Source organism: Eleutherodactylus coqui, chromosome 13 (assembly GCF_035609145.1).
Source record: "Eleutherodactylus coqui strain aEleCoq1 chromosome 13, aEleCoq1.hap1, whole genome shotgun sequence".
NCBI lineage: Eukaryota > Metazoa > Chordata > Amphibia > Anura > Eleutherodactylidae > Eleutherodactylus > Eleutherodactylus coqui.
Window position 1 is genome coordinate 60,914,086 of NC_089849.1, and position 144,179 is coordinate 61,058,264.

General features: G+C 44.4%; 1 protein-coding gene across 1 annotated transcript; it reads left to right on the forward strand.

The window, feature by feature from the left end:
• Window positions 1-28,294: 28,294 nt before the first annotated feature.
• DUSP3 (dual specificity phosphatase 3) lies at window positions 28,295-86,232 on the forward strand. Its single transcript, XM_066587610.1, has 3 exons — window positions 28,295-28,425; window positions 65,580-65,806; window positions 80,581-86,232. Exons 1-3 carry the CDS (start codon window positions 28,304-28,306, stop codon window positions 80,784-80,786), a joined length of 555 nt encoding a protein of 184 aa, XP_066443707.1. The 5' UTR covers window positions 28,295-28,303; the 3' UTR covers window positions 80,787-86,232.
• The last annotated feature ends 57,947 nt before the right edge of the window (window positions 86,233-144,179 follow it).

Consider the following 144,179-nt stretch of genomic DNA (forward strand, 5'->3'; position numbering starts at 1 on the left):
TATCTATCTCATATCTTTCTATCTATCTATCTATCTATCTATCTATCTATCTATCTATCTATCTATCTATCTATCTATCTATCTATCCAATATCTATCTATCTATCTCCTATCTATCTCATATCTATCCATCTCATATCTATCTATCTATCTATCTATCTCATATCTATCTATCTATCTATCTATCTATCTATCTATCTATCTATCTATCTATCTATCTATCTATCTATCTCATATCTATCTATCTATCTATCTATCTATCTATCCATCTATCTATCCATCTCATATCTATCTATCTATCTATCCATCTATCTATCCATCTCATATCTATCTATCTATCTATCTATCTATCTATCTATCTATCCATCTATGATTTATTTTGTATTTCTTTAATATGTAATATCTATCTCTATGGGTTACTCACGTAGCATGCACTGTTAAACATAACTAAGCCAAATAAATATGTGAACCTACCGGCTCTCACCCGTGACATGTGGCTTTCGTAGTGGCTGTTGTCCCATTTTGTCTTCAGGATGTTTTTTTGTCTGTGATTGGTAACTATTAGAGGAAAAGCCAAATAATCTACAGTGTTCATCCTTTTTCAATCACAGGTAAGAAGTGAGCAGCTGATTCATTGGTGGCATCACATAACTATTCTTGCAGGGGTTACTATGGCAACTCTTATAGTGACATCAATGGCGAGGGCCATCGCAGGCAAGTACAATTGCACAGTACAGTACATGTAATGGGGGAACAGGGTCCGTACGTGAGAGAGAAATTACATCAATTATAGGGTTAGACGGAGCCCTGAGATGTGCAGGAAGGGGGAGAGAAATCAATTACTCTTCCATATTGTAACAGCAATGTAGGCTCTCATTGTCACATCATGTACGCTGGCACCGGCCCGGGAAATATATTACTTACAGAAATAGCAAACCCTAATGTAATGTTACAGTGTGCCATAATGGCTCCTAGCTGTCTTTGTTGCCCAAAACAACCAATCAAAGCACAGCTTTCATTTCTTATGCTGCTAAGGTAAAATGAAAGCTGCGCTGTGATTGGTTGCCATGAGTAACAAAGACAGCTTTTCTTTTAGGCCTCATGCCTACTGGAAAAATAGAACGAGCAAATCCGCATGTCAAATTTGCCCATAGGATTTGCTGCAGAATGTGCGCTGCAGAGACTCCTCAGCAAATCCGCCCCATATGAACATGCCCTTGGTGCGTTCACGTGTTGTGTAAATGCTGCGAATTTGCTGCGGAATCTCCGTAGCAGATCCGCAGTAAATCCTCCATTTGGAGTTACAGTTTTTTCCCTCTACATGTGAACCGAATCTGTTTAAAGGGTCATTCACATGAGCATATGCGCATTTGCGTGCACCTCAGGCCTCATGTCCACCAGCTAAATGGAATTGCGGAATCCGCAGCGGATTTCTGCCACGGAATCCGCAGCGGATTTTGCCCATAGGGAATCATTGGCCATCCGCAGTCCATTAAATTGATTTTTGCACCCGCGGATGGCATTTTAAAAGAATTGTGTTTTTCACGTGCAGGAGAAAACGCAGCATGCTCCGTTCTGCCGCAAATTCTGCATGGATCGGCAAGATTGTTATCACATTGATATCAATGTGTGCAGATATCTGCATGCAAAAAAATACAATTTAAAGCAAATCTGCGCGGAAACCGCAGTCAAAATCCGCGGCAGATTCTGCGCGGATTGTATTTTTCAAGTGGACATGAGGCCTCAGTGCTGCGTTTCTGCCGAACAAACAATGCTTCTTTGTGCATGTATCGGCATATTTAAGTGTACTTTTTCCACCCACAGGACATGTTCATCTGCGTGCGTCAAACGGGATGTACCGCTTAAATTTGCTAATTAGTTCCACGTGAGTTCTTTTACCAGCAGAATTACACAGCGTATTACACATCTCCTTGCGTTTTACGCACGCATTTGCGCTTCCCACATTAACTTCTATGGGGACCTTTGGTGCGCAAATGCGCAGAAAAGTGGAGCATGCTGTGGGGGTTTACTTTGCACGGCTGAAATGTGTGCGCCAAATATGGAAATGGGAACAAGCGCATTGAAATCCATGGGTTCTATTGTCTGTGTATTGAACCCATGTGAAGGAGTAAACTTGACTACAGTGTGTGCTGAGCTCCTGCCATCTCTCAGCCCCTCACCACTGTTTGCAATCGGAGCTAAGCTCCGCCCTGTCCCACCCCACCCATTGCAAACAGTGGCAGGGCGTGGGAGCTCAGCACACTAGCTCCCACCCCATCCCGCCTCCTCCTCTTGCAGAGAGATGTGATGTATATCGTCCGGGCGTGAAATCTAGGCCGATATACGTCCATGTATATGTCATCACTGTTCCATCTGTATTTGCCTTCCTATTAGCTGTTATTGGTTTTATTTTCTACAGGACAGATACAGATCTGTATTTGCGAATAGAAAATTATACCACAATATGGAAACAAAAAAAACTGAAAATCGACACCAAAAATTAAAATGATTAAAATAAATGAGAGCTGCTCCTGCAATTACCAGTGCCGGCCACTACACAGGTCAGAGCAATCTTCTTTCACTCTGTACCTTGTGTGCTTCGCCAGTGACAGCGGGCGCTGGAATAGCTGATCGGTTGAGGTCCCAAGCAGCAGATCCCAGTTGATCACTTATGGATAACCTATCCTGATGGAACTCAATGGGATGCTACAACTGTGATTCGAGTTTGGGGGTGGTAATCAGCAGAACAAAATGTGCATTATCATAATGGGACTGAAGCTCTGCGACAAATGTTACAACACATGGATCGACGCATCTGGCATCATGCAGTAGCAGCTCCACAACCCATAGCTGGCAACATTCTGCGGAGTGCAAGGGGAGCTTTGGATGCTCGAATATAGACCGTTTTATGTAAAATGGCAGGTTTATGGTCAGTCTGTTGCGAAGACTGCCCTTCACTCCACACTAGCGTTGTGAAGGCTTGCCTTCGTGTTGCTCCAGAGCTTCCTTGGCATGACGGATCGCAGTGTGGTTGGTGTTCAGCGACCAATTGAGATTCTGCTTTAGCAATGAGTGAAGGTCTGGGGGCAACGTGGCAGTTGTAAAATACATCCAAGGAAACAGCTCACCCATCCACTGCTGAAGACAGGTATAAGGGCGGTGCACGGAGCGCTCATGGAACAGCGAGTACAGAGTAACATCCAAGAACTTCCAGTAAAGGTCCAGCATCAGAGGTCTGAATAAAAAAATAATAGGCTTTATTAGACCATTAAAAGGCAGTAAAATAGTCAGCGCTGTTTTGTGGAGCTTTAATGGTCTAATAAAGCCTATTATTTTATATTCAAACTTTTACTGGAAGTTCTAGGATGTGGAAATTGGGCAGATCCTTTCATCATATTGGAATGCCACTCAGGTTTTCAATATGGAGTCATGGTTAGGGGTGCCATAATCTCTAATATGCAACAGGGACATATTGATGGCATGCCATGAGAACCGTCTACATTGGGCTTCCGTACTAATAGTCAAACAGATTAGTGTTGAGCAAACTGAAGCTATGGAACCTTGTTTTGAGTCAAACTTTGCTAACAGTTCGGTTCAGTGCAAACCCAAACCACTAGCAGTTCGCCTCTGTAAACCTCCTGAAATTATTTCTTCTCCTCCTTCTCTATAAATGTATGTGCTATATAAATAAAGGTGATTATTATTATAAAGAAACTCACACAAACACAGGGAAAACATACAAACCTCATGCAGATGATCTCCGTGATCAGATTTGAACCTAGGATCCCAGTGCTGCAAGACAACAGAGCTAACAACTGAGCCACAGTGCTTCTTTCTCTTCTTGCCTCCTAGCTACACCAGGGTCCTAGGTTCAAATCTCATCAAGAATAACATCTGCATGAAGTTTGTATGTCCCTGTGTTTGTGTTACGTGTGCTGCTGGGATCTGTAGTTCTAAGCTTCCTAGCAGCACAGACCTCTCAGGGTTAATTGATTGAGCTGGCTGGGTGTGGTACTTCCTGCTAGCCAATCTCCTGAGTTTGTGCTCACATATAAACCCAGCTCCTGGTCAGTTTCTGTCTGGTGTTCAGGGTGAGCAGTCATGAGTCCTTGTCTATTGAAGTTTGCTTTGTGACCTGCTATCTGTGTTTTGTTGCAGCTTGCTACGTGATATGTGCCTTGCGGTTCATGTCCATTTGTATGTTTATTTTGTGTCAGTTTGGAATGCTGAGTTTGTTTGCTATGTCTGCACTAGGTTGACCCCTTGGGCCCTCTAGTAGCTGTGTCTTGCTAGTGTAGGGATTGCAAGATATGAGGGGCCTTGCCGGGGCTTGCAAGCTTAAAGGGGTTGTCCCGCGGCAGCAAGTGGGTCTATACACTTCTGTATGGCCATAATAATGCACTTTGTAATATACATTGTGCATTAATTATGAGCCATACAGAAGTTATAAAAAGTTTTTTACTTACCTGCTCCGTTGCTAGCGTCCTCGTTCCCATGGAGCCGACTAATTTTCGCCCTCCGATGGCCAAATTAGCCGCGCTTGCGCAGTCCGGGTCTTCTGCAGTCTTCTATGGAGCCGCTCGTGCAGAATGCAGGCTCCGTGTAGCTCCGCCCCGTCACGTGCCGATTCCAGCCAATCAGGAGGCTGGAATCGGCAATGGACCGCACAGAAGAGCTGCGGTCCACGGAGACAGAGGATCCCGGCGGCCATCTTCAGCGGTAAGTATTGAAGTCACCGGAGCACGGGGATTAAGGTAAGCGCTCCGGTAAGCTTTCTTTACCTCCCTGCATCGGGGTTGTCTCGCGCCGACCGGGGGGGGGGGGTTGAAAAAAAAAAAAAACCGTTTCGGCGCGGGACAACCCCTTCAAGTTCATTGGCCAATGTACGAACTAACACCTCGCATTTATATTCAGCTTATCATCTGCTATTAGTGGCTGCTGTATGCTGTGCATTCTGGCTCTGTGTGTCCTGTTGTTCAGTCCCTGTCATGTGGCATGTGTATGTGTCCTGTTCTGGTGCGTGGCTCCTAGGATCAGCTAGGGCCGAGATCTGAAGAGCGCTGGGCTGCCCTTATTGGGGCAATGTCCCCGCTTAGGTAGGGCCATGGCAACCTCCCGGTATCACAGGGTCAGTTTGCATGAAACCCGTGTGCGTACCCAGTCCTCCCTTCGGTCGCGATCGTGTGGGCCCCGTGCTTAGTTTGCCTACACGATCGTAACAGTTTGTCTTGTTTTCTTCATCATAATAATTCCTTTATCTATATAGCGCATATATTGAAGAGGTATAAGAACTTTTACGGCTCTTAGATAGTGTTATACACGAGTTTTAGGGGTATTGCTGAACTTCTTGTTCGACTTTAGCTTTTTGCCAAAGTTCAGCATACCAACTGAACCAAATTTTTCGAACGTTCACTCAACACAAGCACAGATCTCCCAATTTCTTATGCACCAAACCACTATTGGTACAAGAAGCAACAACCAAAGGCTATAACACGCCACGCCCTCTATAGTCATCTATTTAGAGCTGTACCATGTGTAGTTGAAAGTTCTCTTTGCATACAATGCTGGGTTTACATATCTAGGTTGTCACATTTGTTTATTGATCATGACAATGACTAGCAGGACAAGGTCAGATGCACACACTGCAGTGAGATGCATTTCATATATTACTAGTGAATATTTCAGAATCTAGTTTGTATCTCATCCCAGACTTGAGAAATTAAAAAAATTGGAATCCAGCAGGACTCCTCCTCTGCATCTATGAGCAGTAAGCCCAAAGTAAAACATATTCTCCCATTAACAATTCATTTATACCTAGCTGAGGAAATAGGAACATTGTCATCATTCTGCTGGTATAAATTATTTACAGCCCAAATTATATTCACCTACATGGATTCATATGTGATAACTGTATTTCACCAACTGCTGGGTTGTATTAAAGGGAAACTTCAGCAAAAAATTCTAGGTTCAACAAGCCTTTCAGCCCAGTCTTGCACCAGAGTATCAGGTTATGCAAACCGCAAAACGGAAGTGGGTCCGGGCTGACTTCACAGTGCTTGCCTAGCCCATGTGACCATGGTGTCAGCGCATGACCACGATTTTTTGACGTGATGCAACTTGTGTGAAGGAAGCCTACCCGTTCTTTAGACTTTGCAAACAATCTAAGGGTTCTTTTACATGTAGCAATAATCGTTCGCCGGAATGAAAGACCAACCGATGACCCAGTTTGCTGATTGTCTTGCGTGATCAGTTTAAACACAAAGATAAATTATTTTTTCTTAACAAGATCATTCAGTGAATGAGAACGACTGGACAATTGGGGTTAAACTGAACGATTAGCGAATGAGCCAATAATGATTTTCATGCTTACATGACATGAACGGAAAGCAAATAGAAATAATTGCACATCGTTTGGTCGTTTACATTGAACGCTTATTGTTTAAATTTCAAAGATTTAGTGATTTCATGAATAATAATTGTTTTGTGTAAAAGCACCTTAAGACTTGTATCCTCCATAACCCAAACCTCCCACTCTTGTCTCCAAGACTTTTCTCGAGCTGCAGCAGTTCTCTGGAATATACTACCCCAGACAACCATATTAATTCCCAACAAACACAGTTTTACCCATGCTCTAAAAATACATGAAGTTCTATCGCATTATCTAATCAATCTCTTCTACATTATCACTCAGAAATTGATCCCACACTTCATGGATTGAAAGACACTTCATACCTGTACATATACAGATACTGGCTAGTGACCAGCTCAAACAGCTTAATGATCTTATTGTTACCTACCTTAAGGCCCATTTACACGGAGCGATGATCGCTCAAACATCGCTAAAAAGCGATCGTTTGAGCGATCATCGTTGCGTCTAAACACATGGCCATTGTGCACTTTTTGTGCACTGCTAGCTGATTGTTAGATTCAGGCCTACCTAAAAATCATTGTTCAACCTTATCAGCAGTTCTCCATGGGGAGTGCTGATAGCATTGTCTCCCATCGAAGAACAAAGGAACTGAAAGCAGATAAGAGCCCTCGGGCTATTAACTGCTTTCAGCTAAAGACTTCATTTGCACATTAAATAGCTATTAAGTAGCTGAGTAGCTACTTAATAGTTTATGCAAAATGATAGCTCAAAGCTGTCACTTAAACTGTCATTTGAGCGATCTTTGAGCGATCATCGCTCCGTGTAAATGGGCCATAATGGAGCATTGTATAGAACAAGCAACTTTACCTTTTGTTCCACCCCTTTTTCTCACAGATTGTATGTTTTTGGGAGCTGTACCCTTATTATTTGAGTTGTTAATTAGCTTTTAATTATGTAATGTCTGATTTTCTCTCCTCGTATACCCTCTGATTTGTAAAGTGTTGGCACTATATAAAGATTATTACTAGAGATGAGCGAACGTACTCAGTAAAGCACTACTCGTCCGAGTAATGTGCTTTATCCGAGTACCTCCCCGCTCGTCCTGAAAGATTCGGGGAGCGCCGCTGCTGACAGGTGAGTAGCGGCGGGGAGCAGGGGAGAGCGGGCGGGAGAGAAGGAGAGAGAGATCTCCCCTCCGTTCCTCCCCGCTCTCCCCTGCAGCTCCCCGCTCCGCAGCGCTCCCCGAATCTTTCAGGACGAGCGGGGAGATACTCGGATAAAGCACATTACTCGGACGAGTAGTGCTTTACCGAGTACGTTCGCTCATCTCTAATTATTACTATGACAATATGCACCACATTCAATGACACAAAAGTGGTGGAAAAATAGCACGTTATATGTTGTTGTCCATAGCCTGTAAGCCACAAACTGAAAGACTCAGGCTTCCACCATGGTGTTATAGAATAGCTTATTTTTAGAGGAGTTCCTGATTGACTAACCTCTCTTTAAGTATCCCTTGCTTCACCAATGTATTGCTGGTTATAGAGTAAACTATGTGCATTTTTATCCAGTATTCCTTGTACGCTTTTGATATTTTGATCCTAGTCTGGCTTGCTTCTTGTTAGTGTCATTTTACTTTCTGTGGGTTTCTAGTCCTATCCTTATTGCATAGCATTGTAGTTTGTTGTTTGCTTTTCCCCTGTTTGTATCTGTCTTGTCTTGCTTCTTAAATCAGCTCTTCTCAGCTTGGTTTTCTTGTCTCTTGGTCTTAGTAGTCTCTCATTGTTTGTCAGGGTAAGTGTTTCAGCTAGGGTTTCAATTAGGGATACTCAGGGACAGTGGTGTTTGGTGTTAGGGTTAGCATCAGTAATAAAGTTTGGGGGAAGACTTAGGGAAAACTAAAGTTAGAATCAGTTTTTGTAATTTTATGATCTGTTCACCATCCCACTTTTTCCATTATTTGACTACCATCAGCATTGTGGCCTTGTGCCATCACCTGATTATGATCACCTTTCCGTTTCGGTCACCTTTTGGTGAGTTTCTATTCTTGCATTTTTGTTACCTAGTAATCTTAATATATACTTCAAATTACTGCTTTTTTGACAGTTGTTACATAATTCATCCCTCCTATCAGTCCTGGCGGTATCTGGGAAAGGGTACTGCTATAGACGAAGTCCATTTCCGTCCAGTTGGCGTTATTATACAAGGTAACCAACCCTACAATCATATTATACCCATCAGCCGCCTTTTATTGCTACCCTGCTATCTGTCTGGAAGTAACACATGTTTTATGACTGTAGGGTCAGACTACGCACAGGGTTTGTTTGGAGTCTGTAACCGTGGAGACACATAGGTCTGCATAGGAGCTATGTATGCTAAACGGTAATTATTTTTAACAAGAACTATTCACGATTTTCTTTTAGTTTAGATGCATTGAAGCAATAAAAAAATGTTTTCTGGCATCACGTCATGATTTTTAGATCCCTTGAAGGTAAAATATGGGTTAATACTAATGCATTGCTGTGCTTGTTACCTTAGCAAAATATTTTTATACAATGCCTTCAATTATTTTTACATGTGTTAAAGTAAAGAAGAAATAATGTATTTTATCCAGCTAATTACATTTTATGCCATGGAAAGTCTCCGTTTGCAGTATGTTAATCTGATTTTGGTAGCAGCTATGGAGAATTCGCTAAATGTTTTGATTAAATTCCAAAGGTGGCTCGGTGTATATTATACACTTATTTTTAGCTCCTCTTCAGGCGGCTGCTATTGTTGAGACATCATAGCACAGTGAAAGCCAAAAATTCGTTTTTTTGTACAAACAAACTGTAGTAACGCTAGGCTGTTCCAGAAAACAGGGCGCAGAGAAATGTTCTAGCAAGATCCCTCTACCATATGCTGTTACCTTCCACTCTTCCGCCTTATTTTATTATCTATAATAACTTTCCTCCTGCACGGCGCTCACTGGGCACACAATGTGCCGCTGAATAGAAAGCAGTGTATTAGAAGCAGAGATGTGCCAGCTTTCTCCATGGCATAATAAACCACTTTTATTAGTACTATTAAGCCATACACATTGTGTTCATAGCATTGGGCCCAATGGTCATTATTACATAGAGATGATGTAGACTGGAGAACAATAGCTTCTGCATTACAAGTTCCATAACGTATTAACCCCTTTAGGTCTTAAAAGCAAGGGAATTGCCTATATTTTTTTACTAATCAAAACCAGATCGTGAAACATTTCATTTTTCTAATAATTTTCTGATTGTACATTTTTTATTCTATCTTCAGTGCATGACTATGGAAATGGCCATCTTGAGCTTCAATTAACAGCATTAAAAGGGTTTTGTCATTTAAAAAAAATTATCAAAACTTACCTATTCCTTCCCTGTCTGTCTCCTTATCACATCTTCTCCTGGTTGAGCTTCTCCAGTGCCCCAGGCCAGTTCACTGCAGGCTGGGACCAGCTTGTTATGAGGGCTGCTTATCTCACATTCCTTCCGGCTGGGTCAGTGAAGGTCACATCCCTGTGCTGTTGCTTCACTGCCTAGGAAGGAATTGTAATCTATTTCAGAGATAGCTCTCTTGAACAATCTCTGAAGAAGATAGGCAATCCCTCTGCTGGCCTGTGAGCTGTAACGTAACATTCATTGGTTGGCACGCAGAAAAAGGCAGAAGACTGCCAACCAAATGTATGTAACCTCACAGGAAGGAGAGGAATCAGGCAGCTGGAGGTGAAGTGACCCGCCGGACTGCAGGAGACAGGAGAAGATAGGGGAGGTTAAGATCTGGTAAGTTGACTGATGGGGGAGAAATAGATAAGTATAGAATTTTTCTTTTTTAGTGACAGAACCCCTTTAAGAGATATGCCTTACAGTAGCTTCATAGGCCATGAACACAATAGACAGGAGCTGACACATTGACTTCTATCGGAGAGTATTCATGAACTGTGACCTCTAAGGAGGTCATTTTGCAGGAAGGGAGAGGAGGTGAGCTGTGACCATCAGCCACTGTGAATGGTGGATCATGTGTTATCTATATATAGATATTACCTTTCATCGTAGTCCTGCCTGTGTTGATACTGGGATGACTGATAAGCAGTTTTCTCTATAGAACAGGAAATATCAGCCTGTTACTAGGCTCAGTGGTCAGTAAAGAAACCCACAGCAAATCTGTTTTGGTGACGTCTACCATGTTGTATAAACTACGTGATGCTTTTATTCTCTGGGTTGATATAATTATAGAGATACCAAGTCTGTATCGTTTTTTTTTATGTTTTACTATTTTCACACATTGGAAACACTGTTTAAAAATGTATTTGCTTTGATGTTGCCAAATTCCAAATTTCTCACTTTCTATTGGCACAGCTGTACAAGAGCCTGGATTTTGACAAGTTCAAATTTTCATTAGCACCATTTTGGAGTACTGGACATGCCACTTTTTGATCACCCCTATTCTATTTTTTGGGAGGAAAAATTAACCAAAAACAGTAGTTTGGACAATTTTTATGATGACTATACAGGTAAATTACCTGATCATTTTATAGTTGTTGGTTCCTACAGCTGCAGTGATACCAATGATGTGTACTTTTTTTCTTATTCTTTATTTTTTCCGAAATAAAGCATATTTTGGAAAAAAAAAATTTCTTCTATAAACTACATTGATTATTTTCTATTATTTTTTTTAGTCCCACTAAATGTTTGATCACATCTATAATACACTGCAATACTACTGTTGATGGAAAGATAAAATGTTTGCTGCTGGAAGGAATTCATATTTATCTTTCCCTGTTTTAGCAGTGCTCTTCTGGCTATAAAATTGCAGGACATGAAAGATGCATATGAACTCCTATACGGTATGTAAATGTCCCTGATGGTTCCCAGAACTGTAGGTATTTTGGTAAAATAATGCCTCTGACGCACTAGCCTATTTGGGAGATTAATTAATTCACGGGCAGCACACGGTTCAATTTTAGCTTATGGGGATATGTAGATTTTCCGATGGTCCATATGAAAAAACTCATTGCATGTTCTATTCCTATCCATATCGCGGATGACATATAGGCCATGCTAATACATGTTTAATCAAGCTATCTATGTAAATTGGACAGCACAGGTATGGTCTGTCTGATATGAGTTGTACATGGTAAGTGTGCACCCAGCCTAAGGCTTATGGGTAAGACAATTGTCTATACTTATTGTCAGGAGTCCAATTAAAGAACACATATATTCAGCACTTGCAGGCTTTCTCCTGCAAGTTTTTGCTAGCAGCTAAAAGTCACAAATGACATCCCAGAGGTAGGTATGATGACAGATGTCGCCATCACTTTCCCATTAATGCTTCCCTGGCACTTTGGTTACGTAGTAGTATGGGACTATGCTGAAGCCTGTATTCAGACATGGGCTCAGTCTAAGTGAATATCAAGGTAGATCACAGCTGGGAACATCATTGACACAGTGAAATCTATCCCTGGCGCCTACTTGCTTTCGTTTCGCTTCATCTGTACTGTTGATGGTCTGCAGGGCTCGCCATCAGACATGCGCAGTACAGATTCTTTTTCTAAACTCCTGCTTTTCCCGCGGAATCCGTGGCCTGTCTGCAATGTCAATTGAAGGTCAGACGGCTTCCATTGACTTCAATGGAAGACGTCCGTGTCGACACTGCAGGAAAATAGACCATGCTGCGATTTTTTCCTCCGCGAGCGGAAACTGCAATTTGTTTCCACTTGTGTACATGAAAAAATCACTTTTTCATAGCTTGCTATGGAGGGTATTTGCTACGGAACCCTGAGGCGGACGCCCGCTTCGGATTCCGCAGCAAAAATCCACATATGTGCATGCATCCATCCAAAGGCAAATATGGCTATTTTATGCTATTCCACCTGCGAGCCTGTTAAAGAAAAAAAACTCTTCTTGGAAAACTCTTTTAACCCCTTCCCTCCCTATGACGTAAGGGTATGTCATCGGAGCGGGTTACTTCCCGCAAAATGACGTACCCTTACGTCATAGGGATAGCGCCAGATCATAGCAGATCCCGCGCTATCCCACAGCAGGACCGGGCTGTCACTAGTAGCCGGCCTTTGCGCTGCGACAGCGGGGGGCATCGAAGATGCGCCCCCCCCCCCACGCGCGCTGTTAACCCCTTCCCTGCCGCGATCTAAGTAGATTGCGGCAGGGAAAGGGTTCACAGCAGGGGCGTAACTATAGAGGATGCAAGGGATGCGGTTGCACCCGGGGCCAAGAGCCTTAGGGGGTCCATAAGGCCTCTCTTCTCCATATAGGGAACCCAGTACTATGAGTAAAGCATTATAGTTGGGGGCCCTGTTACAAGTTTTGCATCGGGGCCCGGGAGCTTCAAGTTACGCTTCTGGTTCACAGAGAGAGCGCACTCTCTCTGCGACTCCATCCAGCTTTCGCAATAACATCACGAGAGCCCGGCTGGTTGCTATGGCAGCAGGACGCCAGACACCGGCGTCCTGTATTACCATTGCCTAAGATCGCTTTAATAAGCGATAAGGCATGGCAGGAGAGAAGTCCTGCCATGCCTTATCGCAGCGATCATTAGTGCTGTAGTAAGAGTCCCTCAGAGGGACACAAATGGTGTAAAAATAAGAGCAAAATAAAGTACAAAAAATAAAAAGGTAAAAAAAAAAATCCTTCTTTTTTTATGCTTTTTCTCATATTAGCATAAAAAAATTAAAAATCCCACATATTTGGTATTGACGCGTCCGTAATGAGGTGTACAATAAACTAAACATGCTTTTTATCCTGCACGGCAAAAAGCATTAAAAAAAATGCTAAAAAACTGAGGCAAACTTTTGACTCCCAAAAAACGCAATAAAAGTGATCAAAAAAATGTGTGTACCCCAAAATGGTACCAATAAAAACTACAGCTCCTCTCGCAAAAGATAAGCCCTTACAGAGCTCTGTCCATGGAAAAATAAAAAAGTTATAGCACTTTGAATGCAGTGATTTTAGAAAAAAACAATTTCCAAAAAAAAGGGGTTTTTATTGTGGAAAAGAGGAAAGAATGTTGGTATCGTTGTAACCGTACCGGCCTGCAGAAAAAAATGTAGTGTGTCATTTATGCTGCATAATTAACGCTTTAAAAAAAAAAAAAAATCTCTGGCAGAATTGATGTGTTTTCACTCCCTACCATCATAAAAAAATAATAAAAGTTTGACAATATAGTCTATGTACCTAAAAATAGTACCAATAAAAACTACAGTTCGCCACTCAAAAAACAAGCCCTTATACGGCCGCGCCGACGGAAAAATAAAAAAGTTATGGCTGTTGAAAAATGGAGATGAAAAAATACCAAAAATCGTTTGGTCCTCAACGCCAAAATAGGCCATGTCATTAAGGGGTTAATGATTTGCTCTTCTTTATTACACACCAATCAATGTTTGCTTTTTCTTTAAACCGTGGGTTCCCAGAAATGACTGTCAAGTCAGTAGACTATAAAGTCCATTTAGCTCATATAATACACCGCTCTTTGTTAACAGACCGTCAGAATTCTGCATTTTGCTTTAGGCATAAACAGAGAATAAGCTATTATATAAGATAAGTAATGCAAAGGATTTACAAAGCTATTCATCATTTTATATGGATTTTCATTGTAGCATGTTGTAAATTTTTAAAAAGTGGTATTTCCCTTTAAGGTCTTGAAACAGTTTCCCAATTGCTGCTCATCCCATGGGCACAGCTTCTTAAATCTACCTTCTCACTGAGACATAAGACTAGAGCAATCATTTCATGTTGCTTTCTGGGTCGCCTCTTGACATTCTGGAATTTCATGTTTTATTTACATGGAGTGAAGTAGTTTAGATCTCAGAGTGACCTCGGACTTTGAAGATCTGCTCAAACCTAAGCTGGATATTGATAGCATAGAAAAGCTGAGCGCAGGTGCCAGAGCGGTGGCGATGCGAAAAAGTGTACAGTAAGAGTCATTCCGAAGGCTATCAAAGCAAGAGCTGGGAGTAGAAAACAATATGCCAGATGAAGCAAAATTTTATATAAAGAGGGTTTCCCGAGTTGTAGAAAAAAATCATAAATTGCAGGCAATGGTAGTGCAATTAACAAACTAAGGTATGCACCGCACTCCAATGCCTTCTGGTCCAGCACCACCGCTGCAGCAGTGATGCTCTGCATACAACCATGACCATTGCATCCAATCTCTGGCCTTGGCAGCATACAGTTGAGGTCAATGTGTATATGAAAGGTCTGTACCTCAGTCAATGTAAAGAAAGATTTCAGCGAGAACAAAGGCAGTGGGGGCTCCCAAGCGTTTCATTCCACCAGAATTTGGATCTACATAGGGGAACATAAAAAAAAATTACCTCTCGCTTCACCCACTGGTCTAATATGAACTGCTCTAGCCTCCACTTGACCAGTCCTTGACGTTGGGATGGTATGCCAGAGGCCATGGATTGGCAGTAGTGTTCAAGTGATTGCACGTACCCCGGAAGTGAGGGGAGATCACAGAAGTGTGGACCAGAACAGCGAGGAAAGCAAGAGATGAGGCAACTAAAATCTGTTTTTTATTTTACTGGATTGAGGCCATTATTATCAGGTTAGTATATTGAAACTGAGGTCGTAACAGGGGCATTATTCAAGACTGGGCATGATACTGTTAGAGGGCGTATTAGCCAAGACTAGGGGCATGATAAAGGGGGCATTATTCACTATCCTAAATGGGGGGCATAAAGAAGTCATTATTTAAGAGTGGAGAAACAATGCAGGAGAAATCATTGATGATGACGAAGGGAAAGCAAATCTACTAAACAGTTTCTTCTCAAGTGTATTCACAAAAGAAAAGGAAATGCCACACGAGATACAGGGGAATAAAATGAACCCCTCACAAAATATCTCATACCTAACGCAGGAGGAGGTGCGGAAGCATCTAAAGAAAACTAAAATTGATAAATCGCCGGGCCCAGATGGATTACACCCAAGGATACTAAGGGAACTAAGTGACGAAATAGCTAGGCCGCTATACCTAATATTTCTAGACACTATCAAGACCGGTATAGTACCATTGGATTGGCGCATTGCCAACGTGGTTCCAATTTACAAAAAAGGGAGCAAAAGTGAGCCTGGTAACTACAGGCCAGTAAGTCTCACTTCAGTAACGGGAAAAATTTTCGAGGGGATTCTGAGAGACGCCATCGATGAGTACCTCAAGGAAAACAAGGGAATAACTCCTCACCAGCATGGATTCATGAAGGGTCGCTCATGTCAGACAAATCTGATCAGTTTCTACGATGAAGTAAGCTCTAAGCTGGACCAGGGAGAATCTATTGATCTTGTATATCTGGACTTCTCTAAAGCCTTTGACACCGTGCCACATAATAGGCTAATATACAAAATGAGGCAGCTCGGACTGGGCGAAAACGTGTGTAAGTGGGTAAAAAATTGGCTCAATGATAGAAAGCAGAGGGTGGTAATAAATGGTGCGTACTCTGATTGGACCATAGTCGCTAGTGGGGTGCCACAGGGTTCGGTTTTGGGCCCCACTCTGTTCAACATATTTATCAATGACCTGATAGAGGGGCTGCACAGCAAAATATCAATATTTGCAGATGACACAAAATTATACAATATAATTAACCCCTTGAGTGGCACGCCCGGAAAAGTTCCGTGAGGAGCTCCACTGCTCATAGCAACATAGCCCGGAAGATTTCCGGGCTATGTATCACTATGGGAGCTGCAGAGCACAATGCCACAAGCTGTGACAGTGTGCTCTGCCTGCACAGACCCACAGAGAACAAAGCAAGGGCTTTGAAAAACCAGCAGAAGATATTGCCGACATGTCGGCAATGTCCTGCTTTGTTTACAGGTTGCCATAGAGACCATCGGCTTGTCAGAAGCAAGCCGATGGTCTCTGTGGCAGGGTGAGCTGGTTGTTAGCTGTCAGAGGACAGCTAGGTACTAGCTCTTACAGCAGAGATCAGAGAAAACCTCCGATCTCTGCTGTGTTAACCCTTTACATGCTGCAGTCTATGTGACTGCAGCATGTAAAGGGCTGTCACTGCAGCATGTAAAGGGCTGTCACCATCGGACCCCTGGAATGTGATCAGGGGTCCTGATGGGTCCCTGTGGAAGTCCCCTAAAGGGACAAAAAAAAATAAAAAATTTTAAAAAAATTTAAAAAAAAAAGTAAAAAAATTATTTAAAAAATTAAAAAAACACTTGTCTCCCTTTACTTTGTAAAAAATCAAAAATACAATCACACATGTGGTATCCATGTGCGTCGTAATGACCCAGAGAAGGAAGTTAATACATTATTTAACCCCTTAATGACATGGCCCCTTTTTTCTTTTTTCCCCATTTCTTTTTTTCCTCCCCCCTGTTTAAAAAATCACAACTTGTCCCGCAAAAAACAAGCCCTCATATGGCCATGTCAATGGAAAAATGAAAAAGTTATGGCTCTTGAGACGCAACTGCAAAACTAGTTGAAATTCAATGATTAGACCATTTTAAAAAACCTGCCCTGGTGGGCACGACAGGGTGGTAGGAAACCTGCCACTCAAGCTGTTAATACAACGGAGGACAATGTACGGCTACAAACGGACCTGGATAAGATGGGGGCTTGGGCAGAAAAATGGCAAATGAAGTTCAATGTTGAAAAATGTAAGACTATGCACATGGGCAGGAGAAACGGATGTCACCAATATTCACTTAATGGGGTACCACTGGGGAAAAGTAATATGGAAAAGGATCTGGGGGTATTAGTGGATAATAGACTAAACTGGAGTAACCAATGCCAGTCAGCTGCTACAAAGGCAAATAAAGTCTTGGGGTGCATTAAAAGAGGTATAGGGGCGAAGGACGAGAACATCATCCTTCCATTATATAAGGCACTTGTCAGGCCTCACATGGAATACTGCGTACAATTCTGGACACCGGTGCTCAGGAGGGATGTTGCGGTACTGGAGGGGGTTCAAAGAAGGGCAACTAAACTAATACATGGAATGACGGGACTGGAATACCCAGAGAGGCTATCCAAATTGGGTCTATTTACTCTAGAAAAAAGAAGGTTAAGAGGGGACCAAATAACTATGTATAAGTACATGAGGGGACAACACATGGATCTCTCCCGTGATCTGTTTACACCCAGGACCACGACGGTAACAAGAGGACATCCGCTACGATTAGAGGAAAGTAGGTTTCATCACCAACATAGAAGGGGATTCTTTACTGTAAGAGCGGTGAGACTATGGAACTCTCTACCGGAGGAAGTGGTGATGGCAAAATCCACAGAGGCGTTTAAAAGGGGACTTGATGTCTTTCTGGAAAAGAAGGATATTACAGGATATAAATATTAGGTGGTGTCAATCCGGGTATATAGGCAGGTAGGAACTATTAGGGGTTGATCCAGGGAACAGTCTGATTGCCATTAGGGAGTCGGGAAGGAATTTTTTCCCCGAAAGGGCTAATTGGTTTCTGGCCTTGGGGTTTTTTGCCTTCCTCTGGATCAACAAAGTAGGATAGACAGGCTGGACTAGATGGACAATGTCTTCATTCAGCCTTACATACTATGTTACTATCTTACTATGTTACTATAAAGGGGGCATTATTATAGCCTGAAGGGGTAACAGTGGCATTATTAAAAACTGGGGGCATAAAGGGTACACATTATTAAGACTGAGAGCATAAGGGGGCATTATTAAAAAGAGTGAATGCATTAAAAGTGATGAACTATCCTCTGGATCACATCAGCTGATCATCCAGTCCTCTGTCAGTGCAGTAGGCTGGATGTTGTCATCAGTGGTCAGGGGAGGAAGTGTAAGCACTGGTTTCACTCCCATTGAAATGAATGGGAGTACTGCTCTTCCTGATCCTCATCCGGCGCTTACACTTCCTCCACTGATGATGACATCTGGTCCGCTGCCCCGATGATCGGCTGATCATCCTTAGTGGTGGATTGCAGCCAATCAACAGTAATGATCTCTCCAGAGGATAGGTCATCACCTGTAAAAGATTGGAATACCCCTTTATGTGGGCATAACTAAAAAGTGAGAGCACAAAGTGGGCATTATTATTGAGTGGGCACATAAAGATGGCACATTTACTGTGTAAGAGGCAGTTATTGTGCTATCTTCTATAACCCTAGCAATGCCTTCGGAAGCGGTAGAGTTCGGAGCTGCAGCGCTCTGCAAACCACCACCTGAATTGACTGAATGTGACCACGGTGTTAGCAGTATATTTTAGTATTTGGGGCCCCCTTTTAATTTTGCCTAGGCCTACACTTTGTCTAAAACCATCCCTGCTGGCAAGGTATCGGAGCAGTGAGTGTAGCTTAGTTTGGTATTTGCAATCATTGCCTGCCCTGATTAATTTTTTTCTACAATTCTAAAAACCCTTTAGACGTTGGAAATTATAATAGATGCATTGTCATTTATTGGCAGTTTAACTAGTTTTGAGTTTCGCAGGTGGGTTGGGACCCTGGGCAGTAATAGTCATGGAGCCCTTACCAATCAGTATAGCTATAATACACAAGAGCCAGGTTAAAGTTGTTTCTCTCATCAGCCCAATCACAAAAGGCACAATAAACATTTTGAGATCATTAAGATTGGAACTATGGAACCGCTCGTCCTTTCCACCAATGATAACGGCCTCCTTGATCCTCTTCATTCTAGCCAATAAACCATTATACATAGAGAGTCTATGGGCTAAGCTCAAAGAACTAACTGTCTACGACTTACTAAAAGACACTGTGATATCTAGCACAAGCCAGGTTAACACCCTGACCCCAGAGAACCCACCTGATTTTCTGGGCAGACTGGGCCTCTATAGCCCCATGAGAAAGTTCCAGAGGACTTGTCACAATAAACTCAGAGATCCCCTATGGGTCGAGACGTACCTTTCTCTTCCCTCATGACCTAGGAAACTAGTTACGCACTTATACAAACGATTACTTTTACAAACTTCCTCTGATAGACCCTGGTTTCTTAGAGAATGGGAGAGGGATTGAGATACCACCTTCAGTAAGGAAGACACCATTAGGATTTTTACAAATTCACACGGTTTCTTTAGATGCATTTGCATTAACGAGAACTCCTATAAAACACTCACTAGATGGTACAAGATTCCAGTTACCCTAGCAAAAATAAATCCTGGGAGGTCTCATGTTTGTTGGAGGTGTGAATCTCAGAAGGGAACCCTCCTCCACTTATGGTGGCATTTCTCGTGTATTAAAGTCTTTTGGCAAACCAAACATTATTGACCAAATCAATAAAATATTTGGAATGTCACACATCTTCCCACCCGCAAAGATTCTGCTATGAAGGCCCTCTGGGCATTTCAAGGCATCTAATAACTCTCTGCCAACCATCCTTACATCCTTACATCAGCCGCAAAACTCCTCATCCCCCTCTATTGAGAGGAGAAAGAAGTCACACGCTGGCCCAGTACATGCTTTCCTGTCCCCATCCATAATGTCATACATGTATGTCTTATATAGATGCTCTGTGCAAAACTGTCTTGTCATTTTGTTATGTGTATTGCACAGCTGCAGCAAGTGAGAGGTTACGGCTGCCTGTTCACGGGGCGATGATCCGTGGGCGATAAATCGCCCGTGAATCACGCTTTGCAAAGTTTTTCATAGCGTTGCTATGGAAATCGCAGTGCTGGCGTCCACGAGCAGAGAATCATAGCGATTCTCCGCTCGCGGGATTTAAATCGCGGCATGCTGCGATTGCCGCGATTCTCCGCGGTGAGCCTATCTGTTAGATAGGCTCACCGCTGAGACCTTTCAGCTCTCCCTCCTCATCCCCTGCGGCGGAATATCGCTAGAGATATTCCGCCCCAGCCGTGGACAGGGGGCCTAAGTGTTTGCAAAGCCTGGAGACTGTCTGTAAATGTATCAATTTATGTCCTGTCACGTGGTATGAGTGAGGCTATAAATGTGAGTGCTCCAGAGCAGGAAAGGAGTTCACGGTTCATCTTCTGGAGCCGGTAGAGTAAGGCACAAAGGCATATGTGGGCACCTTCAGCCCTCGTGTGTTGAAAATGGAGGAGGAGGAGAGATTTCCCGAAGTGCCTGCTTCTATGAAGAGAGAGTGAGCCCCTAAAGAGAGAGAGTGAGCAGCAAGTAAGTGCTTTCTTCCAAGGCCTAGTGCAGAGGTACTTATTCATAATTGTTTCACACCCGAGCGTCCTGTAGTCTGGGACTGCCAGGTGGAGGTACTCTACTTTCATTGTTCACACATTCTGAAGTCCTACTGAATGAAGGTATGCATCTTTATTTAGTCACACAGCGGCGTCCTGAAGTCTGGGTCTGCCTTGTGGAGGTACTCTCGCTTATCTAGTTCTTGCACTTCTCAAATCTGTAATCTATGCCTTATGTATTGCTGAAGTTACGTTAGGTAAAGTTGTTCCAGGCCCTGACCATTCCCAGGGTTCTGAGGTACTCCATCACTGTCTGTGGCTCAATTATTTCCTCGCTGATGTTCATGTTCGTGGGTACTGGAACGGTGGCGTTACCCGTGACAAACTCTTTCCCTGTTCTACCAACTATTGGGCATCCATATCTTAGGGGTGTCTGGAAGAGGACCAGCGCTGCCCTGGCCTTGGCTCTGCACGTCCCTCCAAGAAATAGCATGGTAAGTGCCGCCATGACAAGCCAGCATCTTGCCCTCCCAGCTCCTCAGCCTATGCCATGTGGCCAGGGTCACCCTATGGGACTCTGCAGTTTGTCACACGTCGTGGCAACACAATAGTCTGCCAGTTTATATTTAACGTCTTGTTAATGTCTGTTGAGGTCCTGTGTGCCCTCTTTTTTTTCCTGTTTCAATTCAGAGACAAGTGACACTGTCCATGTCCGTAAGTTTGAAAATTTTCAATAAAAAGAGGATGTTTAAAAAAAAGTTGTTTCTCCGGAATATACTATTGATCTTCAGAAAAGGTCATCAATATCAGATCTAAAGCAATGGACTGACTGCCATTTAACTAAGATGAACAATGCCTCACAGACACCACTGACCATAGTAAGATCCATCACGTTACTGTCATGCCACACTGCATTTTACCGGACGAAATAGCGCAGCATGCTGGGTTATTTCATCCAAGATCTTGTTCCAGATACGCACTGGCGGCATTGAATGGTACCTCCAATGCAGACATGAACCGCGCTGTTCAGTTTCAGCGATTAGTTCCTACCACAAGTTAATCAAGGGCATTTTGTAAATGCCTGCACTTAAAAGGGTTGTCCCGCGAAACAAAGTGGGTCTATACACTTCTGTATGGCCATATTAATGCACTTTGTAATGTACATTGTGCATTAATTATGAGCCATACAGAAGTTATTCACTTACCTGTTCCGTTGCTGGCGTCCTCGTCTCCATGGTGCCGTCTAATCTTCAGCGTCTAATCGCCCGATTAGACGCGCTTGCGCAGTCCTGTCTTCTGAATGGGGCGCTCGTGCCAGAGAGCGGCTCCTCGTAGCTCCGCCCCGTCACGTGTGCCGATTCCAGCCAATCAGGAGGCTGGAATCGGCAATGGACCGCACAGAAGACCTGCGGTCCACCGAGGGTGAAGATCCCGGCGGCCATCTTCGCAAGGTAAGTAAGAAGTCACCGGAGCGCGGGGATTCGGGTAAGTACTATCGTTTTTTTTTTTTAAACCCCTGCATCGGGTTTGTCTCGCGCCGAACGGGGGGGCTATTGAAAAAAAAAAAACCCGTTTCGGCGCGGGACAACCCCTTTAATAAAGGACCTGTTAGTGAAAGGTTTGCTTTTTAATGTGTGGTCCTTATTTACAGGCCAGCAGACAAATCTCGGGTAGGGTCTGCTCCAACTAATTCCACATAGTTCCCCCTCTTCTATAACATACAGCATATTACAAATACTTACAGCGATACCAGGGATGAATGCCAGGGAGAATGGGTAAATTGTGCGCATAGTACACAAGATGGAATAGCATCATATAAATGGCCCAGTTTTCTTCCTTCTCATTGGTGGAGCCTCTATGACTGGAGGATAGATAAATATCACACTTGTCAAATATGCACAGTTGAATTATCATGACCCAGCTCTTCTCAGAATGGAGAAGTGTGATCACAGGGTAGCTAAGAAAACATCAACAAGAATTTCAATACACCCTAAATTTAGTCATGAAGTTTACACAAGGGACCATTAGTAGAGTCTTAACAGTGTACATGAAAATCTGTTAAAGTGTTGGTTCCCCTAACATACTGATACAGTAGCTCTGATATGAAAAGTACCCTTCTTATGCTCGTATCTGGATATACTTGAATGTATTGCTTTAAGCTATTGCACCCACTGAACGTCACGCTGAACTGAGAAGCACCTTGTGGTCCACCCAGCCATAGTATGTGTGTGTGTGTGTGTGTGTATATATATATATATATATATATATATATATTGTACAAGGGGATGACTCTGCCTCTTTAAGACCTTGATAGCGCCACTTATATGCTTCTCCTTCCCTTGGTGTATCTTTCCTCTGTGCACTGTATACATGATGGTGTACTGCTACTATAGCGCCAAAGGGTCCTAAATAGAGATGAGCGAGTATACTCGGTAAGGGCAATTGCTCGAGCGAGCATTGCCTTTATCGAGTACCTGCTCGCTCGAGATGAAACGTTCGGGTGCCGGCGGCGGGCACGGAGCTGCGGGGTAGAGCGGAGCGGAACGGAGGGGAGATCTCTCCCTCCCTCTCTCCCCCCTGCTCCCTCCTGCTGACAGCCGCTACTCACCGCTCCCCCGTAACGGCACCCGAACGTTTCATCTTGAGCGGGCAGGTGCTCGATAAAGGCAATGCTCGCTCGAGCAATTGCCTTGACCGAGTATACTCACACATCTCTAGTCCTAAAGCTCTTAGAAGAAGTACTGTAATTGCTGAGGCTGGTCCTGGGCAGAAGGAGTTCCAGGCTGGAGAGGAAGTGGTTGGACAGCGTGTTTCTGAGAAAGACTATGTTAAGCTGAAGGGAAACAATGTCCATCTAGTTCAACCTGTTTTCACCCCCCATTGTTGATCCAGAGGAAGGCAAAAAAAAAAAACAATGAGGCAAGGCCAATGAGCCCCCTTGGGGGAAAAAATTCCTTCCCGACTCCATAACATCAGTCAGAATAATCCCTGGATCGACGTTTGATAGTTCCTACCTGACTAAAGCATGCCGCAATTTTTCTCTCACAAGATTGCATCAGAGAAAACATCGTTAATGTGAAGGAACCCATTGGAAACCATGGGCTTCACATACGTGCGTTTTCTCGCGCTATTACATTGTGACAAAATCATGCGATTTTGTTGCCTGTGTGAAAACAGCCTTATGAGATCTGCAGGTTTCGGCTTCCCAGTTTATATCCAGATAGTTAAAGTCCCCCATAACAATTACCTTATTTTGATTTGCTGCTTCATCCATTTTTTTCAATAATAGATTTTCAGTGACTTCTGTCATATTTGGTGGCCTATAGAAAACCCCTATGAGGATTTTATAGTATATCCTTCCATGTATTTCCACCTATAGAAACTCCACATGTTCATCTCCCTCCCATAATGCGGGCTTTAAACAGGATTTTACATAAGGACAAACCCTTCCCTCTTTCTGCTTTTTATGATCCCTTCTGAACAGACTATAAGTTCGCCGTCACAGCTTTCATCCAACTAGGTGTCCGTTATTCCCACTATGTCTTAGTTTTCTTCAGACATTATTCCTTCTAGTTTGTCTACCTTATTGGTCAGCCTTCTAGCATTAGACAGCAGACAGTCATCATGTAGAAGGCTTTGGTTATTTTTTATATTACGTGTATCCCTACTAACTGTTCTGCCAGTTCTAACTGTACTAACCCCTCCCACCACTCCGCCACAGTAAAGAAAATAATTGATTGCACCCACTATCTCAGCGGTACTGTCGCCCATCCACCTGCACCTTACAAGCACAAAGTTTTAAACAATGCCTGAACTCCTGTTTCACTGGGATACTAAATACTGTAATAAACCACAATGGCTCATCACCATTTAAGAACCTCCATTATGGAAGTATAGAAAGCACACGCCACAGCAATTTTTGCTTCTATTGGCCATGCCTGTTAAAAGCCTAATTATAACCTTGAGACAATCTAGTGTTCTCAGCCTGAGTGGCTTGATGCAGTGATACAAATAATGCCCTTCAATTGTTTCATATAATAGCACTTGAAACACTGTGTCTGGATATTAATGCCACTTAGTAACTAGTGGTGCCACAACTCAGCAATTCATTGTTGTGCCATGGACAGTAGGCGGAATATTAGCAGCACTGGGATGGCATGGGGTTGAAAAGACAAGGGGCCTGTGAGGCTGAGGTAGCTCCTATACTACCCATGTTATACTACAAATAAGCCATACCTACCTCTGAGAGTTTCCCCTTTAACCCCCTTAAGGATGTGACCAAGTTTGGTAGTAAAGGACTTTTTGGAGATTTTCATCTCCACTTTTCAAGAGCCATAACTTTTTTATTCTTCTGTCCACATAGCTGTATGGGTGCTTGTTCACTGCAGGGCGAGCTGTAGATGTTATTGATACCATTTTTGGTACATATAATGTATTGTGTAACTTTTATTAATAATTTTTTGGGGCAAGGTTAAAAAAAAAAATTCTGCTACTGTTTTTGGGGGATTTTCTGTACAGCATTCACTATGTGGTATAAATGACATAGTAACTTTTTTTGTAAGTCACCGCAATTATGACGACACCAAAATTATACAATTTTTTAGGTCTATTCACTTTTTTTTTACAATAAAAACCCTTTTTTTTGGAAAATAATTCATTTCAGACATTGCTGCAATCAAAAACTGTTTTGTCAGCAGCACCTCAATAATCCCATGTGGGAGAGCATATGAAAATATGCATACCCACTCTACTATGGATGTGGACCTCCAAATCCAAGAATGTCACAGTCCAAAAAATACAAATGTAGAGCAGCATTTGAGGTGTGCAAAAAAGAGACGATAGGCCGCCTGCACACGAGTGGAAATCCCGCCGCGGGATTTCCCGCGGGATTTCCGCCGCTGAAAGTTTGCATAGGAGTGCATTAAAATACACACTCCTATGCAGACGAAATCTCGCGCGGCAAACAAACCGCGGCATGTCCTAATTTTCTGCGGGGCACGCACTCACCCGGCCGCCGGCTCCGGTCTGCGCATGCACCGGCTGCGCGGCAGCCGGCACATGAAAGAGCCGGGGCCGCCAGGCGCGGGTGAGTACGCGCTCGTCCCTGCAGGCGCTCGGGTCGGATCGCGCGGCGAGAATTCTCGCTGCCGGATCCGACCCGCTCGTCTGCAGGCGGCCATACTCACATCTTTCTTTATTCAATTTCCACTAAAACCACGGCAACGTTTCAACAGCCATCTGCGGTCTTTATCAAGCACATATACACAGATAGACACAAGCAATGAATAACAAACAAACGTCAATTACAAAACCACCTACTCTCACCAGATGTGTCAACAGATGTGCTCAGGGCTGGTTTCAAGTGGGTGCCACAGGATGCCATTATTGGGTATATCCATGGGAAGTCTAGGAGTCCATGCAGCTGCTGTGTGATCCCAGCATCCGTGCTAATGCAATGCGCATGCGTGAGACTCAATGCAGATACTGCGAGACTTGCTGACACGTGCTTGTGTCTATCTGTGTATATGTGCTTGATAAAGACCGCAGATGGCGGTTGAAACGTTGCCGTGGTTTTAGTGGAAATTGAATAAAGAAATATATCCTTTTTGTGAGTATCGTCTCTTTTTTGCACACCTCAAATGCTGCTCTTGTAATGGTAACCTTTTCGGGGAAGATATGATTTTTTGGCGGAAAACTGTGCAAAGATGGGGCTTTTTTTCAATATTTTTAATATGGATTTTTTACTTTTTTTCACCTTTTTTTATGTCTTTGTAAGGAACTTGAACCTGCAATCTTATGATCACTCTATTCATTTACATTGAAAAAAACCATGACAGACCCGGAGGGCATTGACTGGTGACTGGTGCCTGGTTGCCATGGCAACCCAACAGCCCTCCGTGATTGCATAGCAGATTTTCCTCCTTTGTTAACTCCATGTATGTTCCGGCCAACTTTGATCACAGCATGTAAAAGATTAACGGTGGGGATCAGTATTCTTCACAGCTGACTCCTGCAGCAGGATCAACTCCTGAGCCCGTGTCAGCCATATGCTGTACATGTATGGTATTTTAAGGAAACCCCTTCCCTCCCATATCTTGCATTAAGGATGGGTTCAAATGTGGTGTCAATATATGCCATAACCAAATCCAGCACAAAAATCCACATCTTACATTAGATCCCCCTCTTTGTCATTCAGAGGAGCAAATCTGCAGACAAATCCACAAGCAAGACGTGGATTTCGTGGCATATTGTTTGAATCCTACTTTTCGCCATGTGGGAATACACTCTTAGACTTTTGTCATATTGTTTTGATATGCCTTTTTTGTACCACACCAATGGCAAGAATGGGGATACCAAGAATGGGGGCCATTCGTATGACTGGATCAACATTAGTGAAGCCAATTGGGCAAAACATTTGGTGGGTACTCAATTTCAACCCCGATTTCAGCATAGAGCAGATGAGAGTTATTATACTGAAGGGTAAGTTCAAGTTGCAGTGTCACAGAAGAATTTGGGAGTACAAATTTATTGCCATGTTTGATACCCTCAAGAATGGAATGAACCTCAGCCTGGGATTCTTGCATAAGTGGAAAATCAAGAGGGATGTCCTCCTCCCATTTTTTTTATTCTTTAAAACTTTATAAAACTCTGTGTGTGAACATTTGTATTTCAATTAAGAGGGGAGTCCTCTCTGCATTTGTATATTATATATGTGCCCCATCCAAACCAGTTCCATTCTAGCCTGATGAAGGATCAAGGAAGAACCTATACCTCTTTTAATGCACCCTAAGACTTTATTTGCCTTTGCAGCAGCTGACTGGCATTGGTTACTCCAGTTTAGCCTACAGTCCACTAGTACCCCCAGGTCTCCTTCTATGTCACTTTTCCCTAGCAGTACCCCATTTAGTGTATATTGGTGACATCCGTTCCTCCTGCCCATGTGCATAACCTTACATTTATTAACATTGAACTTCATTTGCCATTTTCCTGCCCAAGCCTCCAGCTTATCCAGGTCCGTTTGTAGCCGCACATTGTCCTCCGTTGCATTAATTATATTGTATAATCTGCAAATATTGATATTTTGCTGTGCCGCCCCTCTATCAGGTCGTTGATAAATATGTTGAACAGAGTGGGGCCTAATACTGAGCCCTGTGGTGCCGTAAAAAAATTAAAATGGTTAATTAAGGAGTTTTAGATGTGTTCTTCTTCCTGCGCAATTCCACAGTGTTTCACGCGTCTCCAGGCGTATCGTGCGTTCATTCGCACATCCCCATTGACTCCTACAGGGACTTTTGGTGCGCAGATGTGCATGAAAATAGAGGATGCTGTTGGTTTTTGCACTACTTCAATGTGCCAAAAAATTGCGCACTTGTGAACGCAGCCATTGAAAGCGATAGGTTCCATCCTCTGCGTATTGTACGCGCGTACGCCGTGTCATGCTGGGCTGGCGGCCACAACATGGCGGCCTCAGGTCTGTGCAGAACCTCCGGCTGGACATTCTGGGACAGAAACTACGGGAAGTGAAGGTGCAGGCAGCGCTTCTTCTTCAGCCCAGCAGCCGGGCGGCCCCCATTATAGTCAGCGGGATTCGTTCACCTTCCCTCTGAGGGCTCCACCCTGCTGGCACTGAAGGAAGCCCCTGCGCTGCCGTGCGCCGGGCCCCCCTCGCTGGAGACTAGTGCCGTGTCCCCGGCAGCGCAGGGGTTACGAGCAGCAGCTTCCGGCGCTCAGGCAGCCGCTGCCTCCCCCCGTTCCCCGCACGGAGCCGGCTCGTTCACAGGCGGCCCACGTGCTCAGGGCGGGTCACAGGCCGCGCCATGTCGGACTATGAGATCTCCGTGCAGGCTCTCAATGAGCTGCTGGCCAACGATGGCGGCTTCTACAGCCTCCCCTCCCAGCACTTCAACGAGGTCTTCCCCCGGATCTACGTGGGCAACGCGTGAGTTACTGCTGCCTGCAGCGGGGCGTCCGGGGCTGGATGTGTATGTGTGGCACCTGCTGCCGGGCACTGCCTACACGTATGTATGTGTATGGCACCTGCTTTTGCCGGGCACTGCTAGAATGTATATACGTGGTACCTGCTGCTGCCGGGCACTGCCTGAATGTGTACATATGGCACCTGCTGCCGGGCACTGCCTGAATGTGTACATATGGCACCTGCTGCCGGGCACTGCCTATATGTATGTATGTGGCACCTGCTGCTGCCGGGCACTGCCTGAATGTGTATATATGGCACCTGCTGCCGGGCACTGCCTATATGTATGTATGTGGCACCTGCTGCTGCCGGGCACTGCCTGAATGTATATATATGGCACCTGCTGCCGGGCACTGCCTATATGTATGTATGTGGCACCTGCTGCTGCCGGGCACTGCCTACATGTATGCATGTGTGTGGCACCTGCTGCAGCCGGGCACTGCCTACATGTATGGATGTGGCACCTGCTGCTGCCGGGCACTGCCTACATGTATGGATGTGGCACCTGCTGCTGCCGGGCACTGCCTACATGTATGGATGTGCGTGGCACCTGCTGCGGCCGGGCACTGCCTACATGTATGGATGTGCCTGGCACCTGCTGCGGCCGGGCACTGCCTACATGTATGGATGTGCCTGGCACCTGCTGCGGCCGGGCACTGCCTACATGTATGGATGTGCCTGGCACCTGCTGCGGCCGGGCACTGCCTACATGTATGGATGTGCGTGGCACCTGCTGCGGCCGGGCACTGCCTACATGTATGGATGTGCGTGGCACCTGCTGCGGCCAGGCACTGCCTACATGTATGGATGTGCGTGGCACCTGCTGCGGCCAGGCACTGCCTACATGTATGGATGTGCGTGGCACCTGCTGCGGCCGGGCACTGCCTACATGTATATGGGTTGTATGTAGCATTGTGCTGGCAGGACTCACTGTGCTATCTACAATGGGGGGTTAATACTTCTGCACGCTATATCTCATAGTGGTGGGTCGCTTTTGAAGGACTATTAGGAGTTTCAGGGCACCCGCCTCCCTCCAGCGCCATAAATGAAGTTTCTATTGATGACCTATCTTCGAGATAAATAGATGATTGATCGGGGTCCACCTCTGCAGACAGTAGTGGTAGCAGATAGCGCTATCCGTATTGTAGTGGCCCGATTTGGTACTGCAGGTACAGCTCCCATTCAATAAGAACTGTGCATGTAGTGCCAAAACCTGGCCTCTGCAATGTTGACAGTGCTGTCTGCTTCCAGCACTCTTCACACCGAGGGCGGATCCTGGGGATCACCTATCCTGAGGATACGTCATCCATAGTAAAAGACCTGGGGAAGCCCTTTAGGCCTCATGTCCACGGGGAAAATCAGGCCCGCCGCAGATTCTTCATGCAGAATCCCGCAGGGGGTCCCTCTTTTCCCGCGGACATAAGGCCTGAAAAGAAGAATTACCTACCTGTCCGGACGCTGCAGATCTGCCCTCTATCGCGGCCGGATCTTCTTTCTTCAGCCCGGCGGATGTGCTTATGCGCCGTGCACTTTTTTTTGTGAACTCCCGCGCCGGAGAGCAGGAATTCAGCTGTGGGTGTGCCGCGGATCCGGACGGCTTCCATAGGCTTCAATAGAAGCCTGCGGGAGACCCGCAGAAAATGGAGCATGCTGCGGGGGATTTCCCGCACACGCAATCCGCGCCTCAGGGGAAAATGACATCCGCAGGTATTTACCCTGCGGGTGTCCAATGCATCCCTATGGGGCGCGGATCACGCTGCGGGAGAAATGCTGCGGATTTTAAATGTTATTTTGCCGTGGGCATGAGGCCTTAAGGGTTAATAAATGGAAACCTTGTATAGCACATACAACATGGCTGTGAGGGAGGGGACATTACATATGTGGACCACTTGGGGATTTCTGCAGTAACGGCAAGTTGTCTGTGTTGTGAGTCTTCCACACAGCAGTGCGGTCTCTGGACCGTCACGCCAGTCTATACATTGTATGGTGGCTGTCATAGTCATCAATCACATGACCGCTGCAGATGCAGTGATGGACTAGAGGCAGCTTCACAAGGGGTGTAATGTTTGTGGCGTCTCTTACACAATCCCCTTGCCTTATTTGAAATGTTGAAGAACTCCTTTAAAAGTTTAGCAACTTTATAAGTCTTGCAGTATGTTTGAGGGTGTGCCCACTCCTCTATTCACACCCAAGGTCAAAGTAAAAACCGATGGGACCCCAACCGATGTATGTTTTCACCCAGGAGGTGAATAAACTTTTAGTCTGCAGAATACACCTGCTGGGAAGGGGTTAAAGAATATCTGCTGTGCTGCATTAGTAATCTAGAAGTTCCACAATGTGTTCTCTGACTGTTACACTATCACTAAGGTTACAATGTTGCACTGTTTAACTCTATGACGGCTCTTGAGTCTTTACTGGAACACAGGACCCCAGGATAGAACCAATCCCCTCGGCCTGTGTCTGTTTCATTGGGAGGGGGAATAAGCCATCAGCTCACCTCTCCTCTGATAGCGGCTTATCTCTAATACAAACTAAGGATCAGGCGTGCTGAAATCTGACATCCCTCCACATTAGATCATCAGCTGATATTTGAGGTGTTCCTCCTGATGTGAGCGCTATGCATAAATTTCAGTGCTAACAAAAAGTTCCCGTGGTCATAGCAACCGCTTCTAGCACTTATTTAGGTATCTAAACGGCCCTGGTAACATTCCAGCTGTATCTGTGAAGCCCAGGACTTGTCCCCTCTCCACAGCATAGCGGGTATGTCTGATCGGTGGGAGTCTAACCGCTGGGACCCCCATTGATGGTAAGAACAGTGTTTGAGCATCGCACTGTAGCTACATTCATCACTATGGGACTGCTGAAGACAAGCCAAGAACAATGCCTGGCAATCTCCGTCAGAGGTAAATGCAATGGCAGCGCCAATGTTTAAACCCTCCTCCATTCATATGGGCAGTACAAGACCCTTGTTCTTCTGATTGGTCGGACCTTCACCAATCGGACACTTAGTTTTTAATCTTGGGACAGCCCATGTCTTCCTGTTCTTCTATTGGAAGGATATAGCAGCCCCTTCATTCTAAGGATCAGCGGGGGTCCGGACAGTTCTAGCATATTCCATTATTATGTATAATGGGAGAACCCTTTTAAAATGAGTCTATTGGGTAGTCGTATATCGGATGAGCTGATATGGGAAAGGAAAGGGAATGAAGAAATGTCTGAGTGTAACAAAATATGAAGGGGGGGGGAGGGGGAGGGGAACAACTTAGTATGAATTTCCATACAAACTTGTCAAAAGTAAGGCTGGTGCCTGATTGTTGTGTGAAACTGGCGCTCGGTTCCATCCTGGGTTCTGTTCTCCATGCAGCAATCGCAGCGCTGTTTTCTCCAGTGTATAAAGACTGGCAGAGACCGTAGAGGTCTCCTCACCCTATTGTGCCATCCAGGGTCTGTGTTACATAGGGCTGATTTTGCAAAACTGCAATGTGAAACTTGCCTTACAGTTACCATAAATTCACTTATGCCCCTTTTACACCAGCTGATTCTCATTGGAGCGGGTGGGTGATGTCACGCTAGTTGTTCGCGCAGAATGTTTAGACGGGAGGATCATCGCTGAGAATCGCTCGGTGCTCACATTCTATGTGTAGCCTCGAGCAGAGAAGTGCGCGAGCCGCTGTCGACTTTTTTTTTTTTTTAATGTAAGCTGAAACTGAGCAACAAACGATAGGTGCACGATGGCCCGCAGTTAGACGTAACTATTATGGTGCATTTTCTTTAATTTTTAATGACAATTGTTGCGTGTAAATGCAACTTAAGGCTCATTTACACACAATGATTTTCGCTCAGAATTAGTTTAAACGAGCAATTTTGATCGGTAATCGTTTCGTGTAAACGCCAAGCCGTTGTGCACTATTGGTTTGCTTGTCATTTTCCTTGCAAACGACTTGGGGGAAGGGTGATTGTTTGCCCAGCTAAACATGAGGACTCGCGCGGCGCTAGATGATGGCTTTTTCTTTGCACTAATGAAAAACCTTGTGCTAGAGATTCTTTGCATAAACACACCCCACCGGAGCAAACAACATATACAGTGTCTAATTGGCTAATGAGGGAAATGGCGAGGACTTCACACGGTTAGCTTTACATGTAAACGCTCAGTATTTGAAAGCAAAAAAGTCGTTAGCTTGTTTGTTTAAATGACAGTCGTTGCGTGTAAGTGGGCCTTTAAATGATCTGAACAGCAGCCACTAGAGTGACTAAAGGTGCATATAAACTCAAGGATGATCGCTGAAAAGATGGCTTTTGACCGATCATTTTGTATAAACTAATACTTGGTACTAATGCCTATTAGTACCAATTAGTAGCGTGTGAGACGCCGGGATCCGTATTCAGGGAACAGACCACCCACTGTTCTCTGAATACATTACCTTTGTTTTGCCATCGGGCTGACAGCCGAGACAACAAAATCAACCCTCCCTGGGCAGAACACAGCATGCGGTCCCTCTTATTAGCTGTTCTGCCGAATGATGGATTTCATGCCAAACTGAAAATCATTGTTCGGCAGAAAAGTGAAAGATGCACACATTTACTCACGATTATCTTGTGTGTTAATGAGCCTTAAGTCCAGCCTGTGATAAAGCAGCGCTCTCTCCCTCTCTTTCAGCAGGAAGTCACGGCCTGGTCTCAAACACTAATTTCTGCAATATTTCATGCAGCAAATCAAAAGTGGGAGTGATCACGGACGACTGACCGCCTGTGTAAACAAGGGAATTCGCAGTGTTCTGAGCGAGAAATCGTTCAATGGTCAGTCGTTGTGTTTAGTGAGGGATTCCTACCAATGGAGGTTGGTAACTGGAAAGATCCCCGGCTGCTCCACCTCCATTCACTTGGAACGACTCTCGCTCTTGTGCTGATGACAGTCGGCCGCTGTGAAGGAACCTGTAGAAGCTCGTATCTTGCTAAGAGAAGATTATGCGCTAATCTTGTAGTCTCTTATCATGTATCATTAGTTTGTAAACATTTGGTGGACCAACGCCAGGAGGAGAGTCGGTGTGATATCGGGTATTGCAGTCTAGCTTTCTAGCTACTCGTGACTGTAGTAGTTTCTCTTGTCTGCTTCCCATTTGCCCTAATTGTGCCTTTGTTTTCATTGTCATTTTAAAACATCCGTACAAATTAACTTAATGTTGGCCAAACCTACCAATATTGTCAGGATTGGCTAACCGCCTAATGTGTATATGGCCTCCGATGGCAGATGTCGGGGGCGAGAAGGATTTGTGTTTGCATTTCACATGCCTGCTCCCTTGGTTCTCTGGGAGATAAGTCACCGCTGCTAGAGGTGTCTGGCAGCAGATTAGGCATAGCTGAACCTGTGATTTTTCTACACACGTGAAATCTTGCATGTTCCAAAATGTAAAAGGGGGAGTGGCGGGAAACGCATGGTATGTGAGGGGGATGTAATTTTTTTTTGTTAGAGTTTTAGAGAGAAAAATTGCCCATGTGTAGAAACCCTTTGAAAATAATGGGTTCTTTACTTGGGCACGTTCCATCCATAGTGCATCCGTCAGAACTCGCAGGACTTTCTCGCCCCTGTAAATGCCCCCTTCATGCCCTCTCCTGATTCAGAGCATGCATGTGTATGTTGAAATTTAGCCCCAGAGGAAAGTAAGTTCATATGACACTGCGCCCATCAGCAGGCTTATGATCAGACGTGAGCTCTGCCACCAAACTATAAAGATGAGTGAAGCTACTCTTCTCGTACTTGCCTTGGCCTCCTTTGGATGTGATGTGATATATATTTATTAATGGGCTTTGTGGAAGAGTCATTGTTTTTGTCATTGGTTTTTATTCACCTTCTTTGGCCGCCTGCACACGAGCGGAAATCCCGCCACGGGATTTCCCGCGGGATTTCCGCCGCTAAAAGTTTGCATAGGAGTGCATTAAAATACGCACTCCTATGCAGATGGCCGTGGTTTGGCTGCGCAAAATCTCGCGCGGCAAACAAACCGCGGCATGTCCTAATTTTCTGCGGGGCACGCACTCACCCGGCCGCCGGCTCCGGTCTGCGCATGCGCCGGCTGCGCGGCAGCCGGCACATGAAAGAGCCGGGGCCGCCAAGCGCGGGTGAGTACGCGCTCGTCCCTGCAGGCGCTCGGGTCAGATCGCGCGGCGAGAATTCTCGCTGCCGGATCCGACCCGCTCGTCTGCAGGCGGCCTTTCTCTCTAGAACTTGAGAGCGCATGCTGTGTTTGCTGTCCATGGTGCTGTATTCTCCACGGGAACACTGATTTTATTGTATTCAGCTTGCAGCCCCCTGGCAGAACAAAGGAGCTGAATGCATGGAACAGACCACCTGCTGCTCTCTGCATACAGATTTCGGAGGCTCACTTGCATGCCAATGAAGGTGATAGGCTGCTAATGGACATTAGTGTCCATTAACTGGTTTTGAGCGATTGTTTTGCATAAACTATCTTTTGAACGATTATCTTTGTGTGTAAATGGGCCTTTACTCCATTCCAGAATCTGCCTTGCTTTCTTTGTGTCCAGGCAACAATTTCCATAGGCATTGAAAAAAAAAAAAGACCCATAAAGTTGAGCAATGCAGAAATTTTTTTTTTTTTTTTACTTGGCCCCAAATTGTACAATGCACCGTTTTTAAAATGCTACAAGAGATTTAAACCTAGACATGCAAGTGACTTTTTTGTGATAAGTTGCCCCTAAGGGGTTCCCACACACTTTCGTTTTTTTAACGCAAATGTTAGTGGGACTTTTTAATGTTCTAAACGCATCGCAAGTTCTTGCTTCACGATTTTTGTGTGATGCGTTTTTAACATTAGAAAACCCCATAGACATTCGCTTTAAAGTAACACAAGTGTGTGGGAGCCCTTACCCTTCATTTTTTTTTTACTTTGATATACCCATAGGTCATCCTTTTGATGTATGTATAGTGTCTTACAAAGACATTGGACTTGGAGAGGTAACTTAAATGTCATTACTAGAGATGAGCGAGCGTACTCGCTAAGGGCAAATACTCGAGCGAGTATTGCCTTTTGCGAGTACCTGCCTGCTCGTCTCAAAAGATTCGGGTGCCGGCGGGGGTGAGCGGTGAGGAGAGGGAGAGCAAGATCTCCCCGCTCTTACCCCCCCCCCCCCCCCCCCCCGTGCCGTCACCTGAAACTTTTGAGGCGGGCAGGCAGGTACTCGCAAGAGGCAATACTCGCTCGAGTATTTGCCCTTAGCGATTATGCTCGCTCATCTCTAGTCATTACCAGTTGCTCCGCGAGTGTAAGATGTTGGTTGGTAACTAAAGGAGTAGTTTGACTTGAGTGCGCATCTTTAGTGCAATCGCCCAGCGATAAATTTTCTTAACCAGCTCATGTGTTGCTCTCTATTGATTTGCCTATGAAATGCTCCCAACATATTGATTCAGCCAGACATTAATCTCAGCTAATTAATTCGCTTTCCCTTGGCTCTCCACCAGGAGCACTTTTTGAACTGTCAGTGATATACAATAGGTTAGGGCAAGCCAGTTGATTTTAAGAACACTGTGTTTTCGCTGATATTTAACCTATTCGTAACTGTTTCGGAGACTATCTGCAGACCATAGCTGTCCAGTATACGAGTAGTTGTAAAGGTTCTCTAGAAGTATATGAATATAGCTCTGGGTGGGCTCTAAGTACCTGATATTGGTCCTCTAGGAGTCTTATCGGAGACTTTGGCAGTGAAGATAATCGTAGAGGACTTGATGATAATATTGCCCTATGTGATATAGCAATTGAATGCTTTTTGCATGGACTCTTATGAAGCACTTTAGAGTCCCATGTAAATTTTCCAATGTGAAGACCACTACCTACTGTGTGTGAGCTGGAAATTGCAGATCCGCTGTGCCACACACAGGTTTGACTTGGGGCCAAATGCAGAGATGACACCTGAGGTACCCTAGTCTTCGCCCTTTAACCCCACCAGTCAAGATGAAGGTACCACTGCTGAGTCTTAGACCGATACTCTGAAAATAGTCTCATTAATGTGGTAGCAGAAGCTATTATAGACCAAGGCGCAGTACCTGAGAGTATGGAAGGACACTTAGTCAGATTATCCTGGGTCATGACAGGCAGCACAACTTCAGAATGTGGAACAAACCAAACGTGAGGACATGCAGAAGGGGTTCAAGGTGGTACAACAGGCCAGAGGTTGGAAGAGGCAGCAGAGGGAAGCATGGTTAGTATAACACGTTGGGGTCAGGAACTGGAGAATCCGGATGTACCCGAATAGCGGGTAGGATCAAAAGACCAGAAATTCAGGCATCATCCATAGGGGTTAATATAGCTAAGGGTACTATATAATTGGCAGGGGAAACATTAGCAATGTGTGCACTGGCCCTATTAAGAACACAGGCTTCTGCTTGCTGGGCCATTGTCAAGGACTGAGAGGACGCCAGAGGAGGAAGAGGGCATGTGCCGTGGCCACCAGGATAGATGAGCTAGCAGCTGTGACCTCAATATTTAACTATATCTTACACTAACCTGGTACTTGGTGGGACAGCTCCCAATGTATAGCCAGCTTAAAGGCGGACATGCCAATGAATGGTTCCCAGAGGGAGCCCCCTGACTCCCGTTCTGCTAGGCAAGATGGCCAATACCTGTTATATTGATGCAGAGAGAATCAAAAAGTGGCCACACGCCTCCATGGCTTTCTCCTTTTAAGGCTATGAGTGGCGTAAACAGCTGAGCAAATGGATTACGCATAATTGTCTAAAATCTCAGATGAGGTCTGAGCATCACATATGTGGGGTATGGCCACTTGGATGATTTTTTTTTCTTTCTTGTAGATGTCTTATTACTGGTTGGGACAAAAGATGGCGCCTCCTCCATTATGTGGTCTTCTATATACAGCAGAGAAAAAAGGAAAACATCCTAAATGAAATGTGTCCCTTTAATATGGCGCATTATCTTCTGCCAACTTTAGACTGGTGCTATGCTCGTAAGATCATACCTTATAATGTAGCCATCGGGAAGATATGCATGTTACTTAAAGGAGCTGCAGTTTTATACAATGGGTGGTCTTGCGGCTTGTTCTGGTCTGGGCTTTTGCCTACTCGTACCTTCACAACCCCTCCTTTTGCCGAAACATTTGAGCTGTAAATTCCAATCATTAGGCAAGGGTTGTGGATTACTGGGTGTTAAATGGCTCAGACCAGTGCAAGTTGCAAGGCCGCCCATAGTACAGATTGCAATTTTTGCCACTGTGTACCTGATTTTCAGGGAAACATGAGGTACATTTCTGCATATAGTCGTAGTGCTGGCAGTGGTTTAAGTGCCTTATGTGATTGATAGGCTTCCTTTAACCATATTGGTATGAACATAGTGGTGCACTTATTCACAGGCTTAAAGGGCTACTCTCATCTGATCCCTTGACCTTGACCTGTCTCATATCATCCCTTGACCTGCCTCATATCATCCCGCTGGCTGCCACATCCAGGCTCCTAAAGATGACTATTTTGGAAACGGACAAGCACCCTGCGCTACACTATTCTGCAACTTCCATAGAAGTGAATAGGAGTTATGCAAAGAGCATAGCACAGACAGCATGTGATATCTAGGCATGCAAATGGGAAGATGGTAAAACGCCTCTACAGCACCACCTATTGGAAGGCAACACTCCTGCAAGCAAAGATCAGACCCTTTAATGGGCCTTATTGCAATGACTGTGGAACATAAGCCAGTCTTTTGCAGAAGGTAAAGGTAACCATGTACAGATTGACTGTTTTAGGGTTTGTGCCCTTCATCAGTAGTGGCTGGCTAGGCAAGAGGCCTATGATGTAGGTCAGGAAAGGGTATGGTTTCTCCTTGGATAGAGCACCTAGTGAAGCTGTGCATGATGATCTGGGAAGATGGAACAATGCCTCTCAACCAGCAACCTACTGCACGCTGGTGGGGGGCAAAACTCCCCAAACTGTGTGTCTGTGTATGGCTCATCTTTTCCTTCTGGAGAAGATTGTCTTTGGCTCATATTCCCAGTCATTGTTACAAGGTGTATTGAAGAGTCTGACATTGACTTGTAGGAATGCTGCCGTCCACTAGGGGGTATATAGGCTTTGTTTAGTTTTTCTCATTTGCATAAATTTCCCAGAGGAGCCTGCATGGCTTTAGAAGTCTCTAGGTGCTCTCCTTGAGAAACCATACACCTCCTGACCTATATCTAGGCATGTTGTGGAAATGGCGTAGCTTGCTGTGCTACACTGTTTAACTCCCATTTACTTCTATGGGCTATACGAAAACTGCATAGGGCAGGGAGCAAGGCTGTTTCTGTAAAACTTGTCCTGGAGGCTACAGCCCGCAAGTTAAAGTAATGCAGGACAAGGTCAGAGACCCCTTGTTGTAGAGATGGATGCAGGTCCCACCTCTGGGACCACATGTGTGGCCTATCCTGTGGTTATACTTGAAATGGCAATATCCCTTTAACAATATGCTTCAAGTAAGAATGAGAACGAACTAGAAACTTAATCAATGTTTCCTATGTTAAACGCACATAAAGGCTGTCAGATAGTTGCTGCATAGAGTTTAATGGGGTACATAACCTCTATCATCATCATGAGCGATCTTACATGCTTGTGATGGACTGCTCGGATAGCTCTCATAGCCCGTTTCAAACAGATGATTACTTTGTAAGATCAAGTCCATCTTTCTAATACTCTACATTATAATTTCAAATGAATTTCTACAAGTGAAGAACTAAAACTCGGAGAGAATACTAAAGGAATTGTACCGAAATCGCAAGTTATCCCCCATCCACAGCGGCTGAAATAGTCTCACTGCCAAAACCCCCGCTAGGCCGGAGAACAGGGATCCCATGTCCTTCTCTGCCTGTCAATGCGGGGTTGCGTGCGAGGCTCCAATTAGTCTTAGACTTGTTGATTGGTGGGGATCTTACTTCCTGGACTTCCACAGATTCCAAGAACTGGAATCCTCGTTCCCCAGATGTCCTCACTTGCTGTACCCCCTGCAGTGAGAAGGAGACTAAGTGGAGTGATGGTCGTGTAAACATCTGCGCATGCTTAACATAGTATGTTATGTTTGGCCGAATGAAGACAATGTCCATGTAGTTCAGCCTGTTTGCTTGGCCATTGCTTCATTCATTCTAACATCACGGCAGACTAGGAGGTAACTTGTGATTCTGCTATAACCCCTTTAACCAGTGAATAGATCAAATCAAATACAAGACCAAGCCATGATCAAGTACTTGGTTAAAGGAGTCTTTATTTTTTAAGTTAACCTTCAACTACGTCCTTGGGGCATTTGGAATTGGTGAAGAACAATTCCTTAATTGGGATGTCAACCAATTAACCACTTCAGAGGCAGCTGCAAGGAACTTTGGAAAACCTGGCATCGAGGTCAGGCCAGACATCACATAATACCCTTGTCTGTTGCCTCTGTCCGTAGGGCACGTGCTTGACCCACCACATAAAGGGCCACATTCACACATACTGTAGCTTTCCTGTTCTCATACTATTCCAGTCATTCCCAAATTATTTAAGGCACCTTCCCCATTGGTAGGTGTCTGGGCAAAGGGTTCCTTGAGAATATGTATCTATCTTCTGTTTCATTCTCTGTTTACACCTTCTGTCTGATTACTCAGCTTTCCTGACCTCTGCCTGTCCTGACCTCAGCTTCTTGTATGGATTATACTTTACCTGAATGCTTGCTCTGACCTTTTGCCCAGTTACCTTATTGCATGAACGTTACTTGACCTTGACGTGTTATATGGACTATGCCCTTGCCTGTTCCATTGGTACTGTGCTCCGATGTCTTTTGACTCATCCAGGCCAGTTGCTTCCGTACTGAGACTACTTCTGGGGAAGTGACCTGAAAGTTTCCTGCAGCAAGGTCAAGATCCCTCTAAAAGGGAGTAGCCTAAAGTCAAATCAGTCAGTGGCACATTGAGTCCTCACCATCTGCATTACAGATTCCTCTCAATGGGCACCATGTAATGCTTCACTTTTCCTGTGGTGGCACTGCAGGGGAATTCAACACTTCCTGCCTGTCTCTCTCCAGATTGCAGTAATCTCTGGGAGTCTAAACAGCAGTATCTATAGTCCTATGGGGATCTGATTTATAGTCAAGGGATCTTTATAACAAGATGGATTGTCCAAAGTGAACTAGATCTTTAAAGGTTTTTTTTTTTTTAAGCAAAACCTATCCTCCTCACCAGGTTATCAATAGTCTAATCACCAGTCTCTGCCAATCAGGATCCCTGCCGATGAGCTGATCGCCCGACTCAGTGTCAGTGCAGTCCCATTGAAATTAAGGGGAGCTGAAGCGGCTATTACACTTATCTCAATGTTGGAGTCGGAAGTGACAAAAGTGTATTAGCTGGCATCAACATCCTTTGTTGAGTTCAATGGGAATTGGGCCGCCTAGGGCACTTTCGCCGCCACTTCCTATGCTGCACATCCGGCCCGCTAGACTACAATCAGCTTATCGCCAGGAGTGGCAGGTCACATGCAATAAACTATTGACGACCTATCCTGAGGATAGGTTATCAATAGTTTTTGCCTGGAAAACCCCTTTTAATTACACAATCCTTGAAAAAAAGAAAAAAAAAAAAAAAACCATAAAGAATACTAGCGCACAAAAAATGAAGTTGGTATCCCTTTAACAAGTTAGTATAAAAGGGCCTGATTTTGGCACAGTTATGTATTGTAGCCGGTAACCGCTAACTAACCATGTAAGGGTTTGTGCTTTCTTAATGAAAAGGAAAATCTCAAACATTCCAAGACATAATTGCACTAACGAGGGTAGAAGATAGCCAGAAGCCCAACAATGAGACATAGGACTGAATTATCTTCAAACTATTTCATACGGAGAAGAGAAAAATGGCAAAATCTGTAAGATGAGCAGCAAATCTTATTTTCTAAATTATGTGACTTCTGTAGGTTCATATAAACCGTTATCTTAATAAAAATAGATTTTCCAGTAGTTGCATAACTTGCCGGATACTTTTTGACTCGCTCATAAAGACGCTAAAAATAGCTTAATGAGGCATGAAGATGTAATCTGAGGCGTACATATGGAAATATGCAAAATCCAGATGCCCACTGTTTTTCTAAAGTGTCTAATAAAGAATAGGGATTTTTTTTTCTTGATTTTTTTTTTTTTTTTAACAGCAAAAACACAGCCAACCTATATGCAGATTTGTACATGGCAGGTACTCCAATTAACTGTCATCGTGCTACTCTTCTAAACTCTGTATATAGTTTCCTGAATGTGGGAAATGACATTATAGAACTTGTATAACAATAATAAAACCTCAACTTCTGATAAAATGCCAAACTGGTGCATCTTCATCCTGCCCACTCCCCCCCCCCCCCCCCTTTCCACCAACTGATATTCCAAACTGGTGCATCTTCATCCTGCCCACTCCCCCCCCCCCCCCCTTTCCACCAACTGATATTCCAAACTGGTGCATCTTCATCCTGCCCACTCCCCTCCCTTGAAACTGAAGGCTATGAAACTTGGAGGTCGAGTATTGTACTTGAAGAATTTTTTTTTTTAAACTTTTTTTTTTTTTTACAAATTGTTTTTATTGAAAATTTTCGACCAAATAACCTAGGTAAGACGATTCCTTCAATACTTTCAACATAAGTTGAATTACAACATGTGAGCATATCTACCTCTTAATTGGTTGTATAAGAAGGAGAGGGTAAGGATGGGGAGGGAATAAGAGCATGTAAAGAGGAGAGGACCTGAGTTAATGCTTGAAGAATTATCTGTTATCCTCCGTATCGATTCTAGTCCCAAGAGCTGGCAGCAAAGAAGTTTCCCCATCCAGGACACAAAGTTGCACAGTAGGAAGTGATCTCTTGAGGAGTTGGTTTAAGCTTAAGCAAAGTAGAAAAGCGTTTTAGAATACCCTTATTAGATTGCAAAGGCTAACCGGAGGAGGAATCTGAAGGCCACCATACACATCAGACCATTCCAGGCCACTGCACGGTATACGGAGCTGTGTGTTTCCAGCATGCAACAATTCTGCTCACAAACACAGTGGTTCCTTCACATCAGCTGATCATTGGTTGGGTCTGACATCCAGCACCCCCCAATCTGCTATGGATGACCTATTCATCAATGGTTGAATCCTGGGAAATCCCTTTTAATAGGAGCATATAGACATGGGTCTCCCTCTCTTGGTCAGAGTGGAGAGCCGCTGGAAAGCGCTCTGGTGGACTTAGTGTGACATAATATAATCAAGTATTGCATGGGTTCACATTCTTATTAAATAGGTCTTCCCCCACACTGAGTATTATTGTGTTGCGGAGTGGGTCCTAGTCTAGTGCTGAGGTCCCTTCAGTCTATATCGGTGGGAGTCCCAGTAGTCAGACTGAAGCAATCAAAAAGTTATGGCTAATGCTAGAGATTTCCCATTACTTCCTATGTTGGGAAACTCTTAATAGGTCATGTGTAATACTACATTCCCCTGTGGTGGGTCTCACCATGATATCAGCTATTCATGAGTTTTATGCGAGTCCTATCTTGTGCATGATGGGCTGCTGATGGAGCTATGCATGCCCCATGCTAGAGGGCAGTTATTTGTTTTTGGCCTTTTTGTCTAAAAAGTAAAATGAAATCTAGTTTAAAAATTTGACGTAATTCGACCGGTTCCAACAGTGGTTTTGCTGCAAATTTATGGTGTGGACTCTGCACTCCAAATCCACAGTAGGGTTATGAAAACTCCATCCAGATCAACAGAACAATTCCTCCCGGAAATCAAAACCTGCTGTTTTTCTAATCCACAGCGTGTTCATTACGTTGTGTAGATTGCTTGTTGCAACACTAAAGGTGAAACCCACATCAAGAGTCACATGTACGGGCACCTCATCTAGTAGGACTGTTCGGTGCGTAAGTACCCAACCGCCGCTGCAGCATCTATCAATCCTATGCTTCTACACAGGGGAGATAGTCAGTCTGTCAGATTTGGAGGTGGAGTGCGCTGGAGATCTCTTCCGGCCGCCCGCCTCCATTCACTGCCAGCAGTCACTCGGAGATTGAGCAACTCAGTAGTCATTCCATTTCAGCTCACTAAAACGGGACTAGCAGCAACTACTGAGCGATCTCCCACTCGGTACCCTGTTAGGGGCCTTCAGTTGCCCATAATCACTTGTTTAAACAGCTTTTCGAGGGACTACCGACCCGTGTAAAGGCACACTTGTACAGGCAGATATTGCAGTAGATTCAATGCGGCTTTGCCGAGAATTGAGTGATCTCTTTCTGCTCTGCCCGGACCAGCTCTAAATTGATAGGGGTTCCCAGAGAGAAGACTTTTCCCCAAGGATTCCCAGTGGTTAAAAGGTTGACAACTGCTGCCGTATAGCCTAATGTATCCGATTTAAATAGTCATCATTGTGAGTTGGTGGTGGCGACGTACCTAAATAAAACAAGATATTCAACCGATTTATTACGCTCTGCTACATTGTATCACATTTATCACCTAGTGGCTAATAGATATAAAAAAATGTTTGACACGTTCCACTCCCCTTTAACCCCCTCTCCCGAACCACCTCCCCCCACCCATGATGACAGTGAGGAATTGCATAGCTGCTCTTGTTATGCCTGAAAAATGAATACTTGACATTCTATTAACGTTCACATTCCTAATGATGATGGCGGAAAACTTGCAACGCTATGACACTGATTTTCTATGCCGGCACCCGCGGATATTTATAGGGCAGTCATAGAGGTTAAGTGACTTTTTTTTAATTTTTTCTTTAGTGGCCTTGATAATGTGTTTTTAATTAATCTGTTGGGATTATTCCTCCTCCATAAACCCTCCGAAGGTTTTATAGATCTGCCATTGATTACTTTGTAATTAAGCAGTCACACAGGGGATCTCTTCTCCGATGGAATCGCACAAGGATTTTCATATTGAAGATGTGAGATTAGATATAGGGCTGTGATTGTGATGTATAACCTTGCGGTGTTGGGAAGAGCTTGCTAAGGGAAATGTCTGGCAAATCACTTGAGTCGACTGCAGTTTTATATAATGAAGTTTTCTTTGTGTTGAAGGTTGTTTGAAAAAGTTTGTCTTGGTCCCAAAAACGTCTTGTTGGCACCGACCACCTGGGAATGCGTCTTCTCTCGCTCCTCGGCCTTGAATAGTAGATGCAGTTCTCAGATGTTGAAATGTGTGTATGTATTAAAAGTGATGCAAGGCTGCTTTCGCATTCGTGGGGGGAGGGTGGGGGGTCAGTCTTCCTGCTCCGTTTAGGGAGCAGGAAAGGCGAATCCTTTGGCCGAATGGAGCCGTTTTAGGATGAAACCGAACAGCGTCAAATGGACCGCACTGACTATAATGGGGTCCTTTCGGTTTCCACTCAGCAGCCCGGCATTTTACTGGGAGAAAGTGTTGTTTCTTCCAGTATTTTATGACAGATTTGTGACAGAACCTCCAAACAGCGGTTCCAGCGGATATGTGAACCCCTTGCTTTAACCTCTTAATGATGTGGCCATTTTTTGATATATTTTTTTTTTCCCCTCTTTCCTGTTTTTTCCTCCCAACTTTCCCCAAAAATTATAATTCTGTATTGTTCCTTTGTGGGTTGAATAAGGTCTCATGCCCATGGCCGGGTCGGATTCTGACTGCGAGATTCATGCAGCGGGATGTGACCCGTGCCCCTGCAGTGGCCTCCCGCTTACCCGTCAGGCGTCTTCTCTCTCTGCTCTGCGATGAGCCGGCTGGTGCTCAGCCGCACATGAGCAGAGTTGGCGTGCCAGCGGTGATGCTTCTTTGTGAACCTCTGCGAGGCTCGCACAGAAGTAGGACATGTCGCTATTTTGTTAACGCCCGGATTTTCCGCAATCAAAATTGTGGCTGTCTACATAGGATTGCATAAACCAATGCAAATCCTATGGCGGAAATCACGCATGGAATCTCGCTGTAGAATTTCCACCCATTGGGCCTTATACTGTATGAGCCATCAAACCATCGTAATGCAAGTCTCCTATGGGGATAAAAAATTTTTTTAAATAAGTAGAAATGAGTAAAACCCCCAGACAACTACGGCTATCCATAAATAAGAGTTAAGATTTAAAAAAAAAAAAATCTAAAATCTCCTCACTGCACAAGTGAAAAGTTCTGAAACTTTCTTCCACTCTTTTGCAGTTCTCTACACTTTCTTCCATTGGCAGGTATCGCACACGCAGCCCAGAACTGATTAGCATTGTACCCAATCTAGGCTTTGCTTTGGTCATATTTCCATCAGCACATTCTGTCCAAGGATTCCATAATAAATGGCGAAAAGAATCTTCAATAACGCAGCATGCTGCACTCCTTCCGGTACAATAACAGAACCCCTCATGCACAAATTGCAGTGATGAGGGAGGATTTACAAAACTCCACTCTCCGATTGAGCCACGCCTCCCTAGGGGCGTCACTCAAATGTCATCTTCTCGTCGGGTATATCGCGCTCCACCATCTGGAAAGCAGCGTACGATGACGTCATCACATTGGGACATTAGGGTATGCGCATTGGCATCTCCTTATACAACATCCCACCCTGGCATAATGGCACGTGTCAGAAATATAGGCATCAAAGGGAACATAAGGTAGAAAATATTAGAGCATTGTAGTAGAAAGCAAGGGCTCCTAGCAGAGTAATGAGATACATTACTTATTCCACAACATAATTCTTGCTGCTATTTACCTTAGCAAGAATAAGCTAATACCATATCCCCCTTATCATTAGGTGGATATATGGTTTATTGGCCATTATTCCACCCTCACCATCAAAGCTGCATGTGAGCTTTTCTTCACCAACTATTGTATTGCTAATATGGAATTGGTTTTGGAAAGTCACCAATACATATAATATTGAGGTACATCGGGGTCCCTGAAGAGCTCTTTGGTGAGCGAAACGCGTCGGACCAGGATCGATTTACTGTCGAGTATCACTTTGTGGAGTGATCTGATTTACGCCTCCGGTGGCCTCGGGGGTGGCCATATATCAAAAACCAATAGTTATTCCGTGACACCAAGCACAACCACATACTTAGATCCTGACTTCATCACCTGCTATATAAGTGAGAAGTACTCTAAGGTTTTAGTAGCTCATGAGTATGAGATGTATGTTTTGTGAGTTTTTGTAAAAAAAAATTTTTTTTAACAATAACATTAAAAGTTATGTTTTAGAGTCCAAAGCGGTGAATAGATTCTAGTTATAATATTTTGGACCCTAATATTGCAAAACCTGGTGTTGGTCTCTTAGCTGACTAAGCAGGTGGCTCAGCCAGCTAAGTGATCAAAAGGTCGTACGTAATCCAATGGGGAACCAATAGAAGCCACAGGTTGTCCAGAAAAAAATGAGCCTGTGCACAATCCCTTCGATAGAAAGATAAAAACTTAAGATTTTTATTTATTAAAAGCAGTACAACAAAACTAAATTTTGTGTTGTCCTAATTGTTCCATGACAGGTGTAATGGTTTGTATAGGCTTGATAAAGACTGGGCTAAACAGTCGAAACGTTGTTCTTAGCAAAAAATGGATGAATAAAAGGCTATTTTTTTAACATGAGGATCTGACTTGTTAAAGAACTTCCCCAGATGCTGCTTACAGACTATAAGTCCTAATTGTTCTGACTCACAGAATAGTTTTTGCTGCAGTATTTTCGCTATGTCAGCCAAAAAAAGTGGTGAATTTTGTTTTTTGTGGATTTTTTTTTTTTCCAATTGCTTCACTTAGAAATTTTTGAATGTTTTTTCAGTACATTTATGTGGTTTGTTATATAGTACTACTGAAAAATACAACTTGTCCTACACACAACAAGGCCATAAATGGCTATGTTGACGCAAAAAAGGTATGCTTTTTTGAAAGTGGGGAGGAAAAAACAAAAATGGGGGCAGGTGGTGAGGATGGCAATGTCCTTAGGGGGTTAACACTGGGTTGGCATTTTTAGTTCACTCTCCCTATGACTGCTAAAATTCTCTCCTCCATATAGCCTCCGTGCTCCTCAATCTAATATAAAAAAGCCTACAGGCTTTTTCTTGCACCACACTTTGAGCCCTTTGCCTGACCCCAGGTGGATGATTTTAGGGTCATTAGATTAGAGACATCCTCACCACCACCGTAAAATCCTAAAATTTGAGTTTGATATATTGAGTGACCTTTGAGGGCAGCTCAAAGTTGCACTGTTAAGTCTATGGGTACGCACTGCTTGGGAGAGTAAAGTGCTGCTATGAGCACAAGCAGTGAGGAGGAGGAGAGCGTGAGGCTGGTTTTACACGAGGGAGCAGAATTGGGCTGTGATTCATGGCCCAATATCGCATTTTCCACCAAATGAAAGCCCTAGTAATGGAGGGATTCCCCCAGCTGGGGATGGAGGGATTCCCCCAGCCATGGCAGAGGATCGCTGAGCTCTCTCATTGCTTTCAACGGTGAGGTGGAGGTGGGAAAAGAGAGAGAAAGATATCTGCTCCGAATACAAAGTGACACTGAATAATCACCTAACTAAGCAGATTTAGAAATTCACAACAACCATTTTATTTCAAACATTTTATGTTCACGTAGCAAACGTGGGGTCAATCTAGTAATATAATATATATTAGTTTGTTGCTATAATAGATGCTATTACTACAAAAAGTATTGCCCAGATATCCCAATAACCAACACATCGCAGAAGGATGGAATTGCTCTAAGGCTTTTGATTGCACCCTGTAGAATTCACTATTTTGCTGAAAGGTATATCTGGGCTTATTTGCATATTTAAATCTTCAATGTGTCAAGCCATTGCCTGGCATTTGTGATGACAGGCTTAGTATTTTCCCCAGTACACCGTGCACTGACACACAGGCCTCTTCATGTATTCGACAACTCCGTAAGCCTTCTCCAAACTATGCGACGGGTCCAGGCTGGCATACATTTCTGGTCTAACTTGCGCCAGTTTTGGATGTGAATTATACATCTGTTGGTCTGGGGGCGGGCATGTGCTCTCCTGACAAGTGCTGCCCACTTTACAAAAAAGTGTCGGTGCAGAAGTCTAAAAAGTTGCAAATTTCTGTGCAAAAAAAGTTTGCACGAAAATTTGCAACTTTTTTTTACACCACAAAATGGCATAAACACTTTGTAAACTGCCCCTATTGTATTTTTGCTGGTACAATGTTTCTATATTAAAGGGGTTGTCCCGCGTAAGCAAGTGGGGGTATACACTTCTGTATGGCCATATTAATGCACTTTGTAATGTACATTGTGCATTAATTATGAGCCATACAGAAGTTATCAGAAGTTATTCACTTACCTGCTCCGTTGCTAGCGTCCCCGTCTCCATGGTGCCGTCTAATCGCCGGATTAGACGCGCTTGCGCAGTCCGGTCGTCTTCTTTTCTGAATGGGTCCGCTCGTGCCGGAGAGCGGCTCCTCGTAGCTCTGCCCCGTCACGTGCCGATTCCAGCCAATCAGGAGGCTGGAATCGGCAATTGACCGCACAGAAGACCTGCGGTCCACCGAGGGTGAAGATTCCGGCGGCCATCTTCACCAGGTAAGTAAGAAGTCACCGGAGCGCGGGGATTCGGGTAAGCACTATCCGGTTTTCTTTTTTAACCCCTGCATCGGGTTTGTCTCGCGCCGAACGTGGGGGCTATTGAAAAAAAAAAAAAAACGTTTCGGCACGGGACAACCCCTTTAAGTAAACCGAACATTCTCCTACTTTGTAGTGTTTGTTTCCCTCTTTACATTGGAGAGGTGTTGTACGTTGGATGGAGTCGGTGAGTTGCTGGCTGACTTGCTCCACCTCGCACAGCTTTGACATGAAAGCCTGGGTAATGCAAGTACTCTATAGTGCAATCCCATAGCTTGTCTTACAAGACAAAAAGGACATTTGTCAGACTGGATGTAAATTGGAACGTCATTAGAATTGTGCCTGTTAGCTGCACATGAACATGAGAATATTAGTGGACCTGATGACAGGTTGGCCTTCAGGTCCAATCATTGTCTTCATTTTCAGTTTTCTATTTAGAAGTGGAATACTACTGAAGCGCTACTTACTTGTGCACATAGACAATGGAGCTTCACTTGGAAGGTAGAAATAAGTTCTGCAAAGACTTGCATAGGTGTAAACTATATATAATGTTAATGATAAAGCTATATAAGTAATGGCGCACACTTCCCGTCTGTGCGAGTGGCGCCCGAGATGCTCAAGCACAACTTGTATCGGACCGTACACAGAGACCTGTCTGTATGTTGTCCAATTTACATGGACACACAGCTCATAGACCTACAATTGGCATGTCCTATTTCTAGTCTGTGGTAGGGATAGGAATGGGACGTGGTGATTTTTTATTTTTTTTTTATTTTTTAACACGGACCATCTGTTTGTATGAAGAAAAGTCAATGCGCTTGGCCCCAAAGGCTATAATAGGCCCGTATGCTGCACGTGAATTAACACAGATGGCACACGAACCTAAGTACGCTGGTGTGCTGGAGGCTTAAGGCTAGGGCTACGTGGCGACTTTGCCCTAACTTAAGCCACGCACCTAAAGATCTAGGTGTAGCAATGCAACCTTGCGTAGACATCAATACTGTGAAGTGCTGCCTCACAAGTAGTTACAATCGTGACCTGCAGATCACACATTTTTTTCGTATGTGGGTCATGTTTGCAGCTGCTTGCGAGTCTCAACATGCTTCACAGATCAATACTGCTTACAGTACATTAGAGATTACTGGGGGTAACCACTTCGATATCTAGTTTACTTAGTTTGGCCCAGGAGAAAAAAAATGTAAAGTAAATAACAAAGGTATTACAGAATGGTTTCTGTGGCTAGTCACGGCCAGTGCCATTCCCTACCACCACCTCCTCCTGCTGTCAGTCATGGCCAATGGGTTTGTTTTTCTTCCTGACTCTTGGCTTGACCTGTTCTTTTCAGCTTTCCTGTCTTCTTCATTCCTGACCTCAGTTTATTTCTGAACAATGCTTAATCTTCCTGCTCAGACTAATAGCTGTTATATTGTTTGGCAAGAATTCTGCCTGTCCTGACATTCTCTGTTTTATGACCACATCTCTGCCTACTCCTCCATTAATGCACTCCAGCTACCCTCAGCAGCTTGTGTCAGTTGCCACAACATAAAGGCTACTTCTGGGGTAACTGCTTGGAAGTTGTGAGTCCTTGCAACAAGGACCAGATCCCACTTAGTTGGATTAAAGGTTTAATACCAGGGGACCTCAGATGCTGCTCTCAGGAGTAGTTGGTTTGTGGCATGGTGGGTTCACATCTGCTGTTCCGACAAGAGTACTTTTGGATAACTTTTAATCAATAAAAGCAGTTTATGGACAACTTTTGCCTAAGTAGCTCATACTATAATACCCTTGAAACGTACGATTGGCAGATTCTGCTGCGAAGCAAACTTGGCTGAACTTAGTAAACCTGGTGTCCAAGTGGTTGCCAGCGGTAGTCTCTGCATTGTAAAAGGGGTCAGTTTCTTTGATGCCCCATCACCCTACCCATGTGGCCACCAGTACTGGGAGCAACTTTTATATAGGGTCATACCTGAACATATAGATCGTCCTCCACCCCCCACCCCCCAGTTGCAGTTAGGTGAGACTACACTACATATAAGTTCTGAAAAGACTCGCATAGATCTAGACTATATATAACCTTAATGATAAAGCTATATAAGTAACAGTTGCACACTTCTCGTCTGCGCGAGTGGCGCCCAAGATAGCTCCTCTCTCATCCTGCAACAAATATAACTTGGGAATATTTGTCTTTATTTCATTAAGATATAGATCCATAGAAAACATAGTTTATACAATTTTTCCAAGCTTTGTGCCGTCACGATCCGTCGTGTTCTCAAGATGCCCAAAACAGCCCATTCGTTCCTCTTGCAGATGGAGAAACCTGCTTATCACAGACCTTTATTCGGATCTGCCATCTGTAAGCTCTGAATATGAATGAAGAATAGATACAATTTCGGCATCAGGGGTCTCAAATGGAGTTAAGTCAAGTCAAACTCATTTCCACTTGCTCACTCCTTACGGAACACCATGAGCAGGCAGAGAAATGTGATTAGGAAATAAGATTAATGCTGAAGTTTTCACGTAAGTTTTGTTTGAAGTGGTCCCTGTACAATACTGGGGAGAGGAGACATGAATTTAGCACGGAAAGCATTGTGCCGCTGAATACTAACGCAGTTACAGCAATTCATCATTGTACCCGGTAGTTGGAAGCCATCTATTGGGGATACTCGGATACCAGCTGCACATGCACAGAAAATCCTTCTGCATGGTAATTGGGCGCTGTATGAGGAAATACAAGTTTTCGATGAGCTGTAGCATTTAAAGGAGCTCTCCAAACAGGTCAACCACTTCACTTAAGTTGGCCATACACTACAGGTTTTGGACCGGCAAAAAGGTCGGTGTGGCCCAATTTTTCAAACTATTGGTGCATTTTCATGATCTTAATGAGAATGATGGATGCTGACTAGAGATGAGCGAGCATTGTCCTTAGCGAGTACCTGCCTGCTCGGAATAAAAGATTCGGGCGCGGGTGAGCGGTGAGTTGCGGGAGTGAGCACGGGGGGGGGGGGGGGGGAGGGAGAGAGAGATCTCCCCTCCGTTTCCCCCGCCGGCACCCGAATCTTTTCTTCCGAGCGGGCAGGTACTCGCTAAGGACAATACTCGCTCGAGTAATTGCCCTTAGCGAGTATGCTCGCTCATCTCTAATGCTGGCCTGAAGGAAAAAGGAACGGTAGGGGAAAAGTGCAGTAACTCGGTGCATACTTTGCACCCATTGCCATACCTTCGGTTTGAATAAAGAAACTCCTTAATATTTTAAAATAATGAGCAAGGATAAAATCTAGAATACACGAAAACACAAAGAAAGTTATTTTTGGATTCTAAGGCTGGGTTCACACAGGGCGGATTTGCCGCGGAATTTCGCCGCGGCAAATCCGCCCACGGCCGATAATCTCGGGATTAGCCAGCCATGTGGACGAGATTTCTCAGAAATCTCGCCCACACGGGACGGCCAATCCGCTGCGGTAAGCCCTGCTGAAACTGCGGCTGCGGTTTCAGAATATGCAGGATGTCTATTTATCTTTTCTTTCCGCCGCGGCGGTTCTCTTGGCGGGCATCTCACAGTTTCGGTTGCGGCCAAACCGCGGGATTTCCGGCGGGAATACGCCCCGTGTGAACCCAGGCTAGCAGGTCCTGTTTATCTGTATACATAATGGTAACTTAGCTGCTTTTAGGTTCTCTGGTATTGAGAGTGGATGAAATTATGATCATGCGGGGGATCGGCACAATGAGCTCCTCATCCATCGTATATTGGCCATTGCTTTTATAAGCAAGGTTCCCATTGCGGTTAAAGGGGTTGTCCTGCGGCGAAATCAAAAATTTTTTTTTCAAGATTTCCCCCTCATTGTGCCCCGTTTAAAACAATTGCTTTATTTAAAAAAAAAAAAAAAAATTGCTTACCTGCATCCACGTTCGGGCAGCTTCTTCTTTTCTTCTTTTAAAGATGGCCGCCGGTCCTTTCCCAAGGTGCACCGTGGTTTTCTCCCATGGTGCACCGCGGGTCTTCTCCCATGGTGCACCGTGGATTATCTTCTCCTCTCTTGAGTTCCACTGCCGATACAGCCACCTAATTGGCTGATCGGCACCACGTGACTGAGGCGGAGCTACGATGACGCGGAGAAGAGGGAGGAGCCAGGACGCAGCTCGTGAGCCCGGAGGTACACAGAAGATGAATCCTTCAGGGCGCAAGCGCGACTGTTTGTGCGACTAAGAAGCAGCTTTAGTCGGCGCCATGGAGACGGGGACGCCAGCAACAGAGGAGGTAAGTGTATAACTTCTTTATGTAATATACATTGTGCATTAAATATATGAGCCAAAGTGCATTAATATGGCCATACAGAAGTGTATAACCCCACTTGCTGCCGCGGGACAACCCCTTTAAGTTATAAAAAATGACATTAAAGTATTGATGGGTCTGTAAAAGTTATGATATCTGTATTCTGTGTTTTATTTGTGTTGTGTTCTTAACCTCTCAAGGACCTGGGTGTGTTAGTCCAAGAGGATCAGACCTTTTATGGCCCTATTATTTTTATTTAGTTTTCTTCAGCTGCCAAGATTATTTTTGCAGTTTTTTATTTTTCCGTTGCACATGGCTATTTTTTTCCTTTTCACTTAGCTTTTTTTTTTTAGCTTTTTACCCCTAATAAAACTAAAAACACCAAAGAAAAAAAGTTATTTTTATAATCTGTTTCCCATGACTTCATATAAGAAATGAGGGTTACTCTCATTCATTCATTCATTCATTCATTCTTTTTTTTTTTCCTTCAAATTTTACATTTTCCACTATAGCTGGGGCATCCATTAGAGCCCCAGTTACAGGAAAAAAGTCCCCCCCCCCCTCCCCTATAGTGACAGTAGCCACTAACAGAGCTGAACTGTGTCTACTAGGACCCTGGAGGTCATGTGATCACCAGATTAAGTAGTGGAAGTGGCACTTCGGCTCTCTATTCACTACATATCGCTCATTGAGTGCTATGTATCCTGCAAGAGAGAAGGCAGAAGTGATTAAAAACAGCTTCTGCCTTCCCTTCCCGGTACTAACAGTCAAGGACCCGACCTGATCCTGCTAAATTGCGGGAGCTTTAATCTCCTGCTGTAGTTTTACTATCGGCTGTGATTTAAAGTCCAGAACCAAGCACTGTAAACATATGGTGCTTGGTCCTTATTGGATTAAAGAGTACCTACACTTTAAAGTTTTATTTTTTTTTTTTTAAAAGGACAGAATAGGCGATTTAAAATATTTTTGCATTTGTTTTTATTAGCCTATCCTGTAGATTTTGCTTACAAATCCCCACTTCTGCTATGCAGCCAGACGGGGCTGAGAAATCCGTCTTCACTAGAGATGAGTAAGCACGCTCGGATAAGTCAGTCAGTTTCGTATTTTTGTTATGCGTTGTGTATCTGCGTGCGCATCAATGTGTTTTACTTTTTCGCATGCACAAATCGTGTGCAAAAAAAGCTCATTCTTTAAAACGGGCAATTACGTTCAGTACGTGCTGTTTTCTGGCGCAAATGCAGGTCTTTTTTTTTCCTCAAAAGAGAAACGTACACAATGTGCATATTTGATTAACCTATTGAAATCAATGAGCTCTGTTAACTGTGTATTGCGCGCAAAAAAATATGCATGTATTTACGCTCATGCAAATGATCCATTATTCGGCGAGGTGAAGCCCTCCCTCTGCCCATGGATACTGCAAGTGAACAAACTGCGTCCTCCATATCCCCTAAGATGGTAGCTGTGTCCTCTACTGTGCGGGCCCTAAAAGCGTTTGGCGCAGATACAGGAGATTGCGCTGTTTTGTGTCTGTGCAGGGCGCAGGCGCTGACATTTTGGTTGACTATATAGACTGTGGTTTGTTAATATGCATTGCCTATGGGGGGGCTTCATCGTACGGGCTAAGGTGTGCGAGGAAGGCTTGTAGAGGTTTTTATGCCATTACATGTCAGGATTTGGAATTTAAGAAGTAGGAGCAAAAAAAAAAAAAACCTGAAAATTCCTTCAAACATAGAGAATTGGGTCATCCAAGTGGTAAGATGATCCAACAATCTCCGGGTTCTGCCTGATGTGTATGGGCTCCTCATAAGGACCCCCTAGTCCCGCAATGCTAACCACTGACCCACCAGGCTGCTCTTATTGCTGTAAGTAGTCCAGGGTAAGGAGGACTTGTTGGCTCCCCGCATGACATGTTTGTCTTAGTAAATACTTGTATTCTCCATATATAGCCGTTCTGAATCAGGTTTTGTTTTAGAACTCTGAGTTGTCAGGGAATTAAGAAGAGAACTTATTAACAAAGTGAGAAATCACAGCTCGCACTTCTTATTTTCTACAACCCAAATATTTAGCAAGGCATTGCTACAACCTACACAAAGTTACATAAAATGCATCATCTGACTACAGTTTGCTCACTGTTTGATCTGCCATTATATCATACTAGAAAAGTTTGTACCGTGTGGCCAGCAGGACAAAATGCGAGAAACCAAGCAGTCCTGTAGATCTACTTAATGGCTAAAGGCTGATTTAGACACAATGAGAATCGCTCAAAAGAATCTTTTGAGCGATTCTCGTTCTGTCTAAATGCACTGACATCGTGCAGTTTTCATGCACGAGTCATTGATCGCTCACTTCAAGTTTTCTTGAATTTTAGCGATCAGCTGTTATCAGCCGGCTGCGCTGATAAGATTCTCTCTGCCTGTGTCCCACCGTTAATTCACAGCGGGGCACGGGCAATAAGCGCGGAGAACACTACAGCTGTTTGCTAATGCAAAGCAGCTGTATTGTGCAGCGAGAGATAGCGGTGGTGTCTGGCTGCGCCTGCATAACTGTATAGTAGCTAATTAGCTACTGTAGACTATGCAAAGACGATCGCTCAAACTGTTGTTTGAGCGATCATATTTCAGTGTAAATAGGGTATAACACACAGATGATATGGCACGCCTCCGACCCTACCTGTGGTAGTTGTATATATTACATATAATTGGTCTGTGGTCACTTATGCGGCAGGTTTGCTGGAGACTCGCTGTGGATTTTCCACAGTGGATCTACTTCAACTGGCCTTACCATAAGAGTATGTTGACCCAGTGCAAAATCCACCTAAAAATCCACAGCTTTCTGCCACAGTTTATGGCGCAGATCTGAATACAGCATCCGCCCTGGCAAAATCCGCTTGCGGAATTCCAGCGAGGAAAATTTAAGTTTCTTTGCATTTCCACATCAAGAAGTGAAAGGTTATACATTGGGGAAGGGGGAGGTGGCGGGTTAAGGCATGCTGACCCTCTGCACCAAGAGCCTTTAGCTACGCCTATATCCTATTAAGGCCGCCTGCAGATGGCCGGGTCGGATCCCGCTGCGAGAATTCTCGCAGCGGGAACTGACCTGAGACCCTGCAGGGACCAGCGCGGCACTCACCTCTCCTGCGGCTCCGGCTCTTTGATGTGTCGGCAGCCGGCGCATGCGCAGAGCGGTGCCTGGAAATAGAGCATGCAGCAATTTGTTTTCTGCGTGTGATTTCACACGGCCAAATCGCGGCCGTCTGCCTAGGATTGCGTTTTCTAACAAAATCCTATGGCAGCTTCCATGAGCTGAAATTCTGCGGAAAATCCCGCCGCGGAATTTCTGCCCGTGTGCACGGGGCCTATCTGATGAAGAATCCTAAATAGACTTGAACGTTTGCGATACCCTCATCTGTCAGCCAAGGTATCATATGTACAAGATTCCTTTTGTTTCACTTAGGGCCTTATTACCCGGGACGACTGCCCGACTGTCATCTCAGCGATAATCCCTCCTGTGCGTTTACACTGCACTCAGTGAATGGAGACAAAGGGGGCCGGGAATCGTTCTGGCCGCCCGCCTGCATTAACAGTAAACGGGCAATTGTTCATAGATAAAGGACTGCCTATTTCCATGGGCCGGTCATCAGTTTTTGTGTGAATGACTACCATCTGTCGTTCGGATCATGGAGACACTGAACGATTATGGGGCAGATGCTGCAATCCTTGGAGAATCCGAACAGACAACTTTTGTCTTCCTAGATGAAAATACTTGGCAGGATTTTTTAAAAGCCCCTTTTACACAGGACAATTGTCGGGTGCTAAAGTTTGCCCAACGATTATCACTCTTGTGCGTTCATGCTGCAGCAATAATTACTCACTGACTGGAGGCGTAGCAACTGCCCCGGACTGGAGAGGGAGATGGAGGAAGAGGCAGCTACAGCAGCAGGAGCAGGATGGGGCTGACTGGTTACCCTCTGGCCCAGGTGGGCTCTTCCAGGTAGCTGGTGGTGGGAGGTCATGTGACTCTTCATACACCTTGTGTTGAGGTTGTTTTTACATTCTTGGTGCATTTTAAACTCCTACCGCAGATCTTATAGATGACCGCTCTTCTGTCGTCATGTGGGGTTTGAGAAGGCCCAGGCCGCACAGCTCCTGTGAGCAGACCTAGCTGTGGGCCTGATGATGGTGCTGCTGTGTCTATTAAGAGCTGAGGGTGGTGGCACTGCCCTATTGTTTGTCTGCGACACCCTACTCCCGGTCTTGGGAGGCTGCTGCCCCACAACTCCTTCCTCCTGTGAGTTATCATGGCCCTTCCTATCTGTCCATGGTGGGTCATGCACCTCATAATCTTCCTCCACCTCCCTCTTCTTTTCCTGAGTGACCCACCCTCATCTTGCTCTTCGGAGGAAAAAAATGGTTGGCCATTAGTGCATTCAATGTCTGGGTCTTCTCCCGCTGGTTATTTGGACGGCCTGGTTGACATCCATGGCGGTGAATGATCAAACAGCTCCTGAGACTGATCCATGTGGACTGCTTCAGGGGGCGCGAGGATTTGGTATGCGGTGAAGTAGAGTAAGGCCGCTGATGGCCAAGTAGTGCAGACTGGTGTGTGCCTGTGACTGGGAGGAAGAGGAGGTGGTGGTACTTGAGGCATGCGGTGTCATCTACTCTACGACCTGTTCTCTGTGCTGTGGGCCTAATGCACAGATAGCACCACTTCTGCAGGAGACAAGGAAAGCCCATTGCCATTCCTTAGAACATGGAGCTATTGCTTCAGTGAGAGCCACGTAAAGTGCTAACTGGGCCCGTCCCCTACCCCTTGCTTGCTTCAGGTCTCTTTTATTTTCATTTAGTGTTTTTGTTTTGTTTACTTTAGTGTACCTTTTTGTAACTTATCAGCTAACTTTGTAGTTTTCACAAAAGCTGCTAGCTGCGTAAGGCCTGCAAATAATTTGTAGTGGCCAGACTGGTGCTTTGAGCCGTGTCTTCGGCTGCATACACACACTGTGTGTATTTACTGTTTTCCGGTCTGGTTTTCTTTCTGCTTTATATTAACAAAACCCCCACCACCAACTAGATGAGCCGCAATCCCCAAACAGTACGATATATAAACAGTACTCTGTGGCCTTCCGTTCTTGCATCCGTAATTGAATTCCCCAAATCCCATTGCTAGCTGTGTAATGCCTGCAAGTAATTTGTAGTGGCCAGACTGGTGAATTGTGAATAACATCTGTGGCCACAAACAGAACTGCAGTATTCCCCTTGCCAAACGTAGTTTGTCTGCTTTGCTGCTACATACATTAGTAGTAGCAGAAATATCCCCTGTCCCAATATACAGAACATGTGTCATATAAGCATATAAATGTGATGCAGCTTCTTTCTTTGCTCCCTTTAATAGAACACTGCTTAAATTCTCTGCTGGTATACAAGTTTTCACACCAGCAGCAATATATCCTCTGTAGAATATCTGTCCCTAACAGAACACTTGTTATACAGGCATATAAACATGATGCAGCTTCTCTGTCCTGTGCTCAACTGTAAAATGCTGGTTATACTGTGCCTATGTTATATATGGCTAGGTCATGTGATGCAGGCATACAGTATAAACATGATGCAGCTTCTCTGTCCTGTGCTCAACTGTAAAATGCTGGTTATACTGTGCCTATGTTATATATGGCTAGGTCATGTGATGCAGGCATACAATGACACTGCTGCCCATATGCAAGATGGAAGATGGATTTGGTGACGTCAGCAAAGCGCACTGCCTGCTGATTGGCTGCACATTGACTTCTGTAACAGGTATTATGGGAAATTAAATTTCCCTGTGATTTTCACCAAAAATCGATTCGGCCTTCCCAATCGATTTTTATGACAATCGAGACAATTTTATTGCCCCGCCGATCAAGACTAGCATTGGAGACCTTTTCCGGCCAACTGCTTCAATTCACAGTGAACAGGCCGTCGCTTTATGGATGAACTGCCTCTTTAAACCGAGCGACTAGAAGAGTGATTCTCGCTCACTTGTCCTGTCGGGTCCTGTGATTACATGGGACGACGGGCGCTTGTAATCGTTCATTAGAGCGTTTTTATTGTTTTTTTTCTCGATTTGGGTGACTATTGGTCCGCGTAAACGTACCTTAATTCAGTTGTTTGAGACCATCCACTTAACCCTTCTAGTGCCAGAGAGCTATATACCTCACTGTGTGAATTTTGCAGAATATCTCCATAACTTCACATTTTTATTCCTCCTGGATATGTAAGACTAAATTGACAACTGGGTGTTGCCAGCAGGGAGGAGGACCCTCTGGCTGGCAGTGATGCAATTATCAACTAACGCTTGTTTAGAAACTGGAAGGAAAAACAGATCGACTGCACAAAACTATATATTTTGTATAGTTTGACTTTTTTAAATTTTTCTGCTCATTTCACCTAATTTGCCTCGAAGGTGACACATAAGGAAATTCTCTCTCGGGGAATTACTAGAGGAACTAATTCCATCGAATTCCCTAGCATTACAAATGTAATGAAGCTTTTCTTTACAGATGGTGGAGCTTTAATGATGTGACCTCCCCGGAGAGGTGGCGAATACAATTCTCAGGGAGGAAAATTGAAATAGAGCAAAAGTAGGAATGGATGGGGAATCCGGAGGTTTGAGCTGGCATGGCCGTGGTCTCTGCTTTATGATCTGTGATTTCTTTGCAAACATTTCCTTTTTAATAGCAATTTGATTATCATCTTAAGTGGCCTAATGGGGGTGGTTAAGATTACAGCACCGTTACCTTAATAGAGACATTAAGGGGAAACTCCAGGAAAAAGGGATTCTTTCATTGTAATTGTTCATCGGTGATTCCTTAGAGCCGCATGTTTTTTTTGATTTTTGCATGCTGTATGTTAAAGCGTAACTAAGTTTTCTGATGAGTTTTCAGAAGCTGTACATGAGCGATTACACTATTTATGGCTATTATGAGACCTGAGGTCGGCATTTATCCCCAGTTTTCCCCTCTGCAGGCATCTCTAATTTTCAGTCCTCACTGAGCTGATGGGAGGTTCTTGGACAGATACCGTTCTCGGCTCATTGCCACAGGTCAGGTGAGGCGGAAGTGACATCACCTGACCGGCTGTGCTTTGCTCATTATAGGCTGCTGGGAAGCGCTGACAGATAAAGACTTGAACCTCTTAATGATTCAGCCCTTTTTTTTTCCATTTTCGTTTTTTCCTCCTTTTTTAAAAAAAATCGTAACCCCTTTATCCATCAATATAGCTGTATGAGGGCTTGTTTTTTGCAGGACAAGTTGTATTTTTCAATGGTGCTATTTAATGTACCATAAAATGTACTGAAAAACTTTAAAAAAATTGAAGCGGAGTAAAATGAAAAAAAAAAAACGACATTCCACCATCTTTCAGTGCGTCTTGTTTCTACGGCGCACAAACTGCAATAAAATTGACATGACAATTTTATTCCATGGGTCAGTACAATTACTATGATACCAAACTCATTTTGTGCGGTACATCCTGTCGTTTCACGTTAGTACTATTTTGGACTTTTTGATTGCTTTTTAGTGTAATTTTTCTTGGAGACCGGGTGACCAAAAAAGTACATTTCTGGCGTTCTTTATTTTTTTTTTTCTGGACGACGTTCATCACGTGGGGTAAACTGGAAAAATATATAAGAAAGTTGTAGAACTTTTCACTTAGGCCGCCTGCAGACGGCCGGGTCGGATTCCCTCTGCGAGACCCATGCCGCTGCAGAGACCTGAGGTCACCCGCTCCCGGTGTCTTCTGTCTCCTGCTATGCGCCGGCTGGCGGTCCGTCACAACTGACATTTCTGTGCGGCCCTCTGCAAGACCCGCACAGAAATAGAACATGCCGTGATTTGTTTTCCATATGTGTTTTCACGCGGACAAATCACGACTGTCTGCATGGGATTGCGTTTTGTAATGCAGTCCTATGCAGGCAGGCACGGGCGGAAATTCTGCTGGAAATCCCACCGCGGAATTTCCGCCCGTGTGCAGGAGGCTTTACTTTAAAAGATCAGACTTTTACAGACGCACCGATGCCTAGTATGTATTTTTGTTGTATAGTTTAGATTCTGTTATAGTAAATATGACCATTTTTTTTCTTAAACTTTTATTACCTTTTTTTTTTCTTAACAATTAGTAAAACTTTATTGTTTTTATTTTTATCTTTTTTTAAAAATCTTTTTGGTCCCACAGGGGACCACAACATGCGATGCTTTGATCGCTCCTGCAGTATGATGTAATGCCATAGCATTACATCACACTGCGATCGGGCAGGGAGTCTATCACGCCACCCCATGGGATGGCTTGATAGGCATTCTGCAAAGATGGCCCAGGAGCCTTTCAGAAGTACCCCGGCTGCCATGACACCCGCACAGCTCCATGGTCTGGACCCTCCTTTCTTTGTACAACAGATGAAGGAGCCGTTTGGGGGTCGTACCATGCCCATGCAGTACACTGATGACCCTTCATTTAAGTGGCCGCCTTGTAATGCTACATTGTGTAGCTGCCTGTGGTTTCCCCAGTTGATTCATTAGAGAAGCTCTATTAACTATATTGAAGTCTAGTCATCTGCACACAGTGACAAACTATGCAGATGTATAGTTTTCATGGTGTATATTTTGCCGGCCAGCTGGAACATATATGGCCCCCTGCCCACTGCAGTGATTTTGACGGCGGTAAACCACCGGCGAATCGCGCCGGACGACGCTTTCCATACCATTGCTATGGAAAGCACCGGCCCCTGTCCGCGAGCTGAGAGGGCTTCCTCTGCACTAACAAGTCTATTGCCGTAGGCCATAGTTTGAGAACCCCGCCTCCGGCAATGGAGTGCTGTGATTGGTTATCGGCGCGCTCGATGTCCAATCACAGCCCTTCATTGACTGTCTCAGCCAATCAGCGCCGGCAAGCTCTGATTGGCTGAGACAGTCAATGAAGGGCTGTGATTGGTTGTCGGCGCTGGCTCAATGCCCAATCACAGCACTCTATTGCTAGAGGCGGGGTTCTTAAACCTGGCCCCTACGGCAATAGACTTGGGAGTGCAGAGGAAGCCCGGATCAGTGGCAGAGACCAGCGGCCGCGACCTGGACTGCAGCGGCTAGGTGAGTATTGCTTTTTTTTTTTTTTTTTCAGCATCCTTGGCTGCGCTTTCAGCCGAGCTCAAAACGCAGCCAAAACGCTGGCATAAAGCATGCCAGCGCTGCTGAAACGGGGCGGAATCTGCAGTAAACGCAGCGTTGAAAAACGCTGCGTTTCTGCAAACGCCCTGTGTGAGGGAGGCCTTAGTGATAAGGATTTCTCTTTATATAATAACTAGCACGGTCACATGGAATTACACTTCTCCATAAATCCCCCTGCGAATCCATCAGCGGACTGAAGGGTGTTTAGAGCAGCCTGTGGTCGGTCGATGGACTCTAAATTAAAGGCTATGTTTGCTGTCAGGTCTGCCGGGAGTTGACATCAAATTATCTGAGTCCTGTTTTAGAGCATTCTGGTAAACAACATGCTATGAGGGAATTAGTATATTATAGAGAATGGCGCCACAATCTGAAATCCTGAACCACATGCTGATCGGTGTCCGTGCATTCTGCGAGCATTGTTTGGATGCGTGCTCTCCTCGGGTATAACGTTATGCTCAGTGGGTAATAATGCTCCCCGCTCCATCTGCTTCGCTATTGTGCATATTTCTTCCTGATGCTTTCTTTCCAGCTGCTGTACCGTGTGAGCTTTTCTGCCGCCTTTTTGTATTAAAGGAGATGTCCCGAGGCAGCAAGTGGGGTTATACACTTCTGTATGGCCATAATAATGCACTTTGTAATATACATTGTGCATTAATTATGAGCCATACAGAAGTTATAAAAAGTTTTTTACTTACCTGCTCCGTTGCTAGCGTCCTCGTCTCCATGGTGCCGACTAATTTTTGGCCTCCGATGGCCAAATTAGCCGCGCTTGCGCAGTCCGGGTCTTCTGCTGTTCTCTATGGGGCTCAGAGCGGCTCCGTGTAGCTCCGCCCCGTCACGTGCCGATTCCAGCCAATCAGGAGGCTGGAATCGGCAGTGGACCGCACAGAAGAGCTGCGGTCCACGAAGATAGAGGATCCCGGCGGCCATCTTCAGCGGTAAGTATTGAAGTCACCGGACCGCCGGGATTCAGGTAAGCGCTGTGCGGGTGGTTTTTTTAACCCCTGCATCGGGGTTGTCTCGCGCCGAACGGGGGGGGGGTTTAAAAAAAAAAAAACCCGTTTCGGCGCGGGACATCTCCTTTAACTCTTACAGCTCAAAGGAATCACTTATTTCTATGCAGAATGCTGAACGGTAACACCAGGACAGTGTTAGTCCATTGAGCATCATCTTCGAACCTCGCGAGCACTGGTTGACCATGTCTGCGTAGTACTCGGTCATCCACTAGGCTGCTCTACTGCCGGATACATGTAGCTTGAATGAAGGTTTCGAAACCATCTAAGGTCTTTAAAGCCCTTTGACACCTTATATTCTACTACATATGCAGTCAAAGGCCTTGGATGAAGCTCTTAATGATGTGAATTCTCTTTTGGCCCAAAGAGAATTCTGAAAAATTTGTTTTGAGTCCCATCTGATCATTTCCAGAATCCACACGGCAATTGCCTATCTCCCTAGACCTCTTCATATACATGGACACAGCAGCTTACTCCCCTTTCAGATCAAACACACACTGACTCTTTTGACAGCTTATCCCCTCGAGTGCAAAAGTATTGGACATGTTGAAATTCAACTCCTTATTTCTTCTTTTCCCTGACATCTGCCATCAGGAGGGAGTTGGGAGGTCCCATACACATTAGATGGTTGACTGAAATTGGCAGGTTTAGCCAACATTTACCTTTTGTATGGACAGCTCTAGAATACTGGGGAATTGGATGGCGCTGTGTTACAGTTCCCTGTAGGACGAGTGGATAGCACTCGCAACAAGTTGACACCACTTGTTGGCATGGTTCCCACTGGTCATAGAGTGACCCAGTATCCTCCATGACCCAGTATCCTCCATGACCCAGTATCCTCCATGACCCAGTATCCTCCATGACCCAGTATCCTCCATGACCCAGTGTCAACCCCATCCATAAGAATACACATTTAAAAGGGTTGTCCAATTGTAAGCTATTGATGGCCTATCCTTAGGATAGGTCATCAATAGTGAATGACCCTTGCCCATTAGCTTTTTGTTTTATCAGTGCTCTTATGCATCAAGCTGATTTCTGCAGGAAGCATACAGCTCCATTCCCGCTGCTTGACTTGGTATTACAGGTAAAGTTACAAAGTTTGTTGTAATACTAGGCCTGACCACTGCAGTGTGAATGGCACTGTATGTTTCCTGCCGAAATCATTACCAATACATTCAAAGACTTGAGATGTGCAATTTAGTCATCTTTCACATTTTTGCAACAACTTCCATCAAGCTAGAAACCAAAACGCACAATGCAGCCATCCATTAAAGAGTAAATATTACAAAATACCCATCATTTAAAAAAAAATAATAAATTACAAAATGCCAAGTATACAAAACCCCAGTTCACCAATGGGCAGATGAAATTGATGTTTAACTGGCTTATTACCCGCGACTTTGTCCATGTAGAATTTTTTTTAATTTTATTTTTTAATCTAATCTGTATTTTGTTTGTATATTGAAATGTAAAAAGTTGAAATAGTGAAAGGAATGTAACCGCGATCTGCTGTCAGCGCAGTTCTGTACACTACATTTTTGGCCTTGCCATCTTTTGCTAGGATATATAGTCTTTGTGGGCTGTATACACGTGAGCGCGCCGTAATGGGGTTGTATTTCTTATACTACTGAGGTAAAATAAAAGCAGCGCTGTGATTGGTTGCTATGGGCAACACAGATTTTCTTTAAAATTTCAATCCAACGCAGATGTGAAACTGGACTTTGTCTAAATCTAATAATTTACATATCAGATAGCGGCATGGTAACTCGCCACCCCTATAAGGATGCAGTCGCATCATCAGACATGGGTGGCTCCATTAACCACATTTTCTATGGGATAAAAAAGCTACACATTTAGTGAACTGAACCCATTTTCCTGCATTATTTACTCTAATGGATGGCGTATGTGTGTGCTGGCCCAGAGAACATATGTCACTTTAGATTATATTTGTACTATTCAAGTCACCCATTCCTTGTGATAGTTTTCGGGGAATGTCCCCCTCCTGCCGGTCCTATGCTGGCTGTACTGTAAGTCATCCAGGTATTTGTTACAGGCTTGTATACCTCTCTAATCTACCTTTTGTTTTTGTTTTTAGCTTCATCGCACAGAACATCATGAGACTGCAACGCCTTGGGATAACGCACATCCTCAATGCTGCCGAGGGGAATTCCTTCATGCATGTCAACACAAATACTGCCTTCTACAACGGCACAGGCATTACCTACCATGGTATTAAAGCCAACGATAGACCAAATTTTGACCTGAGCTCTTACTTTGAGGAAGCTTCTGACTTTATTGATAAAGCATTGTCACAAAAAGATGGTGAGTAGATGAAAAGGTAAATAGGGTACATACGGGTGACTAAAGACAGTTTGTCTTCCTGACTTTTTTCTTTACAGTGGCGGTCTACCGGAGTGATCAAAGTGGCCTCTTACACGGGCCAATAAATCATTCGGATGCCAGTATCCAGCTAGGATATGAACTGTTATCGTTCAGTATAAATGCATGCAGAAGCTGAACGACTGATTAAACGACTGCCTGTTTGCGGGCCGCCTTAGGGAGGGCGGCCTGTTTGCGGGCCGCCTTAGGGAGGGCGGCCTGTTTGCGGGCCGCCTTAGGGAGGGCGGCCTGTTTGCGGGCCGCCTTAGGGAGGGCGGCCTGTTTGCGGGCCGCCTTAGGGAGGGCGGCCTGTTTGCGGGCCGCCTTAGGGAGGGCGGCCTGTTTGCGGGCCGCCTTAGGGAGGGCGGCCTGTTTGCGGGCCGCCTTAGGGAGGGCGGCCTGTTTGCGGGCCGCCTTAGGGAGGGCGGCCTGTTTGCGGGCCGCCTTAGGGAGGGCGGCCTGTTTGCGGGTGTTTTTTTTTTTTTTTATTCTAAATGTAGCCGTCCTTTAAGAGATAAGGCCACCTAGTGATATAGTTGTATGTGTTCTGACCTGAGATTACTACACAACTTTGTGACTCAACTGTATTGGTTAATGGTAATTGCCCAGCATTGCCAGGAACAAGGTTGTCTTGTGAAGGTGATCCGTGTTGGGCCGGGCTTCGGACACCCCTGGCGATCAGTTATCATTGTTGGCTGCAACCACTGAACCCTCCTCTTGCTGCTGCTGAGATGCAATATGACTTATCTGCTATTTAATTCAATAGACAGCCATGTAAAACTTGAACGGGCCAAGTCCTTTAGTTGCAGCAGCTCATAGAGGGGATTTTTGAGCTGGCAGACCACCCTCTGTGTTATCCATATGCCTGGCCGCTTAGGGAGGGCGGCCTGTTTGCGGGCCGCTTAGGGAGGGCGGCCTGTTTGCGGGCCGCTTAGGGAGGGCGGCCTGATCCATATGCCGTAATGGGACACATGGAGGGGAAATCCTTTAAGTACCCTACAAGGAGAACATCTCTTGTAATTACTGGTGATTTTTTTTGATTTGGGTAGAAAAGTTATTTCATGAAGGTGTCTGACTTTTGTACGCTCTCAGGTAGGTTACATAACCGTTTCCATAGTGAAGGTAGCATCGCCGATATGCCCCATGCTGGCAATGTTACAATGCTGCAGGTTATTCTAGTGCCGCTTCACCATCGTCTGTGACCTAATTTTGCTGAATGAGCACAATAGATAGTAGGTTCTCTTGTAGAATTTTGAACACTGGGAAGGAACGGTCTCGCTATATGTAACATTTTTTACTTTCTGGGTTATTTTTATCTTGGTACATCTCTTGCTATGAAAGCTCCTCTGGGAGAACTTCTAAAAGATGCAGTGTTCACCTCATTACAATAGTACAATGCCTCTACAGCGCCACCTAGAAGACTGTATTCCTGGTACATGTTAATAGGTCAGACTTTGATTGCTGGAATGCTGCCTTCTAATAGGTGGCGCTGTAGAGGCATTGTACCATTTTGTCATTTAAATAAATTTCCCAGAGGAGCATGGATGGCCTTATAAGTCTCCTCACACCTTCTGGGTGCTCTCCCTGAGGAGAAACCCTACCTTACCTGATCATGGGTAATGAAGAATATTCTACTATTACTAGATCACAATATTACAATTTTTAAGGTCTGCTGATATATTATCCCAGAACCAAATTACTTTTGACAATACAACTGGCCATACATATATCAGTTACCCTGGGATTTAACCCGAAATCTGATATCTTCCACTACTAGGGTGCTATGGTTGTGATCGGTGGTTCAGTCTCTCACCTCTGTTGGCAGACTGTGAACCATCCCTCTGGCTGTTGCCTATGCCCGTAGGGCATGGGTGTGCTTGCTCGGCTGGCCTCTTAAAGGGCCTGAGAAGATAAAAATGAGGATATCGCCTTGTGGGAAAACAATAAGAATGTCTAGACAAAGTGGAAAAGGACTTGCCTGTTGTAGACGGCTAACCTAATGTAAGGCTAGTCGCTGCACCTTAGGTCCTGGTTGGCAGCAGGCTGATGCACTTCTAAAGGCCCATTTAGACACCATGATTATCGCTCCAAAGATGTCTTTTGAGCGATAATTGTTGTGTCCATTTACAGCGCAAGGTGATCGTTCAAACGTCGAGCGATCACCTTGTGCTCCTAGCGGGGGATGCAGAAGACAAGCAGGGCCGCTTGTCTTCTGCATCCAGCTGTTCCCCGCTCGGAGCGCCTGGCTGTTATACAGCTGAGTGCTCCGAGCTGGGGATGCAGAAGACAAGCAGGGCCGCTTGTCTTCTGCATCCAGCTGTTCCCCCTCATTTCTACTTGTTACAAAAGTTGCATTTTATAATCTAAAATAAATCCAGCATATGTTTCAGTCTGAATGATTTACTTTGTGGTGGTTTATAAACAAGCACTATTTTTGGAGGGTGTAAGTTTGTCATGAAAGGTTCAATTTGTTACCCTTTTTTTTCACTAAATAGCTCAGCGGAGTATCAAACATGTGAGGACGTCCCTGCCAGTAGGAAAAAGATTCTTCCTTTTGTAAGGCGCAGCTCGGTAATCCTATGCTTCCTTTACACCCAGAGTTCAAATACCCGGCATCAAGCTGCCGCCTTACATGTCTCTGCCAAGAGCGCCGCTTCCATAAAACAGATCTCTGCGTCGTCTATAAATTGTGAGAATTGATTATTTTTTTCTCCGCTTTTCATTTTCCCAGTTGGAGCGCTCGCACCGCGACTGGATGGCGGTTTGTCAGAGAAGGGAGATGTTTTGTAGAATTAGCATTATTCCATCTCTTTTGCCAGTCAACCATGAAATGTAGCTGTGCCAGAGAATTGAATCTCTGCACTTATACATTTTGTGTAGAAGTAATGCTAACTGGGTATGATGGGATTTATAGTGCGACAAGAAGTGGTAGCTTGTTGCTATGGCGCTGATTGTTTAGTACGGAGCACTGTAGCAAAGGTTTTAGCACTTTGCAGTCGAGTCAAAGGATACAGACTAGAGATGAGCGAGCATACTCGCTAAGGGCAATTGCTCGATCGATTATTGCCCCATTGCCCTTAGCGAGTACCTGCCAGCTTGGGAGCAAAGATTCGGCTGCCGGCAGGGGAGAGCGGGGAGAAACAGAGGGGAGATCTCTCTCTCCCTCTCTCCCCCCCGCTCCACCCTGCTCATGGCCGCAACTCACCTCTCACCCGCGCCGGCAGCCAAACCTTTTCTTCCGAGCAGGGAGATACTCGCTAAGGACAATGCTCGATCGAGCGTCCATAGTCTCTAGTCTCTTTGAAGGCAACATTGCTTTTAGGCCTCATGTCCACGGGCGGATTTGAATTGCAGGACACCTGCCCATAGAGATGCATGGGCGTCCGCCGCTAAATTAAAGCATGCGGATTTGTTTTGCACACCTTCTGGTGCGGAAAGCAAATCGCAGCATGCTCCATTTCGCTGCGGATCCTGCACAGACGGCTTCCGTTAAAGTCAATGGAAGCAGTCCTATCCGCGGCCTGTCCGTAATTGAATTGCAGACGGGTTGTGGATACTGCAGGAAAGCAGAAGTTCAAAAAAAGTACTGCGCAAGCGCCCTTGCCGGCATGCTTGCACGCATTAGCAGTACAGAAGAAAGAAGATCCGTCCGTGGACACAGAAGACCCGCACAGGTAAAGTGTCCTCAGTTGTGGGAGAAATCCGACACGCCTGTGGACATGAGGCCTTGGAGATTAGCCAGGTCCAGCAATCCACATATCCCCCACAGATCTGGCTTCAGGAAGAGGCAACCAGCCATACATTTGCAGTATTACAAGCCAATTTAGTCTTTGCTTCTGATTAGGCAGACTTGGGCGCTTTATTAGTATCCTGGGCACTTTGGGGCTAATAGCGTGTGCAACTGCATACACTCAAGGGTGGCTCTACATGGGACAGCTATCATCTGAATAATCACTCAGTAGTCACTAAAGCGTGCAACGACTGTTTTGTGCACTTTTATATGGAGTGATTGTTCACTTGTTCCATTCCATAATCACTAAATGAATTGTTGGGGCGTTGAGGTGGCAAACGATATTTCAGCCGAGTGAAATAAGGGGGCGTCAGTTTTTTTGCAGGCATGTCGTTAAAGTTTCAACCCCTCCCCAATGCACGCTCATTCTTGCAGAGTCCACTGAACGCACGTTAAGATGTACAAGCTGTCTTCTCGGGGACGCTTGCTGCTGCAGCAATCTCTCACTGGTTCAACCGATCACTCGCACGGATTTTTGCTTTTGGGAACTAATGAGCGAATGTCATGTGGGTGAGCAAAATGTTAAAAAAAGGCAGGAGCTAATCGTCATTCGGTGGGAGGTGCAGACAGAACAAGTGCACACCTCTCTGCAAAGTTGTTGGCTAAACATTTAAAGACAACTATCTTACATTTGTTCTATCAAGCCATTTTCGGACAATAGTCTAGTGTAAAGCCATCCTTACGGCATCTGTCTAGTAATGTTTTTCATTTGTGCCACTAATTTGCCAACGGGTGTTTTTATTTCTGTCACTGACATTCTGATCACCACCTGCAGCGTGAAGAAGGCCGGGACATGTTGGCGCCCAATGTCCTCAGATGACCAGAAGTTGACTGAATGCAGTAATGTCATCCTAGTCACAATGTAATGCAGAAATATACATATAGGATGGATAAACAGCAGTCTGTATTTACTGAGCTTCCATCAGCTCACATTATTTACCAGGGGTTATAGGAGTACAGAACAGCAGAATCCCAAGCAGGTAGATTATGTAGCTTGTATCTCAACTAAAAAAAAGGGTACAGTATCTTACATCAGAGGGTGAGTAATATCTTCTACATTACAGACAGCTCTGTTCGCTCCCAGCCCTGTGTGCACCGACATAGGTTCCAGCGATCAGCTGACTGGCAGGGATCCTAACTGGTGGACCACCGCTGGTCAGCTATTGACGACTTGGCCAGCGGATAGGTCATTAGTAGTAAAGGTCCAGGACAACACCTTTAGACTTACAGCCCTAAGACTTTGTCCACAGAAAAGTACTGCCCAAAGAGACTGTATAGTGGCAGATGCCCCTACTGTATTTATATTATAAAGCTGTAGGCTAGAGATTAGCCAACTTTCCAAAAGTTCAGTTCGCCAAAATGTTTGGTTCAGTCCAAATTAGTTTGAATTGAACCTGAAGTTCAGAAAACCCCTGAAACTAGTATGGAACACTATCCAAGAGCTCGGTTGGTGGTGGTTCTTCAGTGGATGTGGCTCCGTGGCTAGCACTGTAGCCTTTCAACGCTAGAAGTCCTTGGTTGAAATCTAACAAAGCATAACATTCACATGGACTTTTGAAACTCAATGGGATATTATCTTTGAACCTAGAACTCCAGTGCTGCAATGCAACGGTGCTAAACTCTGAGCAAACATGAGGAGAACCAGAGATACAAAAAGAACATACAAACTCCATGCAGATGTTCTTTGTCAGATTTGAACCTTGGACCCCTGCAAAATGATGCTAACCACTCAGTCACTATGCTTTTTCCCTTCTCCATCACCAGTACCACCACCGCCAGTGTACAATACTAGTTTTAGGCGTTTTTATGAACTGCTGGTTGGCCTGAAACAAACCTACTGCAGTTCGGCTCTTGTCAAACCAAACTTTTAAAAAGTTCGACCCAAAAAGTGTTCTACGGATTTGACTGACTCGCGCAACACTACTTTAGGCTCCATATGTGTTCTGGTATGGTGTCTCTATAAAGAACCTTCGCATTCACCACTTGATCAAGTGATCAACAAGGCTAAGCTACAGCACCAGGCAAAGCATGACTGTATGATTGCTGTGTCAGGCTGTGCTACTGCAGTCCTTTTTAATTCTGCTTCTAGGTGGGATTCCTACAGTTTACATATTTATGGATTATCTTAAGGCTACCGATAACACATAAGATAGCCATTGACTGGATACTTATTCGGAAGATGGCTATCTTGCCTGATGCCCCCAAACACATGCACACTCTGATCAGCTCAACAAGTATGTGTTCTGCATGTAGAGAGCAGAGAAAGCTACTGCTGAGTGGCTTGTCTTCTAAGAGCAAGACCATTGGGCAGTTGGGCTTCATTTGTTGTTTCGGGACTGTCTGGAAGCCACCATACACAGTACTTGATCTGATGAATTGCCGAACTTGGCGAGCTTAGCCATTTGAAATCTAATGGGTATGGCTAGTCTAAGGGTTGGCAGTCAATGTAAGATCCGTGAAAACTGCAATTTAATCCAAATAATTCCATTCTTTACCATAACAGACCTTCCTAGTTTTACAATGTTCATGTCAAGTTTATCCGCAATATTAAAATTTTCTCCCAACTTGGCTGACAGATTATTAGAATCTCTAACCTCATCTCCGTCCTTGTCAACTGTGAGCTTTCATTTATCACTTCCTTTGGCTACTCCTTCACGGGATGAAGGCTTATATCTCCCCCATCTGCCTGGCCATCTGTACATGTTTATAATGTGCTATTGTGATAAAAATGAATACGTTGTGCCAGAACAATCTATAACATTGCCGTAATGAAAGGACAGCTAAGTGCCATGTCTCGGTCAGATGGTTGCTAGAAGATGGGAGGAATTGCGCAGTCTGCAGAGTGCCATTAGCGCCAGATGTTTAGTACATAAGTGACTGGATGTGTATAAATCATAGAACCATATTCAGAATTAGTGAGGAGTCTAGAAAGGACGTCTAAGCTCTAATTAAAAGATTTCTATCCCTTCTGATACAATGTCACATGTAGCTCGGTTTTCGACCATCAGTTGCACTCTTGCAGTTACTCATAGTGGTTAACCACTACGAAGAGTCGCTTTCGCGTGTCTCTTGCGCTATAAATGAGCTGATAAACAGTACAGTTGGTCCCCGACTTGCGAACAGGTTCCGTTCCGGGAGCCCGTTCGCAAGTCCGTTTTGTTCGCAAGTCGGACAAATGGTAGTATGGAGCGGGATCGCGGGTGGATCCCGCTCCATACAACGTCGGGTGCAGGCTGTTCTTACAGCGGGCACCCGGCGGCAGCAGTTCCGACGAGCCACGCCGCTTGTCGGAACTGTTAACACTTTAAATACCGCTCTGACAGCGGTATTTAAAGTGTTAACAGTTCTGACGAGTGGCGCGGCTCGTTGGAACTGCTGCCGCCGGGTGCCCGCTGTAAGAAACAGCCTGCACCCGACGTTCAGGGGGCCCGCACAGCGTCCCACAATGAGATCGCGGGACGCTGTGTGGTTGCTAGGCAGCCGGGGACCTCCTGAAAGGCTCCAGGGCTGCCTATGCAGAGTGCCCATCAAGCGCACAGCTTGCTAGGCGCTCTGCATAGACAGCCCTAGGGCCTTTCAGAAGGCCCCCGGCTACCCAGCAACCGCAATGTGACCGGACAAGCTTCTATCAGGCTTGATAGAAGCCTGTCCGGTCCCTGCACAGTATGATATAATGCCATAGCATTACATCATACTGTGCAGAACAGATTGTTCGCAACTAGCGAAATTCGTAAATCGAATGTTCGCAAATAGGGGACTATCTGTACAAGAAAGAAGGACTGAGCACTTCAAATTCCTTTTTACATATGGCAATTATCCCCAAATTATCCCTAGAAACAGCAAATTCGAGTGATGGTCATCCCATGTACATGTGGCTGCCGGCAAGGCACTGCGCTACAAATTGCTCACCTATCTGTATCACTTGGTTTTTAGCAGGACTAAAAACCAGCGACTGCTGGGGCGTCTAAACAAGTGCCGCTTAATCTATAAACATCTCTGTTTGCTGTGAATGGAGGTGGACATCCGAACGATCTCAGGCCTGCTCCACCTCCATTCAGATCTCTCCTTAAGAGTTAGACTGCAGTATCTCCATACAGTGATATGTAGAAGCTGCAGAAAACAAGCCAATGCAATTTTATAAAATGAAAACCTGTTGCAAAGATGATCGTCAGCTCAAAATGCATGCATTTACGTGGAAAAAAAAATACCCCAAGGTGTCCCATGACCTTCAAGCCAAGAACATTGCAGTCCAATGCCAATACAAGATAGTTGCTGGAGCTAGAATGAAGACCTTACCAATGCTGACCTTGGCCACAGAGGTGCAAAGGAGGGTCTTAATGTTTTCAAATGAACTCCTGTTGCAAGGTGTAGCCAAGAGCCACATCTTATGCACCATGGTGCAATTGGTATTCTACTTGACATATCGATGTGATAAACCACTGGGTAGGATGTAGTGACATAAGGGCTTCGCATCAGCCAAAGACCGGTAGGGGAAGGGAGGGGACTACCAATCTAAACACAAATCGGCCGCAGGAAAAAAGTAGTAGTCCCCGTTTTACCAGGTGGCATATGCATTACTCCATGACATATATTTTATTATTGGTTCAGTACATGCAGGCAGTACTGTACAGACCGGTGCCGCTCAGGTAGGAGCATGCTCACCTGTAGGTAGTGTTGTGCTTTCAATTATTGGGATTTTGGAACCTGTCGCAGTGTAATGAGATAAAACTGAACCGACATGATGATAACCTTTCCAAAAGATAACTTCTGAGGGTAAATATGCATGAAAAGAAATGTGTCACCTATAAAAATAAGCTGCCTCATTATGTTGTGTTGGCGTAGAGGAGTTTTCAGCGGGGTCCCGGCTCGTTTGCAGAGCAGGCATACTTTAGTAGCATTTAAGCGATTGAACATTTGCATTTTACAGACTTCTCTCTTCCTCCCGCTGCCTTTTGACTCTTGTTAGAATCCCATTATAGAGTTGAGTCTTCAGTTTGAAGCCGATATCCAGTGTTGCCCGGCTCGATTTCATTGCAAGTTGCGGGTTTTTTTTTAAATGGTGTAATTTTGGAGATTTCTCAGTGCGGCGGAGCATTGGCTGCATATAAATGATAGCGGCGCGTTCTATGATGTGCTCACTAGAACGTTTTTGTTGTAATAGTTTGACTTGGGAATTATCTACTGTGAAATAAGAGCTCTACAAAAATAATGAACAGTAGGCTTTACTTCAAAGTGAAGGAAATAAAGAGTCGACTGGAAGATGGGAACCACCAACTTCACTTAGAAGTGGTTCATCTAATCTAGAAAAGACAGAACATGTATCCAAAGTAAGGTTAAGTCACGGCGCGCTTCCCTCACGGCTTACTTGCTGCCGCAGCCGTGAGGGGCTGTTGCTATGCTCCTGTTCCTTCCTCTGCCCACTCCCTGATTTATGCCCGTAGGCCTTGTGCATGCTCTCGCACAGTCTATTTAAATGGCGCGCATATCTAGTCCCCCTCCAGTCCTCTTTCTGCATTTCCTGTAAAGGCACCTTCACATAGCCGAGCAAATCGTGTGAGATTTGTGAGATGCACCTCTTTCTTTTGAATGGGGTTATATACATGACCAATCTTCCCTATCTCCGACCTTCCCTTTACCACCACCATTCCCGCATTGCGGTGCGGGAAACTATCGCAGTGTGTTCGATCTTTGGGCGTTTTGTTTTCAATGGGGCCAGCAAAAGTATTGCACCGCATGCGAGGCGCACACGAATGCGATGCGAGGTTTCCCGTTGGAAACAATGGAAAACACTTGCCAATCCTCTAGGCTGGCTGCCAGCCATACTGGAGGATCGCTACTTCCCTGAAGTGATGATAGGCGTCTTTGACACAAACTCCTCGATCCGCGGGAAAATTGCACATTCCCAAGTGCGATATTGGGCTAAGTTTCAATGGCCCTATATCTCACTCGCCCGTGTAAAATTGGCCTAATAGTCATTACACGCCTTAGGGTGGATGCCTAAGCAGTTGCTTTCCTCATGCCATCTCTGACAGAGCCCTTGCCTGACTTTGACTGTTCTAACTTCTGTGATCCTTGACCTTAGCTCTGGACTTCGGCATTGTCTGCCCTCACCTTCAGCTTGGCCTTTATGGCACCTGTGCCACCAGCTTTGACTAAAACCTGTTTCTTTACTATGCTCTTTCAGGTACTATGCCTCGGCCCAGTGTAACCAGCCACATTACCCATTACACATTACCAGGCTATCTGCATTTGCTGTGGGGTCCCTAAGCCATTACAAAGACCTAATCCTGCTTGGAGGGGTCAAGGGTGAAAACTGGAGTACCCTAGGTGCTGCCTCCACAACTAGCCCAAAGTCAAGCCAGTATGGGGCAAGGCAGAAACACATCTGCCTACACAACTGGTTAGCAGTGGTGGCGCAAGCCAATATGGTAAATGAGATCCAGAAGGGAAATGTTAGCGTGTTTTGGTGTATGGAAGACAAGCCTGTAGTTTTATATGAGGGCGTGATGCTGTATGGAGGAGTAATTGGTTGGGCAGTTGAGCATAGGTAACCACACTGCTATGTCCAGAAGGATATACAGTAAGTATGAATTGCATATGTACATTACCTTATGTATGTATACTTTGTGTGGCGATAAAGGGGTTTTACCACAATTTACTTGTCACTTATCCATAGGATAGCAGTGAGACCCCCAACTGATCAGACTTACCTCCTGAGACCCCTGCCTAACCAGAAATGAGAAGAATGGGGCCTCGTGCCCCCCACCACCCCCACCCCCCACTTCTCCTCACTGCGGGCTCGCTACACCCCCTGCGATGAGGAGGAGATTGAATCGAGCAGCGGTCACACACCTGCACTGCCACACTCCTTCTTTTAATTTGGACTGCTAGAGATAGTGGAGAGATTATACTTGGCTATTTCTGTCAGCTCCACATATGTGACGCCATCGCACCATTCTATCTCCACATTACTGTGGGCCAGTGGCTGCAGCGGGTCTGCTGTGACGAGAGGGAGACACTGAAACCCGCTCTTGGAATTGGGGGGAGCCTTAGTGCTAAGTGGCCTATCAAACTTTTATCACCTAACCTATGGATAGGTGATGACGGTCAATTTTGGTAAACTACTTTAGAACATATAATTTTTTTTTCTTAATACGGGAGTATTTATCGAGGTGATATCATTTTTCGGGTTGGCCAATAAAATGTATTTGCCAGCTTCCAAGGCTACTTGGGCTTCTTCACCAGTCTGATGAAGAGGTCCAAGTAGCCTCAAGAGTCTGCAAATATACCTTTTTATTGGCTAACCAGAAAAATTATCACCACCTGATACTTTGTCATTTTTCTTTTTATACAAGATTATTTAACATCACATGACTTTTTTCTGGCTAACCTGGTTCCACACTATTTTTGGTTTACATACTGTAGTTCTACCACAAAGCATTTGACTGAACTCCCAGTAGGAGCAGATATATTACTTACACTTTTTACAATAAGAATCTAGAGCATCTCCTCTTGAACTGCATATAGAAAATGTGTCATCCATACAGCTAGACATCCAACATGCAATATTGTAGATCAAAAGGAAAATCTGTGACAAGGAAGCAAATCGGGAAGCTTCAATGAAGGGATCATTCATTAATACATGAGGATTCATTTCTGGTAATGGGCTTCTCATTCCATAAGTGTGGTGCAGCGCAAGAGAAGTGTTAGGATTGTTAGTTGAAAGCACCCTATGGTTCAATAACTATTCATGATATCTATCAAAGGGGTTTTTCAGGAATTGGATATTAATAATGTATCCTTAGGACAGTTCATCACTATCAGAATGGTGGGGGTCTGCCATCTAGGATCACCGCCAATTAACTGTATGAAGAGGCTGCAGTGCTGTGGCCTTTTCACTGCATACCAGGCACAGCACCATACGTTTTTGTAGTAGTGGTGGTGTGTGGTATAGCGGCTCAATCCCATTTGCTTGAATAGGACTGAGGCGCACTTAGGGCATATGATGAATGAATGTGACACCAAAACAGTAGCCCGCAGCACTCGCCATACAGCTAAAAACTTGGTGGAGTAGATTACCACGGATGCACACCTGCAATGGGACCGGATCCGAGGTCCACTGATATAGTTAAAAAAAATATGCAAAATAAGGCAGCATCCAAACGCACAGGATTTAAAAAGTAAAAAAACTTTATTCCCCATGGTTCAGTCCAGCAACATGGGGGTCTTTGACACCACTGGTCTCAGAGGATAGAGCACCATGCCCTCTGCAAACAGTTGATCAATGTGGGTCCTGGGCACTGGACCCTCATCAATGTGATATTGGTGACCTATTGATGGTGACCTTTTAATGAGAAGCATGACAAATAAAATGGAACCATATCAGTAGAAGATGCATAAAGTATAAAGTTGCTCAACTTCCCTTTGTAGTGTGTAACTGAAATGTATTGCAAAGTTGAGCTGTTCTGTTAGGATTTCTCTCTAATATATTAACTCCTTGTTACATGCCCTATGAACTAAAACAGAGCGGTTTACACAATTGTACTTAGAAAGGGGCATATCAACAGAGGATGCTGACATTTAAGACTTTAAGGCAGTGGTCCTCAACTTGTGTCTCTTCAGTTGTTGCGCGCCTACAAATCTCTCCATGTCCTAATAACCTGGTGGACTAGAAAACGAATTTAAAACTTTCCTACCCTTATTGTGCTAAGATCTGTGGATTGAAAATTAGGCTCCTGAGTAGAGATGAGCGAGTATACTCGCTAAAGGCAATTGCTCGAGCGAGCATTGCCTTTAGCGACTACCTGCCCGCTTGAGACATAAGGTTCGGGTGCCGGCGGCGGGCAGGGAGCTGCGGGGGAGAGCGGGGCAGAACGGAGGGGAGATCTCTCTCTCCCCCGCTCCCTCCTGCTGACTGCCGCTACTCACTGCTCCCCCGCGCCGGCACTTTGGTCTCAAGCGGGCAAGTACTCGCTAAAGGCAATGCTCGCTCGAGCAATTGCCTTTAGCGAGTATACTCGCTCATCTCTACTCCTGAGCCATCTCGCTATAAGTTATCTTGATGGGGGCACCATTCTCCTCTTTGGTTGGCTGTCACTGAAGACCTATAGGCCGCATTCTTATAACTGTTGGATCAGCGCATATAAAGTCTTCCTTGGCTATGCATGAAACTCAAGGTGGCCTGAGTTGGGTTGGAGCACGAGATAGATGTGACTCCTCTTCTTGCCTGCCTGCCCCTTTATTGCTCCTCGCCAGAATACTTTACAGTAAATCAGAACTAAATTGCTTTACAATATCAACTAAATTACCATAGCCTGTGATTTACCCGGTAGTCTAATTAATGCCATCTTCATGTGTATGTATTCTCCATGGCAACAACTCGTTCAGTCCTTGTTTATAGACTTGCCAAATGTCACTGTTGAGAGTTGTTACGGGCCTTCGAAATGGAAAAGTAATCGACACATTAAGAAAACATTAACAAAATAACATTATATCAAACACGCCGTTCAGCGGCAGCGACGACCACACGCCGTCATCTTTATTGTCAAAATATTGACTTCCCCGATTTTTGTTTTTTTTCTGTACTTGTATTTTCTCCCCTGAAAACTGTGAACATCAGCAATAATTAAATTACAAGCCTGACAGGTCAATTTACTCTGTTTATTGCTGCTGTTGCAAGTGACGGGCGCATAACGGCTATGTTTTCACTTTGTGATCTGACTCTGGAGTGCCGATTCATTTTCTGATACTGAGACAAGTTATAACTCGCAGAACCGGTTGTTTATTGAAGTGATGGAATGTAGGAGGCATCGCAAATTCACTATATGTTGTGTTTACTTGACAAAGTATCAATGAATTGGTCAATATGGACAACTGCAAGGCTCAACCTAAGCAGAGACATTCCTATAACACACATCCGTCTCACAACTTGTCCCACTCTATGTATCCACCTTGCTGCACATTGGCTTTGGACCATCGGAGGTGGGAACAGTGGTTTTCAATCTTAAACCCTACAAATGGGATGCCGACTTTGCTGCGGGGTTCCCAAGCCAATGTACACACAGGTGTGGTACCTGTAGACCCACTTGGAGGAAAGAAACGGAAATCAAGGCTGACGGCACAGGTGTGTAAATAAGGTTCAAGCTGAAGATTGGCGCTAGTAGCAAACAATAGTCTAAGATACAGAGCCAAGGTCAGGAAGCACAAAATGGTCCAAAAAAACAGGTAAACTGTTGAAGTAGGAAAACGCACCATGTGTTCATGTGTATGGGGGGGGGGGGGGGGGGCAATAGCGGTCAGCTAAAGAGGTATGCGGTTAGAAGTAGGAAAACGCACCATGTGTTCATGTGTATGGGGAGATAGGGCAATAGCTGTCAGCCAAACAGGTATGCGGCTAACAGCCATCTGGTATGACTTTTCATAGTCTTTGGGGTGGGGGGCGAGAATTGGCTGCCTGTTTCTAACCCTATACAAACTGGGCTGTATAAAATCTTTGCATAAAAAACTTCTATTGATGTTTAAAGACTCGCAAGTTGAAATGTTACAACCGTAAGAAAGAGGATGGTTTATTTTGTATGCTGCCTCCATCTCCAGTATTGGTGCTATGGGACTGTGGATCAGGTTCTGTCCTATTAGCCGCAATAGGGGACGTTATGCGCACAGTTTTTGTGGGGTCGGGCACTTTATGTACAGTTTACGTATGCCACCATTTTTGGTGGACTTCTATGGAATCCAATAGAATGTACCTTCACAGAAAATTAGAAGCTTTCGGACGTGCGCCAGAGGATCTATGGGCCTTTTTGATGGCCTAGCCATGGGCATGAACCCTAAAAGTGTTACCCTGAGACGTAATTGTCTTCTTTCCAAAAATGAAGTATGTATTCTCCCAGATTACTCAACAAGTCCCGTGTTTCTCTTTTGATTTCAGGTCGCGTGTTCGTCCACTGCCGTGAGGGTTACAGCCGTTCCCCCACATTGGTCATAGCTTACCTCATGCTGCGTCACAAGATGGATGTGAAAACGGCAGTCGCTACAGTGAGGCACAAAAGAGAGATCGGCCCTAACGATGGTTTCCTGAAGCAGCTTTGTCAACTTAATGAGAAACTGGTGTCAGAGGGCAAAATCAAGTGTTGATTGCAGCTCCGAGCTACAGTATTTAAACTACAATGTATTCCCAAAGCAGGGATTTCCAAGTGGAACCGTCCTCTAAACAACGTGCAGGCAGCCATTTTTGTTGCTGTTCAGATAGCATCTAGAAGCGGTTGTGAGGCATGAGGTGCGGTGTATACCCTATGGCTCGCTGGTGTTACTAGCGCCTAGTGCAGTGATAGTCTGGGCACTTTTTTGGCTAATAAAATGGATGCCTTCACCGTTTTGTAGGAGGTGGGTTTCGTTCTAAAAGCAACAAAACATAAGCAGGAAGGGATCTTCCCCCGTGGTTCAATGTTGTCCTGACATAGTTGAGTTGCCAAATATTTTTGGCTTTACTTTTTTAGAGTTTTAAATGAACCATTTTAATTTGGTTTATTTTCTTAAATTGTGATACTTGCTAAAACTCAAGATGCATACCAAGAACCCCCATGCCTGAGGGGCGACCCATCTTCTGTCTCATTGTGATCAGCATGACTCATTTGCCTTTTAACACTGATTTTGCTCACTGTCTTTTAACTTATTGACACAAGCCATTTCTGTTAACGTTTACTATGATGTTTTGGGTCTATGTATCAAAACTAGTAATATTCTGCTCAAGCATGTTCAAAAAAGGGAATCAGTGGTTGATGTTTCGGGCCATTTGTTGGCCTTATGGCAACATCATCTACTTTTTGTCTTGATAGTTCAGTGTTAACCTTGGGACATGATGTGGATCCAAATCTCTGTCCAGATCTTAAGTTAAAAGGGTTGCACCACAATTGATCTATGGATAGGTGATAAGTCTGACTTTGGGGATCTCACCACTGTGGAGCTGGTGGGGAAGGGGGTGGTTGAAGGGGGTCAGGGAGCCCTCCATACACATGTAGTTTCCAGTCCTGCCAGTATGGAGATTTGGATTCACAAAGTTCTTCTAGGATACATGTCTGCATCAGGGGTAGGAAGTACATAGAGGGTTTTCATAGAGACCTCTTGTAACCGGTATAATTTGCTTAAATGTTTCAAAAACATGCGTCGAGGATTTTTATATGAAACCTGTGGTATGTTGTTTAACCCCTTCCCAAATGAGACCGTACGTGTACAGCATGGCATACAAGAAGCGAGCTCGTGAGCCGACTGTCCTCTATTTTAAACAGCTGCTCAATGTTGGCAACGTCTACATTCAACATCAGATCACAGATGTTTAACCTTTTAAATATCATGGTCAGTATTGACAGGGGGCCCTCCATGAACCCCTCGCCCACTCCCCAACCCTACAACGTGATTATGGGATGCTGATGGTTGCTATGGCAGCCTGGTTCCTAGTGAAGGCTCTCAGGCCTCCTATGGATTAATGCCCATTAAACCTTGGCACACCACTGTTACAGTATATTGTACTGTACCTTTATTTACAATGTTATTTACTTTTATTGTACAAACTATCGTAATAGGAAGTCCCCTAGTGGGACTAAAAATGAAAATAGTGCGTTTTTTTTTTTTACATGAAAATATTTACCATTGAAATCTAATTTTCTGCGAAAAAATAAAGATTTAAATGATAAAAATATAAAGCATAACTGATATTGACTCATGCGTGAACATCCAAGCTGTTTAAAATATTGCACTATTTAGCCTTTTTTTCATGGTGTTCGCAAAATGAGAAAAACAAATCATACAGTGCCATAGTTGTATTTTCTCACCCTGATTCTCAAATATATTAGTTGCACTTTATGGTTACACTTCTTTATAGTAAAAAACTACTGAAACTAATAAGTAAGCCAAAAAGACGCATGTACCCATAGTGGTACCCATAGCTACTCCTGTGTTGCCCCTTCATAGAACAAGCGCACATACAACTTAATTGATGAAAAAAATGAAAAGATAATGGGTCTCGGACTGCAACAGAAAACGATTATTACTTAGTGTGAACTTGGTATTGTTATCGTTATTCTGTGGGTCAGTACAAGTAGTTTTTACTGCATCACGAGCACTGTAAAAATGAAACCCAAAGAGCAATGGCACAAATGCGCTTTTCAATTTCACCCCACTTGTACTGAAAAGCTTAAATGTTATATGGTGCAATTAAAAAAACAAGCTCTCCTACTGCTATATTAATTGAAAAATATGGACCTTATAGTTCCTGGAAAGTGGGGCCGAAATAATGAAAAAGTGGCACGGGAGTGAAGGGGTTAAACTGCCACGTCACCCACATGCCTGCTGCATACCTCAGAATCATGAATGTGTGTCTGATGTTGCTGTTAGAGACTTAGGTATTTCTAGTGCTTAGTGTTACTGTGATTTTGTACCTTCTCTTTATACTGTACTTTTCCTTCTGGAATTCGTGTTCCGATGACTTTTCTTGATTGAGGCACAATATTTGTTATAATGTTTTAAAATATCTCGTATTTTATTTCAGGGCTGTGAAGTCGACAAGCCAAGGTCTTTCTAATATGATTTGATGCCAGCTCATGACACGTTTCGAGGCAAGACGGCCTCTTTCTCAAACAAGTGGAAAATGAAGTGCATTTAAAACAAGAATACATCAAAGTAGAAAAACTATTTTCGAAGTATTTTATGAACTTGTAGCTATGGATTACTGTTTTTAGATGTTTGTCTCCTTCTCGATATGTGAAACTTTGGTGTAGATTTTTTTACTTTTTATATGTCTCCATTTTAATATACGATGATGCATCCATTGAGCTTTGTCTATTAGGGGTTTACTATATCATCTACTTTTGCCATTGTTGGGCTAAGATTTCATGGTGGTTGCTCATAACTTTTGTTTGTCTTGTGCGATCATTATCACTCTCCTTGTATTCATTACCTACTTTGATGTATTCTTGTTTTAAATGCATCTTCTAGTCCAGCTCTTGGAGAAAGAGGCGGTCTTGCTTCGAAACACGTCACAAGTTGGTATCAAAATTGTCTTTGCCACTTATCACCTCTGGGTTGACCTTCCCATTTGTGGTCCCCACCACGATCCTATATTATTTTTTCCTTTTTTCTGCACCTCTTCTTCGTATAGTTGATACCAACATAGCACTTTTGGCTCTTCATCCTTACACGCTCCTTACATATCAGAAGCTCTGCCCACCCTTTGTCCTTCAGAAGTAGTCCATGTCTTATTAGTAATTTACTGTAGCTAATTAGTAAGGTCAGGCTCTATCAGTACAACATTTAATATTTCTGCTTTGAAGCTGGAGTTAAAGTTGGTACGTTTCTTATGACTCCACCTAAAACTGAATCCAACTTCAAGCCCTGATTTAACTTTGGGAAAACAAATAGTAGCCCCAGTTTACGGCTTGTTCACACCTGTCGGTGGTTCCATTTGGAGCCTCTGTTGATGATTTCTGTTAAAATACAGGATCAAATGGCACTTAGTGCTATTTTGCTCTTAAATGCCGAAAACTGAATGGACTCCATTGTATTCATTGGGGTCCATTTGATGCTTGTTCGATTCTGTTATATTACAGTTCCTTTCTGGCAGTGAGTTCTGTTTTCCTGTTTCCATATTGTGAACAAGCCCTAACAATTCTATTCCGACAAGTCAGAGCTAGTCTGTAGCCTTATACAGTCTCCTAGCACAACCATGTAGACTTCCCAGGGCGAATGTAGCAAGGAATTATAGATGATGGACATCACTTTAAAATTAAGGTGTGTTGGATTAGGATTAATTTTTAGTGGTAGCAGAAGATCTTACTGATTCACTAGGAACTCAATCTGCCTTAACACATACCGGAATATTCCATTGTCCAGAAAAAAACACCAAAATCCTCGTCTAATATGTAGATTTTGATGCAGACTTGAAAATGACTTCGTTCTGCTGACAATTCTGTGTTGGTCTGCATTTAGAAATGAGGGTTTTGACAGTGGAATATTCTGCAGCTTCCTTTACTTCTTGCCAGAATCAATGGTTCTCAGCTATGGGTGACCCATCAACTAAGTGCCAAACATTAACTGTTAATGATGATCCATTTTTTGCCGTTCTCTCTTGGGCCAAAAGATTTTTAAGAAATTTGGTTGTTGCAACAATCTAATTACTTTTAAAGGGACTTGTCTCGTCAAAACTATATTGGATCATATGAAAGTTATAGACATATGGGACATCTCTGCGAGGTAGGTTAAAAGAGAGAATGCGTTCTGGTAAACGAGTAATAGTCTGGGCAGTACCGTGCCAAAAGTTTTTAGAATTTGATAACCTAGTCTCGCCCTTGCAAGATGAAGTTCTTGTCTCTTCAATTACTCACAGACCTGGGGTGGCTCATGGGTCATACTTGTAAATACAGGGAAATCTACACTCCTAGCCTGGTGAGGCTTCTAGACTCTCAACAATACAGCCGGTCTCTGACGTTAGCTTCTTGAGTTTGCACAGGGGACTCCAGGCTTTCTCATAGTTCACGCCTTCTGACTGCATCTACCCAATGAGCTTCCCTTAGAGATAATAGCTGATCACCTAGGGCAGTGTTTCTCAACTCCAGTCCTCAGGACCCCAAAACAGGCCATGTCTTCAGGATTTCCTTATTATTGCACAGATGATGTAATTATTGTCAGTGCCTCAGACATTGCTACCAGTGTTCTTACTATAGGCCATCTTGAAAACATGACCTGTTGAGGGTCCTGAGGACTGGAGTTGAGAAACACTGACCTAGGGTTTCTAAAGCTGGATCTGCAAGCAGTCTGGTTTGATAAAAAAATCAACCCCTTTTAAAAGGGAAATCTACAGAAAAAATATGTATCAAAACCCCTTTGGTACCAATCAGACATTTTAGTCAATAAGTATACAGTTAGGGCCAGAAATATTTGGACAGTGACACAATTTTCGCGAGTTGGGCTCTGCATGCCACCGCATTGGATTTGAAATGAAGCCTCTACAACAGAATTCAAGTGCAGATTGTAACGTTTAATTTAAAGGGTTGAACAAAAATATCTGATAGAAAATGTAGGAATTGTACACATTTCTTTACAAACACTCCACATTTTAGGAGCTCAAAAGTAATTGGACAAATAAACATAACCCAAACAAAATATTTTTTTTTCAATATTTTGTTGCGAATCCTTTGGAGGCAATCACTGCCTTAAGTCTGGAACCCATGGACATCACCAAACGCTGGGTTTCCTCCTTCTTAATGCTTTGGCAGGCCTTTACAGCCGCAGCCTTCAGGTCTTGCTTGTTTGTGGGTCTTTCCGTCTGAAGTCTGGCTTTGAGCAAGTGAAATGCATGCTCAATTGGGTTAAGATCTGGTGATTGACTTGGCCATTGCAGAATGTTCCACTTTTTTGCACTCATGAACTCCTGGGTAGCTTTGGCTGTATGCTTGGGGTCATTGTCCATCTGTACTGTGAAGCGCCGTCCGATCAACTTTGCAGCATTTGGCTGAATCTGGGCTGAAAGTATATCCCGGTACACTTCAGAATTCATCCGGCTACTCTTGTCTGCTGTTATGTCATCAATAAACACAAGTGACCCAGTGCCATTGAAAGCCATGCATGCCCATGCCATCACGTTGCCTCCACCATGTTTTACAGAGGATGTGGTGTGCCTTGGATCATGTGCCGTTCCCTTTCTTCTCCAAACTTTTTTCTTCCCATCATTCTGGTACAGGTTGATCTTTGTCTCATCTGTCCATAGAATACTTTTCCAGAACTGGACTGGCTTCTTGAGGTGTTTTTTGGCAAATTTAACTCTGGCCTGTCTATTTTTGGAATTGATGAATGGTTTGCATCTAGATGTGAACCCTTTGTATTTACTTTCATGGAGTCTTCTCTTTACTGTTGACTTAGAGACAGATACAGCTACTTCCCTGAGAGTGTTCTGGACTTCAGTTGATGTTGTGAACGGGTTCTTCTTCACTAAAGAAAGTATGCGGCGATCATCCACCACCGTTGTCTTCCGTGGACGCCCAGGCCTTTTTGAGTTCCCAAGCTCACCAGTGAATTCCTTTTTTCTCAGAATGTACCCGACTGTTGATTTTGCTACTGCAAGCATGTCTGCTATCTCTCTGATGGATTTTTTCTTTTTTTTCAGCCTCAGGATGTTCTGCTTCACCTCAATTGAGAGTTCCTTTGACCGCATGTTGTCTGGTCACAGCAACAGCTTCCAAATCCAAAACCACACACCTGGAATCAACCCCAGACCTTTTAACTACTTAATTGATTACAGGTTAACAAGGGAGACGCCTTCTGAGTTAATTGCAGCCCTTAGAGTCCATTGTCCAATTACTTTTGGTCCCTTGAAAAAGAGGAGGCTATGCATTACAGAGCTATGATTCCTAAACCCTTTCTCCGATTTGGATGTGGAAACTCTCATATTGCAGCTGGGAGTGTGCACTTTCAGCCCATATTATATATATAATTGTATTTCTGAACATGTTTTTGTAAACAGCTAAAATAACAAAACTTCTGTCACTGTCCAAATATTTCTGGCCCTAACTGTATATGTGCAAGAACATTCGAGCAAACATATAATGTTGTGTGAAAGACTTCTACTGACGGACATATCCGAGTGACTATTCTGGAACTTGGTGGTGGTCCAAGCTCACAGACTACATTGACGTTCTTCTCACACACATCCGAGACATGTCAGGGGGCAGTAACACATAAGAACAAAGATTTCTTTTGCAAATGTATTTAGGCTACAGCTCCCCGGTCCTTTGAATGGGAAAGATGAGGTCAAATGACAACCTATCTTGTGGCCAGACATTTGAATCTCAAGAAACCGTGAAGCGGTGTTCTGAGCTTGGAGTATCTCGGGGAGGATCAGGCAAAGATTAACTGCGGGGGAGGCCATAAGGCTCTGTGACTAAACTCTTTCTGATGACCTCCATGAGGAAATGTTGCGCAAAGACCCGGTTCCTGACTCTTCCGGGATGCAGTAGCACATCAGAACATCTCCACAAAAAGACCACATTGTAGCACAAATTAAATTTCTGTTTATTCAAGAGGAGAACTCACTGTCTGCTTCTTTTGGTAGCAGTTTAGTTCCTCCAGTGCTGAACTCATGAAATAGATGATGCAAGGCTCTTGAAATCTGGCAACGTTGTCCATATTTGGCTACAATGCGTGGCTGCTCTTGCTCTTAGTCTACAACATTCGTCAGCAATGCTGGTCTGTTGCAGCCTTGGAGAATCCAACTCATTCCCTTCTGCCCAGGAGAAGTTCTGCTTCAGCACTATGCTTCGTTTCGCCACTCTGCAAAACTTTATTATCTTAGTGGTTGCCCAGCAACAAGAGGCATAAGCTCCCTAATTCCCACTCTACACCATCCAGCACTTGGAGACATAAACATTTTAAAGGACCAGTTACATTATAAAACAAATGAACATTTACTTTGCTGATAACAAACCTGTTTTGTGGATAAATACTCCGAGAATAAGGACGGCAACGTAAGGATGACATTAAAGGGAATCGGTTGGCTCGAAGACGCCGTCTAAACTGCAGGCATCGTGTTATAGAGCAGGAGGAAGGCTCTTTCCCGATAAAACTATATATTTTCTTCTTGTATATCTTACTCATGCTGAGCTGACAGTCCACTGGGCGGTCCTATCAGTGACTGACAGCTATTTGTGTATGACTGTACATACAGGGGTAACTATTAATCACTGGTAGCTCCGCCCATTGGACTGTTCAGATCAAACTATGTAGAGACATAACTGAATAAAATACAAGTTACACTACATCTTTCCCCATAAAACTATTAATCTGCTCAGCGCCTCCTGCTCTATAACATGGTGCCTGCAGTTTAGGTGGCATGTTTGAGCCTACAACCTCCCTTTTAATGTTCATTGAGCTTAATATAAGATCAGTCCAACGGTTTGCACAAAGTCCCTCAGCAACTGCGTTTCAGTAGAGAACAAAAACATCTTACAACAAAGCCACAAAAACCTGTTACAACAGCACCACTTTTGTCATGGCTTTGTCTGGTATTGCAGCTCAAACCCATTTAGAACCCCATTTAACTTGAACCTTGTTCAGACTGAGATGCAGGAGCAGACACTGCCAAAATGGCACTTTTTTTAAAAATGTTTTGTATAAAATAATAATTTTTCTTATTTTATGTAACTCCTTTTTATAATTTTTTGTAACTGTTATGAGAAGCACATGATGCGCTAAATGGTGTATGCATAATCTGAACACATCCACTATCCCCAAGTTCCTCTTATCTATTGGGACACATTCCCTGCCATATGTTACAGTCTCATTTGATAGATCTGAAAGCAGCAAAAAGATTTTCACAAGAATCAGAAAACATATTGCAATTCATCAACTTTACGTAGTATGACAACTATTGGGTAAAGGTTGATATTCGTTTTCAACAGGTCATAATGGTTTATTCCTCTGTCACTAAAGGCTCATTAAGACACAACGATTATCGCTCAAAATTCGCTCAAAAGCCATGGTTTGAGCGATAATCGTTGCATGTAAATGTGCCCATCTTTTACTTTTCTGACGAACGAGGGATTTCAGTTCGACATGAAATCCATCCTTCAGCAGAACAGCTGATAAGAAGGACCGCACGCTGTGTTCTGCCCGGGGAGCGCTGATAATAACTGATTACATTGTCTGAGCTGTGAGCCTCGCTGTCCGTACAAAGGGAATGTATTCAGCGAACAGTGGGTGGTCTGTTCCCTGAATACAGCTCCCGGCGGCTCACATGCTACTAATTGGTACTAATAGGCATTAGTACCAAGTAATAGTTTATGCAAAAATGATTGCTTAAAAGCCTTGTTTTGAGCAGTTATCTGTCTAAATGCACCTTTAGTCCTACAGTAGACAGTGCTTGCCATGTACTTTTGCATAGTATGTTACCTCCAATACAATATTTGCACAATGCAAGTCTATTCTCAACCACTCAGACCATGGAAAATGATGAATTGGCCCAAGGGCCTGAAAACATGACCTATATTGTTTTGATGCATAGACTCATTTACCTTTTCAATAATTGTAATTAATTTTCTAATTGTCTTTCTTGATGCTGTAATGTGTGATTGTTCTTTTTTTAAATTGTATTTGATTGATAAAACCGGTGCCTACAGACTCTCTGCATATATAGGTAAAGGTGAACACAATGGTTTTTATGCAAATTGAAATGTCTCACACCTGCCTGTGTATGTCCACCTAAGTGTTTTGTGTGATTAAATGACTACCATAGACAAGGTGTATGTGCAATTTTTTTTTAACACTGGCTTAATAAGTCATGAAGATAAATAAAAGGTGCTAAAGTGGCCCTGACTAAAGGCCCATTTAGACACAACGATTATCGCACAAAAGCCGTGTTTTGAGCGATATTTGTTGTGTCTAAATGCGCTGCCATCATGCACTGTTCGTTCATCTGACTGTTATCAGCGCCGCAGCCTGATTTTCTCAGCTGGGGCTTCTCAGCAGGATACCAGCTGAAAGATCTGAGAACAAAGCAGCTGTTCTCTAAATTATCAGCAGTGTCCTTCGCCTGCATTTAACTCTTTAAGTAGCTGATTAGCTCCTTAATAGTTATGCAAAGATGATCGCTCAACTGTCAGTCAAACTGTCGTCTGAGTGATTTCTTTCAGTGTAAAATTCGCTAAAATAATGTTTTCTTTTAGCGATAATTGTTTAGTGTAAATCCTACCATTATTTGCTTTTTGTCTGAACGATCATTTTTAGTTTATTTTAAAATCCATCGTTTGACCAGGCAGCTGATGATAGGGACCTGACCGCAGGCTGAGATTCTCCACGGGAGCGCTGATAACAATGTATTCAGCTGCAGTCCCACGATGGAACAGAGGAGCTGTATGCAGATAAGAGACTATCTGCTGTTATCTCCATACAGCAAAGGGAGCCTCATTTACATGCAAATGAAGCTAATAAGCTACTTATTGGCATTAGTGCCCATTATGAAGAAAATTCAAGGAAGTTGTGAAGCAGGTTATAAGTGAAGTATCAACTGCTTTTACTTCTTCAGTGCTCACATCTCAGGATAGACTGAAGTACTGAAGCAATAAAAGCAGTTGATACTTCACTTATAACCGGATTCACAACTTCCTTGAATTTTCTTCATAAAGATTACCACTGAGACTGAGTGGTGAAAAGTTATGTGAGTATTTTGTGCATCTAATCACATGAGAGCACGAACAGCAGCAGAAAGGGGGGGCTTTTTTTTTTAGTGCCCATTAGCAGCTTATGTAAAATCGCTGTCAATCATCCTATCTTTTAAACTAATTTTGAGCGATCATCTTTGCGTATAAATGGGGCTATACTGAGGAACACTGTAGCTGTGGCGCCATAGCTGGCATAGAGGAGTAAAGACGTGCAGCAACAATAATAAAGCCATTATGCTGATTTCTGTATCAACAAACTTATGTAACCACAGAAAAAAAATTAGCGTAAACACATACATCACCCGATCATTAATCTTGTTTTTTGGAACCGCGATGGCACTCTTGGAGTGAACTCATCCACCTGACAGGAAATATCTCTTTTTTTTCCCCCAAAAAAATTTGCAAGTTATTCAGAAGGAACCAGCTCCTGTGAGTGGATCAAAATGTGGTGTGATTCTATGCCATGAAAAAATTCTCTGCAAGATTTGCATGTCTTAGGGCTCATGTCCACGGGCAAAATAAGAATTAAAATCCGCAGCGGATTTTAACTCTTCTCCCGCCCGCGGATCCGCATCCCATAGGGATGCATTGACTACCCGCGGGTAGATAAATACCCGCGGATCGTCAATAAAAGTGATTTAAAAAAAAATGGAGCATGAAAAAATCTGGACCATGCTCCATTTTCATGCGGGTCTCCCGCGGGGACGGCTCCCGCGGGCTTCTATTGAAGCCTATGGAAGCCGTCCGGATCCGCGGGACACAAAAATCAGATTTTACTCACACGCTCCGGTTCTTCTCTTCGCCGCGGCGCCATCTTCTCTCAGTCGCGGCCGGATCATTTTGCTTCGGCCCGGCGCATGCGCGGGGCACGTCACCGACGTTGTCATGCACATCCGCCGAGCCGAAGAAAGAAGATCCGGCCGCGACGAGAGAAGATGACGCCGCAGCGAAGGAAGTATCCGGAGCGTGCGAGAGGTAAGTTAATTCTGATTTATTCCTATTTTCAGCGCTCATGTCCGCGGGGCAGGAGGGACCCGCTGCAGATTCTACATGGAGAATCCGTAGCGGGCCTGATTTTCCCCGTGGACATGAGGCCTTAGGCTTTATTCACAAGAGAGTATATCAGCCGCTGTTTTCCCAGCCGGATGTTACACGCTACCATCCGATGCATTCGATTCCAATGCATCAGCTCAGCTGGGTGTATTCCCAATATAGCATCGGACGCTTTTACGCCGGGCAGGACAGATAGTCCTGGAACTATCTTTCTGGCTGGAATACGTTCGCAGGTGCCTTGACTACTGTGGGAGCCTATGACAGCTGCCGGAGGTGGGAGGGAGTTTAGCAGCGTGACTACTAAACTCCCACCCACTTCTCTCCGCCCCTTGCCGGCTGTTTGGGTGGGGGGCAGAGCTAGTTTCTAAGCTCCGCCTCCTCCCATTGCTGGCAGCCGAGTGGGGGCGGGAGCTTAGAACACTAGCTCCTGTCCCGCCCCCTTCCCTTGCTGAGAGCCAGCGAGGGGGCGGAAAGGGGGAAGGCAGTTTAGCAGAGCTAAACTGTCTTCTCCCACCCGACGGCAGTGCAGGTTCGGTGTATATGTGCCGTGCCATTTGGGCAGCGCCCTAAAGGCTGATTTGTCCACCCATTCACGCACTTTTATGGCGCCAGTGGGCGCACGCAAGAACGCCTACAATCATGTTAAAGAACCCTTAGAGTGGTTTTAGACGAGACGACTTTGGGGAACCGAATGGCTGTCGCAAAAGTACTAGCGACCACTTATCCATGAGTGGCTGAGTGAGTTAAATGCTCCGCCCCTGATCACATGTCGGTGACGTCATCACATGTCCTTCATCAAATGTGTGAGTTACATGCTCTGCCCCTGATCACATGACAGTGACATCATCACAGGCCCTTTATCCCAGATATGATTTCACCTCAGCAGTAGAGCACTAAGATCTGCCCCTGATCACATGATGTTGACATCATCACAGGTCCTTCAATATTTTGACCAACTGCAACCGTCATCACAGGTCCTTCAGTGAGTTACATGTGATAATGTCATTCATTATATATTATAAGTAGCACATTGCACCACCAGAAACACTGGTGCTATAAATAGTACTAATAACTAGTCAAACTACTAACGACCACTTGTCAATTAGTATGTATGTGAATGCTTCTGATGCGCCTGGTGACATCATTGAAGGTCCTACAACATATATAAAACAGAGAACCTGACCTCTAGAAGAACAACACAGGGTTCTTGAAAAGGGGAGGACAAAAATAACAATGAAAATACCACTAAGCTGTTATTATCTCAGACACAACTCAGCGGTGCTGACAAGACACCGACCTACCAGCACCTCAGAGATCCAGTGGGCTGAAGGACCTGCAGTGACGTCGCTGCTGTGGAAGGAGCCATTGTGCAATTTGGTAAAAAGCACTGTATACTGGATAAGCTGATAGCAGCCACCAGGACCTGTGATTATGTCAGCTTCATGTGATCACCTGTGTGGGTGGAGTCAGGAATCACATGACCAGGGGCTGATCACTGTATCCAGGAGTCTGCTGAGCTGGTGATGTCTGGAAATCAGCATGGATGTACCACAGCTGTGTGTGTGTGTGTCATGTGTTGTGGGTGTATTGTGTGTGAATCAAGATAGATCTAGTAGAGCTGTGTGTGATATGTGGGGATCATAATGGATGTAGCAGAGCTGTGAGTGTCATGTGCTGTGTGTGGTGGGGGGGCAGGATGGATGTAGTAAAGCTGTGTGTAACATGTGAGAATCAAGATGGAATGTAGTAGAGCTGTGTATGTAATGTGTGGGAATCGAGATTGGTGTAGTAAAACTGTGATTAATGGATGTACAATGTAGCAGAGCTGTGTGTGTAATGTCTGAGAATCGAGATGCATATAGTAGAGCTGTGTGTGTAATGTGTTGTTTGTGTAATGTGTGGGAATCAAGATGGATATAGGAGAGCTGTGTGTGTAATGTGTGGGAATCAAGATGGATGTAGTAGAGCTTGTATTGTTAAAAATAAAACATTTAGGGTGGGTCACACACAGGCTGGATTTACCACGAAATTTACAGTAGCAGCAAAGCGGATGAGACTTTGAAAATCTTGTCCAGAAGCTGTGGAAATAATCGACACAAAACCAGTGTGGAAATTAACATGCGGTACGAAATCATCCCACGGGTGGACCCAGCCTTAGGGCTCGTTGTGTGTTATCCAGCTCCCACAGGAGTCTATGGAAAACATGCACCAAAGATAGGTTAGGTCCTATCTCTGCATACACCATAGAGCTTAGATGCAACCTGCAATCCCATGTCCTATCTTTGTTAGGTGCGTGAATTTAGCGCGCCTAACAATTGTTCATGTAGCAGCTTCTATAGGAATCCATTGGTTCCTATAGAAGCGCGTTCTGTATGTGCCTCTAATGCGCGCGGACAGTGCTCATCTGAACGAGGCCTTAGGGAGGTACTTCTGCTACAACTCTTCCAACTGTCACAGCATACGACACTGGGCACAGCATTTCCCACACTGCTGCTTGGCTCTACCGAGGGCTATCCTAAGATTACTCTAGACTATCCAAAGCCTGCTACAGTACTCTTCTCAATGGGACCCTACTCCTACCTGCTTGGGATTCCTACCGCTGCCAGGATTATCCCCATCCACTGCAGGAGGTACCACACTCGGGTATCCTGTAGTCAAGCCAACAGACTGCTATACACAGCCCGATTGTTTGCCCACTTAATCATCGGGCATTATAAAAGGAACGATGATCAGCCAATGAAGCAGCAGATGCTCGTTTGTCGGTTGATCTTGCCTTTTTAGCAAGAATAAAAATGCTTGTTCTTTGGCTGTACATCTCACCATGTGATTGGGGAGAAATACGGATGGCTCCATACCAGCGATTCTTGGCTGCTGTAAAACAAATGGAAATGAGTGCCAACCAATGTGTGTCAATTGGCGATAATTACTTCTAGCCGAGAATCAGCCCATGTAAAAGGATCTTTGGCAAAAGTGCATACAAATTACAGTTGCAAAAAGACAATACAAAGTAGGTAAAATAATTACTGAGGTAGCAAATCTTACTTTAAAAAAAAAACATCTGTGCTGCAGTTTATTTGGGAAAGACCAAGATGTCCTTTAGGATCTAGTTAGATAATGGATTTCCCCTTCTACCTTTTTAGCACTGAGCTGTGTCCCAAATAAAGCCCCCCTCGCTGCCCTATGTAGTAAGAGTCTGTTGGGGAAGGGGGGAGTAGATAGTCCACCCTCAGTAGGTAATCCATCCCACCCCCAATTGATTGATGCCTCTAGAAAATAAGTAATCCCCCCCACCTCCCCAGAATGCCTCCAGGAGGTAGATAATTTCCCTCAATTGATAAACATCCATACCTATAAAGCAAGATAGGAGTCTTCTATGTAATAATTACTCAGAAACCCCCTATGCTGCTTTTATAGGTAAGTGCCCCTCAGCCTAGTGTGTGTGCCACATTACCAAATTATGGAGGTTCTGAATGTTCTCCCATATACTCGGTGGCTCCCGACTTACTGGCTGCTCCACCCGCAACCAGGGAAGAATAGATAATGGGGCCCGGCGCATTAACAACAGCAGTGTGCTGCATTTCCATGGTCCATGCTATATCGCTGAGGTGGGGCCGGGACCTGCTGTGTCACAGAGAGAGGACGAGTGAATGTGAGGAAGACTTTGCCATGGCACACAGGGACTCCTGTCAAATATAGAAGTTCTGCTGCATGTAAAAATCTGATTCAGGTTTTTACATGCAGCGGACCTCGTGGGCCACAAAAAAAAAAGGTAGCTGGCCAGATTTGACCCATGGGCCTTATGTTTGACATTTGTGCCCCAGGGAATAACTTAACTGATTGATAGAGGTGCAATTACTGAAACCTCTACCAATCACCAGAGCAGAGGTCCTGTATTCCCTGAGAAACATACCTGCGAATTTGGCTACTTTTTCAATGGGAGCACCAAAAATGGTTGAGTTCAGGCACTCTGCAATCTCCCGCAATCCCATTTATTTCAATGAGAGCATTGGAGATTGACAGGATCTTCATCAGAAGTGAGGTATTCCTATTTGCATCATGGTTATAGTGACAGTTTGGGGGGGCTTTATGGAGGGAATGCTATGGTTTAGGTGGCATTGGGGGATTAATACTGCCATAATTTGGGTGATTTCATTGGAGAACCTTGTGTGGAATGAAATCATCCCATAGACACATAGGTGCCATTAAGTGAGTGTTGTAGGATGCACACGTGGCACCAATTGCCGTGTAATCTAATCCTTGGCCACAGATATTCCCCATACTTGTACTTGTTACAGATTAACCATGGAGTGTGCAATCCAGATGTACTAGACGTTTCGGGATGAATGATCACAATAGAGCAAACACGGAGCTGGGGATGGGCCATGGATGCTACTACAGAGTATATGCCCTCTTAATGTCTTGAGACAAGAAACTTGTATCTCGATAGAACATAAGCGTGCAGCTAGATAGGTAGTAATGCATTTAGTGGGCAGATTTGATATTCCCCCGTGCGTGCATGCTCTAATTAGTGTGATGTTTTCTAAACAGATGGAATCTCTATATTAGCTGTTAAATGCACATTGACTCATCTGTCTGTAAGTAAGCCACCTCCATTAAAATGTGTTTTACTAGTCATCTACAGAGATACTGGACAATATAAAACTACACATCTTTATTTGCTAATTATGTGATGATACATTATTTTTTATCTATTAGTACATTTACGCCAGCACTGACGGTCTTTTTATGTTATATAGATATGGTTTAGTGAAATAGTGGAAATATTGTTCAATGATAGAAAATAACAAATATATGATGATCAGAGAGCCTAATCACATATATTCAGTTCTAAGACAAGGGGTAGGTAAAATAGGTTGCTGCATAGGGCACCTGTAGGGGGTCAAGGCAGGTACCCAAGATATTGGGGATACCATGTCGAGTAAGGCGACAAGATTGAAGAGAACAGTTAAATTGTTCAATTTAATGGGGTAACAAGATAAACAAGGATTTAAATGAGGAAGTAATGAGGTTTCTTGAAGAGGTCAACCGAGGTGGAGGATGAGGTATGTCCCTATGCACCAGGGGTGCAACCGGCTGGAGCCGTAGAAGCTGCGGCTGTCTGATCAGGGTTGTAACTACTGAAAAGCATGTTCCGGGACAGAATTTTGTCCCTAAACTGGAGGGTCACTATAATGTGATGACTGATGAGTGTGTCTACATTAAGAACTGCACACATATAGGAGAGGGCTAGGCTTAAAGAAAGTACGGAATATGTGTAGCCCCCCCCCCCCCCCACACACACACACAATTGATAAGAGGTATTACTAGGTGCTCTTTTATAGTAAAATAAGTTTTCCTTTGTTGAGGTGTAACATTGTTTTATTCCAGCACCAAGGCTGGCTGATTGGACGATCAGGATCAGATGATCGGGTTGAGGGGTGCTGACTTTTACATAGGAGCATGCGTTTCTCTTCGGGAGCAGTGTGTGATGTAGTTAGTGGCAAGAAAAGTAAAGCTGCAGGAGGGTCTTGTTTTTGTGAGGGGAAAAGCCAGGTAAGAGTTCCCCCTAGCAGACAGTTTGCTCACTCCAGCTAGAGGCAGTCGACCAACGCAAGAACACCAGTGCCATCTGGTCCTGACTCGTCCACAGCTTAGAAAGCATAAGACATTTGTGGTCGTTAATAAATCTGATGTCCGACCATAATGCCCAAAGTTGGACATTGAATGATCCAAAGTTGGACATTGCCCACACTATCAGCTCCCCAACTGGCCAAATATGAATTAAAAATAAAGGAAAGATGAAGATGGAGGACAATTAAAGGAATGGTTTTTCATCAAACAGCTACTGTATCATGCTGACCTTTATAGACCAAGGGCATGGGGTACTTTCTAAAACTGCAGCCTTTGGCTTTAAGCGTGCCGATTCAACCTCGGCTCTCATTGACCCAGAGCCCAACTTTCTTTTGTGCCACTTTATGGAAAGTATGGTTCCTCATGATTCGCACTAGCCACTTATACATTAATCAGGTTTGACATTCTGGGTTGCTTGAGGGCTATTGTGAGATAACCTAATAGCATTTTCATTATGGATGGTCCAAGTGTAAAACTAATAGAGATGTAAATGTAATCAGTGGAAGATCCGCTGCTGGCATATTACCCCGCATGCTGCACAGTCCCTGAATCAGACAGTCACACAATAGCCCTCCTAATCTGATCAGTCAATTAAGAGCAGAGGCGAGACCCACCTATTCATCTAAATGTGGAATAACAGCTCTGAATTATTATTGTGTCCTGAACTTACAATGCTGAGCTCATGCATAATGCATGCAACTTCTGTCACCAAATCTCCATGCATACCAAGTCCTTCATTTCTCTGGATCCAGAACAGTAGTAATTTCTAGCTCACACTTCTACTGATTGCACAGGTTTTTTTTTTTTGTCTAATAAGATTCAGAGCTCATTGTCAGTGATTCCCAGTACAATGCGGCGCTCCGTTATTACTTTTGTGTATACAGACAGATTGGGGGCAAACATGCATAAAGTTGGCACGCTGCAAATTCCAATAAAGCACAGATAAGACACAATGCTAATGACTAGATGTGAGAGCTGCTAAGTGTAGACGACCTTTCAACATGAGAAAGGTTGTGTAAGGAACTGTCTGTTTCCATAATAGGCAGAATAATATGTGAAATACATCTGTTCTCAGATTTCAGTGTAGGATGAGACCTCGTTCAACTGTCACTCCAATTATATTTTTCATGTGATGGGCACACAAATGCACGGCTCATTAAATGATACAACTTTCATGCACATAATGTAACTAATTAGTCCTACACCCAAGTATCCATCACATCTCTTGGGCAGAAAAGTGACAAATGAGGTTTGACACTGATAAATGTAAAGTTATGCACATGGGTGGAGGAAATACATGTCACCATTACATGCTAAATGGGAAACACTGGCATGGAAAAGGACTTGGGCATTTAAGTTAAAGGAGATGTCCCGAGGCAGCAAGTGGGTCTATACACTTCTGTATGGCCATAATAATGCACTTTGTAATGTACATTGTGCATTAATTATGAGCCATACAGAAGTTATAAAAAGTTTTATACTTACCTGCTCCGTTGCTGGCGTCCTCGTCTCCATGGTGCCGACTAATTTTCGCCCTCCGATGGCCAAATTAGCCGCGCTTGCGCAGTCCGGGTCTTCTCCTCTTCTCTATGGGGCTCCGTGTAGCTCCGTGTAGCTCCGCCCCGTCACGTGCCGATTCCAGCCAATCAGGAGGCTGGAATCGGCAATGGACCGCACAGAAGCCCTGCGGTCCATGAAGACGGAGGATCCCGGCGGCCATCTTCAGCAGGTGAGTATGAAGACGCCGGACCGCCGGGATTCAGGTAAGCGCTGTGCGGGTGGTTTTTTTAACCCCTGCATCGGGGTTGTCTCGCGCCGAACGGGGGGGGGGGTTTAAAAAAAAAAAAACCCGTTTCGGCGCGGGACATCTCCTTTAACTGTAAGCTTAACTGGAGCAACCAGTGTCAGGCAGCTGCTGCCAAGGCAAATAGGATCATGGGGTGCATCAGAAGAGGTCTAGGGGCACATGATGAGAACATTGTTCTTCCTCTTTACAAGTCACTGGTCAGACCACACATGGGATATTGTGTCCAGTTTTGGGCACTGGTACTCAAGAAGGATATCAGAGCTTGAGAGGGTACAAAGGTGGGCAACTATAGTACTTAACGGAATGGATGGACTACAATTCCCAGAGAGGTTATCGAAATTGGGATTATTTAGTTTAGAAAGAAGCAATAAGAAAGACTTTGGCAGCATCCAGGGTGCAAATTGATATCCAACGTTTTATTCCCCCCATCACAGAAAAACAGGCAACGTTTCGGCCATGTTGGCCTTTGTCAAGCATCTGACATCTCTTTGGCTACTGCATAATCTATGCCCAACCCCTGGAGGGATACACAATTTGTGCTGCTGGCGACCTGCTTTCTCTGGTCTTAGTTTAGAAAGAAGATGGCTGAGGGGTGACCAAATAACTATGTATAAATATATCAGAGAACAATTCAGAGATCTCTTCCATCATCTATTTATACCCAGGACTGTGACTGTAACAGGGGGGCATCTTCTACGTCTAGAGGAAAGTTACTACACCGACATAGAAGGGGGATCTTTACTGTAAGAGCAGTGAGACTGTGGAACTCTCTGCCTGAAGATGTGCTGATGGCAAATTCGATAAACGAGTTTAAGAGAGGCCTGGATGTCTTTCTTGAGCGATACAATATTATATGTTATAATCATTAATAATTTCAGAAGGTTCGGTGATCCGGGATTATTCTGATCGCCATATTGGAGTCAGAAAGGATTTTTTCCCCTGAGGGCTCAGTCACACGGGCGTTTATTGCCGCGATTTGCGCATGCGCATGCGTCCGGCGATTTTTTTAAACCATTGCTTTGCAATGGTATCGGACACATGAGCGCTTTTTATGCGCTCGTCCGATAAATTAGAGAACAGAAATCGCAGATCGCACCTATCTGCGATCTGCGATTCCTGTTCTCTTCTCTATATGCGCTCAATAGGGGCCGGCGGCAGCAGCGCCAACCCCATTGAGAACATATAGAAGACAAATCATTCTTCTCTGCCACAGCTGGAACAGCTGTGGCAGAGAAGAACGATGTTTGCCCATTGAATTCAATGGAGCGGCAATACAGCCGCTCCATTGAAAGCAATGGGCTGCCGGCGTGCGCGGGGTTAATTGTCGGGAAGGGGTTTAATATATAAGCGCTTTCCTGCAATGCATCCTGAAAAGTGAAAAAATAAAAAAAAAGGATGTACTCACCTGCTCCCGGCAGCCTGAGATCCCCGCGGCGGTCCTGCAGTGGGTGTGAAGGGGGTGTGACTCAGGCTTGCCCCTGATTGGCTCAGCCTGAGCCAATCAGAGGCTGATCTCAGTCACACCCATTCATGAATTCATGAATGGGTGTGACTGAGACTTGCTTCTGATTGGCTCAGCGCTGAGCCAATCAGGGGCAAGCCTGAGTCACACCCCCTTACACCCACTGCAGGCTGGCCGCCGGGATCTCCAGCTGCCGGGAGCAGGTAAGTACATACATTTTTTTTATTTTTTCACTTTTCAGGATGCATTGCAGGAAAGGGGTTATATATTTAACCCCTTCCCGACAATTCATCCCACACTCGCCCGCAGCGCTTGCATTCAATGGAGCCGCTGTATTGCCGTCTCCATTGAATGCAATGCGCTGGACAGCTCCGGCCCGTTTCTAATGAAACGCGGCTAGGAGCAGATTTTCGGGCGATTTTTGGGCCGATTTTTTGGCGCCGGTCACGCGATTTGCGCATGCGCATCCGTCATGCGATGCGCAAATCGCGTGAAAAAACGCCCGTGTGACTAAGGCCTGAATGAGAAACTTTAATATCTATGTTGCATCTGACATCATATAAGAACTCTGGGGGACATTCACTGAGTAATTCATTTTTATTTCCACTGTAACTCGGGCATCCATAGAAGCCCCAGTTACAGGGAAAAGTATCTCCCTATGCTGATATTAGTCACTGGTAGGGCTGGGTCCAATAGAGGGAATGGCACTGCTGCTTTCTCTATTCTCTACATAACGCTCATTAAGCGCTATATAAACTGAAAAAAGAGAATTCCGAAATGGTTGTTAGCTGCTTCTGTCTTCTCCTCAGGGTCCTTGGCTGTCTCATGACAACCAAGCACCCAACCTGCTCCTGCAGGAGCTTTAAGCTCATGCCGTATATTTACAATGGCGCAGATTTAAAGCGCAGGACCTAGCAACGTCTCAGCAGTTGGACCTCCAGCTGTCTGACATTTATGCCCTATTTCATGCATAGGGGATAAATGTCTCTAGTGATATAATCCCTTTAAGTGGCCTCCTAATCCCTTGTAAGAGCACTGGGCCCATTTCAGATGGAATGCCATTCAGTGTGTATGTGAGAACTTGGCCAATCACAGGCTTCAGGGGTCATGTGCTATTCATGGCATTATCACTCACTGTTGTAGCCTGAAGTGAACTGGTGACTGGCTGCAGCGATCACATGTCCTTGGTGTCACAGACGTTATCGCTAGCTCACTGCAGCCAGAAGTGGAGATAAGCAGAGGACAGGATGCTGGTGGAAAGAGAGTGGAGGCGATTAGGTGAGGCAAATATTACTTCTTTTATCTTTTACATCAGGCTGAGCAGCTTTGAAATTTTCTTTAATCGCTGGATAACTCCTTAAAGTAAATGTTTCTTTTATGAATAATTCCTTGACTTCATGTTTTCTAAGAATTCAAGTGATGATTGCAACATTAGACATCTCCACATGTTAATTATATTTTAGCTTTAAACCTTTTGAGAATCTCTTTAACTGTCATTCTGAATTCTTTCTGTATCAGGAGATGAGGCTACGGATAAGTGCAATAAATAACATTATCAAGGAGACATTCAGATCTTCCCATGAATGGAATTTAGTCATATGAAAGTAGTTATGATCAAAATGATTCCACCCCCATTGCAAATTAGGTTTATTTGCCAAATCTACAAACTTTTTAACTGTTGCGAAAGACCAGTCAAGCAAGAGTAATATAAATAGCTCAACAAAACTAATATAACAAGTGGTTTCTCCGAATCCAAGACAAAGTACTACTTTTAGGCCGCCTGCAGACAGGTAGGTCGGATCTGGCGGTGAGAATTCTCGCCGTGGGACCCGACCCGAGCGCCTGCAGGGACCTGCGCGTACTCACCCACCGGCTCCTGCTGTTTGACGTGCCGGCTTGCCGGGCAGCCGGCGCATGCACAGACCGGAGCCGGCGGCGGGTGAGTGACATTTCTGTGCGGGGCTCTGCGAGCCCCGTACAGAAGTAGAGCGTGCTGCGATTTATTTGCCGCGCGATATTTCACGCGGCCAAATCGCGGCCGTCTGCATAGGATTGCGTTTGTTAACGCAATCCTATGCAGGCTTCCAGCAGCGGAAATTCCGCGGGAAATCCTGCTGCGGAATTTCCGCTCGTGTGCAGGCGGCCTATATGAGTACTATAGTCTCAGGATTATTCAAGACTTTCATGACAAGCGTCTTTAGTACTTAGTAGAGCACCGTTTTCTGGCTTTTAACTAATGTACGCTTGATACATAGTCCGTCATCAGGTTATGGCAGTGTTCCTGAGTAGAGTTGAGTGAACATACTCTGCCGAGCTTGATGCTCGTTCGGGACCCGGCGTCCCACATACAAAAATGCTTTAGTCTCCCATTGTAGTCAATAGGGTTCGTTACTCGAGTAGGGCTCTCGAATTTTACGAAAAGCTCAACTTGAATAACGCGGACCCGAGCATTTGGGTGCTCGCTCATCTCTATTCCTGAGGAAACTTAGCCCCTTCCTCATGGACAACAGCCTGCAGTTCACTAATATTTTTGGGTTTGCGTGCTGCAACTGACTTCTTCAAATCCCACCAAAGATTATCTGTGGGATTCAAGTCAAGCGACTGTGATAGCAACTCTGGAATCTTCCAGGTCTTCTTCTGAAACCAAGCCTTGGCGGACCTTGATGTATGCTTGGAATCATTGTTCTGTTGGAAGGACCATTAATGCGAAAGCTTCTGCTTCCTTGAAAAAACCATGATGTTTTCTACTAGAATTTCTAGATACTTGATGAATCCATTTTGCCCTCTACACACTACAGGTTTCCAGTGTGAAATGACGCAGAACAGCCCCAGAGCTTCACCGAGCCACAGCCATGCCTGCTGCCACCAAAGCTACTACTGTCTTTTTTCAGTCACTTGAAGGTTTTTGACCACCTGGTTCAGGAATCTGGTGGCAGCCGGTGATGGCTTCCTCTTTCTGCCACGTCCAAGTAGTGAAGCCAGTATTCATTTAACACTGCACTTGTGAATTTTTGGTTCCAACTGTATCTCTAACGACATTCAGTGACTTTGCTATCTTTTTGTTTACTTTTCCTCGTTTGTGCAAGACAATGATATTTCTAACATGCAATCAGATGTCATAGTCAACAAAGCCCTAGCCAGACTAGGTATTTGATGTTTTCTATCTCAAGCACACCTGATGCAACTAATGAAGCCCTTGATTAGTTGCATTAGGTATGCTTGAGACAACACCTGATTTTCAAATGAGAAGTCTTATGAGGGATTCTATTCAGGGGGTTTGAACAATTCCATGGAAGAAGACAGAGGTATTATAAATAGTGTATGCAGGATATGGCAATGTTACACATTTTCCATCAGGGCCAAGGAGCTTCTACGCCTCTGAACACAGTCTTTAATGTATCTCAAATGAAATCTTCACATCTTTCCTACTCAAGATGACTAAATCTCTTATTCCACCTGGTACTGTATTTTGCCTTTACACCAAAGTCACTTTCAACTTGCGAAATGTTTCTTTGATTCATATTGCAATGGGCTTGGCTGTATTTTCATTTGCTTCTGATTTCCTTTGATATTCTTGACAGATATTCGCCCATCTAAGATTTAAGTTTTTCTACTACTCAATATAGAGAAGTGATTGCCACCTGTCATCTTTAAAGAGTACCTGCACTTTCAGAAAACCTCTGAATGGTATTAGAGACATGCTAAAAGTGTTGATCAGTGAGGGTCCCACTACTGAGACCCCCTACTGATCCCTACAATAAGGGTTGCAGCCCTGTGCCCCCTCAGGTATGTTTGCTTATTTTCGTCTGCTTCCAGCAGCTGATGAGGACCTCATAGAAGTGTATAAGAAGCTTCTATACACCTCTAAGATGCTGTTTTCAGCTGCCAGAAGCAGTCCAAAATGAGCAAATATAGCCGAGGAGGCACGGCGCTTAAGTGAGCGTAGCAGCCCTCTCATTCTAGCGATCAGCGCAAGTCTCAGCAGTGGTGCCCCACTGATCAATACTTTTGTCATGTCTTTATGACATGTCAAAATGTTTTTGAAAGTGCAAGTACCCTTTAAGGTTCTGGAAGCCAAATATGCATCAATGGCAAGACAATGTTGCTTTACAGTGCTGGAGTCCTGAGTTCAAATCCAACCAAGGGCAACATCTGCATAAAGTTTGTACGTTCTCCTAGTGTTTGTGTGGATTTCTTCTGGATATTCAGATTTCGTCCCATACTGATAGATGGATTTAGATTTAGCCCCACTGTTCTCCCATTTTTTGTTGTGGAGATGATGTCACAGGAAATCACCTGACTGTTGCAGCGTCACCTCCCACTCTCCTAGCATCAGCGCTCACATTCTGAGTACCAGGATGCCAGAGGTTCAGAACGGTATCATTGCAGCCTCTGATTGGCTGCAGCGATCAGGTGATTTCCTGTGACATCACCTTCCGCAAGAAACACCGGGAGGATGGCAGAGCTGGATCCCCATGGCAGAGGAGGGATAAGTAATGTTCCTTTTGTTATTTTAACACAGTTGGTGGTATGGGGCAATGTTGTCTAGTTACAACATTGCCCCATATCACCCTTTAATCACCGTTAAAAAAGGTGCCTTCGTGTTTGTTTTTTCAAGATCTTAATCCAAATACATTTGATAAATACTAATAGATCACATCAAATGCCTATACTATAAAATCCTAATTTTTATTGAACCTACAATATGTTTAAGATCTCTCTGACCCTCTTGTCCACATAGGAACTTATTACTTCTTTGACCCTTTCACTTTTCTTCTTGATGTTTTTCATCCTCTACCCATTGCTCCACAAACGGGCAGTGACCTGTTTAGTGTCATCATTGCCTATGAGTTCTTTCATTCAATCCTCTTAACCTTCTGTTTATACTCCCCTTGGTCTAGATTGGCAATGAATGACAGATTAGATGTTGCTCCTTCTTCAGCTTTATGCTACAGTTTTTGATGTAGTTTTTTGAGCCGAAGCCAGAAATGGATTACAAATGGAGTGGAAAATATAAAGGAAGTACTTATACTTCTTTTTCCTGTTGTATCCACTTCTGGCTTTGGCTCAAAAACTGTAGTTGCATTTTTCCAAAACACACTGGGTATAAAATCACCTAAAGAGCTTTTCCAGGACTGTGAAATTGATGGCCTATCCTAACCTTATGCTATCAATATCCCATTTGTGGGTTTGTTGACTCCTGACATCCTCAATGATCAGCTGAATCACCATTGCTTTCTGAGGCACAGTACTGTGGTTGTGCATGTCACTGCAGTTAACCACAGTTGAGTCCCATTCAAGTAAATAGGACAGAGCTGCTGTGCCAGTGAGCATCAAAACCGTTCAATTGGATATTCATGGCCTATCCTAAGCATCAATATTTCAGTTTTCTAAACTATACAGCCCATTAAAGGGGGTCATCCAATCAGATACAAGTGCTTGCATAATATGACCCCCAAGGCGATCAGCTGATTGCCCCAGCGAATATCTGATTTTGCCTGGAAAAGTGTGTCTAACTGTAGCAGGGTGGCAGGCTGCCCCTGCTACAATTATTATAAAGCCAGCCCCATTAGAGTCATTGGACATTTAAATATTTATGTTGGGCACTATAGGCAACTGCAATACAGGCAGAGACTATTACTTCTAGAAAGGGGGTTCTAAGAAGGTACTGTAAAAAAGGAGGCTGAGCAGAGTAATGGTGGTTGTAGCTTGTGAAGAGTTCAGGGAGACAGTCCTGCTGTACTGATTGCTGAACAAAAGAGCTGATGGTGAGGATTGCTACAGCTTAGAACTAACGTTGCCAAGAACCTCTGGTTCAACCAGATGCCGGATCACGCACCATCAAGAGCTTCTTGCCCACCACAGACATGGACTCCTGATGACTATCCAGGAGGGTAGTAACCAGGTTGAACCCCACCACTGTGAAGCTCAGGAGGAAGACTCTCCTGAGCTATATATATCAACTGGGATACAGCTGCCACATAAGAGACCAGTTTCTGACTAGTTAGTGTCCACACTAAGAGGGACTATTTCTTTACTTACTGTACGGCTCATATGGGCCTGCTTACTCTGGACTGAGACATGTTAGAGTAATATCTCCTGGAAAGGACTGTTGCACACATAGTGTTTGGACGGTGTTGTTCAAGGCCACTAAGTTGTGGACTTCCTCTGTGATTTAAAAGTTATTATGGTGCCATTTTTGATTTGTATGATAACCTTTAGATGTATGCCATTTGCTTGTGAACACAAGGGTACCCAGTGTTAACGTGATGTTATTGCTGAGTTTGGACCAAGATGTTTTGCTGGTGTGAACTGTTCCATCCTATCTATCCTCAAGTATATTTTTATATTTGCTCCCACGTCTCCTTATTCTGCATTATTTCCTGAAAGAACCGAGATGCCTTACCCCTGTTCTGTTACACAACAAGGCATCTTCCCTACGGGGTAATGTAGTATTACATGATGGACATTCAGATGAATAGCCATCCTTGTAATGCAAGGGTGGTTCAAAGTGTGCCTGAACGGGAGTTGCTCTAGGTGGCTTTTCATTCCAACTCATAGAGTGAGGCTCCAAGCGAGGAACAATCTCTATGATGTCCAAATGTCCTCATAGGTAATGTGACAGTGGTTGTCTTCTTGGGACAACTCCTTGAACCTCTAAAGGACACGGCCTATTTATGGCTTAAAGGCGAAACAATCTTTGGGTGGATTTTTATCTCCACACCTCAAAAGTCATAACCTTTTTATTTTTCTGTCTACATGGCTAATTGAGGGCTTGTTTTTTGCGTGATGAACTGTAGTTTTTATTGGTACCATTTTTTGAGTGCATATAACACATTGTATAACATTTTATTAATTTTTGGGGAATGCAAGGAGAAAAAACGGCTCACTTCTGCCATGTTTTCTTTGGGGGGGGAGGGGTGTAAAAGCGTGAGTCATGCAGCATAAATGTCATGATTATTTGTTACGAATGTAAAGATGTCAAACATGTACGTTTTTTGGTTTGTTTGTTTTTGTTTTTTGAAGAGGGGAAAGTGGACAAAATAGGTTATTTTTAACCATTATTTTTACCCTTTTTTACTATTGTTTTTTCACATTTTTATGTCCCTGTAGGGGACTTGAACCCACGATTGTATGATACCTATGATAACACATTGCAGTATGTCTGTTGCTAGCGACCATATACTATGGCAGACCCACATGCCAGGCAATGACAGATTGCAACAGCAATCCACCGGCCCTCCACGATGATATAGCGGTAGACCAATGATGTCACAGAGAGAGCATGCTACCTCTGTAAACCCCTTACATGCTGCAATATGCATTGATTGTGAAATGTAGGGGGTTAACAGCGGGGATCAGTGCTCTCACCGATCCTTGCTGTTGCAGTTACAGCCGGCTCCCGCCCCTGATGGCTCAGCTTTGTATGTTTACATCCTGTTGAGGCAAGTACCAGCTGCCTTGGACAAACTTAAGTCATACAGTGTTAAAGGGTTAAAGTGTAACTGCACATGCAGGCTGAGGGACTCATCCGAGTGCTGTCATTGCTTGCTAGCTGAAGATGGGCCCATAGACTTTCTAATAAATCTGCTAGTGAGCAGTAAAAGCTCTCAGATAAGAACTTCATCTGGCTGATTCTAGCAATCGGTGGGCATCACAGAAGCCAGACCCCCACCAATCAAAACTTTTTACCTGACCCTATAACATGTCAGAAGTTTGTAAGAAGCGCAGTAACACGTTAAGCATAATAGAAATTAAATTTGCTTGGTTATCTTGAGTCCTCGCTTGCCTGCATTTCTAGATGTACTTACTTAACATTTCATCATCTTTATATATCACTTGGCCGTGCACTCCGCTACATATTGCATGGGGATTGTGACTGTTTGGCCTGCAAGCACTGGAGCAGGACAGCCTTGATTTAGAATATTGTATTGACATCTGTTTCCTGCTTCTGACAGAGAGGCAGCCGGGCCGCGGCGTTTTAGAGTGTCATTGAATGTACATTTAATCCCACACACACCTGCCATCTCCCCATGACAGCTATAATTTCTCCATCTCCTCTGCTAGTGTCACGCTTCATGATAAGACTATTCAACTAAGAATGTACAATCTTAGAGAAGGCTTTATTGCCAAGCCTCATTATGTGAAGAACAAGTCCGTCTGCACTACCAGATCTTTCTCAGATGATCAGAAGGCGAACACTGAAGGGAAAGCATTGCTAAGAAAGTCATATATACTGGCATGCCAAAAGTCATGGGATAGGGGTAAGGAAATTGATTAAGAAATGGCATTACCTCAAGGGATGACTTCGGAATGGCTACACCAGTATAAATTATGAGGTGTTATCTTGTGAGTGATGCTCATGGCAAGACAACGTGAATTTTTGGAGTTTGACTGAGGCATGATAGTGGGTGCCAGATGGATGGGACATTCCATTTCCGAAGTTGTGCGGGCATTTAATATTCCTCACTCCACAGTGTCATGTGGGTACAGGGAAAACATCAAGGAAGGCAATACCACCCACAGTGGACAGTGCAGTGGACACCCATGGGTGCTTAATCATTGCGATCAGTGGCATCTGGCTAGAATTGTTCGTGCAAATGGACAAGCAACTGTGGCAGAAATCACATCCACATACAATGTAGGAGGCCCCACACACATATTCTACGGGTCAGTTCAACATTCTTTAGTGTAGCATCTTACCGGCACTGGGTAGGAGTCACGGGAGTAGTAGACATGCAGATGTGGAGAGGTAATCAGGGACAAGCCAGGAGTCAGCAACATGTGGTCTTGGTATGCAGTAAAGAAGGAGGAGGCAGGTAACGTAGTCTGACGAAAAGCCAGAAGTCAGCAACAGGTGGTCTTGGTATGCAGTACATAAAGATGAGGCAGTTAACGTAGTCTGATGGAAAGCTTGAAGTCAGCAATGGGTGGTCTCAGTATGCAGTACAAAAGATGGGTAGTGTTGTTAGGAGGGAAGCCAGGAGTCATTATCAGGGAGTCTTCAAGTCACTTGTAGTGGAGAAGGAAGAGAGGAGCTAAATCAAGGGCTGTAGAACACAATAACTACATAAGGAGTGGGTGGAAGGGCAAGGGCAGAGAGGCAGGGACTAGATCAGAAGCCAGGACAATGCTATGCTCAGCAGAGGAGTTTGTCATGGCTTACTAGGGAGAGAAACCATCCGGACCACAGGAGGTCCCAGGTTCGATCCCTGACATTTAGCTTCCATGGTACATGGCAGCAGAAGACCCACCAGAGTGCCTCAGTGGTGGGTCATCACGATCCCGGACACAGTGTCTCACCTGGGCTTGTGAGGTTGGTAACTGAACCATAGTTTACTAGTAACATGTGGTGTAGACCAATGATTCATGGCACCAATTGCCCCAGACTGATGATAGGGTATATGCATAGTGCAGACACAATGAAGCCATAGGCCCTGGTTGTCAACAAGGCACTGTGCAGGCAGGTGGTGTGGGGTGTATTTTAATAGCATCAGTTGGGTTCATTTATCTGGATAAACACGTCTTTGTCTGCCTGCTATGTTTCACTGCTTGGTGACCCTTTGTAGCCCTTCATGATTTTCATGTGTTCCCGCAGTGATGGGATGTCCCAGCAGGATAATGCACTGTGCCATGGGGCCCAAGTTGTCTAGAAATGGTTTGATGAGCATTCTAGTGAATTCTTATGAATGGTGTGGCCTGCATGTTCACCAGATCTGTGCCCAATCAAGTATTTATGGGATATGGTGGAGAGGTCCATTCGCACCCAAGATCCTGCACCTCCAAATACCATGGAGCTGTGGATGGCTATACAGATGGCATGGCTCAACACCCCTTCAGATGTCTTCCATCCTCTTGAAGCAGCTATGCCACATCAAGTTGCTGCACTTTGCCAGGCTAGCGGGGATCCTAAACTAAATTAGTTATTTGTCTATGAAATCCGGGCCTCAACAATACTAGCACAGATGACCAAGCCTTCTTGGAAGTCACTCAGATCATTCAATTTCCCCATTCTAATGTAGATTCACACTGATAAGATCCACAGGAAACTTGCTTACTTGATTTTATGCTTTCCCACCCCCCGGGGTCACATGTCTAATTTCCATTCAAGAAAGTTTCAACCATGAAAGGCCCCGGAGTCTCTAATAAAATGGCCATCCAGTGTATAATCTATAATATTTTTTTATTATTGGACAGTAAAGTTGTTAATAAGTTGTTTTTTTAGAAACTGGCCAACTTTTAATGTCATTCAACAGGTTTGAGATATCACGAAATTTGGACCTATCAGGGTTTTTTGTTTTTCTTCTGTCTGTAGTTATAAGTGGTGTCTCAAGAAAGCACTTGAAGGCATTCTGGCATCAGAGAGGTCTACTTTATATCTCTCAATATTTGAATAATTTGGAAAGGGCAAATTTTGCACAGATAAGGGAAGAATTTGCATTTCCAAATAAAGATTACATTACTTTTAGATTAGTCAGCTACAACTGCACCATTAGATGGATTTAAGGCTGAATTCTCAGATTTTTTTTAAAGCGTACACAATTAAAAAAAAAAAATTATAAGCAGCCTAGGTTTTCATTGGTTGCTGCTTTGTTGTTGTTTGCACCCAATTTAAGCTCAATCAATTCAGTTTTCCATGTAGATTTTCCTATGTTTCTGCTGCCCTGCTGTTTGCAGTCTACCTACAGGTGAGGGATGAGTCCTAAGCCAACCATTCTGTCAGTACTGCACTGGCCAGGACTTCATCTCTCACACCTCTCATGTGCCTTGCATAGCTCTGCTCCAATAAGCAGCAAGGCTGTATCTCAATGCCCGCCCCTTTGCTGCATGTAGAAACTAGTAGTTTCCCCATGTCCCTTTCACTAGAGACGCCAAATGTCTAACAACAGGCAGTGGATTGCAAAACTGCTGACGCTTAGTGGCAGCCACTTCAAACTTGATTTTCAGTGGTAAGACAAAAAAAGTAAATGTAAGTATATTACAATTTTCACTGTGGCAAAAGAATCAAATGCCTCTATACAATCTTTTCACCATAGTGATTCTTATCTCTTGATTTTAAATAAATAACTTTCATTGAAAAAATATATTAAAACCCTGGAGCTAGGCTGGTTGCTAATGGACATACAAACACAGAACATCGTTGCCAACGGCAACATATAAAGCTGCCAGGAAGTGCCGTGTTGGTGCACCTCCTAAAGGCTACACTTAAAAATCCCTATAGTGGGTATTCTATTCTATATTTCGTAATAGGAACCTAAATCTTAAAGTTCATTCTAGCTTCTTTCTAGTGCAAGAGTTAAAGGCACAACGCGTTTCTGCTGCAGTACTGCAGCTTTATCAGGAACCAGGATACCAGATATTTATAATTAGTCTGCTGGAGCAACTAGAAATCCCCACTAAATTTTTAATTAATGTATAGTACAGGAGTTGAGTTCAATCCCTCCCAATATTGACACGCTGAACCTTTAACCCTTTGCAATGCAATTTTGGATTCAGGGTTTCCTAGGCGGCTTTCTCTTTCTGCCATTATACAATAGCGCCACCTGCTGGCTAGAGCCAGTACTGCAGTATGGGACATGCTGGAGAGGCCCACGACAGCAGAGCGGCCAGTAATCTACAGTAATAACACCCTGTCGGACGTCTTTCGACATCGGAGCTGTACAGCCTTCAATCAGAATGTCTTTGTCCGTCAGACAGTGGATTGGAAAGGGTTAAGTCTTGCACTGGGAAGAAACTAGAATAAACTTTAAGATTTAGGTTCTTATTAAGAAATATAGAATAGAATAACCACTATAGGGATTTTTAAGTGTAGCCTTTAGGAGGTGCACCAACACCGCACTTCCTGGCAGCATTATATGTTGCTGTTGGCAACGACGTTCTGTGTTGGTATGCCCATTAGCAAGCAGCCTAGCTCTAGGGTCTTTTACAATAAAAGGTATTTAAGTATATTACAAGATTGATGATATGCACAGTGACATGTTAGACGAGCAGAAGTTGTATGAAAGGTTAGGGTTCATTTAAGTATTTGACGGAAAGCAAATTTTATAAAAGGGTTACATGTAGATCACATTATTTTTTGACTATCCAAAATGTAGAAGAGAGTTTGGTAAGTTGTTATATGTGCATGTTGTTGCTTCTGTTAGCTATATTAAAAAATAGGACCTTTTCGTTAATCGTTAAAGATGGATTGGTCACTTTGCCAATTTACTCATGACTGTCACTTATCAGCTGGTAATTAGTCATTGAGAATGTGTTATATATTGTGTTATACCGCATCAGATGTTACTGTATTGCTTATAGGCAAGTTTCTACTTCTAATCAAGAAGTACCCTTGCATTATGCTAATTAAGCTTTATGTAAATGTTCACCCTGGAACACAATTTGTTTTATGTAAATTGGTTCAGAATTGTGTGCGGATTAATTTCTTAATATATCTTTCAGTGGTCGGAGCTTTGTTTTCTTGATATAAAGCTCTAAATCCCCTGTATATATTTAAAGGGAACCTGTCACTGGGTTCATACTGCCTGAACCCCTCAGGACAGACACAGCCATTGTAGACATGTATTTTTTTATTCAGACATGCTGCTAAATTTCAGAAAAAAACATACTTGGAAAGGGGCTAAAAGTCATGTGGGCGGAGCAATTCTCCTGACTGGTCCAGACATCACTCCTGTCCATAACATGTTTGCAGATGGAGAAGCTTGTCTCCTTTGTGCAGGGTATTACTATGGAGAAAACTGAGTAACGTGAATCCTGTCTTCACCATATTAAGGATCAGTGTTTGCTGTCAGCGGAGCTGTGTAGTCAGGGTCGTAAAGTGGGAGTCAGAGTTCCATTTAGGTGGAGTTGGAGACAGTAGAAATACACCGACTCCGGCTCGTAAGAAGAAATAAGTACCATATATACTCGAATATAAGCCAAGTTTTTCAGCACATTTTTTTTGTGCTGAAAAAGCCCCACCCGGCTTATACTCGAGTCAGGGAAGGGTTAAAAAAAACCCTCCATACTCGCCTCCCAGCCAGCGTCTGTGTCCCTGGCGGTGGTGCGGCAAGCTCCTTGAATTCCTGTGTTCCCGGCAGCGATGTGGCAAGCTGCCTGAAATCTCCGCACTGTCATCCCCCACCGTCCTCTCTACTCGGCTCTGTCTTCCCCCACCATCAACGCTGTGAGTGGATCAAGCGCCAGCCAATCACAGCCAGCGCTCGATCATTCACAGCAAATAGCAACCTGCTTTAGTATTTTTCCTGCTCAGCTTTCAAATCCCCCGCCATCAGTGCTGTGTAAGTAAGCTCTGTGATTGGATAGAGTGCCGACTGTGATTGGCTGGCTCTCAATCCAATCACAGTACTTACTTACACAGCACTAACAGAGATGACAGAGCCGAGCAGAGAGGACGGCGGGGATGACAGCGGGGAGAATTCACGCAGGTTGCTGCACAGACACAGACGCCGGCTGGGAGGTGAGTATGGAGTTTTTTTTTTCACCCAGTATATACTTGAGTATAGCTAGGCTTATACTCGAGTCAATAAGTTTTCCCAGTTTTTTGCGGTAAAACTTATTGACTCAGCTTATACTCGGGTCGGCTAATACTCGAGTATATACGGTAAATGATTCTTGTTCATGTCCAAAGGTTGCATACCTTATAATGTCTCACTGTTTAGTTTTAAAGTGCCATAAATTTGAGGGTGCGGTGTATATGAAAAGGAGTTCAGTACACGAGGTAAGAAAAAGCAAGTACAATATATAACTAAATCAGAGGTAGGGAAAGAGGACCCTGCATTCAAGGGCTTACAATCTACAAAGGAAATGGGGAAGTGGATAGAAGGTGATGGTAGAAGGTCATATGGTAGAGTAGTGGCAGCAAACGTTACTGTAGGTTGTTGAAGGAATTACTGAAGAGATGAGTTCTCAGGTTACTTTTGAAGGTTTTGAAGGTGGGGGAGAGTCTGATCAGTAAGGTATTGAGTATCAAAGTATGGGGGATGCACAGGAAAAGTCTTGGAGTCGGTTATGTGAGGAACAGACAAGAGCAAAGCTGAGGATGAGATCTTATGTGACAAGAGGTATTTGGATATTAGATGTTGCAGTGCACCAACCACAACACTGTCGCAGTGTGGCGGCCTCGACATAGAAAGGGGTCCGGGCTGACATCACAACATCAGCTCAAACCATGTGACCAAAGCATTGGCGCATGACAGACATGTGTAAGCACCTTTGCTACTGTTGTCAACTGAGAGGCCATTCCCCAGCCAGTCAGTCAGCTTTTATTCTGGCCCCTTATCTCAGAGGGTATTGGTTATTCCCTTTATGGTAGAGTTCCTGTCCAGTCCAGTTCTGCGAAGTGCCTCTTTTGCCCCAGATATGTCCCTGGTGTTTAATAATTATTATCTGGTCTGATTCAACTGCTACCTAGCACTGTCATTATTGTTGATATTCACATCTGTCAATGTTTACCCCTTTACCATTTATGGACAGTCTTGGTAGCCCTAGGTTCTGGATGTGGGTCCATCCTCACTAGGGCAAACATTTCACTTTCCTGCAGGGTTTTTCCAGTTGCAGTGTGATAGGATGAGATTTCCCTTTTGCCCTTTGAATTACATTGTATCTTGTTTTGTTCTCTGAGTTATTACTAGTGAGTATATCCATCCTGTTGGACAACCATTATGTTTGATCTGGCTAAGGTGTTTTATCGTCTCGCTCAAATGTAACATCAGAGATGTATAAATGGGACATGTTGTGGGCAGCCTTGTTAATATTGTGAACTGTATTCACTGGGCCATGATGAGTAAAAGTCAGTAAGAGATTGACAGAAAAGTCATGAAAAGAGAGGCGGATTAGTTGAGTAGTAGAGTTGAAGATGGATTGGAGAGTTGCATGAGTGTTGGATGGGAAGAGTGGGATTGTTCTCAGTAAGAGAAACCAAGTAATCTTTTAGATATGATACCTTTTAATGGCTAACAAAAATACATGATGTTAATGCAAGCTTTCAGACCTCACAGGGTCCTTCATCAAGGCATAATGGGAAGAGAAATGTTGAACAACCCTACATTCATCTTCTCCAGTCTGGAAACTAACTTTCAGCTGTGAGAATTGTTGAGTACATAGGAATTTTTTTGCCTTCACACACAAAAAGCAGAGATTTTGAAACTGGTTAGAAACGGAAACGCAAAGCATATTAGAAAGTTGCAGAACTTTTTATTCTACAGTCATTAAGCTTTATATAACAGGTACATGCACTTCACGGCTCTTTAAAAGCAGACTCTTAACAGGTAACTGAGCTCAAAAACAGCTTTATGAGCACCACGCAGTCATTAATTATTCACAGAACACATGTTCAGATTTAGAATAATTGTGTTTACCTTATTGAACGCTTGCAAAAAGCCAACGAAAAGTAAAAGTGGGAGAGCATATAGAAAACCCTTCAGGGTGCTTTCACAAGGGCGGAATTAGCTTGCATTGTGCACAGCAAGACACAGTGAATTCTGCGCCAAAAATCTGCAGCCTCCATACAGTTTTTCATACAGAATTGAAAATGACTTAATTCTGCTGTGAATTCCGCATCAAAATCTGCATGTAGTCATGCGGGTTTTGGAGTAGAATTCTGCAGCGGCAGATTAAGCCACATCTTGCAGTGCAGATAGAGCCCTTAGGGTAGGATCACATACCATGGGGTAAATCTGCACCAAAATCCTCTGCGGATCTTAGGACAGATTTTCACTGCATTACAAAAAATGATGCAACAAATTGAGCATGCTGTGGATTTGAAAAATCTGTATCATGACTAACTTCCATTGTAAATGAATGGGGTTGTCCTTGCAATGCCAGGGACACGTTATCACTCATGTCGCGGTGCGAGGCAAGGACTACTTTTTGGGCAAAGAAATGGCAGCTGGGAATCTGCTACTGTGGGTTAGCATCACTATCTGTATCCACCAGCCTGAAGGGCAGCATTGTCATTGCAAGCAGCTGTGCTTGTGGATGGTAGGGGTGGAGATGGAGGAAGAGGCAGATACAGCAGAAGAGGGAGCAGGATGACGCTGACTCTTTGCCCTCTGGCCCTGGTGGGCTCTCCAAGGCAGACGGTGGTGGGAGGTTATGTGGATGTTCATACACATTGTGTAAGGTTTTCTACATTCTTGGTGCATTTTAAACTCTTCCCGTAGATCTTACAGGTGACCGCTGTTCTGTTATCACCTGCGGTTTCAGAGAATGCCCAAGCTGCACAAGTCCTGTGAGCATATCTACCTGTGGGCTGATGATGGTGCTGCTGTGACTAGTAGTAGCTTAGGTGGTGGTACAGCCGTTTTGTTTTTCCGCAACACTCTACTCGCTGCCTTGGTAGAGTGCTGCCCCCCAACGTCTGTCTCTTCCTCCTTGCCATGCGAGCTACTGTAAACACTCTCCCTGCCTCGCCAATTTAGGTTGACTGCTTCATCCTCTTCCACCTCCTCTTTATCGTCCTTCTTCTTCTGAGTGGACTCTGTCACAGTGAGTACTGGGAGCTGGTAACTTCCACACTGCCTATGGAGGGCTGGCCACATGCACTGACCCATCCTCATCTTACTCTTTAGAGGAAAAAAAGCTTGACCATCAGTGCATTCAATGTCTTAGTCTTCTCCCTCTGGTTCTTTGGACTGCCCTGTTTATATCCAGCCTTTCAGACTGATCCATGTGGATTGGTTTGGAGGATGCAAGGGGATTTGCAATGGGGTGAAGTAGAGAGGGAATGCTCATGGTGGACTGGTGCAGACTGACTGCTGTGTAGAGGAAGAGGAGGTGGTGGTACTTGAGGCATGCTGTATCATCCACTCTACAACCTGTTCTATACACTGTGGATATAAGGCACGGGCAGAACAACTTTTAAGGAATGTCAGTGGGCTTACCTCACCTCCTGCAGAACATGCAGCTGTTGCTTTGGTGGGAGCCACTTGAGGTGCCAACTTGACCCATTCCCTATCAACTCCAATGCCACCCCTACCGACACATCCCCTAACAGTTGCTTTCTTCAGGTTTCCTTTTCATTTAGTTTTTGTTTTTTTTTAAACTTTTTATTGTTGTTTTATGTAGCTTGTCAGCTAACTTTGTAGTTTGCAGAAAACCATTGCTCGCTGTGTAAGGCCTGCAAATAATTCGTATTGGCCGGACTGGTGACTTTGAATGATATCTGAGGCCGCTGAATATGTGCATTTGCTGTTTCCCTGTTTGTTTGTTTTTTGGTTATGTTAACACAAAACACCACTGCCAATTAAGGCTTCCAGCAGACAGGCGGGTCAGACCCCACGTGCGCGATTCCTGTAGTGGAGTTCAGCCCGGTGCCCAGCCAGTGACCCCTGTGTACCTGTCCGCCGGCATCTCCTGTGCTGTGGATGTGTCGGCCGGCACTCCATCATGCATGCGCAGTAGCTGCCAGTGCTCTGCTATGGCGCAGATCTCTCAGTACTTCCGCAGTGCTCACTTCAATGTAAGCCGGCCGTGCGTAGTCCACACAAAATCCCAGAATGCTGCAATTAAGGCCTCCAGCAGACGGGTGGGTCAGACCCCGTGTGCGGAATTCCTGTAGTGGAGTTCGGCCCAGTGCCCAGCCGGTGACCCCTGTGTACCTGTCTGGCGGCATCTTCTGCACTGTGAATGTGCTGGCCGGCACTCCGTCGCGCATGCACAGTAGCCGCCAGTGCTCTGCGATGGCATGGATCTCTCGATACTTCCGCAGTGCTCACTTCAATGTAAGCCGGCCATGCGTAGCCCACCCAAAATCGCAGAATGCTGCGATTTCTCACCCGCAAGCAGAAAATTGCAATCGATTTCCGCTCGTGGGCAGGAAATTGCAGATTCTCATAGCATGCTATGGACTGGATTTGCTGCAGGATTCGGAGGCGGAATACCGTTCCGGATTTCACAATGCAAATCCGCCAGTGTGCAGTAGGCCTAAATAAGCTGCAATTTCTGTGTGGTGCAATATGTGAGAACAGAAAGCCACGCAGTATAGCTTGTATTTTTGTTTTCTGTCCTTGTTTAGTGCAGCATAATTTAATTCCCCTCACCCCACTGCAAGCTGCATAAGGCCTACAAATAATTCATAGTGGCCAACCTGGCGATTATGAATAACATCTGAGGCTGCTGACACACACTGTGTGTATTTGCTGTTTCCCTGTTTGGGTTTTTCTCTTGTTTTATATTAACGAAAAGTCAATACCAACTAAATAAGCCACAATCCCTAGGCGGAACGATATATGAGAACAGAAGACCACACAGTACAGCTTGTATCTTTGTCAGCTGGCCCTGTTTGGTGCAGTGTAATTGATTTCCCTAAACCCCACTGCTATCTGTGTAAGGTCTACAAATTTATAGTGGCAGGACTGGCAACTTTTAACGATGTCTGAGGCCACAACTATAGAACTGCAATATTCCCCACACCAAAGCATATTTTGTCTGTCTGCTTTGCTGTTATATACATTGACAGTAGCAGAAATATATCTCCTCCCAATGTAAAGACTACTTTTCATATACGCATATAAGCATCATGCAGCAACTTTCTCTGCTCCCTGCAATAGAACCCTGTTTAAGTTCTCTGCTGCTGTACGAGCTTTCGTATTGGCAGCAATGTATCCTCTATAGAATATATAGGCATATAAACATGATGCAGCTTCTCTGTCCTATGCTCAACTATAAAATGGTTGCTGGTTATACTGTGCCTGTATTGTATATTGCTAGGTCATGTAATTAATGCATCCAATGAAACTGCTACAGTAGGTATTATAGAAAAATTGATTTTCCCGCAATTTTTTCACAAACATCGGTGCAGATTAAGCTAATTCAATTTTGTAAAAATCGGGAGAATTTTATTGTCTGGCCAATCAAGACAAGTAATACTAAAGAGGACCTTTGTCTACATAAAGTCAGTGAGTCTAGCTGCACAGTTCTGCAGCTTCATTGACTGTATCGTTGTCTGTGTTATCTGGATACTCACTTTTATTTGCTTGTATGAACTCTTCTTATATCCCACTCCCAGTGCTGTCAATGGACAGTCCCCAGTCGCTCACTGTCAATGGGATATGTCGGACCTGATTGACAGTCCCATGTGGCTCATTGAGAGTAAGCCCACCCAAAAACTCATCCAGGTGAATTGAAATGACTATGAAAGAAAAAGGGGGATAGAGTCAGATTGGTCGTGGCTGCAGAAGCATAGAGCTAATCCCTCTGACTTTATCCCAAGACAGGTCCTCTGTAAGGAACACTGTGGGTACAACTGAAACTGTACACTATCCTACCACATGTATTTGGACATCTGAGCAAGAATTGTGATGGCTTTGTAATGGACAACTTGTGTGCAACGGCATAACCCATATATCCAATAGCATGCAGTTCCCATCATACGGGGCTGACACTAACTTGGTTTCCACTTGCTTGCAGATTCTCAGTGTACTCCTGGATAGTGGAAAAGCGATATCTGCAAACAATCCCTCCTAGCTATCGTTGGTCCCTTTTGAGTAATATTTTGTCTGGTTCTTGGCTTAGGCATGGTACGTCCTTCTCTAATCCACCTCGTGATCACATAACTCACAGTTCATCCATTGACCCGGGTTTTAGTGGAAATGTCATGAGCCAATAGTCTACTAATGTGACAACCAATATGATACTCCATGTAAACTCCATAAGTTCCTTGGAACGAGGCATGTTGAGCGAAACAATGCAAAGCAAACTATGGTTGACACCTCCAAGGGTCTGCATCTTATGTAGAATGGGTTCGGACACATGACCTGCTAATAGGACATAGCCCATTCTACTGATAGGGAGGTCCAAATATTTTTGGTTGGATAGTGTATTAAGCCTAGTGCAGGACCAAAAGGGTGTTACATGATAGCGTTTCAAGGAATATGAAACAGTGAATCTTACAGATGTTCACTTTGCATAACAGTGTATCAGTTTGTGTAGAGCGTTCCCTTAAATCCCAGTGCCGCCTCTACATTAATCCTTTAATTTCTGGGTTATCTACATCTTCTGTCTCTTGTTTTATACATGAATATGCACACTCATCAGTGAGGACACGCAAGCAATGATACATCACCCTTCTGCTTTGGATTGCTATAATCATTTAATACCTGCCATTCCCAGTGTGGCGTCCTGCTCTTCTAATCAGCGGAATCAAAATGCAATTACTGTTCCAGTGATATGCAGAACATTTTAAATTGGATCACGGAGCGCTAATAACTTTTCAATAAGTGACAGAAAGTTACATTCATAGCAAACCAATGGAACAAGCCAGTGGAATATAACATCTTATATTGATTTTCACAAAGGGAAATCTGTTGCAATGGAACAGAATCATTATACTGTACAGAGAATGGTAATAATGTAATGTGATCGCGCAGACAGAACCAAATCTATGCAATCAGCAAACTAGGAAATAGGAAAGTAATGGGAATATCAAGGATTCATTTATATCTCCAATTAAAAGCAACTTCACATAAATCAATAGTACAAGCGGTGGGAAGAAACTTTGTAATTAGAGATGAGCGAGCACGCTCGGATAAGTTAGTTACTTGAGCGAGCCTCGCTCTTCTCGAGTAACTGCATTCTTGTCCGAGCGTGCTCAGGGGGGCGGCGGGGGTGAGCCGGGGGTAGCGGTGGTGAGAGAGATCTCCCTCACTCTCTCCACCGCTACACCCCGCTATCCCACGCCACCCTCCGAGCACGCTCGGACAAGAATGCAGTTACTCGAGAAGAGCGAGGCTCGCTCAAGTAACTGACTTATCCGAGCGTGCTCGCTCATCTCTATTTGTAATGTATCTTGTTAGGGAAAAAGTTTCAATAATATTATTATATAAAGGAACTGCTTATTATGAAGTCCTTTAACCTCTTCCTGACCAGAAGTCATTCTCCCCCTTCCTGACCAGGCATAGGCCACCTAGTACTTTAAAGTCTACGAGCAATCAGAAGCTGGGGGTTGTCCAAGATCAGAACACTTTCACCTAATAAATTAGACCTACGTTGGTTATTAACTTTTTAATATAACGTCTTACCAAAAAGTTTGCTAATTTGGAGACCGCTGCACTGGTCATGTGACTCCATTTCCTGGTGATTTTGTTGACGTCCTATTCCTTGTCTTGAGTGTTCTTTTCCTGTCAAGGCAGTGGATGACAATGGGGGTGGGATTGTGGGACATTGGAAAAATGGTGTCTCTAATAAAGTAGTTATTCTATGTAGTATAGATATTATCCCTTAGTAGCAATGCAGAGACTAATCCAAGTAGTATACAGCTGATTCAGACTTTATACTCTTCTTAGTGCAAGATATGGAATAGGGCTGCCTAGGCACATTGGAAACCATTTGCACTCTTTAAGCTATATTAAAAAGCTTGATGAAATCTATAGCTCTTTATGATTGTCGCAGGACGAGGTGTGGCGATGCAAGTTTCATGGCACGATGCAGCAGATGGAGTAATCAAAATTTAGCATTTTTAATTAAGTAAGAATACAAAAATAACAGTGAGCTGTGGAATAATAATGAGTAAGCAAATGAATTTCCTCCTCTGACTTTCTAAACACCATTTACTGCTACCTAGAACATAATAATACCTTTTGAACAATATCAATAGCACTATGCTAATATTAGAATTATCTCATAGGAATACAGATCACTGAATATGATGTAAAACTTATCTTTTTGAGGTCAGCATTCCTTCACTCTCCCTCACCTCTATTTTTCCCTTGCAAGATATCAAAGTCTGAGGAAAGAGGTGGTTAACACTCCCCCAATGTCCCTTACAGTACAGTCTGTTGTCCAAAAGCAATAGAAACCCCTCTAGCAGGACTGCTGGGTAGCCAAACCTATCAATGTGCACACCTCTATTCTTAACTGAGGCCAGCCTCACTTACAGGTTAATGTGTGGGGGTCACAGCTTCCACTAACCCTAGTGATCCTACATTGTTTTCTGGGGAGTCGGGAGCACACCTCTCCTCCTTCAGTCCTTCTTCTATTCTTGGGGCTGTAGCAATCCTGTTCCTCTTTCCTCATCAGCAATTCCTGTACTCTTCAGTCTGTTGTCTCCTCTAGCCACATATCTGTACTGCGGATACATAATATGCTGGTATGAAACTGGCCTTTATGTATTTTTATTTTAGGTTATACAGCAAGAACTTGACATTCATTAATTCACTTTGGTGCTCGGTGTTTAAAGCAATAAATCTTCCTCTTATTATGTGTCAATGCATAATTTATTACAGTAAGCAGAAAGCTTCTGCTTGGTTTTGTACGAATGTTTTCCATAATAATCTGTTTGCCTGTGGAAAGATATATGTAGGTATATTCCTCTAAACCTCGGAATATAAATCAAAGCAAGAAATATTATACTAGAGGATATAAATCTCTTTGATAAATCATTGCTGGATTTGTCAGCGGGATGTCTGTTTTGGATTCTGGTAATTAAATGTTCAGTCGCTTGTAAATAAAATCCTGGTCACTGCAGACTGAAAGCTACATAGATGTGATGAATGTGATGAAATACTGCCTTAGACAACGAGTGGAGAACCGAGAGAGAACTTCCCAGCTAAGATGATAGAATACAGACATGTGTTTGCAGGGGGGTATAAGGTCTTATTTATTGCCTAATACAGGATTATTTGCACCATGAAATGCTGTAGAATACAACAATTATGTATTTCCCATTGGAGCCATCATATTCAGCAGGGCTGATCACCGTTCGCATGTCCACAACATGACTCACGATCTAATTCCCTTATCTGGAGCACATATGTAAGGGGTGCCCTCTGGGCTTCCCTTACATGTATACTGCTGTGTATGTAGCTTTAAGGGAGAGGGAGGAGTCTCTCTAGCGCACGGTGGAAGCATGAGCCACACCAGGGGCAGTAGGCGTGAGAGCAGCTTGGTAGTGGGCCAGATTGGGCGTTGCTCTTACAGGGCAACGCACTTAGGTTTGGCAACATCGGCAATTCCATAGGGTATTTTTAACGATGGCCAACCAGGAGTAAGAGAAGGAAGAAGACTCTTAGCACCAGACTAGATAGATATACCATTATGCATCTTCATGACTTCCTCTTCTCATCGCAGCTCGGGCGAGTCCGGCTCCCTACCATGATATGGGACAATACCTTCAGCACTCCACGCATTATAATAGAGGTAAGCTGTTAGTCTGAAAAGTGAGACTGTGCCACCGTGATGCCTCCTCTGTACCAGGTTATTATCAAAGACCTGTGCCTAGGAAACATTTGTTGCATGGACAGTACCTCAGTAACCACACCAGAGCTTCCCAAGTTAAATAAATTATGTATATGCAAATGTTGGGGCATTTCTTACATACCCTTTCACACGTCATAAAGAAATGTGCATTTTGTGGTTAAGCTTTCATTATAATCATAGTGGCATCCAAATGACTTTCTTTCTGTTACTGAAAAAAAACACAAAAAAACAAAGACAAATATTTCCACCACACAGTGATCATATAGCAGTACAAACCGGCTATAGAAAGGTGCTCTACAAGCCATATATGTGATTACAGTACTGTTATATCCAGTGATCACAAGTGATATTCTCTCTGACTAGAGTCGTTCACTTTCCCTTTTCCTCTCCATTCAGGCCAGACCACCATGACAACTTCTCCCTGTCACAACTTGTTTCTGAAAATTTGATGCAGACACATTTGGCTCTTTTTCGCCATAATGCTCCTATCTTATTCACACCTCTACACAATCTCCAAATTCATAGTGTCCCAGACTGTAATGATACAAACAGTAGTGCCCCACACAGTAATAGTATCTCCACTTTAAAAGTCCAGCACACAGTAAAAGTGTTTCCTTGTATGGTCTCAATCAGTAATAATGCCCCATTTATGTCCCCACTCAGTGTTAATGATGAACTCTCTATACACACACTTTGTAGTAGTGCCTCCATTATGCTCCCATTTAGTAATAATGCTCCCTTTAGGCCCCCACTCTTCAATACTGCCCCTTTATGCACTCACTCTGTAATAATGCCCCTGTATACCCCTAATCAGTAATAATGCCCCTTTACCCTCTTTCTCTGTTCACATCCTTTTCCCTCTCCTCTCCTAGTTCTGTGCAAATTTGAAATCAAAAGCTAAAATTCATGGATGCTGTTTTTACTTCCAGACAGCATAGACAACAGAAAAAAAGTAGCCTGTTTTTGTGGGATATCTGAGAATTTATGGATGGTTGGCAATCCTGGAGGAAAATATGGTGCTTCATAGAGATATCTTTATGACCTATAAGGACTGTGTGTGATGCTGTACACGCAGCACTACCCAATGGCGTTGCAGGGCCCTAGATTTTTTATTGCTATTTGTGGAGTTTTGTAGCAGATATAACTAGAGATGAGCGAACGTGTTCTTCCAAGCTTGATATTCGTGCAAATATTAGGGTGTTCGGGATGTTCGTTATTCGTAACGAACACCATGCGGTGTTCGGGTTACTTTCACTTCCTTCCCTGAGACGTTAGCGCGCTTTTCTGGCCAATTGAAAGACAGGGAAGGCATTACAACTTCCCCCTGTGACGTTCAAGCCCTATACCACCCCCCTGCTGTGAGTGGCTGGGAAGATCAGGTGTCACCCGAACATAAAAGTCGGCCCCTCCCGCGGTTCGCCTCAGATGCCGTGTGAGTTAGATGAGGGACAGTGCTGTTTGTACCGGAGCTGCTGTAGGGAAAGAATTGGTAGTTAGTGTAGGCTTCAAGACCCCCCAAAGGTCCTTATTAGGGCCACTGATAGCTGTGTGTTGGCTGCTGTTAGCAGTGGCAATTTTTTTTTTTCTCAAAATCGGCTCTGCAGAGCGTTGCACCCGGCATTAGGGACAGAAGTGCTGCATAGGCAGGGAGAGTGTTAGGAGTGAGTGTAGCCTTCAAGAACCTCAACGGTCCTTTCTAGGGCCATATTTAACCGTGTGCAGTACTGTCCAGGCTGCTGTTAGCTGTGCTGCATTTTTTTTTGCTTCTCAAAATCGCCTCTGCAGAGCATTGCACCCTCCATTGATACTGCAGGGAAAGAATTGTATAGGCAGGGCCACAACACAGTTATTATTCATTGAATATACGCAGTGCTGCCTTTTGCTTGTAAAACAAGTGAAAATAATTCTATTTGTCCTGCCTCTGTCCGTCCTAACGCCGGTGGACACGTGTCGGCTGCGTGTGCAACCTGTAAAAATCAGACGCACCCAGCTACGTTTTACTCCTGGCTTCGCCATTTGCTTTCCTTAATTGGGAAAAAAAATACCTGCTCTGCCACAGTTAATAACTCTGCTACCCTCACCTTCTGTGACACATTAGCAGGAAAACAGCACAGTTATTAAACTTAGATTATACATTCACTAGAGGCAGTGGGGCCTTTCGTTTTCAAAAAAGGGAAAAAATTATATTTGGCCTGCAGTCTTGCGCCAATTTATTAGCTGCCTGTGAAATCAAATCACTGGTAATACAGCATGCTGAGGGGTAGGGGTAGGCCTAGAGGACGTGGACGCGGCCGAGGACGCGGAGGGCCAAGTCAGGGTGTGGGCACAGGCCGAGCTCCTGATCCAGGTGTATCGCAGCCGACTGCTGCGCGATTAGGAGAGAGGCACGTTTCTGGTGTCCCCACATTCATCGCCCAATTAATGGGTCCACGCGGGAGACGGTTATTAGAAAATGAGCAGTGTGAGCAGGTCCTGTCCTGGATGGCAGAAAGTGCTTCGAGCAACCTATCGTCTACCCGCAGTTCTGCGCCGTCCACTGCTGCAAATCCGAATCCTCTGTCTGCTGCTCCTCCTTCCTCCCAGCCTCCTCACTCCACTACAATGACACCTGCTCAGGAGCGGGAACACTCCCAGGAACTGTTCTCGGGCCCCTGCGTAGATTGGGCAGCAGCGGTTCCTCTCCCACCAGAGGAGTTTATCGTCACTGATGCCCAACCATTCGAAAGTTCCCGGGGTCCGGGGGAAGAGGCTGGGGACTTCCGCCAACTGTCTCAACAACTTTCTGTGGGTGAGGAGGATGATGACGATCAGACACAGTTGTCTTGCAGTGAGGTAGTAGTAAGGGCAGTAAGTCCGAGGGAGCAGCGCACAGAGGATTCGGAGGAAGAGCAGCAGGACGATGAGGTGACTGACCCCACCTGGTGTGCAACGCTTACTCAGGAGGACAGGTCTTCAGAGGGGGAGTCAAGGGCATCAGCAGGGCAGGTTGCAAGAGGCAGTGCGGTGGCCAGGGGTAGAGGCAGGGCCAGACCGAATAATCCACCAAGTGTTTCCCAAAGCGCCCCCTCGCGCCATGCCACCCTGCAGAGGCCGAGGTGCTCTAAGGTCTGGCAGTTTTTCACTGAGACGCCTGACGACCGACGAACAGTGGTGTGCAACCTTTGTCGCGCAAAGCTCAGCCGGGGAGCCAACACCAACAGCCTCACCACCACCACCATGCGCAGACATATGATGGCCAAGCACCCCGCAAGGTGGGACGAAGGCCGTTCAGCGCCTCCGGTTTGCACCCCTGCCTCTCCCCCTGTGCCCCAACCTGCCACTGAGATGCAACCCCCCTCTCAGGACACAGGCACTACCGTCTCCTGGCCTGCACCCACACCCTCACCTCCGCTGTCCTCGGCCCCATCCAGCAGTGTAGTTCAGCGCACCGTCCAGCCGTCGCTTGCGCAACTGTTGGAGCGCAAGCGCAAGTACGCCGCCACGCACCCGCACGCTCAAACGTTAACCGTCCGCAGAGCAAAATTCATCAGCCTTGAGATGCTGCTGTATAGGGTTGTGGAAACGGAGTCCTTCAAAAGTATCATGGAGGCGGCGGCCCCGCGCTACTCAGTTCCCAGTCGCCACTACTTTTCCCGATGTGCCGTCCCAGCCCTGCACGACCACGTCTCCCGCAACATTGTACGCGCCCTCACCAACGCGGTTACTGCCACGGTCCACTTAACTACGGACACGTGGACAAGCACAGGCGGGCAGGGCCACTACATCTCCCTGACGGCACATTGGGTGAATTTAGTGGAGGCTGGGACAGAGTCAGAGCCCGGGACCGCTCATGTCCTACCCACCCCCAGAATTGCGGGCCCCAGCTCGGTGGTGGTATCTGCGGAGGTGTATGCTTCCTCCACTAAAGCACCCTCCTCCTCCTCCTCCTCTGTCTCGCAATCAAGATGTGTTAGCAGCAGCATGTCGCCAGCAGTCGGAGTCGCCCAGCGTGGCAGCACAGCGGTGGGCAAGCGTCAGCAGGCCGTGCTGAAACTTCTCAGCTTAGGAGATAAGAGGCACACGGCCCACGAACTGCTGCAGGGTCTGACACAGCAGACCGACCGCTAGCTTGCGCCGCTGAGCCTCCAACCGGGCATGGTCGTGTGTGACAACGGCCGTAACCTGGTGGCGGCTCTGCAGCTCGGCAGCCTCACGCACGTGCCATGCCTGGCCCACGTCTTTAATTTGGTGGTTCAGTGCTTTCTGAAAAGCTACCCACGCTTGTCAGACCTGCTCGTAAAGGCGCGCCGGCTCTGCGCACATTTTCGCAAGTCCCACACGGACGCTGCCACCCTGCGCACCCTGCAACATCACTTTAAGCTGCCAGTGCACCGACTGCTGTGCGACGTGCCCACACGGTGGAACTCTACGCTCCACATGTTGGCCAGGCTCTATGAACAACGTAGAGCTATAGTCGAATACCAACTCCAACATGGGCGGCGCAATGGGAGTCAGCCTCCTCAATTCCTTTCAGAAGAGTGGGCCTGGTTGGCAGACATCTGCCATGTCCTTGGTAATTTTGAGGAGTCTACCCAGGTGGTGAGCGGCGATGCTACAATCATTAGCGTCACCATTCCTCTGCTATGCATCTTGAGAAATTCCCTGCAAACCATAAAGGCAGCTGCTTTGCGTGTTCGGAAACGGGGGCGGGGGAAGACAGTATGCCGCTGGATAGTCAGGGCACCCTCCTGTCTATTTCTCAGCGCGTACAGGAGGAGGAGCATGAGGAGGATGAGGAGGAGGGGGAAGAGACAGCTTGGGCCGCTGCTGACGGTACACCGGCTGATTGCCTGTCATCCTTTCAGCGTGTATGGCCTGAGGAGGAGGAGGAGGAGGATCCTGAAAGTAATCTTCCTAGTGAAGACAGCCATGTGTTGCGTACAGGTACCCTGGCACACATGGCTGACTTCATGTTAGGATGCCTTTCTCGTGACCCTCGCGTTGCACGCATTCTGGCCACGACGGATTACTGGGTGTACACACTGATCGATCCACGGTATAAGGAGAACCTGCCCACTCTGATTCCCGAAGAGGAAAGGGGTTCGAGAGTGTTGCTATACCACAGGACCCTTGCGGACAAGCTGATGGTAAAATTCCCAGCCGACAGCGCTAGTGGCAGAAGGCGCAGTACCGAGGGCAAGGTAGCAGGGGATGTGCGTAGATCGAGCAGCATGTACATCCCAGGCAGTGCAACAGTCTTTAAGGGCCTGGCCAGCTTTATGGCTCCCCACCAAGACTGTGTCACCGCTCCCCAGTCAAGGCTGAGTCGGCGGGAGCACTGTAAAAGGATGGTGAGGGAGTACGTAGCGGATCGCACGACCATCCTTGGTGACGCCTCTGCCCCCTACAACTACTGGGTGTCGAAGCTGGACACGTGGCCTGAACTAGCGCTGTATGCCCTGGAGGTGCTTGCTTGTCCTGCGGCTAGCGTCTTGTCGGAGAGGGTGTTTAGTGCGGCTGGGGGAATCATCACAGATAAGCGTACCCGCCTGTCAACCGACAGTGCCGGCAGGCTAACACTCATCAAGATGAACAAAGGCTGGATTTCCCCGGACTTCTGTTCTCCACCAGCGGACAGCAGCGATATGTAAGCAATACGTAGGCTGCACCCGCGGATGGAAGCTACGTTCTCTCTCACCATCCAAAACGGGGACATTTCTGCTTCATCAATCTGTGTCTAATATTCCTCCTCCTCCTCCTGCTCCTCCTCCTGAAACCTCACGTAATCACGCTGAACGGGCAATTTTTCTTAGGGCCACAAGGCTCACTCAAATAATTTTTCTGAACAATTTTTATAAGTTTCAATGCGCTTAAAAGCATTGGAACTTTAACTTGAACCAATTTTTCGTTACACTGGGCTGCCTCCAGGCCTAGTTACCACTTAAGCCACATTAACCAAAGCGATTAATGGGTTTCACCTGCCCTCTTGGCTGGCCATGGCCAATTTTTGGGATGTACATTAGTACTGTTGATACAGCAATTTTTGTGGGCCCTCGCCTACAGTGTAATCAAATTAATTTTTAGCCCACCTGCATTACAGCTGACGTTACCTCAGCTGTGTTGGGCAATGCAATGGGATATTTTTGTGTACCGCCGGTGGGTTCCAGGGAGCCACCCATGCTGTAGGTGCACACGGAGTGTAACCTACATGTGTCCACTTGTAAAGAACCCCGGTCAGACTGGGGCATGCAGTGTGGGCCGAAGCCCACCTGTATTACGCACAACATTACTACCTCAGCTGTGTTGGGCAATGCAATGGGATATTTTTGTGTACCGCCGGTGGGTTCCAGGGAGCCACCCATGCTGTAGGTGCACACGGAGTTTTTAATACATCTGTACACTTCTAAAAAACCCCAGTCTGACTGGGGCATGCAGTGTGGGCCGAAGCCCACCTGTATTACGCACGACATTACTACCTCAGCTGTGTTGGGCAATGCAATGGGATATTTCTATGTACCGCCGGTGGCTTCCTGGCACCCACCCAGGCAGTGGGTCCACAGGGAGTTTAACCTACATGTGTCCACTTCTAAAGAACCCCAGTCTGACTGGGGCATGCAGTGTGGGCCGAAGCCCACCTGCATTAAGCACGACATTACTACCTCAGCTGTGTTGGGCAATGCAATGGGATATTTTTATGTACCGCCGGTGGGTTCCAGGGAGCCACCCATGCTGTAGGTGCACACGGAGTGTAACCTACATGTGTCCACTTGTAAAGAACCCCGGTCAGACTGGGGAATGCAGTGTGGCCCGAAGCCCACCTGTATTACGCACGACATTACTACCTCAGCTGTGTTGGGCAATGCAATGGGATATTTCTATGTACCGCCGGTGGCTTCCTGGCACCCACCCATGCTGTGGGTCGACAGGGACTTCACAATAGGGAGTTGTACCTGCCTGTGTCTATGAATTAAAAAGCCCGGTCTAACTGGGGCATGCAGACACCTTGACAGAATGAATAGTGTGTGGCACATAGGTTCCCCATTGCTATGCCTACGTGTGCAGCTCCTGATGGCGGTGGCACAGGATTCTATTTCTCATTGCTTCTGTACAGCATTGTGGGCTATCGCCCCGCCCCTTTTAAAGAGGGCCGCTGCCTAGCCATGCCAACCCTCTGCAGTGTGTGCCTGCGGTTCCTCCTCATGGCAGACGCACTTCTAAATAGACATGAGTGTGGCGTGGCATGAGGGCAGCTGAAGGCTGCGCAGGGACACTTTGGTGTGCGCTGTGGGGGGGAGGGGGGGCGGTTGGTCAGCATGTAACCCAGGAGAAGTGGCAGCGGAGTGTCATCCAGGCAGTGATTGTGCTTTGTTGTAGCTAGTGTGGTGCTTAGCAAAGGTATGCCATGCTAATGAGGGCTTTTCAGAAGTAAAAGTTGTTGGGAGGGGGGGGGGGGGGCCCACTCTTGCCGGTATTGTGGCTTAATAGTGGGACCTGTGAACTTGAGATGCAGCCCAACATGTAGCCCCTCGCCTGCCCTATCCGTTTCTGTGTCGTTCCCATCACTTTCTTGAATTGCCCAGATTTTCACACATGAAAACCTTAGCGAGCATCGGCGAAATACAAAAATGCTCTGGTCGCCCATTGACTTCAATGGGGTTCGTTGTTCGAAACGAACCCTCGAACATCGCGGGAAGTTCGTTCCGAATAACGAACACCCGAACATTTTGGTGTTCGCTCATCTCTAGATATAACCCTTCCAATACAAAAAAATACAATTTGCAGCTCCACCTACAATGAAATCTGCAGCAAAAGCTGCATGTAACACAAGTAGAGGATTACTTTATCGGTTTGGTTGCAGATGTTCAGGTTAGTTCCACTGTGCATTTTTTTGTATTTATCTGAATAGTGACAAATTTTGCACATTTTCTCATTTAGGATTTGTCATACAGATTCACTTTTAGGGTAAAACAGGGTTTCACATTGGCTCTGAGTATCGGATTATTTTGCTTTTGTATAAATTGTCTGACGACATCCAAAAAAACTCATAAAGAAAACTCAATGGCGACTGACAGTGTTCTTTCCATTTAATCTCCAGTTCCTAACCGACTTTTAATTACTTACCCAATGTGTGCAGAACAGAATTGACTAAATTCCCAGCAGAAATCTACTAATTAACACTTCTGCCTGATATGTGTGGCATTTGTTAGGACCAAATGTATAAAGCAACTTTTGCTAAGACAACATTTTATTTCTTCACGGTTCACAAGATACCAAACTGCGTATCTCACAGTAATATTACAGTATAGCCTATGTTAACAGTTTATAGTCTAAATAACCTGATTTATTACTTCCTGACCCAACATTTCAGTTCATCCCAAAGATGTTCAGTAGGGTTCAGATCTGGACTCTGTGCAGCCGGTCCAATCGTGGAACATCCATATCCTCAAAGCAACGTAAAACAGCGCTGACAAGGCAAGTTATGTTGTTGGAAGTATGGCCGACTATTCCCAGAGTATTGTCACATTGTCAGCAGCACATTATTGTCTATAATGTCAGGGTACACCTCCGTGTTTATGGTTCTTGCGACTACAACTAACATATCAAGACCATGCCACGTGAAACATTACTAGACCATACAGAACCTCTAGTTGGCACAATGCAAAAGGTGTTCCCCAGAATCCTCCACACCCAGGGACATCCATCGGATGCATAATTTGTCACTCCATAGAACATTCTTCCATTGCTCAATTACGTAGTAACAATGTTCCCTAATTAGCAGCTTGTGTGCAGCCGTATAAACCAATAACGTGCAGTTCCTGTGGCTGACACCCCCAATGGCCTATATCTTATGTAGCATGGTTTAGGACATGTGACATGCTAATAAGACATGATCCATTCTACTGAGAGGGATGTCCAAATACTTTTGGTAGGATAGTGTACTTGCTCGGTGGATGCCAATAGGGTGCTCTTTTGGTATCTGTCAGCTCTATAGAGGTCTATGCACCTCGTCAATGTGTGCATGATGAACACTGTCTACTAGATACACTAAACGGGTTGTCTGAGTTCTAGATCCTGTATAAAATCTATTCCCCAAGCAACAATATAACAAATAGCCCAGAGTTGGGGCCCTACAGCACGTATCCAGCTGCCTCATCTGGTGTGTGTATATGTACGTGTGTATGTATTGTCAAGTGTGTAAACTTATGTGTATTGGCCTAGACAGTTTACTAAAATGTCAATGTCTGGTGTCTTCTTTGTCTAACCTGGGTATGACTGAGCACACCCTAACTACTATGTCCCTTGTCAATCACCCATAACCAGCCTTGGGATTGGGTACTGGGAATTTCCTTTAGCTCAGGATTGGTTGGCGGGGAGAGCTAGCACAGGCTAGGAGCAGTCTGGTGGAGAGAAGGAAGGAGAGTAGAGGAAGTGGGTGTGCAAGTCAGATCGAGCCTAAAGTAGGCTGGATCAAGTCAAGTGGTGTCTGGGAAATTCAAGTTGTGGAGCTGGCAGCAGGAGAGTCTTTTTCCACCCTTCCAGAAGGCATCTGAATCAGGGCAGACCCCACGCAGCTGGAAGGAAATCAGGCCTAGTAATCGTGAGTTTACAGCATCCCTGTTGAGTTAGAAGTCAGGGTGTCCACGAGAGAGCCTGCACTCGTCCCTCCGTCCTCCATAAATAACCGCCCAGCGCTGCAACCATCTAACTTAGTCTGGCAGTCTCATCTTCCAAGAGAGTTCAGGAAGCCTAATCTCTTGTTTCATGTGTGAGAGAAGAACTGTTAAAATTTCTACTGCCTGCCAAATCTGTCAAGTGAGTTCTAACCTGTCATTCTGCAAGAGACAGTAAAAACTGTGTCTTCCAGTTTTACTAAAACTCTTAGGTCTGGACTCTTTATTTCACCGTTACACCATATTCAGAGGCACTGGCGTCATGTTTTACTTGTACCCTTTGCTGTCACCAATCACCCTTGTGAAAGCCTGTCTACTGTGTGAGTCAACGTTCTATGTGGAGTAGCCAACACCATGACTAGGCCATGACTACCCACTCGAGTTACTATTGATAACTTCAGCTAGTTGCACTTATACTTACCTCTCCCAGCTCCCGTTGTGTCCAGTTGCATGCTTGATCCTCTGTGTCTGTGTTTTTTTACAGGCTGCAGTCCCGCCCAGTTTACAGGATGTAACAGGCGCTCCAGCCAATAACAAAGCTCAGTAATCGATTGTTGAGCTCTGTTATTGGCTGCAGAACCAGTGATGTCATGTAAATGGGCTGGGGCAGCCTGTAAACATGATGTCAGAGCGGAGACCTGGAGCAGCACCACAGGGCACAGCAGGAGCAGGGAAAGGTAAGTATAAGCCTATTTGTTATGTTACTGCTTGGGGAATGAATTTTACACAGCAGCTAGAACTTGGACAACCCTTCAAGAAGGCACTTTGTCCATACAAGCTTATAGTGTATACGGAATAGGGAAGAGGACAGGGAAGGGAATCAGCAGCTTGAAACATGTCAGGTGGAGGCAATGTTGAAACCGGTGGGGGAGCATTTTTGATATGCTTGTCAGAACTTTAATGGTTTGTAGAATGTTGGATGAAGTAAAATAAAAATTGGAGAGAGAGGGAAAGCACAAGAGAAGTCATATACCAGAAATTGTGTGGAGGTGATTAGCGTGGTAAAGAGGAAGTTGTCATTGGCATAGTGGGGATTGATTGTGGGTTGGTATCTGTAAATTAGAGAAGACGTAGGGTGGGGCAGATTTGGATAGGGTTTTGCTAGTTAAACTTAAGATAGTGAACTGGATTCTTTGTGCTATGGGCATTTAGTGGACGGACCAATAAACGCGGGTAACAGAGGAATGAGGAGAGGTGGGGCTATGCAGCAGAGATGAACAGATGCCAAAACCTCACCCATTGCTGCATGCTATCTCCATTAATTACCATACAGTGGTGCTTGAAATTTTGTGAAACCTTAAGAATTGTTACCCTAGTTCTGCATATATATGACCTAAAACTGCATCAAATTTAAGAGCTGCATTTGCAATCACGAGCGCCGGCTGCTACACAGGGGTCGGAGCAGTGCTTCTGCTCTGACCCAAATGTATTCCAACGGCTGCTGCCTGGATAACTCCTTTAATCCAAAAAGTTCTATTTTGTTCTCATTCATTCACAAAACACTGCAGCAAAAGCCTTCTGGTGATCTTTAGCAAACTGCACTCGAGCAGCAATGTTCTTTTTTACAGAGCAGCGGCCTTCACATTGCAATCCTGCCATGCATAATATTATTGTTTATGTCCTCCTGAATGTGGGCTAATGAACATTAACATTAGCTAATGTGAGAAAGGCCTTTAGTTGCTTAGAGGTTACCTTGGGTTCGTTTGTGACCTCCCAGACTATTATACACCTCGTTCCTGGCAAAATTGGTTTTGAATTTCCTCCATCTGTGCACAATCTGGCTGACTGTGGATTGCTGGAGTCCAAATTCTTCAGAGATGCTTTTCTAACCTTGTCCAGCCTGATAAGCATCAACAACTCTTCTTCTGAGGTTCTCGGAAATCTCCTTTGTTCGTGCCATGATGTTGTTGTTACCCATTTAGTCGTTCACGACCCTCGGTGACCCTACAGGCGAGCTCCCTCCATGTTTTTCGGTTTTGCACTGCTTCTTTTAGTTGTGTGATATCCATGCCAGTATCAGCTCTGACAGTATCAGCCATCGTGTCCTTGGCGGACGGGTCTTCTTTTGCCACTGATCTGTCCAAGCATTATAGATTTTTCTAGCAACTCTGCCTGCATTTCATGGCCAAAATCCGTGAGTCTGAGCCCGGTTATCTTGACCTCCAGTGATATATCGGGTCTTATACAATTCTTCTCTGTTTGTTACTCTCTGTCCAGGGTATACGCAGCAGTTTTCGCCAGCACCACAGCTCAAACACATCAATTCTCCTTTTATCAGCTTTTTTCGAGGTCCAGCTTTCACATCCATACATGGCTATGGGGGAAATGATAGTTTGCACTATCCTGTGTTTAGTTGCTATACCCATATCCCTACTTTTCCAGATTTTGTCCATGTTTAGCATTGCGCTTCGCCCCAATGCTATCCTGTGCTTTATCTCTGGTACAGATTCTCCATCCTGGTCCATTTTCAAACCAAGGAAGATGAAGTCTTGCACACATTCTATGCAAGTTGGGGTTACTCGCCTATTGGATCGCTATCTTTGCCTTTCAGCAGGAATGGAAACCATGTGCATACAGGCTCCAGACTTGTAAATTTCTTGTAAATCTGGATTGCACCAGTATTTATTACATACACAGCACAGCAAACGTGTAGTACATACAGTTCAGCAGGGTTCACAACCCACAGGGACTCCATCACTTCCCCCTACCTGGGGAAACTAGAGGGAACCCTCCTCTGTCAGACAGGCGATGAGCAAAGTGCCTGGTGGCTGCTCCTATAGCCTCTCTCTCTGGCTGGCAGCCAGCCTCCCACTGTGTGTGGCAGGAACTGATCCTTTTATCTTCTTTTATCAGATGTTCTCTCTAATTTGTAGTACCAGAATGCCTGCAGCCCCCTACTATCTATCTATCTATCTATCTATCTATCTATCTATCTATCTATCTATCTATCTATCTATCTATCTCCTATCTATCTATCTATCTATCTATCTCATATCTATCCATCCATCCATCCATCTATCTATCTATCACCATCCTGGACCGGTTTTCTACTAGTTTTACATATTGCCTTTCCTTTTCAGACCACACATTATGGAAAACAATTACCCAAACCGGAGGCTCGTCTGACTGTTGCTATGTTGTTTCACATCTTTTCTATCATTTGTAGACATCAATTTACCTTCTTGAGATCTTTGACCCTCCCTGGGGTATCTGGCTTACCATCAAGTATATCCTTTACTCCACTAACAGATTTATGAAGCTTTATGACGGAGCGAATGAACAGAAGAGATTACTTCACCTTGCCAACACAGGTGCACCGATTTGACAAGCTACAAGCACAGCCAAACTCCTTTCACCCCTTGATCTTTCCCTTATGTATTATCCCCACTGTCTTCTACACTTGTCTTTCCCTAAATGTTACTTTTTACTTTTTTTTGCTTTTTATTAGGGGGTTTTCTAATAAAGGAACAGAATTTTGAATTTAATTTGATTTTACTCTGTAAGAAGTATTACATGGTATGTTATTATGGGCTTTGGCTCAACTTTGTAACCCCTTGACTAAATACATGAATGGAATGTGGTAAGTCATGGTTAATATGCTTTGATCTTTCTAAAATCAATAACATTTTATTAACCAGTTTACCTTCTTGATCTTGGAAGATGATGCATGCATTCCTATAGATGTAAATATGGTTCCTGACGTGTAACTGGCATTCGATTCTGATATGAAGCCTTAACCCATGTAAAAAACAGATCCATTTGTTGGCCTAGGCTGATAATTCCCAATGTGCAATTTACTATTCAGTACAATGCCTCCCTAAGGTATTTGGCCAAGGGAAATTTCTCTACACTGCATTTACTCGAGCAGTTCTCTGACAGATGCTTCTGTTTAGTCTCTAGAACAAATAATTGAGCAAACCATGAGCGTGTCCCGGGCACAGCAAGACCACTCAGTGTTGCAAAACGTCCAGCAAATCCTCACCCACCATGCAGCCTCCCTCTCCAGATTCTTCTACCAATTCACAGCAGGCGTACCACACCAATGAATGAATGATGATATTTAATGAACAGCAAAATGGAAAGCTGACTGGGGATTTATGTAGTGCCAGTTTACAAGAATCTTTTAGTTAATTATACACATGGGCACATGGCACTCAATGAAGGATTACAATATCTATATTTCTCTTTGAAGCCATCAAAAAAGGAAAACCCTTAACAGATCAAGAACTAATTACAGGGAACTAAAGGGAATGTATATTTATTACACAAATCGCTACATGGTTGTGTAGAAAATTCACAGCATTTACACCCCAAGTGAACACTCCCTAAGGGCTCTTTCACACGAGTGTATATCGGCCTGCCATTTCACGGTCGGCCGATATACGCTATGATGTGATGCATTGGATCATGTCTGTATTCTCTAGACATAAAAGAGCCCAGCCAGGTCAATAAAGCTCTGGGCGCTTTTACGTTGTGCCCAAAAGATAGTCCTGGAACTATCTTACGGGACGGAATACGTTGAACGCTGCATGGGCTCCTATGGGTGCCAATGACAACAGCTAAACTCCCTCCCTCTTTTCTCCTCCCCTCCTGCTGATTGCAATGGGAGGGGCAGGGCAGGGTGGAGCTAAGCACCGCCCCATCCCACTTCCTCCCATTGCTGGCTGCGGACAAGGGGCGGGGGGGTGTCAGGAACTTGGCTCCGCCCTGCCTCACCCTCTCCCATTGCAAACAGCCAGAGGGGAGCAGAGAGGAGGTGAGCTGGCTAGGGGGAGGGAAGGGGCAATGGCATGACGGCCTGGGCGTATATGCACTGGGGCCCATGCCATCTGAATGGACACACAAGCATTAAATTTGTACGCCCGTTCACAAGTTTTTACTCCTCAAATCATAGCGTATATTGGCCGGCCGTGTGCGTTCGTGTGAAAGAGCCCTAAGGCATGCAAATTGGATTGTATATAACACTAGCTGATATACCTGGATTCGCCCGAGTTAATTTGGTACTGGTGTTTATCTGGTGTTCACACGGAAAATCTTATGAAGTCGTGGTTACTTTAGAAATACCGAGGAAAAAAATATGTTCACCATTTTGCATGGTTCTTTGCATTACCCAGGAAACACCACGTGGAGGTAACCATGCGACGTTTCCTTTATATAAAATGACATCAGGAAGTGAGAGAATTAGATTACGTACATAAAATTTGGACGCTAATTCTTTCCGCTTAGAATTGAATAATCGAGTTGGGACCCATTAACTTTTCATATTTATGACATAATCAATGCTCATGCCAAATTTCAAGTGAGAGAATTAGATTCCATACGCAAAATATGGATGCTAGTTCTTTTGCGCTAAAATTGAATAATCAAGTTGGGACCTCTTTACTTTTCCTATTTTGGACATAATCTATGTTTGTGCCAAATTTCATGTTTCTACGACATCGAGAAGTTGGAGAATTAGTGGCCAGTTAGTTAGTGAGTCAATGAGGGCTTTCGTCTTTATATATATAGACTAGCTTACCCGTCGCACGTTGCTGCGAAGACAGACATACATACATACATACATACATACATACATTCGTTTTTAAATATCTAGATAACAACCAATCACAGCGCAGCTTTCAAGTTACCTCAGCGGTATAATATATAACAACCAATCGCAGTGCAGCTTTCATGTAACCTCAGTAGTATAAGAAGTAGCAACCAATCACAGCACAGCTTTCATGTTACCTCGGCAGTATAATATATAGCAACCAGTCACAGCACAGCTTTCATGTTTCCTCAGCAGTATAAGAAATAGCAACCAATCACAGCAAAGCTTTAATTTACCTCAGCATTCTCAATATGCAGCAATTGTCAAGCGAAACGTTCGGCGGATGTATGATTTTGTAGTTGAACACGCTTGCTTGTAATGCCTTTTGCTTTCGTGCTTGAGATGGAAATCAAACGATCTTTGTCTGGGGGGCATAACTGTCGGCGATGCTCGCACGCGTGCCACCTATAATAGGATAGTTGTGCTATGCCAGTAATCTTCCCAGAAGTGTACTCAACAACTTCCCAAAGTTTCATGGTGATTGAATGAATGGTGTAGTAATGCATAACGGACAGACAGACATACATTCATTTATATATACATAGATGACATCAGGAAGTGAGAGAATTAGATTCTGTACGTAAAATTTGGATGCTAATTCTTTGGCGCTTAGAATTGAACAATCGAGTTTGGACCCATTAACTTTTCCTATTTATGACATAATCAATGCTCGTGGCAAATTTCAAGTTTCTATGATATTGGGAAGTGAGAGAATTAGATTCCGTACGTAAAATTTGGACGCTAATTCTTTTGCGCTAGAAATGAATTACCAAGTTGGGACCTATTAGCTTTTCCTATTTTTTTTTTTTCCAAATAATTTTTATTAAACATTTTCAAATGATACATATAGTAGTTTCTCACTGAATATACATAAATACCAGTACAATTTGTATTCTAAACACTCTTATCATCTACTAGTATAGCATTAACGGAAAAGGAGCTAAACACTTGTATATTAATATTTGAACTATGTTTCCGTATATGCTTGTAGATTAAATTTTTAAATGTAAAACATTCCGATAAACAGTTAGGCTTACAATGTTGTTTAAAGCATTTTTAAATTATTTGAAGAGTTTCAATATTTCTTCTTCCAGATGAGAAATGTTTTGGACAGTCTTGTTGATTGTAGTTTCTGAATCATTAAACTTTTTTAAACTTGAAACAAACTCTATAACACAAACTTTTGCCAGTGTTTCCAAACATAATTAAATTTATGTAAACAATTATTATTTTTTGCTTGTATTCTTTCGTACTGATAATGATCTGCCATCATGTCTAATACCTCTGCGTTTAAGGGGGGGGCCACTGATCTCCATTTCCTCGCAATCAAATTTTTTGCTGCTAAGAGGAAGTGACAGATCCATTTTCTATTTTTTTGCGGTATAGAATCACACTCTAATAGTAGGAGAGCCATTTGTGGAGAGCCCGTCAACCCCACACCCGTTATGGCTCCTATGTTCTTGAAGACTTCTCTCCAGTATGGTTGAATGATCGGGCACTCCCAAAATAGGTGGAACAGGGAACCCTCGTTGCCACATCCCCTCCAACAACCACTATCTGCATCTTTAAAACATCTAGCAAGTTTTGCAGGTGTATAATACCATCTGGAAACGAGTTTTTGGTGAGTCTGAAGTAAACCTGCCGAAAGAGTGGCTTTATTTGCCCACATGAAAGAGTTTAGCCACTGAGCCGGAGAGAAACTCTTTTCTAAATCTCGTTCCCAGTTTATTAAATGCATTTTTTTGCTATTGTTCATATTTCCAGAGATGCAGTCGTAAATTGTTTTGGTTAATAAGCCCTGACCTGACCTCGCTTTCTGAAGCAATGTTTCTAACTGTGTAGGGATAGAACATTTCTCTAAATGGGAACTATTTAGAAAAGAGACAACTTTTATAAAAGAGTACAATTCCGCATTTGGTAGATCGAATTTCCTTTGAAGTGCATTAAAGGTTAATATTTTGTCTCTATCAAAGAGATCTGTTAACCAATTAATCCCCCTTTTTCTCCACTCTCTTATGTTTATATCGTGAATATAGTATAGGAGAATTTCAATGGGAATTTGAGTAGTTCTCGATCTGGGGGCAATTTTGTAGTTAAGTGCTAAGTTTTTCCAGCATTGCATGGTCATTTCCATCATAGGAGAAAGGTTTTGCTTTAGCGAATGTGTATTGATATGAGGGTATATCGCTTCTATTATGGAAGCAATGATAAGCAGCCCTAGGGGTTTATTATGGTTAATTTGTTTTTCTATATGGCCCCAGGGGGGGAAAGAGGGCTCCCTCAACCACACTTCCGACTGACCAATGACAATTGCCTGATAGTACGCCCAAAGATTTGGAACCCCGAGACCACCTTGTCCTCTTCGCAGATGTAGGATCGATGCCGCTATTCTGGGTCTTTTTTTTGCCCAAACAAATGATGAGAGTTGTTTTTGGAATTTCATGATTGCGGACCTCGGAATAGGGTGAGATAATGTTCGAAAGATGTAGAGGATCTTTGGAAGGATTAACATTTTATATAGGATTATTTTTCCCACCCAAGAAAACTCCCTCTTTGCTAAATTGTCTAAATCTGATTTTAGTGAATGGAATAACGGATCCAAATTGGCTGGGATAATATTTGTTTTGGCTTGGCATAATTTGATCCCTAAGTATGAGATTTCCAAGGGCCATTGAAATGGGAATTCTTTCTGAATTCCTAGTTTTAATTTCTTATCGATGTTTATTCCCATAATTTGCGACTTATCTGAGTTGAGCTTGTAATAAGAGGCACTACTAAAATGTGCGATGCACTTTCGCACCTCCCTCAATGAATTTAGGGGATCTTCCAGGGTCAAAAGAACGTCATCGGCAAAAAGCCCTATTTTATGTTGTCTTAAATTGCTAGAAATACCCTTTATCTTTAGATTTGTCCTGATAACTTCCGCTAAGGGTTCAATCACCATTACGAACAATAAGGGGGAGAGGGGGCAACCCTGACGGGTACCGTTCGTTATGTAGAAAGGGGAGGACAAGGCCCCATCAACTAATATCTTTGCCGATGGTTTCGTGTAGAGAGCCCGGACCGCTTGTAGGAAATTCTTCCCTACATCAAATTTCTGAAGAACCGCAAATGCGAATTCCCAGTGGACTCTATCGAACGCCTTCTCCGCATCCAGGGAAAGGAGGAGAGAAGGCGTCCGACTCGAGTCCATTATCTCCATCAGGTTCCGGGTTCTACGCGCCCCATCAGTTGCATTTCTGCCTTTTGTGAACCCAGTTTGATCACTGTGTATGATTTCTGGTAGGACCTCCAACAGTCGCAAGGCTAATATTTTTGAATATAACTTAATGTCGGTGTTCAAGAGCGAGATGGGTCTGAAGTTCGCTGGGACTGTGGGTTCTTTACCTGGTTTTGGTAGCGTAATAATAATTGCCTGTAACATTTCTTCAGGCATCTCACTTTTGTCCATGAAGTCGTTGAACACCGAGATCAGTCTAGGGGATAAAATAGTAGCAAAGGATTTGTAATATTCGTTTGACAGGCCATCTGGCCCTGGAGACTTGTGACTTTTAGATAATGATATCGCTTTATTGATTTCATTTAATGAAATGGGTTTATTTAAGGCAACATTCCGTGGTCCCAGCGAGGGGAGGGATATGCTGTCTAGGAACTCTTTTATAATTTCCGGAGTGGGCTGGGGAGTTATCTTACAGTCTTTTAAATTGTATAAATTTGCATAAAATTTCTGGAACTGTTCTGCAATTTGTTGCGGGTGAGATATGCGTGTTGTGGGATTAGTCGGGCATTTTATAAATGGGATTTTGGCTTTTATTTGTTTTTTCTTTGCCATTTTTGCCATCAATTTCGAGGGTTTATCTATGTTGGCATAGTAGTTAGCTTTTGAATATACTTGGCCTTTATTATAGTTTTCTAGTAGTTCTTTTCTTAATTCCCTTCTCAATAAAGTCAACTCCGAGGGGATGTTTTTGGAGGGGGATTGTTGTTCTTTTTCTTCTTGTTTTTGGATTTTCCCTAGTAAAGAGTTTATCTTAGCTTGTCTATTTTTCCTTTCTATTATTTTTAATTTAATCAACTCCCCCCTGATGACTGCCTTATGGGCATTCCAGATAGTAAAGTTGCTTGTTTCTGAGTTCTCATTCAGAGCAAAATACTCTAACAGGGCTTGTTTAACTTGTCCTTGGGTATTAGGTGACTTAAATAAATTTGTATCGTTTCGCCAAATTCTGGTGGGGTTGAAAGGGGGGCCCACTTTGAGAGTAATACTAATAGGAGAGTGATCAGACCATGTGGTCACGCCTATGGAAGATTCTATTATGGAGGTGAGAGTCCACCTATCAACCACAAATAAATCAATTCGGGAAAATGTTTTAAACCTGGGTGAAAAAAAAGTGAACTCTCTTGAGGAGGAGTTGAGGCATCTAAAGGTATCGTACATGCCTTCTTTATGAAGCCAAGATTGAAGGGTGGGTGCTGTCCTGTGTTTGGCTGTTGAATCAAATTCTTTGTTCGGTATAATGTTGAAATCCCCACATATAATTAGCTTCCCTTTCTGGATTTTCCTTATTTTTTTCATTGTTTTATTTAGAAAGGAGATTTGGGAACTGTTGGGAGCATAAATGTTAGCTATGGTGAGGGGCGTTCCGTTAAGCGTACCTTGAAGGATAATATACCTCCCTTTAAAGTCTAATATTTGGTTTTCCACCGAGAACTGAAGACCTTCTTTAAAAGCTATAACTACCCCTGCATGTTTTTTGTTTTGGGCTGTAGCCGAAAAAATTTGGGGAAAATTTTTATTTGCAAATTTGGACGATGCAAGTTCAGAAAAATGTGTTTCCTGCACGCAAAGTACATCCACCTTATTTGTCTTTGCATCTCTCCAAATCATTGCCCTTTTAAAGGGAGTGTTAAGCCCCTTGGCGTTTTGTGAAAATATT

What these genes read in the sequence shown, in the direction of transcription:
- DUSP3 (XM_066587610.1), top strand. Translation starts at nt 28,304, where the DNA reads ATGTCGGACTATGAGATCTCCGTGCAGGCTCTCAATGAGCTGCTGGCC. An exon ending in CGGATCTACGTGGGCAACGC is followed by an intron (nt 28,426 to 65,579) that starts GTGAGTTACTGC and finishes TTTTGTTTTTAG; the next exon opens with CTTCATCGCACAGAACATCA. An exon ending in AGCATTGTCACAAAAAGATG is followed by an intron (nt 65,807 to 80,580) that starts GTGAGTAGATGA and finishes TTTTGATTTCAG; the next exon opens with GTCGCGTGTTCGTCCACTGC.